The following is a 143,444-nucleotide window of genomic DNA, read 5'->3' as shown; positions in this document are numbered from 1 at the left end:
CTACAGTGGGGGAGAACAGAATGACAGCAAAGGAGATCAGTGGGGGATGGGGCCGGGACCGGGCAAGCGTGTCAACAGCACACGAAGTTTTCTTGTTTGGGGGTTTTCTTTTTAGGTCATAGAACAACTGTGTACCGTGGTGATGGCAGTAGTCACATGAATGTATATATGTTATAATTCATGGACTTTACCTTCAAAGAGTAAAAAATGTCAATTTTACTGTATAATTATTTTAAAATAAGTACATTTAGTCATTTAAAGAAAAATAAACTGAAAGAAAGCATAAAGGAAGCATTAACAAAGAAAAATATAAATCAGTGATTTGGGGAAAAAACAGTACAATTGAGAAATAAATACAAAAGTTCATGGTTGGGGGATGGGGTGGGGTGGAATGTGTAAACTGCTAAATAATATAAGCAAAATAGCTTTTTAAACACCACAAAGAAAAAACAATAAGGGAGAAATAACCAGAAACAAAAATTAAAAATTAATTATTTATTTTTGCAGAGGAAAAAGCAACAGAAAATAAAATCATAAAGATTAACTTGATCCATTTTATTCAGCTATATTTGAAAACATTTAACAAATGGATAGTTTCTTAGAAAAATATAACTTATCACAACGAGCTCCAAAAGAGTTAGGAAGTTTAAATAGAGTGAAGACATGGATAAGGTTGTTGTTCTGGGTTGAATTGTATGCCCCCGAATTCCTGCGTTGAAGTCCTAAGCCCCAGTCCCTCAGATTGTGACCTCATTTGGAAACAGGGTCATTGCAGATGTTAGTTAAGTTAGAATGAGGTCACACTGGAGCCAGGTGGGCTGTCATTCAACACAGCTGGTGTCCTTCTGAAAAGGGGAAGTCTGGACACAGACCCAGGCACACAGGGAGGATGCCACATGCTGATTGGAGTGATGCTGCCACATGCCAAGGAACCACCAGAAGCGGAGAGAGTCCTGGACAGATCCTTCCCCAGCATTCTCCGCAGAGCACAGCCCTGCTGACACCTTGATCTCAACTTCCGGCCTCCAGAACTGTAAGACAATAAATTTCTGTTGTTTAAGCCACTTAGTTTGTGATACTTTGTTATGACAACCCCAGCAGACTAATATAGTTGTCAATAAGCTAGTCTCCAGAATAGCCTTTGATAATGTTATAAGGGAATTTACATTGTCTTTAATAAATAACAGACATTTTCTGTGTTTTTTAAACTGCTACAAAACATTGAAAAATGAGAAAAACTTCTAAATGTTTTCTGTGACATAAAAGTAACATTGAAATTTGGCAGGGAGTATAGACACAGAAAAGGAAGATACACACCAATTTTGCTTATTAATTCCAATTTAAAAATCTTAAATAAAATATTAGGAAACAGAATATAACAATGCCTTAGAATAAGAATGTGTTCCTTATGACTATGCAGAATTTATTCCAGGAATAATAGGATGACTGAATGTCAGGAAATTAATATAATTCACAAAATCATTGGCTCTAAAGAGATAAGTCATATGATCAGTTCCATAGACCATAGAAAACTTAAATCTAGTCTGATTTTAATATCTTAAATAAGCCAATATAGACTAATACTTCATAGCATTATCAATATAAATCTATTCCAGTCCGCAAATTCACATCATTAGAAGGATTCCTGAGAGTGTCAGAAACAAAACGAGAATGTCTCCTGTAACCATTGTTATTTAACATTGCATTAGAGGTACCAGCCAACACGAGTATTATAGACAAGAGAAACAGCAGTAAAGAGGAGCTAGCCTATTTGCAGATAACATGATTGCATGCCTGAAAAATCCAACACAGTGAAAAAGTACAACAAATAATAAGAAAATTTACTACAGTAGCAATGAACAAAATTAATATTGAGACCCACAGCTTTTCACGTATAAAAGCAACAATTAAGTAGAAAATATGAATTAACAACCCAATAACAAAATGACAACTCAATGTTTTTAATGGGCAAAGGACTCGAATAGATATCACCAAAGAAGATATGCAGATGGTCAATAAACACGTGAAACAATGTTCAACACAATTCATCATTAGGAAAATGTAAAAGAAACCACACTCTTACACATTGCTGGGTGGAGTGTAATTCGGTCCACCACTGTGGAGAAAAATTTACCTATCAGAAATTAGAAATTCAGATGTCCTTTGACTCACAATTCAAATTTTGGGCATTTATCCTATAGAGATCCTTTCACATGTGCAGGTTATTCACTGCAGTGCTATGTGTGATGGTAAAAGTTAGAAAACCACGGACAGGTCTATTGACATGGGCCTTCTAGAGTGAGCCAGAGCTGAGAAGCAGGTTAGGGAATTGAGAGTGAAGGCTGAGAACACTTCAGAGGGCAGGAAAGAATAAAGAGATTAAAACTGTGAAATAAGATAAAAGATATGGAAGATAGATATAGAAGTGCCAATATCCAAAGGGTAGGGGTAAATGGAGTCTCAAAAGAAAAAGAGAAAGAGGGAGAAAAAGAAATATTTGAATAAAAGCAAAGATGAATGTCCCAGAAATAAAGACAAATAGGGCTCAAACAGAAAACATAAAGAAAAAGACACACCCAGATACATTACAGTGAATTTAAAACATTTAGGAGACAGGGAAAATTCTAAATGCTTGCAGAGAGCACTTACAAAGGAATAAGAATCAAATTGGCATCAAACTTCTCAAACACAACATTGGAAGCAATAGAACAACTGAGAAATATTTTAAAGTATTGAAAATAAAAATTTTGAAACTGAAATTTTTATCTCCAATTTTTCATTAAAACCTAAGTATATATTTAAAATGTGCTCAGGCATTTAGAGTATCAGGCTTGCCACACAAAGATCAACAAAGACTCACATTTAAAATATTTTCAAGGAAAGTACATAAAAAAGAGGAGCTACAGATTCAGAAGGATAATACGGGAGGTATGGGCAATAAGCATCCTCAGATGAATCAGCAAGTGTTACCCTTGCCTTAGGAGGGAAGAAAAGTACAAACGCCCTCACTCTAAGACCAAAGAAAAGAAAAAAACATATATGGCAACCAAGAACTAAAATTTTAAATAATATCAATATGACAGGGATTGAGAGAGCAAGAAAGAGAGGCCAAGGGTATAATAAGCATCAAAAATACTTTTATTGTTAAGGGAAAAATGTATATATTAATATTTGCTTAAGAAAATAAAAGAAGCAAATAAACATATATTTGGATATTAAATTAAGGCAACTGTCATAGAACATAAATTATAGTTATAACTTTTAAATCAATAAAAGAATATAATGGGAAAAAGTAAATGTAAATATGAAGTTGGAAGAAATAATCACTAATATAACAGAAATTACAAAATATAAATGGGTTAAATCCAACAATTAAAAGGCTGAGACTCTCAGAATTTGAAACAAAAACATATCCAACAGTATGTGGTCTCCAGAAGAAACTTAAAGAGACGGTAGAATTAAAAATAAAACTCTAGCCTGTAATCCCAGCACTTTGGGAGGTGAAGGCAGGTGGATCACTTGAGACCAGACTAGCAAACATGGTGAAACCCTGTCTCTATTAAAAATACAAAAATTAGCCGGACATGATGGTGGGTACCTGTAGTCCCAGCTACACAGGAGGCTGAGGCAAGAGAATCATTTGAACCTGGGAGACAGAGGTTGCAGTGAGCCGAGATTGTGCCACTGCACTCTAGCCTGGGTGACAGAGTGAGACTTTGTCTAAAAAAATTAAAGTAAAATTAAATTAAAAATTCTGGAAATAGATAGCCCTAATATATAAAAGGAAAACAAACTTTTCCAAATCAGAATATAATTCTTTTGAATTACTTTTTCACTCACAGTCAGTTACCCAAGCTTTTGAGCATACTCAAATGCCCTCTGTGATAATGATAGAATTTGTGATGAAGCACTGTTTAAGAGTGCTTCAATGTTGTCTGAGATTTTTTTTTCTTTCAAGACATGGATGCCATTTTTAAGTTGATGCCAGTGCTTTAGTGATCTTACCAGAACTTGCAATCAGTGCAAGGTTTTCAGACAACAAACAGAAATCGTGTTCCTTCTTCAAATAAGTGTTAAATGGTTTGCTGATGGAATCTTCAAGGAGTCATACATTATGGAACAACCACCAACCTAATTCACTTCTTAGTGAACTTATTCTTTAGCTGATCAGATACATCAAAACAAATATGCTTAGTTACTTAGTCTCCTAGACATCCATTCCAGATTCTTTGAGTTTTTTTTCTTTTTTTTTTTGAGACAGAGTCTCACTCTCTTGCCCAGAAAGCAATGGTGCGATCTTGGCTCACTGCAACCTCTGCTTCTTAGGTTCAAGTGATTCTCCTGCCTCAGCCTCCTGAGTAGCTGGGATTATAGGCACCCACCACCATGCCCAGCTATTGTTTGTATTTTTCGTAGACTCAGGGTTTCACCATGTTGGCCAGGCTGGTCTGTAACTCCTGACCTCAGGTGATCTACCTGCCTCGGCCTCCCAAAGTGCTGGGATTATAGGCTTGAGCCACCGCGCCCAGCCTCTTTTAATTATTCTGTCATCAGTTTATCTAATGCCTTTTTCTTCTTTTTAGTGCAAGCACAATAAGATATTTTGGGAAATAACTTACATTTTGTTATTGTTTGTGGTTTAAAATTAAATATGGTAACAACATTTGACCTTTGGTGATTATGCATAGCATCAGAGTGATGTAATATTTTTCTAACCTGTGTTCATAATAAGCACCTTTAGCAATTGTTCTGTAAAAACTCAGTTTTATTAGTATTTCATTTTTTATTTCATTCATAGCTTCATTTTTTTCCTCAGTGGAATCATATGTTCTTAGAAGTTAAATAGCTTCAGATCAAAGTCAGCAGCAAGTTTCTGACAAATCGATATTTGATACCTTGACTATAGTCCTGCATGACATATAAATAGGTCACACTAGCCTCTTATAGTTAATTTTCTGCTTACGATATAACTTTTCACTTCAATGCCAAATCATCATGTAAGCTTTTAAATAAATTATAAACAGCAATTAAATTCAGCACATCTAGTGCCAAAAATGCACAGAACTCAATTGAAGTAATGACAAAAAGAACAGTTATCATTATGTTCACATAAACACAGGCAATAACACCTAGGTCACATCTACTGCCTCCCAGACAGCAGGTAAAAGAAACAACTCAATTTTACTTTGAAATTTTATTTTATTATGATAAGAACACTTAACATGAAATATACCATCTTAACACATTTTAAAGTGTACAATACAATGTTGTTGTTGTAGTTATTGTTGGTTTTTAGAGACAGGGTCTTGCTCTGTGGGCCAGGCTGGAGTACAGTGGCTGGATTATGGCTCAATAGGGTATAGTTAAAGATAGGTTACAATGTTGTATAGCAGATCTCTAGAACTTATTCATTTTGTTTAACTAGAACTTTATCCTCATTAATTAGCAACTCAGCAACTCAGTTTTAGAGATGCCAGAATTTGTAAAAATCTTGACTTAGAAACAATGAAGTATGTTTCTAATAAAATTTAGGATAAAATTTCCAGAATAATGATATTTAAACTACTTAAAAGAAATACAAAATATACACATCAACATCATGAAATTGTGTCCCCACAATTATAGCAACAAAATATGTAAGGTAACAACTGAAAAAATTATAGATATAAATAGAAGAATCAATAATTATAGTAGGATATTTTAACATACTGCTTTAGAAACTTATGGATAAAACAGACCAAAAAATTAGCATGCGTATCAAGGTCTGATCACTATAATTAATAGATATATAAAGAACTCTAAACCCCCCAAAATAGGTAATACACATTAAATTAGGGCAATCAAGGAACATGTACAAAAATTGACCATGCATTAGAACATAGGGAAAGCTCTCTTAAATTCCAAAGGATGAATTTCACACAAAGCATGTTTCCTAAATATAATACAACTAAAACAACAAAAGAGTTTTTTTGTTTTGTTTTGTTTTTGAGATGGAGTCTCACTCTGTCACCAGGCTGGAGTGCAGTGGTGCAATCTCAGCTCACTGCAACCTCCGCCTCCCGGGTTCAAGCAATTCTCCTGCCTCAGCCTCCCGAGTAGCTGGGACTACAAGCATGTGCCACCATGCCCAGCTAATTTTTATATTTTTAGTAGAGATGGGCTTTCGCCATGTTGGCCAGGATGGGCTCAATCTCTTGACCTCATGATCCACCTGCCTTGGCCTCCCAAAGTGCTGCCACTGTGCCTGGCCCAAAAGAGATTTTTAATCCAATTTTTTTTTTTGGAAATAAATAGCATTTTACAAAATCACTCTTGGATTTAAAAGGAAGTTGCGGAATATTTAAAACTAAATGATAATAAAAACACAGACTGCCAATAAAGCAATTGTTAGAAGGAGAATTATAGCTTTAAGACCATTTTTCAGAAAATACAATTTTTAAAAACAAACTAGCATTCAACTCAAGAGTTGGAATAAGAGCAACAAAGTAAAACCAAAAAAAAAAAAAAAACCACACAAAAGGAGATAATAACCATCAGGGCACACATCAATCAAAACAATGGAGAAGATTAACGAAGGCAGAAATAAAGTCATTGAAAAAATTAACAAGACAGACACATCTCACAAGACTCACCAAGGAAAAAAGATGATCATAAAAGTAAACTATGAGAGGAAATACAGAACAAAAAGAGATAATAACTGCAAACACAGTGGAGATTTTTAAAAATTGTAAAGGAGAATTTTATTGTAAATGAAAAATTGAAGCCCTCAATTCAATGAATAAAATCTTATAAAAATATAGAAAACCAAAACTGCATAAGAAGAAAAAAATTGGAACAGGTAAACCAGGAAACATTAATACAGTTGTAATAGTCCAAGCTCTGCCTTCCGTCAACCCCTCAAACAAACAACCCCAGGCCAAAATGGTTTTGAAGGTAAATTTTACAAAATTTTCAAATTATATACAAATGTTCAAGTTAAGCAAGTTGTTCCAAAATATACCAAAAGAGATAACGTCTTCAAGTTCATTCTAAAAAGTGAACATTGTTTTGATTCCAAAACCAGTTAAGAACAACATCAGAAGTGATAATTACAGACATTTTATTTATAAACCTGAATGAAATATTAGTCGAATCCACCAATTCACAACTAATACAGTTTATTGCAAGAATGTAAGGATGGTTCTACATCATAAAATCTATTAATGTAACTTAACCCAATAAATTGAAGGAGAAATATGATGTGATTATGTTACCAAAACACCAGGGGTCCACTGAGGTCCTGCTGCTTGCTGCACAGCCAATCACTGAGGTAGCCAAGGAAATGAGAGTTCAGTCTCAAATCCTTCTGCCTGACCCACCAAAATTAAAGGTTTATATACCTGGGAAGAAATGTAATAATGTATAAGAAAACAGGAATTAGAGAGGTTAAGGAAGCAATCATGATGAATGAGGGGTCTGGCATCTCATTATCAGGATGTGGTGATTTTGTGAGTTTCAGTTCTTTGATACTTTCGTTGACAGGCCTGAGGGTCCTTTCCTGAGGAAGGAATTCAGATAAAACAAACATAAGTTTGAAGCTCTAAGACCGGAAGAGTACTGTGGTGTTGGTTAGAATTTGAGGGAACAGGATAGATTTAAAAAGCAAACAAATGAAAAACTCATATATTTTCTACTTCTGTTCTGAAAGAGCCAGAAGCATGGTGCTCCAGGAGCAATGAGCACAGCTAGAGACTGGATCTGGGGTTCTAAATTCCCTATCACCACTAGGCCAAATCAAAGACCAGGGCAGGAAAAGTACACAGTGATGGCTAATTTTATGTGTCAACTTGACTGGCCTAAAACATGCCCTGATGGCTGGTAACACATTATTTCTGAGTGTGTCTGTGAGAGTTCTTCTAGAAGAGATTGGCATTTGAAGTGGTGGACTGAGTAAAGATCTACCCTCACCAATGTGGATGGGCATCTTCCCATCTGTTGAGGACCTGATAGAACAAAAAGGTGGGAGAAGGGCAAATTCTCTTCCTCCTTCCCTCCCCTGGGACATCCCTCTTCTTCCACCCTTGAACATGGGAGTGCAAAGAGATTTTTCTTTTATATTTTATTTTTATAAGAGACTATAGTCTATGTAAAATATGTTCTACTTTATGTTTTATAAGATATTTATCATCCATGGTTTCAAATAAGAAATCCACTCTTATTCAAATGACACTTGTAGGTTAAGATGTCATTTCTTCTGGCTGTTTTCAATTTTTTTTGTCTTTAGTTTTATTAAGTTAATGATGATGTGTCTTGGTATGGATTTCTTTGGGTTTATCTTGTTTGTGATTATCATAGTTTCTTGAATCTGTAGATTTATATCTTTCATCAAAATGGGAATTATTTCTTCAAATATTCTTTCAACTCTTTCTTCTCTTCTTATTAGGCTCTGATAGTATGGAAGTCAGATTTTTTTTTTTACTCTAACAAGGTCCCTGAGGCTCTGTTCATTTTTTTCAGATGATTTTTTTTCTGTTATTCTTAATGATGTTATTCACATGATGAGCAAGTGCTATTGATCTGTTCTCATATTCACAGATTTTATGCTTTGTCACTTCCATTCTACCATTGAGCTCATCCAGCAAGTTTTTAATTTATTTTATTGTATTTTTACAATAAAATAAATGATGGTTCTACATCATAAAATCTATTAATGTAATTTAACCCAACAAATTTGTAACTTCTACTTTTTGCTGATATTTTCTATTTTTTCATTTGTAATTAATTTTTTTTTTTTGAGATGAAGTTTCCCTCTTGTCACCCAGGCTGGAGTGCAGTGGCATGATCTCTGCTCACTGCAACCTCTGCCTCCTGGGTTCAAGAGGTTCTCCCGCCTCACCCTCCTGAGTAGCTGAGATTACAGGCACCTGCCACCATGCCAGGCTAATTTTTGCATTTTCAGTAGAGATGGGGTTTCACCACATTGGCCAGGCTGGTCTCGAACTCCTGACCTCAGGTGATCCGCCTGCCTCGGCCTCCCAAAGTTCTGGGATTACAGGTGTGAGCCACCTGCCCGGCCCCTGTAATTAATTTTTGAAGCATTTTTATGATGGTTCCTGTAAAGTCCTAGCCAGAATATTTCAATACCTAATTCGTCTCCATGTTGATATTATTCGATTGTCTTTTCTCATTCAAGTTGTTGCTTTCCTGTTTCTTGGTATGTTATTGTATTCTGGACATTTTGTTTCTTCTGTTAGGAGACTGATTTCTATTTAAATTTTCTATTGTAGCAAGGCAATCACCCTGTTAAGGCTTAGTATGTGAGTAATGACCTACTTTTGTGGGCCATGGTTCCAATAACAGTTTAATTTTCAGAAACTTTGTGGTGTCATTTTCACCTGTTTGGTTTAGCTGGTGCTGCTAGGCTCTTCACTGGTCCCTGCTGTTGCTGCCCAGAGGGCTGAAGGTATTTCCCTAGGTTTGTTGGCCTGGTGTCACTCAGTGGGGTGGGAAGACCCAGGCCCACACAAAAACAGAGGCTTTCCAAGCTGGGCCCTTGTGACAGGATCTCTTCTGCTTATAGGGCACAGAGAGTCTTCCCAGAGGAGGTACTTATGACAGGATGCCCTCTGCCAGTGCCTTCTCCACCTGGCCTGCTGTTTCTTGATGGGAGAGGGGAGTTTCAGGCTGCAGAGGAGGTGAGGACTTCTCTTGCCCACTTATTGATGGTGGGATCCTGGTATATCTCCCTTGCAGGTGGCACTGAACTCTATGAAAGATCCTTAGATGAGTCTCTTATCCAATGGTGTGAATCCCTGTGACAAACATGGGAGACTCACAAGGCTCTTGAGGATGTTATACCAACAGAAACACTGCTAGCTTGGAAAGAAAAGTACAGAGAGAAAGCAAAATGAAAAAGGGCTGTTAGACCGCCCCCGCCACTCTCAAATTCTACAGGCAAAAAATGTGATGATAAAACTACTCAGCTGTAAACATGTGATACCCTTCAAGAAAAAGGAAGGATGACTCCAAAGGCAGAGCCACTAGCTCAGGGGGGTCTGAGTCTTGAGCCACAGAGAATTATTCTCAGGCCTTGAAACAAAATGGAATGTGCCTGGCTTGATTTTGAAATTGATTGGGACTGGCAACTCCTTTTTCTTCCTCTTCTCTTTTTGAATGGAAATATCTATCACTGTTATCCCATGCCTGTCTCACCTTTGTATTTTGGGAGTAGATAACTTGTTTCTTGAATTTCCCAGGTTCACAGATGAAGAAGAATTGTGCCCCAGGATGGATCACTCCCAGAGCCTCGGATGATGCATTTTGGCACTTTGGAGCTAATCTGAAAGTTAGATGAGATTTTGGACTTTGAGTTGTTACTTTAATGGGTTGATAAGGCTGGGAATCTTGGAGTGGAATGCATTTTGCATATGGGATAGATGTGTATCTTTGGGGGCCAGAGGGCAGTCTGTGGTAAGCAGACTAATGCCTCCATAAAAATGTCTACCCCTTATCCCAGAACCCATGAATATGTTATGGTAATGACAAAGATTGCAAATAGAATTAAGGTGTTAATTAGTTGACCTTGAGATGGGGAGGTCATCTTGGATTCTGTAGTGTAACCACAAACATACAATGTAATCACAAGAGTTCTTGTTAATGGAAGGTGAAGGCAGTAGAGAGAAAATAAGAGATGGAAGAATGAGCAGGACTCAACATGATGTGGCTGGCTTGGAGATGGAGGAAGGGGCCACTAGCCAAGGAGTGTGGGCAGCCTCTAAAGCTGGAAATGACAAGGGAATGGATCCCCCCCTAGAGCTCCAAAGGGAATACAGCCCTGAAGACCTTGAGTTTTTCCCAGTGAGACCAGTTTGAGACCTCTGACCTCCACAACTGGAAAATAATAAATGTGTAGTTACTTAAGCCACTAAGTTTGTGGTAATTTTGTTATAGCAACAACAGAAGATGAATACACCTGGTGCTGTAGGAGGGACTCCTGTAGTTCCAGGACAGGAATGAGGATTCCTTGGCTGCCTTCTGTCACTGTGTTGGGGATGGGAAACACTGGACCTGGGTCACTGTCCTCCATCTGGTAAGGGGAAATAAGATTCCCTGCAGCTGCACTTCATCCATCCCTGAGGCCCAAACCAGTTCACTTTCCTGTTAACACCTATGAGAGTTCTCCTTTGGTTGCCTCTTACATTATTCTAGGGTTTATAGCTGTGTGTAGAGGGAAGGTGCAAGGAAAACTAGTCTAAGCCATCTTTTTCCAGCTGGAAATTTCCAACTTACTTTTATACATTCAGAACTATTACGTTTATTATTACTGATGGATTCAGCTAAAGCTTTCTAGAAATACCATATATTTCCAGTGTTCTTCTATACCATTACTTCTTGCACCTCAGTTCCTTCTGTGTTCAATTTCCTTCTTCTTGAAATATAGTACATCTGTTAGTAGTTCTTTCAGCACATGTCTATTAATGGTACATTCTCACTACCTTTTTTTTTTTCTGTTTTGTTTTGTTTTGTTTTTAATACAGACAGGATTTCACCAAGTTGCCCAGGCTGGTCTCAAACTCCTGGGCTCAAGCAATCCTCCTGCTTTGGCCTCCCAAAATGCTGGGATTAAAGGCACGAGCCACCGTGCCTGGCCAATTCTCACTGTCTTGCTCTGAAATGTTTTTCTCTTTCCCTTCCTCTTAAATGATCATTTGCATAATGTAGGATGCTATGCTCACACTGGTTTCTCTCATTACTTTGCAAATATAATTTTCCATCTTCTGTTGCCTGTTACTGTTGTGGATAAGTCTGCTATAGACAAATTGCATTCTTTCATAATCCGTCTGCTGTTTCTCCATTGTCGATTTTATGATTTTCTGTTGGCAAGGAAGACAGCAGGACATCCATAGGAAGAGACTACTCATTATACCCAAATATTGACTTCTTCTGTTTTTCTTTTAATAACAGATACCTCTACATTTTAGCTGGGCATGGGGCTGCCTAGCCAAGGACTGCTTTTTTTCCCAGCCTACGTGGTGTGGCCACATGACTATGTTTTGGCCAAAAGAAGGTGATTTAAATCACATGTAGAACTCTGGGTCATGCCTTCCACAGAGCCTATCTGTCCTTTCCTCCACATTCCCCCTTCCTGCTGCCCAGGCCATGGTCCTCCAGCTGCAACTGTGTGGAGCTGAGATGCACTGACAGAATGGCACAGTGATGAGACAGGTAGGACTCTGGAAACTTTGACCTCTGGCCTTTCTACTAATCCAAGACTTTAACGAGAGGGAGAACCAAACTTCTTTATTGTTAAGTCACTGTTATTTTGATCTTTGCTAAAGCAGCCAAATCAATATCTTAGCTTATAGAGCAGCAACCCTGCCTACCACACACCAGTGAAGGAGGTAGGTGGCCATCGCTCCTTTCCCTAGAACACATACACATGCACACATACACACACATGTGCACACACATACACACACACAGATTTTATGTTTTAGAATGCAATCATGCAATTCATAATGTTTTTCAACTTGCTTTTTTACTCAACAATATATCTTAGTAGTTATTACATTTAGAAAATATTGATGCATTTCATTCCTTTTAATAACTGCCTATTTTACAAAATGTATGCATTACAATTTATGTAACCATTTTCCATTAATTAGTGTTCAGGTTTTCTCTAAAAAAATGTTATCTCATGTAATGATAGGATGACAATCCTTCTGTATTTATTTTTGAACTTGTATGATTATTTCTATAGATTAGACATCTAGAAATGATACTATCTAGCAAAGATATGCATTTTTAAAAAATTTAGTGTTAGTTTAGATAGATTACCCTCTCCAAAACAAGTGTGCTCATTGATGCTTCTCCCAAAGGCACAGCGTTCCCTTCATCCTTATCAAGACTCAATACTATCAATGTGAGTGAAAAACACTGTGACATTTCTGTTTTCTTAATAACTTATGACATTTGTCTCTCATAAATTCATAAATCATTTGTATTTGGTGTGCTTTTTCTGTTCAACTCCTTTGCCCATTTTTCTATTTTTCTATTTTATTGTGTTTGCCTTTTTCTCATTAATTTGTAGAAGCCTTGGAATATTAGAGTTATTAATTTTTTTTTTTTGAGATGGAGTCTTGCTCTGTTGCCCAGGCTGGAGTGTAGTGGCACAATCTCGGCTTTCCGCAACCTCCACCTCCGGGGTTCAAGTGATTCAGCTGCCTCGGCCTCCCAAAGTGCTGGGATTATAGGCATGAGCCACCACGCCCAGCCAAGAGTTATTAAATTTTGTAAATGCATATGTTGCAAGTATTTTCTCCAGTCTGTCTCTATCATTTCTCTTAGAAATGTATGGTCTCTTTCACCACACAAAACACTCACATTTTTAGAAACTGGAATAGTTTCCTTCCTGTTGATTTCCTCAGGATTGACAATCCTTTCTGTAAAGAGCTAGAGGGTAAATATTTCAGGCTTTGCTACCACATGGTCTCTGTCACAACAACTCATCCCTGCTGTTACAGCGTGAAGGCAGGTGTGGACAACAGTTTCATCAATGTGCACTGCCTTGATCAATAACATTGTATTCACAAACACAGGGTGTGGGAGGACTTGGCCTGAGGGCTGATCATCCACTCGTTGATTGACAACCCATGGTCCAAGTTGGGCACCATGCCCAGTGTTGTGGAAGGAAGGGGTGGTGTTGTCAGCACAAACATGGAATCCCAAAAAATGTTAAGGCGGCTCTTCAGGTTCAAGGGATATAATCCAACCTGTGCAGAGTCCACATGGCGGGAGATGCAGGAGGCCACCCCATGGTGCAGAGCCTTGGTCTTGGCTCTCAGGCCCCTGCAGGCACCCTTTAGGTGGTGGAGTCTGCACCTCCCCTGCAGCTACTCTGTCTTCACAACCTCTTGGCTCCTCTCCTATGCCCTAAGCTCCAGCCTCCTGCCTGGGCCCCTCAGGTGTACACTGTTCCTTCAGGGCCAGCTGCTTGATAGGGTTGGGGAGGGCACTGTGTCTTGGTGGGAGAGCAGGGGGTTCTGCCCCAGGGCAGCGTTGCCTAAGGCCCCCTGACATTCCATGTACCAATTTTCCCCCTGTTAATTTTTATTTATTTATTTATTGTACATGAATAAGTTCTTTAGTGGTGATTTCTAAAATTTTGGTGCACCCATCACCCGGGCAGTGTACACTGTACCCAGTGTGTAGAGTTTTATCCCCCACCCCCACCACCCTTTTCCTTGATCTCCAAAGTCCATTGTATCATTCTTATGCCTTTGCATCCTCATAGCTTAGCTCCCACTTATGAGTGAGAATATATGATGTTTGGTTTTCCATTCCTGAGTTACTTCACTTATGATAATGGTCTCCAACTCCATCCAGGTTGTTGCGAATGCCATTATTTTGTTCCTTTTTATGGCTGAGTCGTATTCCATGGTATATATACATATATACCACATTTTCTTTATCCACTCATTGATTGATGGACATTTGAGCTGGTTCCATGTTTTGTAATTGCAAATTATACTGCTATAAACATGCATGTGTCGTATGTTTATTGCGGCATTATTCACAATAGCAAAGACTTGGAACCAACCCAAATGCCCAACAATGATAGACTGGATTAAGAAAATGTGGCACATATACACCATGGAATACTATGCAGCCATAAAAAATGATGAGTTCATGTCCTTTGTAAGGACATGGATGAAATTGGAAATCATCATTCTCAGTAAACTATCACAAGAACAAAAAACCAAACATCGCATATTCTCTCTCATAGGTGGGAATTGAACAATGAGAACACATGGACACTGGAAGGGGAACATCACGCTCTGGGGACTGTTGTGGGGTGGGGGGAGGGGGGAGGGATAGCATTGGGAGATATACCTAATGCTAGATGACGAGTTAGTGGGTGCAGCGCACCAGCATGGCACATGTATACATATGTAACTAACCTGCACATTGTGCACATATACCCTAAAACTTAAAGTATAATAATAAATAAATAAATAAATAAATAAAGAGATAGTGGGAGATAAATTTTAAAAAAAAAGCACTGTAGCTATGTAAAATTTCTCTGGTCTTGTATTTCTATAAGAAAATCTTCTTGTTCTCAGTAAATATGTGTAAATATATACCAAAATACTAGCAGTGCAGTTTCATGATGTCTGCAACATACTTTCAAATATTTCAGAGAAAAACTGTGTGTGTTTGTGTGTATATGTGAAAAGACAGAGAAAGCAAATGTAGCAAAATGTTAATAATTAGTGAACGTAGGTAAAGGGTATATGGTTGTACTATTTTTTTCAAATTCTTATTGAAGTTAACATTTTTCAAAATAAAAGGCTGGGAGACAAAAGAACGTTAAGAGAAAACAAAGGATACAATAGATTTTTAAAAAATGATCATTTTCTTTTCAGTTTTCAGGAAGTGATAATATTTTCCCCAAATGTATTAGCTCATTCTCTTCCTGAGGAAACACTAATAGTAAAATGGATTTTCCCAGCTCAGCTGAGGAATCTAGGACCTATTCTTAATTCCTCTCCTTCCCTTACCATATCAAATCCATCTTCAAAGAATATCCAGAACCTGATTCCACTCCACTGCCACCATTCTGGCTCAATCCACCATCATTTGTCACTTGATGCTACAATAGCCTCCTTGCTGGTCTCTTTGCTTTCTCTCTCCACCAAGTAGCTTTTTAATTCATGATTTTATCATCCTAAATAAGATCATGAGACTTTTCCAAACTTTCCCATGCTTTCACATCACATTTAAATAAAATGAAAATCCTATAGATCAGTGGTCCCTAATATTTTTGGCCCCAGGGACTGGTTTCAAGGAAGACAATTTTTCTGTGGGAAGGGACAGTGTGGGGATAGTTTGGGGATTAAACTGTTCCACCTCAGATCATCAGGCATTAGATTATCATAAGGAGAGTGCAACCTAGATCCCTTGCATGAGCAGTTCACAATAGGGTTCCTGTCCTATGAGAATCTAATGCCACCACTGATCTGACAGGAGGCGGAGCTCAGGAGGTAATGCTCGCTAGCCCGCTGCTCACCTCCTGCTGTGCCACCCAGTTTTTAATATGCCACAGACCGGTACTGGTATCCGTCCAAGGCCCAGGGGTTAGGGACCCCCAGGTATAGGTAACCTGTAAGACCTGTACAACATGGCCTTTCCTCATCTCCCTAACATTATCTCCAACCACTCTTTCTCTCAAATGCATAAAACATTTTGCCATATCAAGATCTTTATATTCTCTGTTTATTACTCCTGCCTATTCCCAAGTCTTTTTATGTCCAAAATCTTCATTTTGCCTCACATCAGTATTCTGCCCAGATTTGCCTCCCCAAGGAGAATTGTCTTAACCAGTCTATCTAAAATAACCAAAATTCTTTCTACCAGTCATTCTCTATTTCCCTAATGTGATTTATTTTCCCCATAGATTAATGAGAGTATGGAATTATATCTGTTTACATGCTTATTGTCTGTTTGTCATAGGCTTCCGGCATTTACACATTAGAATGTAAACTCCATAAGGGAAAATATTATTTTACTCATTCATTGTCATATTGTCATATAACCATATATTTGCTGAATGTATGCTCATTAAATTCATTTATTCAATGCTTATTTATTGAATACCTACTATACGAGAGGCGCTGCTATGGTTACTTGATCCACATTAGTGAATAAAACAAAAACACATGCCCTCATAGAGCTTACATTCCTATCAAGGAAGAACATTCTAAAGTATGTGGAAGGAAAAGGGTCATGGGAAGGATGAGTGCATGCCTATAATATTAGATAAGTGTCAAAGTGACTTTCCAAAACACTTAGTAGACAACACATACCCATTACAGCTCAATTAATGATTAACCTCAGTATTGAAAATGTGGAAGTTGTTTAAAATTGGATGGGGGTTGCAACTGAAAAGGAGATTTGTGGACAGAGAGGGGGGTTAGGAGGCCCAGAGAAAACACTATTGGGATTGGAAAGCATGAGAGATTACGTTTTCTGGCAATGTCAAGAACGACAAGAATATAAAGGAATTAGCTGATGTTAGAATTCCAGCTGGGCCACTGGTGTGATGTGGGGCCTGACTGGTGAGGGATAGGGGTTGTGGCAGTTCTGAATAAGAAAGGATATAAGCTCTGTCTCCCCGAGATCTCCTGACTTCTTCCTGTCCTGGGGAGATGAATTCAGATTGAAGCTGCTCAAGACTAGTGTACAATAAACTGTTGGCTGTTAAAAGACAAAAAAAAAAAAAACAAAAAAAAACATGCGTGTGCAAGTATCTTTTTCATATAATGACTTATTTTCCTCTGGATGGATACCCAGGAATGGGATTGCTGGATCAAACGGTAGATCTACTTTCAGTTCTTTAAGGAATCTCCACACTGTTTTCCATAGTGGTTGTACTAGTTTACATTCCCACCAACAGTGTAAAAGTGTTCCCTTTTCACCACATTCACGCCAACATCTATTTTTTGATTATGGCCATTATTGCAGGAGTAAGGCGGTATTGCATTGTGGTTTTTATTCACACTTCCCTGATAATAGTGATATTGAGCATTTTTCATATGTTTTTTGGCCATTTGTATATCTTCTTTTGAGAATTGTCTATTCATGTCCTTTGCCCAATTCTGGGGTGTTTGTTTGTTTGTTTGTTTTTTCCTGCTGATTTGTTTGAGTTCCTTGCAGATTCTGGTTATCAGTCTTTTGTCAGAAGTATAGATTGTGAATATTTTCTCCCACTCTGTGTGTTGTCTGTTTATTTTGCTGGCTATTTCTTCTGCTGTGCAGAAGCTTTTTAGTTTAATTCAGTTTCATCTATTTATCTTTGGTTTTGTTCCATTTGCTTTTGGGTTCTTGGTCATGAAGTCTATATCTAAGCCAATGTCTACAAGGGTTTTTCCAATGTTATCTTCTAGAATTTTTATGGTTTCTGGTCTTAGATTTAAGTCTTTGATCCATCTTGAGTTGATTTTTGTGTAAGGTGAGAGATGAGGATCCAGTTTCATTCAGCTTCATATGGCTTGCCAATTATCCCAGCAGCATTTGTTGAATAGGGTGTCCTTTCCCCACTTTATGTTTTTGTTTGCTTTGTCAAAGATCAGTTGACTGTAATTATTTGGCTGTATTTCTGGGTTCTCTATTCTGTTCCATTGGTTTATGTGCCTATTTTTATACTAGTACCATATTGTTTTGGTAACTATAGTTTTGCAGTATAGTTTGAAGTTGGGTAATGTGATTCCTCCAGATTTTGTTGTTGTTGTTGTTTAGTCTTGCTTTGGCTCTCTATGGTCTTTTTTGGTTTCATTCGAATTTTAGGATTTTTTCCTAGTTCTGTGAAGAATGATGATGATATTCTGAGGGGAATTGCATTGAATCTATAGATTGCTTTTGACAGTATGGTCATTTTCACAATATTGATTCTACTCATTCATGAGTAGGGGATGTGTTTCCATTTGTGTGTCATCTATGATTTCTTTCAGCAGTGTTTTGTAGTTTTCCTCGTAGAGGTCTTTCATCTCCTTGGTTAGGTATAGCCCTAGGTATTTTATTTTTATTTTTTGCACCTATTGTAAAAGGGATTGAGTTCTTGATTTGATTTTCAGCTTGGTCGCTGTTGGCGTATAGCAGAGCTATTCATTTCTGTACATTAATTTTGTATCCTGGAATTTTGCTGAATTCATTTGCCAGTTCTAGGAGCGTTTTGGATGAGCCCTTATGGTTTTCTAGGTATATGATCATGTCATCAGCATACAGTGACAGTTTGACATCCTCTTTACTGATTTGGATGCCCTTTATTCTTCTCTCTTGTCTGAATATTCTGGGCAGAACTTCCAATACTATGTTGAATAGATTGGTAAGAGTGGGCATCCTTGTTTTGTTCCAGTTCTCAGAGGGAATCCTATCAACTTTTTCCCATTCAGTATTATGTTTGCTGTGGATTTGTCATAGATGGCTTTTATTACAGTGATAATATTTTATTTTATTACAGTGAGGTATGTCCTTTGTATGCGAATTTTGCTGAGGGTTTTAATCATTTGAGCATTTAATCAGATGCTGGATTTTGTCAAATGTTTTTTCTGTGTGTATTGAGATGATCATGTGGTTTTTGTTTTTAATTCTGTTTATGTGGTGTATCACATTTATTGACTTGCATATATTAAACCATCCCTACATCCCTAGTATGAAACCCACTTGATCATGGTGGATTATCTTTTTGATATGCTGTTGGATTCTGTTAGCTAGTATTTTGTTGAGGATTTTCGCATCTATGTTCATCAGGGATATTGATCTGTAGTTTTCTTTTTTTTGTTATTTCCTTTCCTGGTTTTGGTATTAGGGTGATACTGGATTCATGGAATGATTTAGGAAGGATTCCCTCTTTCTCTGTCTTTTGGAATAGTGTCAATAGGATTGGTACCAATTCTTCTTGGAATGTCTGATATATATTCAGTTGTGAATTCGTCTGGTCGTAGACCTTTTTTTTTTGTTGGTAACTTTTTAGATACCATTTCAATCTCACTCCTTGTTATTGGTCTGTTCAGAGTTTCTGTTTCTTCCTGGTTTAATCAAGGAGGGTTGTGTATTTCCAGGAATGTATTCATCTCATCTAGGTTTTCTAGTTTATGCGTGTAAAGGTGTTCATAGTACCCTTGAAGGATCTTTTATATTTCTGTGGTATCAGTGGTAATATCTCCTGTTTCGTTTCTGATTGAGCTTATTTAGATCTTCTCTCTTCTTTTGTTGGTTAATCTCACTAATGGTCTATCAATTTTATTTATCTTTTGAACCAGCTTTTTGTTCCATTTATCTTCTGTATTTTTTCTGTTGTTGTTGTTTCAATTTCATTTAGTACTGCTCTTATCTTGGTTATTTCTTTTCTTCTGCTGGGTTGGGGTTTGGTTTGTTCTTATTTCTCTAGTTCCTCGAGGTGTGACCTTAGATTGTCTATTTGTGCCTTTTCGGAATTTTTGATGTAGGCATTTAACACTCTGAACTTCTGACCTTTCCTCTTAGCACTGCGTTTGCTGTATCCCAGAAGTTTTGATAGGTTGTTTCACTATTATTGTTGAGTTCAATGAATTTGTTAATTTTCATCTTGATTTCATTGTTGACCCAAAGATCATTCAGGAGCAGGTTAATTTCTGTGTATTTGCATGGTTTTGAGGGTTCCTTTTAGAGTTGATTTCCAATTTTATTCCACTGTGGTCTGAGAGAGTATTTGATATAATCTCTATTTTCTTAAATTTGTTGAGACTTGTTTTGTGGCCTATCATATGGTCTGTCTTGGAGTACGTTCCCTGTGCTGATGCATTGAATCTATATTCTGCAGTTGTTGGGTAGAATCTTCTGTAAATATCTGTTAAGTCCATTTGTTCTAGGGTATAGTTTAAGTCTATTGTTTCTTTGTTGACCTTATGTCTTGATGACCTGACTAGTGCTGTCTGTGGAGTATTGAAGTCCCCCACTATTATTGTGTTGCTGTCTATCTCATTTCTTAGGTCTAGTAGTAATTGTTTTATAAATCTGGGAGCTCCTGTGTTAGGTGAATATATATTTAGTATTGTGATATTTTCCTGTTGGGCTAGTCTGTTCATCATTATATAATGTCTCTCTTTGTCTTTTTTAACTGCCGCTGCTTTAAAGTTTGTTTTGTCTGATGTAAGAATAGCTACTAGTGCTTGCTTTGTTAAGTGACAAAATATAAGAATAATTGATATTCCTGAGGAAGAAAAGAAATCTAAAAGTTTAAAAAACATATTTGAGGGAATAATCAAGGAAAACTTCCCTGGCCTTTCTAGAGACCTAGACATCCAAATACAAGAAGCTCAAAGAAAACCTTGGAAATTCATCACAAAAAGATCATTACCTTGGCACATATTCATCACATTATCTAGTCAAGATGAAGGAAAGAATCTTAAGAGTTATGAGGCAAAAGTATCAGGTAACGTATGAAGGAAAACCTGTCATATATCCTATATCTTATATGATATATCCTATATCATTTTTTATGATGTTTATCACATATCCTATATCATTTTTTAAAATTTCTTTAAGTAGGACTTCACCTTTCTCTGGTGCCTCCTTGATTAGCTTAACAATTGACCTTCTGAATTCTTTTTCTGGCAGTTCAGGGATTTCATTTTGGTTTGGATCCATTGCTGGTAAGTTAGCGTGATTTTTTGAGGGTGTTAAAGAACATTGTTTTGTTGTATTACCAGAATTGTTTTTCTAGTTCCTTCTCATTTGTGTGGGCTATGTCAGAGGGAAGATCTGGGACTCAAGGGCTGCTGTTTAGATTCCTTTGTCCCACAGGGTTCTCCCTTGATGTGGTGCTCTCCCCCACACCCTTGGAATAGGACTTCCTGAGAGCCAAATTGCAGTGATTGGTATTTCTCTTCTAGATCTAGCCACCCAGAAGAGCTACCAGCCTCTGGGCTGGTACTGAGGAGTGTCTGCAAAGAGTCCTGTGATGTGATCCGTCTTTAGGTCTCTCAGCTGTGGATACCAGCGCCTGGACTCTGTGAGGGTCCTTGGTTGTATTTTTATTAAGTGTGCTAGTTTTGGTTGGGTGTGGTGGCTCACACCTGTAATCCCAGGACTTCAGGAGGCCGAGGCGGGTGGATCACCTGAGGTCAGGCGTTCAAGACCAGCCTGGCCAACATGGTGAAACCCCGTCTCAACTAAAAATACAAAAAAATTAGCTGGGCACGTTGGTGGGCACCTGTAATCCCAGCTACTTTGGGAGGCTGAGGCAGGAGAATAGCTTGAACCTGAGAGGCAGAGGTTGCAGTGAGCTGAGATCATGCCATTGCACTCCAGTCTGGGCAACAAGAGGGAAACTCTGTCTCAACAACAATGACAACAACAAAAGGTGCTAGTTTTGTTTTGGTTGGCCTCCAGCCAGGAGGTGGTGCTTTTAAGAGCACATCAGCTGCAGTAGTATAGGGAGGATACAAGCTTGCCCTAAGGTCAGGTGGTAGGCAGGGCCATAGAGTTCCCAAGAGATTATGTCCTTTGTCTTCTGTTACCAGGGCAGGTAGAGAAAGACCATCAGGTCTGGTCAGGGTTAGGCATGTCTGAGCTCAGACTCTCCTTGTGCGGGGCCTGCCACTGCTGCTTTAGGGGGTGGAGGTGTGGTTCCCAGGCCAATGGAGTTATGTTACCAAGGGGATTATAGCTGCTTCTGCTGCATCACACAGGTTGCCAGGGAAGGGGGGGAAAGCTGGCAGCCACAGGCGTCACCCAGCTGCCATGCAGCCCACAGCCCAAAAGGCTGATCTCACTCCCACTGTGGTCCCCCAACAGCACTCAGTTTATTTCCAGGCAGCCAGTGAGCAGGGCTGAGAACTTGCCCCAGGCTACAAGCCTTCCAGGTGAGAAAGCAAACAGACTGGCAGTTTCCTCAGCTGTCCCATGGAGCCTGCAGTGGCAATCCACCTCCTTCAAGGGGTCTGTGGATTCTCTCAGGTTTCCTGGTATGTTCTTGAGGTAGTTCATGATGTGAATCTCCACGTGCTGCTCTGTCTGAGTAGGAGCTGCTAGTCCTGCCTCCTATCCACCATTTTGACCTCAAATTGACAAGCCAATTTTTCCTTTTCATAGCAAGTATATAGGATTCACAGGGACTACTGTCTGAATCCTAAACAAGGTACCCCAAGATCTTTGTGTCCTATTCTGAGATAGGCTGGCCATCTGCAAATCCCCTATTAGAAGCCCCTTGCTGTTTGATGCTGTGTTTGCTTCTGTAAAAGATCAAGGAGAAAACCACCCATTAGTGTCTCACGTAAGGTAAAAAGAAGGATACAATTAGATGTCGCCTCAGTAACATGATAAAGGAATGCAAATATTTGTTTCCCATGGGATGGTCACTCAGCTGTCCCTGTAAAGGAATTGTCACCTTGTGACATCCAGTATGTTAGGGGCAAACCTATTGCTATGCAACAAAACATTCCAAAATTTAGTGGTTTAAGACAACAATTTATTGTTTCTCACAATTCTGTGGGTTGAGAGTTTGGGCAGGGCATGGCTGGGCAGCTCTTCTGCTCCACCTCATGGCATGGACTACATATATGGAGCTGAGCTAGGCTAGAGGGTCCAATAAGTCTCCACCCACAAGTCTAGAACCTCAGTGCTCCCTTATGTTGTCTCTCTCTCCATATGGATAACTTGGGCTTCCTCACAGCATGGCTGTCTCAGTACAGTTTAACACCTTACCTTGTCTGGACTCTAGAAGAGGAGAAGCAGAAGCTAACAATTCTCTAAAGACTGGAATTGTAAGCCCCAAAACATCACTTCCAGCATTTTCTGTTGATGAAGGCAAGTCACATACCACTATTTGCTGCCTGGGGTCTGGATTTCTCAACCTCCAATTCCTTGTAATAAATCTGTATATATAGACAGATATAGAGATATGGAAATATTGATACCTTAGTGGTTCTGTTTCTCTGGAGAATGTGAATACATCTGCTTTTACACAGAAGGCTGGAAACTGTAGGTAATACTGGCCTCTAATTTTTAAATGCATTTTTATTTGTTAATTTTTTTGAATAGACAAAGTATGAACACAGCAAAAAGTTTGAAAGTGAAAGTTAAATCTCCTCCAACCCTTCTCCCACAGTCATCCCATTTTCTTTCCCTGGAAGGAACACTATGAGCAACCTCTTTTATATCCTTACACAATGCTTTTTAGTGTTTTACATTAGTGGTAGGTGTACCCACAGTTCTGCACCTTGCATTTCCTTTAATAATATTTCTTAGAGATCTCTGCATATTAGTTCATATAAAGACACTCATTTTTTTCATGGCTACTCATGGTTCTGTGAATGCATCACTATCTCACCCATCTCTTATTTATGGAGATGTAGATTGGTTTCATATTCGCTACTGGAAACCACGTTGCAGTGCACATTCTCACTGGCAGGCCATTTCATATGCAAGCAAGTCCGTAGGACAAAGGAGCAGAATTGCTTTGTTAAAGAGTGTGTGAACTGTTACCTTTGGAAGGTAAACTGCCTGCCATGCCATCTCCCCAGGGGGCATAAGGAGAGTAATGAGTGACCGCGCAGACCCCACAGCCTCCCAGACACGAGCCACTCTCCTCATTTTTGAACTTGGCCTATCTGAGACTGTAAAATAGTATCTTGTAGTTTTAAAGTATAGTTTTCTTATTACCAGTGTGGTAGAGCATCTTTTATATGCTGAAGATCCAGCTGGATTTCCTGTCTGTCCATATCCTTTGCCAAGTTTTCTTTTTTTTTTTTTTAATTGATCATTCTTGGGTGTTTCTCCCAGAAGGGGATTTGGCAGGGTCATAGGACAATAGTGGAGGGAAGGTCAGCAGATAAGTGAACAAAGGTCTCTGGTTTTCCTAGGCAGAGGACCCTGCGGCCTTCTGCAGTGTTTGTGTCCCTGGGTACTTGAGATTAGGGAGTGGTGATGACTCTTAACGAGCATGCTGCCTTCAAGCATCTGTTTAACAAAGCACATCTTGCACTGCCCTTAATCCATTTAACCCTGAGTTGACACAGCACATGTTTCAGAGAGCACAGGGTTGGGAGCAAGGTCATAGATCAACAGCATCCCAAGGCAGAAGAATCTTTCTTAGTACAGAACAAAATGGAGTCTCCTATGTCTACTTCTTTCTACACAGACACAGCAACAATCTGATTTCCCTATCTTTTCCCACATTTCCCCCTTTTCTATTCCACAAAACCACCATCATCATCATGGCCCGTTCTCAATGAGCTGTTGGGTACACCTCCCAGACAGGGTGGCGGCCGGGCAGAGGGGCTCCTCACTTCCCAGAAGGGGCAGCCGGGCAGAGGCGCCCCCCACCTCCCTCCCGGACAGGGCAGCTGGCCGGGCAGGGGCTGGCCCCCAACTCCCTCCCGGACGGGGAGGCTGGCCGGGAGGGGTCTGCCCCCCACCTCCCTCCCGGACGGGGCGGCTGCCAGGCGGAGACGCTCCTCACTTCTCAGATGGGGCAGCTGCCGGGCGGAGGGGCTCCTCACTTCTCAGATGGGGCGGCTGCTGGGCGGAGGGGCTCCTCGCTTCTCAGACGGGGCTGCTGGGCAGAGACACTCCTCACCTCCCAGACGGGGTCGCAGCCGGGCAGAGGCACTCCTCACATCCCAGATGGGGCAGAGGCGCTCCCTACATCTCAGACGATGGGCGGCCAGGCAGAGACGCTCCTCACTTCCTAGTTGGGATGGCGCCCGGGAAGAGGCGCTCCTCACTTCCCAGACTGGGCAGCCGGGCAGAGGGGCTCCTCACATCCCAGACGATGGGCGGCCAGGCAGAGATGCTCCTCACTTCCCAGACGGGGTGGCGGCAGGGCAGAGGCTGCAATCTCGGCACTTTGGGAGGCCAAGGCAGGTGGCTGGGAGGTGGAGGTTGTAGCTAGCCGAGATCATGCCACTGCACTCCAGCTTGGGCAACATTGAGCACTGAGTGAACGAGACTCCATCTGCAATCCCCGCACCTTGGGAGGCCGAGGCTGGCAGATCACTCGCAGTTAGGAGCTGGAGACCAGCCCGGCCAACACAGCGAAACCCCGTCTCCACCAAGTTTTCTTACATATAAAGAAAAAAATCCAGCCTGGGCCCGTGGCGAAACCCTGGTCTCTACAAAAAAATACAAAAATTACCCAGGTGTGGTGGTGCATGCCATAGTCCCAGCTACTCAGAAGGCTGAGGTGGGAGAATTGCTTAAGCCTGGGAGTTCAAGGCTGCAGTGAGCCAAGATCACACCGCTGCACCCTAGCCTGGTCACAGAGTGAGACCTTGTCTAAAAAAAAAAAGACATTTGACAGTCCGTGATACGTGTTACATATTTTTTTTCTAGTTGGTCATTTTTCTTCTGAATTGTAATAAATAGGCCATAAACAGAAAATGAAACCCTTTGACTAGTGTTTCTTGGTGACCTAAAATTTTCATGTGTTGCAATTAAGAAAAAAATAAATTGAGTCCTGCTCAGAGAAGATTGGCTTCAATGTAGCAGGTCCCACACTTTAGCAGATAACCCTACATGTTCTACCAGTAGAAGGCGAGCCACCTAGAAGCCTGTCTCTAGCTAAGGGGGTGCGTCCCTGCCACCTTACAAAAGAGCTTCTCCTTTTTCGTTGGCCTGGCCAGGTGTCCAGTTCAGGAGGACGTGTGTGTGCTGCAGAAGGAAGGACACATTTAAATCATTTAAAAGGTATCCCCACCATGGTCTCTTTATTGCAGTGCGGCAGACGGTCTGAAGTCTAAGTTCGCGAGCTGCCGACGGTGGCGCGGAAGTCTTTGGTCTCAGTCTGGAGAGGCGCGGGCATGCAGGCCGCTAAGGACCCCGTTCACAGCTAGAGCAGAGAAGCAGTCCCTTGGTAACCACATTTTACTAATTTCTCATCTGGTGGCAGGTGTCCAAATCAGTACAGTTTAGAACTAGCCGTGGCTCACAAGAAACAGCCCCATGGCCGCTGTGCTCCGGCCCAGCATGTTTATCAGGAATGAAAGGAGAGGCATTGCCAGCCCACCTAAGCCAGAGGCCCCAAAACCAGGAAAGCCCTGACTGCTCCCATCGTGACAGGTGTCTCCGAATTCTGCCCCGAAGACCCTGCGATGAAACGTGGGGGACTCGGCGCCTCCTTTCACTCCCTACAAATACAGACGTCGTCTCCCGACGGCAGTGGTTCTCCTGGCAGTGGGGCTTCTCCGCGAAGGAGGCGCTGCCGCGCTGCCATGGAGCCCCGAGGGCCCGGGTGTGGCTCCAGGTCCTGCCGTGGGGAACGCCCGCGGCCGCCTGAGTCAGGGTCACTGGCGACTCGGGCTGTGTTTGCGTTTTAGGTGGAGGTAGGCAAGCGGTTGCGGCTCGGCGCCCTCGTTTTTCCCTCCTTTTCCCATCATTAGTTGGACTGAGTAATGCTGTGGAGAAGCCTTTCAACGCTGCTACCTTGGAGAGGGAAATGAATGTCCCTCTTTCTTGGTAAGGAGCTCTCACCGGGGCTGCACCTGCGCAGGTATCCCCACACAGGCTGCCGCCCTCGGTCCGCGAAGGAAGGGCCCCTCTTCCCTCCGCGGGCTGGGGGTGGCTGGCCCCCAAGGGGACGTCCTAGGGCATAGGAAACTGGGGGCAAGACCTAAGGCCCAGCCGCGCTTTGCAAACCGCAGCTCCGGCGTAGGGCTGGGATTTCGGAGCTGTCCCGGGAGGGTGGAAGGAGCCTGTGCTGGGGTCTGTCCCGGACTGCGCCCCCTCCCTGCGGAGCCCACCGCCCTCCGTCCCACGGTTCTGCTCCGCAGGGAGGCTCGGCCCCATCTCTCTGGACGCAGCGGTCGGCCGTGCAGACCTGGGGTCGCCCCGGCCCCGCGGTAGAGGCGGGAGGCGGAGGCGGCTCGGAAGTCGCGCCCCCGCTGGGTCGCTAGAGGCTGAAGCGCAGGCCAAGCAGCGGAGCGAACGCGGGATCCAACCCGAAACCCCCGACGGCTGTGGGGACGGCCACGTTCTGCCGCGAAGACCCTTGCGATGAAAGGTGAAAATCTCAAGCTGAAATAGAGGCACGACCAGAGGAAAGGCTAATGCCCATTTGTGTGTGTGTGTGTGTGTGTGTGTGTGTGTGTGTGTGTGTTTTACTAGGAGGAAGGAAGATGAAGAAGGAAGACTGGCTAAGTTCTGGCCGCTTCTTCGTCCGCCTCTGATATGCGGGCCATGTATGCAGGGGTTGGCGAGGGGGCAGGCAGCAGGTGTGACAGAGAACTGGACAGGAGGAGTCCGCGCCGCATCAGGGTGGCCGCGGGGCTGCTTCTCTGCCTGGAGGGCGCCGTGCTGCCCCTTCCCGGCCTAAGTCCCTCTGTGATTCGCAACTCGGTTTGTAGCCTGGACGTTTCTCCCGCAACCACCCCACCTCCAGGTGACAACATGTGCCCCTCTCTCTGTCCCCTGCTGCTGGGGCTTTCCTCAGCTGTCACACTTAATACACTGCTTTGTCACTCCCCCACAAGCCTTGTGATGAAGCCAAATTTGAAATACACACGTGGAAGAATCTATCCAATGCAAGCGTATGTCTCAGCAGCAACAATGCAGTGAGCACCTCCACACTCACACCCAGTTTGAGAACGAACTATTTCCAGTCGCATGGATTAGCCCCTCTTCCTGCCCCACGCTCAGATCATACCCCTCTTGCTCTCCTGCCCCTCTCTCCAACCACCAAATTGAGTTTGCTGATAAACACCCCTGTCTTTGTTAGTATAGATAAGGAACTTTATAGTATTGCAGTTATGTGACGTTTATTCTTTTGTGATTCTCTCTCTCTCCATGAAGTTCTTGGGATTTGTCCATATTGATACCTGTAGCCACAATTCATTAGTTTTACTGCTGTGAAATTGTATTCCATCATATACAGAGATTATAGTTTATTTTGTTGCTGATGGGCACATGGGTTGTTTTCATTTTTTCCCATTGCTAATGGTCCTCCCGCGAACCCTGTGTGTCCTGCGGGGTGCATGGGCAAGAGTTTCCCTAGGGCACGTTTACATTTACAGGAATGAAAGTGCTGGTTGTAGGGTGTGCACAGTCACCTCTTCTAGGAAATGCCAAACTGCTTCTCACAGTGGTTTGTACTAGCACAGGCTCCGCCAGCCGTGGGTGAGAGCTTCCACAGCTCCGAATCACCAACCCCAAACTGACAAACTTTTTAACTTCTGTCAATCTGGAGGGTGTGAAATGTATCTGATTGTGGCTTTAATTTGCATTTCCCTCATCAGTTACAAGATTGAGCATCTTTTCAGGTTTTTATTGTCCATTTAGGTTTTCTTTTATGCCCCTGCTATAGTTTGATATTGTCTGTTTTTCTCCTCCAAATCTCATGTTGAAATTTGATTCCCAGTGTTGGAGGTGGGGCCTAATGGGAGGTGTTTGGGTCATGGGGGCGGATCCCTCATGAATACTTTAATGCCCTCCATGGGGAAGGAGTGTGAGTTCTCACTCTATTCGTTCCTGCTTGTTAGAGAGAGCCTGGCACCTCCTTGCCTTTCTCTCTTGCCGAGTGATCTCCACACATGGGCTCCCTTGCCCTTCTGCCATGAGTGGAAGCAGCGTGAGGCCCTTGCCTAATGCCAGCTCCATGCTTCTTGCACAGCCTACAGAACGTTGAGCCAAATACAACTCTTTTCCTTATAAACCACCCACACTCAAGTATCTCTTCACAGCAACACAAATGAACTAAGACAGCCCTCATAAAAGCCTTCTGAAGTCTTTTGCACTTTTCCTATTGGTTTTTTTTTCCCTCAGAGTTTTGCTCTTGTCACCCAGGCTGGAGTGCAATGGCGTGATCTCGGCTCACCACAACCTCTGCCTCCCAGGCTCAAGCGATTCTCCTTCCTCAGCCTCCCAAGTAGCTGGGACTACAGGCATGCACCATCACGCTGGCTAATTTTGTATTTTTAGTAGAGATGAGGTTTCTCCATGTTGGTCAGGCTAGTCTCAAGCTCCGGACCTCAGGTGATCCACCCGCCTCGGCCTCCCAAAGTGCTGGGATTATAGGCTTGAGCCACTGTGCCTGGCCCCCATTGGGTTGTTTTGTTTTTCATGTTGACTTTTGTGCTGCAGCCTTTATACCTGCCTTGTGAGAGCCAACTGCGACCATCTATCCCCAAGGCCCTGCTTGGTGACCTTACCTTAGTGGCTTGAAATTGGCCACATGGAAGTGTTTATATCCTGGAAACAAGCAAATGCTAAAAATAAGGACTTTTAGGGCCTGAGAGTCAGTTGTTAAACATCTTCCAGCACAACACTGTTTACAGGAGTTCTTTATGTACCCAGGTTCTAGTCACTTGTTGGTTACATGTGCTACAAATATTTTATCTCATATCATGACTTTTAAAAACATTCCCTTTGAGGTAACTTTTGATTAACAAAAATCATCAATTTCAATATGGCTAGATTTGAAAATGCGTCCTATATAGATAGTGCATTTTGTGTCTTTTTAAAGAATTTTTTCTACTCTAAGGATATTAAGAGATTCCCCCACCCCCATTTAATTTTGAAAGCTTTGAAATTTTGCTTTTTACCTCTGGGTCTTTGATATATCTGAAATTGATTTTTGTGAACTGTTGGATGGCAGTCCAGTTTCTTTCTTTTTAAAAAATTTAGATCTCTTATAAATCCTCAGAGACATAGAAGGGTGCATCATACTGATAGCCATGCTGAACTGAGTGAGGTATGGCAAATAATTCAACAACTGGGTTAGAATCAACTGTGGTAAGGAGATGGCCACGCATTTCATTATTTTATGTCTGTCATTTCACATTTCATTATTTTATGTCTGTCATTTGGATGAACTGTCCCAAAACACTTATCTACGTGATTCCCAATCATAGAGGATTCATGCAGAAATTGGCCCAATTTTTCATATATCACTCTCGCCATTCGTTTAAGTAGGGCCCTCCCAAAATGATGTTGGGCTTGATGCTGTGACATGCTTTGGCCAGCAGGATGGGATCAGAGGCTTGGAAAAGCACATGTGCATTTTCACTCATTTCTTGGACCTCTGGCACTGCCATAAGAACAAGCCCAGCTTAGCCTGCTGAAGGGATGTGCAGGACATGGGAAGGAGGGCTGAAGTCATCTGAGATGAGCCAGGCCCAGCCAATCCACTGGCTGATCACTGATGAGCCAGTTAAGATCAGCCACATCCAGCCCAGAGTAGCAGAAGTGCCCCATCGTCCTGTGGACTCATGAGAAATAATAAAAGGTTACTATTTTAGGCCCCTAAAATAGGCTCCCATCTTCAGTGGGAGAAAGGAAATTTCCAGCTGGGTAACTTCTAAGTTTTGAAGTGGTTTGTTACAGAGCAACATCTAACTAATACGCCAGTTATCTGAGAGTACTCCAGACCCTTGAGGCTCTCAGTGGCATTGTTTTATTTATTCAAGCTATAATATTTATTGAGTACCTTCTATGTGTGATTCCTTAAGGGTACTACTTGAAAACTTCAGTCGAATTTTCCCTTTAGTTTTAATGGGAAGGTCAAGGTTATGTTTCTGTTATCTCTACCAAGGTGGAGTATTTCACATACCTGCCCAGGTACTCATTGCAGCAGGCTAAGACTTTAGCAGCACTTTGGAAGAACCAAGATATAAGCATAATGGTTCATGAAACTCTCTCTTTTAAATTTTAAGGCCATTTAAAACTATGAATGTACTACTGAGCATAGCTTAGGCATTCTTCTTTTGGTTCCAAAATATTTTGTTTTTATCTTCTGTTATTTTACTCCCAATTTACTCTTTGACGCAAAAACTATTCATCAAAGAGTGTCAGGCAGTGTATTGGTCTGTTTTCACACTGCTGATAAAGACATACCTGGGACTGGGAAGAAAAAGAGGTTTAATTGGACTTGCACTTCCACATGGCTGGGGAGTCCTCAGAATCATGGTGGGAGGTGAAAGGTACTTCTTACGTGGTGGTGGCAAGAGAAAATGAGGAAGAAGCAAAAGTGGAAACCCCTGATAAACCCATCAGATCTCATGAGACTTATTCACTATCATGGGAAAGACCAGCCCCCATGATTCAATTACCTTCCCCTCGGTCCCCCCTACAACAAGTGGGAATTCTGGGAGACACAATCCAAGTTGAGATTTGGGTGGGGATACAGCCAAACCGTATCAGGCAGTCTGTCTATTTTCATGGTAGTTGAAGAAAAATGGTGCCAGGTTCTGCATTCCCCAGGGTCTCCTTGTTCTTTTGTCTTTGCAAGCAGGATCAGTTCCCTACTCCCTCCTTCCATTTCTGTACTGCCCACCCAGCTGGCTCAGTTCCTTTCCAGGTAGAAAATACTGGTGGGACTAAAACCCAATGTTTTACCATCATTCCGAAATTAAGAAAGACTCATTTTCTGTACGAGGACTTACCCAAATTCTTTTAAATAGTAACAGATGGAAGTTTCAGACCATTAAGAGACAGAAAGTTGAAGGATCTTCTTTGCTGCCTGTCCAATTACTACTAATAGTAAATACAATAATTAGCATTTATTCATCGTTACTGTGTGCCAGGCACCCTTATAAGCATTATAGATATTACCGACTCATGTTAATCTTCAAAGCAATCTTAGAACACAGCGACTATTCTCATACTGTTTTACAGATGAGGGAACTGAAGCCTAAAGAAGTCAATGAACTTGACCAAGATCACACAAATTGGGGGTGTAATAGAGATTCAACCATCCAGCTCCAGAGTCTGCATTTTTAAACCAAGATAGCAGTCAGCTGTGTTCAGGCATCACCTGCACTGTTTACAGCCCTCTGATGAGTGTGTGTTTGTTTCAAAAATCCAAGCAGCCCAGAATCCCTGAGCTGGCAGAACACACTTGGTTTTAGGAGTAACACAGTCCACCTCCAAAAACACTTTGCCTGGAGTCATCAGGTAACATTTTTGTCCTGCCTATGCTCTATTGTGCGCGCGCTCTCTCTCTCTTTGTAACATTTAAGAATACCTTGCAGATATCACAACCATTTCCAAACATTTCAGCCTGTGTCTCAAAACAAGGACATTCTCTTATATAACCATAATATAATTATCTAATTTAACATTGATTTTTGACATCGTTGAAGAGTGCAGGCCACTGTTCCGTACAATGTGTTTTACTTGAGTTTGATGTTCCTTTGTGATTAGATTTGGGCCATGCATTTCTGGCAGGAATGGTGCTGTATTCTTCTCAGGACATCAACATGATGCTGGTTTGTCTTGTTACTCATGTTACTAACCTTCATTCAATATCATGGTAGTATCTGCCAGATTTTCCCATTGTAATGGTATCTTTTTTTCCCCTTTAAAATTAAAAAGTAATTCATATAAATAAATCTATTTCTCATTTAACTTCCATCTAATGATTTGAACATCCATTGATGTTTTCTGCCTGAATCAATTATTCCAATGGTGGCTACAAAATGGTGGTTTTCTAATTCCACACCATTCCTTGTAAAAAAGAATGTTCATTCATTCATTTTATAACTTAAAATGATAGCATGTATCCTGTTCTTAGTCACCGGGTTACAATCCTGTCATTATTCATTTTTATGCTCAGATTATCTCAGATCTGGCCAGTGGGAGCCTCATCAAGCTGGATCCTGGGTCCTTTGTTTTGCCCTAATCAGTTTTCTAGGACTCCTATACTTTCTGGCACAACAAAATATTCTAGGCTCATAGACCATGTAAGAGTCAGGGTTCTCCAGAGAAACAGGGCCAACAGGTCATCTATACATATGTAATAATGAAGACACATCATAATTGAGCTTATTAAAACTAAAGACAATAATATTGAAAACAACCAGAAAAAAAAATGTCATTTTACCTACAAGTGCCATTTGAATGACAGTGGATTTCTTTTTTTTCTTTTTCTTTTTTTTTACTCTTTCTTTTTATTATTATTATTATTATACTTTAAGTTTTAGGGTACATGTGCACAATGTGCAGGTTAGTTACATATGTATACATGTGCCATGCTGGTGTGCTGCACCCACTAACTCATCATCTAGAATTAGGTATATCTCCCAATGCTATCCCTCCCTCCTCCCCCCACCCCACAACAGTCCCCAGAGTGTGATGTTCCCCTTCCTGTGTCCATGTGTTCTCATTGTTCAATTCCCACCTGTGAGTGAGAATATGCGGTGTTTGGTTTGACAGTGGATTTCTTATTTGAAACCATGGGTGATATAACCTCTTATAAAAGATATATTGTCATAATAAATCTTTTTTATATTTAAGGCCAGAAGGAACTGGTACAACATTTTTCAGGTGCTGAAAGAAAAGAACTGTCAACCACAATCTCTATCTGGCAAGACTATTTTACCAAAATGAAGGGGCACTAAAGACATTCTCAGATGAAGGAAAGCTAGAAGAATTTGTTAATTTCAGACCTATCCTTAAAAATTGACTAAAGGAAGACCTTCAGCAGGAAGGAAATAATAAAAGAAGGAGCCATGGAGCATAAGAAAGAACAACATAAAAACGAAGCATATGAGTACAAACCATAGACCATTGTTTCTCATGTGAGTTTTATTTTAAGAATCTGAAGATCAAAACAAAAATTATAGCATTATTTGATGCTCAAGATAACATTGTGAAAGGGGCCAGGCACGGTGGCTCATGCCTGTAATCCCAGCACTCTGGGAGGGCGAGGCAGGTGGATCACCTGAGGTCAGGAGTTCAAGACCAGCCTGGCCAACATAGTGAAATACCATCTCTACTAAAAATACAAAAAGTTAGCTGGGGGTAGTAGCGAATGCCTGTAATTCCAGCTACTCGGGAGGCTGAGGCAGGAGAATTGTTTGAACCTAGGATGCGGAAGTTCGCTTCATTGCACTGCAGCCTGGGCGACAGAGTGAGACTCTGTCTCAAAAAAAAAAAAAAAAAAAAGGAAGAAAGAAAGAAAGATAAGGGACCTAAATGGAAGAAAGGTTTCCACATGTCCTTCAAGGTGGCAAAACATTGATACCAGCAGACTGCGATAAGTCACATATGTCTATTGAAATAACCAAAATAAAAACTCTATGAAGAAATACACTCAAAAACACTATAAATAAGTCAAAATGAAATACTAAGAAGTATTCAAGTAACAATAAAAGAGAAAAAGGAATGATAACCAGAGGAAACAAACAGAAAACAAATAACAAAATGGTAGTCTTAAGCTCTAACATACCCATAATTAAATCCACCAGGAAGTCATAACAATTCTAAAGGCATATGCACCAAAAGCAGTGCCTCAAAATACATGAAACAAACATTGACAGAGCTGAAAGGAGAGACAAATTCATAATTATAGTTGGAGACTTCAACATCTCCCTCTCAGCAACTGTTAGAACTAGTAGACAGAAAATAATTAAGAATATGGAGGACCTGAACTAGGACTTACCCAAAGAAGGGCAATGTATAAAGAAAAGGAATTTAATTATTACAGTTATGGAGTCTGAGAAGTCCAAAGTCAAGGGGTCACATCTGATGAGAGCTTTCCTGCTGGTGGGGACTCTGTGCAGAGTCCCAAGGTGGCTCAAGGTGTCACATGGCAAGGGGGCTGAGCATGCTAGTGTGCTAGCTCAGATCTCTCTTCCTCTTCTTATAAAGCCACCTGTTTGCCTCTCATGATAATGTATTAATTCACTAACCCATTAATCCATGAATGAATTAGGAGCAGAGCCCTCATGATGCAATCACCTCTTAAAGGCCCCCACCTCTCAATACTGCCACATTGGGGATTAAGTTTCCACATGAGTTTTAGAGGGGACATTCAAACCATAGCAGCAGGGAATTCATACACACATACAAAATTGTTTAACCACATTAGTAGTCAGGAAAATGTAAATTCACACCTCTTTGAGCCGCCATTATACATCTGCCAAATGGCTAAAACTTTAAAAACTGACAATAGTAAGCATTGGCAAGACTGGAGGAGAAGTAGGTACTCACACACTGCTGGAGAAAGTGCATGTTGTACAAATAATTTGGAAAACAGTTGGCATCATGGAATAGAATTTAACATAAGCATATCCTATGCCCCAGAGATTTCATTCCTAGATACATAATCAACATGAATGTATGGACATGTACCTCAAGAGTTGTGTACAAGGATGGTCACAGCAGCATTATTCATAATATCCAAAGATTGGAAACAAGCCAGATATCCACAAACAGAGAGATGGAAAAATGGTGACATATTCATTTATGAAAGATTATGTATAATATCTGAGAATAAATAAATTATGGCTACATGTAACATCTCACAAACAAAATATTGAGTGCAAAAAGTGAGACACATAAGACTTCATACTATGCAACTGCTTGTAACTCAACACTGATAAAATAATACATATCAAAAATTGAGGGCTGCCACTAGAACACCCTACAGGAATTTATAATCTTTACCTATTAAGAAAGGCTATTCGGAGCCCAGATGAAGACATTAATAAAAGTTTAGAAATAAGCTTGCAGATAGAAATGCACAAGATTTGAGCAAAAATTAATGAAATGGAAAAATAAAGATAAAACAGAAAGGGTCAAGGGAGAGCAGAGCAAGATGGCTGAATAGAAATTTCACCTATCGCCCCCACTGCAGGAACACCAAATTTAACTACTATCTACATACACAAAAAAAAGCCTTCATAAGAGCCAACAATCAGGTGAGCAACCACAGTACCTGGTTTTAACTTCCTATCGCTGAAAGAGGCACCGAGGAAGGTAGAAAACACAGTCTTGAATCCCTGAAGCCACCCCTCCTCCACTCCCCAGTAGTGGTCCTGTGGCATGGAAAATCTGTGCACTGGAGGAAGGAGAGTGCAGTGATTATGGGACCCTGCATTGAACTCTGTGCTGCTCTGTCAGAGCAGAAAGAAAAACCAGGCTAAACTTGCTTGACACCCACCCACAGAGGAAGCATTTAGACCAGCCCTAGACAGAGGGGCATCATCATCCATCCCAATGGTTGGAACATAAGTTTTTGCAAGCCCCACCACTGTGGGCTCAAAGGCTCTGGGGTCCTAAATAGACTTGAAAGTCAATCTAGGCCACAAGGACTGCAATTCCCAGGCAAGTCCTAGTGCCGTGCTGGGCTCAGAGCCAGTGGATGTGGGAGGCATGTGACCTAGTGAGGCACCAGCTGGGCTGGCTGAGGGCATGCTTGTGCTATTTTTCCCTCAGCCCTAGGCAGCACAGCTCACAGCAACGAAAGCGACTTCTTTCCTCCACTTAAGGAGGGGAGAGGGAACTAAAGAGAACTTTGTCTTGTGTCTTGGATACCAGCTCAGCCACAGAATAGGGCACTGTTCAGGGTCATAAGGCCCTCATTTTGAGCCCTAGCTCTTGGATGACATTTCTAGACACACCTTGGGCCAGAAAGGAACCCACTGCCTTGAAGGGAAGGACCGAGTCCTGGCAGGATTCATCACCTGCTGACTAAAGAGCCCTTGGGTCCTGAAGAACCAGTAGTGATATCCAGGTAGTATGCCATGTGCCTTGGGTGAGACTCTGAGACATGCTGGCTTCAGGGGAGAACCAGCACATTCCCAGCTATGGTGGTTATGGTAAGAGACTGCTTCTGCTTGAGAAAAGCAGAGGGGAAAGTAAAGGGGACTTAGTCTTGCACCTTATGTACCAGCTCAGTTCAGTGGAGCAGAGCACCAAGCAGGCTCCTGGGATCCCTGATTCCAAAGGCCTTGGCTCTTGGATGACATTTCTGGACCTGCCTTGGGCCAGAGGGGAGCCCACTGCCCTGAAGGGTGACTACCAGGCCTGGCAGCATTGACCATAAGCTGACTGAAGGGCGCTTGGGCTTAAAGTGAACATTGGTGGTAGCCTGGCAGTATCCCATGTAGGCCTGTGGTGGCCATGACCATGGGAGAGGCTCCTCTTTCTGTGGAAAGCAGAGAGAAAAGTGAGGACTTTGTCTTGTGATTTGAGTGCTGGCTTACCTGCAGTAGAATAAAGCATCAAGCAGATTTCTAAGGTTCTTGACTCCAGTCACTGGCTCCCAGACAGTGTATCTAGACCTGTCCAGGGCTTGGGGGAACTTGCCATCCTGAAGGGAAGGACACAAGCCTGGCTGGCTTCACCCCTACTGATTGCAGAGCTCTAGGGCCTTAAGCAAACATAGGTAATAGCCAGGTAGTGGTTACAATGGGCCCTGGGTGAGACCCAGTGCTGTGCTGGTTTCAGGTTTGGCCCAGCACAATCCTAGTGGTGGCAGCCACAGGGGTGCTTGTGTCATCCCACCTCCAGCTCCAGGTGTCTCAGCATAGATTTGAATAGGCATTTCTCAAAAGAAGACATACAAATGGCAAAACAGCATATGAAAAGGAGTCAACATCATTGATCTCAGAGAAATTCAAATCAAAGCTACAACGAGATATCATCTCACCCCAGTTAAAATGGCTTTTATCCAAAAGACAGGCAATAACAAATGCTGGCAAGAATGTGAAGAAAACAGAACCCTTGTCTACTTTTGATGGGAATATAAATTAGTACAATCACTATAGAGAACAGTTTGGAGGTTCCTCAAAAAACTAAAAATAGAGTTACCATACAATCCAGGAATCCCACTGCTAGGTATATACCCAAAAGAAAGAAAATTAGTATATCAAAAGAGATAGCCGCATTCCTGTGTTTTCAGCACTGTTCACAATAGCCAAGATTTGGAAGCAACCTAAGTGTCCGTCAACAGATGAATGGATAAAGCAAATGTAGTACATGTACACAATGGAGTACTGTTCAGCCATAAAAAAGAATGAGATCCTGTCATTTGCAACAACATGGATGGAACTGGAGGTCATTATGTTAAGTGAAGTAAGCCAGGCACAGAAAGACAAACTTCACATGTTCTCACTTATTTGTGGAAGCTGAAAATTAAAACACTTGAACTTATTGAGGAAGAGAGTAGAAGGATGGTCACCAGAGTCTGGGAAGGGTAGTAGGGGAGTAAGAGAAATGATGAAGATAAATAGGTACAAACAAAGTAGTTAGAAAGAATGAATAAGACCTACTATTTAGTACAACAGGGTGACTGTAGTCAATAGTAATTCAATTGTATATTTAAAAATAACTAAGAGTATAATTGGATTGTTTATAACACAAAGGATAAATGCTTGAGGGGATGAATAACCCATTCACCCTGATGTGATTTTATTTTTATTTTTTAGATGGAGTCTCGCACTGTTGCCCAGGTTGGAGTGCAGTGGCACAATCTCGGCTCACTGCAACCTCTGCCTCCTGGGTTCAAGTGATTCTCCTGCCTCAGCCTCCCAAGTAGCTGGGATTACAGGTGCCCACCACCATGCCCAGCTAATTTTTTGTATTTTTAGTAGAGACGGTGTTTCACCATGTTGACCAAGCTGGTCTCAAACTCCTGACTTTGTGATCCACCTGCCTCGACCTCCCAAAGTGCTGGGATTACAAGCGTGAACCACCACACCCAGCCGATGTGATTATTGTGTACTGCATGCCTGTATCAAAATATCTCACATACCCCATAAATATATACACCTACTAAAATGTACCCACGAAAATTAAAAATTAAAAAAAGAAAGGGTCAACAAAATTAAAATGGTGATTCTTTGAAAATACTAATAAAAGTAAACCAACCTCTAGAATAATTGACCAAGAAAATGAAAAGAGGGATGGCACAGCATATAACACAATAAATCAAATGGAGACATAACTTTAAATATAACAGACATTTTACAAATTACTATACAACATTATTCTGCCAATAACTGACAAAACAGACAGTAACCTGAAGAGACCAAACTTGGAACGTGTCTGAAAAAGACATAGAAAACCCAAAAATGCCTATGAACCTTAAGACAATCTAGTGGGGATTCAAAATCTCCTCGCAGAACCAGCAACCACGGGATCGGGCCTGAGGGCCTCATGCTGTGCTCCACTGGGGTGTGGGGTGCAGGACACGGGTCTCGCAGAGCTGGGCACTGGCCCCATCCTAGAGAAGGGGAGGCTGCCTCCCTCACACGGGCCCCTGGCCCAACTGCAATGCCTGGGCCTCCCCAGCCAGGCCTGCTTGGCCGCCCCCTCCCTGGGCCAGGGCCTTTCCAAAGCCCCTTCTCCCTGCTGAGGTTGGGGTGAACTTGGCACCAAGGACCCCCTACCCCACCAGTCCTGGTGCCCCCAGCACATCCAGTGACCTGTCCTTGGCTTTGAGTTTCTCAAAAGCAGAGGCACCTGCAGGGAGGAAGAGGTGACCAGAAGGACCCTGAGGCCCTGCCACAAGGCCCAGCAGGTCCAGCCTCCTACATACAGGGCCAGGCAGCACATCTGGCACCAAGGAAAGAGGTGCCCAGAGCCACAGCCACACTGCCCACTGTGTACAGCTGCAGGCATGAGCTCAACATCCCAGCATCTGTCCCAGTAGACCTCCCATGGTGACATCAACCCTGAGTCCCAAATATCACCATCCTCTTTCAGTGGGAGAAAGGAAATTCCAGCTGGGTAACTTCAACCTGAGGACTTTGTGCCTCTTCCCTCTGAACTGCAGCTGTCCTGACTGTAGGAGGTGACTACCTCCACCTTCCCAAAGTCCTGGGCTGAGACAGGAAGCTTCCTAGAAAGCTAGAGAGGCATGGATGTGTCCCTGATGGGCAGCCCAAGTGCCCTCTGCCCTCTGCAGGGTCCAGGGTAAGAACTGGTGTAAAGTTGGTCCTCAGCAAGGGAGAGTGCTGCACGCTTCCTGGAGGAGGCAGCTGGGAACTGAATCTTTTTTAATTTTATTTTTTATTGACAAATAATAATTGTATACATTTATGGGATACAAGGTGATGCTTTGATATGTTTACAATGTAGAATGATTGAATCAGGCTAATCAACAATCCATTTCCTCACATGCTTCTGAAGGAAAAATCAAACATTGGTGGTCAGTGGGGATGGGTGAACTGGGCACAGGGACTGCTAGTGGGACATGAAGTCATGAGATGCTGGGTCCTTTGAGGGTGGAGACATCTAGCATGGAGCTGGGGACCGAGAGTGTCTCACCAACAAGCCTGGCCTTGATTGGACACATTAGGGTGCTCTGAAGACCTCTGCATGAAGGAGCAGAGGGAGAGACCAGGACAGCTCAGCCCCTGGACAAGCAGAGCAGGCAGAGGAGGCCATGGGCATTAGCCTTGGGCCTCCAGATGCCATGCTTTCAGGCCCAGTGCTCAGACACACCGCTGGTTTCAAGGGAGGAGGGGCAGGCCAGGTGTGGGGTGACCCTGCTCACCTCACTCCCAGCACCTGAGGGCCGTGCTCCTGCACCACCCTCCGCAGAGTCCCCAGGGCACCAGGCTCTGGGGCCTCCATCAGGATTCAGAAGCTGGATGAGCTTGTCAGTCTCAACCCTGCTGTGCTTGGGTATAACCACCACCACCAGCCACCCTGGTCCCCACCCAGCCCTAACCCATCCCTCTCCCTGCCCCCTGGGGACTCAGAGAAACAGGTGCCCCATGACCCCTCCACTCAACTTGCACGGACATCTCACCTTAAACAAAACCTGGCTTTCACTGATATCCACTTCCCCTGAGCAGCCCGCTCCCTTTCCCCAAGGCTTTTGTTCCCTTAAATCCCAGCTCTCCCCTGTAAGCAGACGGAACCCACAGTCTTGCAGGCTCATTAGGTCTGAGTGGTCTCTCCACACCACTGCCATGGCCCATAGTAATCCAGGACTCTGGCGTGGATTCACTTGGCTCTACCTCCAGTCTTGCCAAATTCTGGGGGGCCTGATGTCTATCTTGATGGTTCATCCACACAGCACAGCCCATCCTCAAATGCTGAATCCAGCATCCCTGACCCACTCCCCACACTCCCAACAGGACTCCATCCTTGACCCACGGCCCCAGGCCCCTTCCCCAGGCCACTGCTCTTAGCCTCCCTGAGCTCTCCTTCTCCAGCCCGGCTCTGCCTTCGGCCTCTTCCCTGAGCCTGTTCTGTGCCTCTTTTCCTAACATCTGCTGTTGAACGCAGAGCTCATTAATTTGCCTTCTATCTTGTTCTCTAACACAGCACTTAAGGTTATAAATTTCCCTCTAGTGCCATTTTACCTGCATCCCATGAGAGTCAATATATGCTGCTTCTATCATTGCTTGGTTTATATCTTTTGTATTTTCCATTACCGTTTTTCCTCGGGCCCGTGAGTTATTGTGTTTTCCAGATGTAACTGGGCTCAAGGCAGTCTTCCTGTGATTGACTTCTAACATTATTGCATTGTGATTAGAGAGCATGTCCTGCTTATCATCTCTGCTATTTGTTGAAGCCTCCTTTGTGGCCACCTTCATGGTCAGTATTATAAATGTTCCATCTGTGCTGGAAAAAATGTTAATGCCCGGCGCATGGGGTACAGGATTCTGTATCTGCCCAGCAGCCCAAACTTAAAATCTGTATTTCAGATCTATTTATTTTCATGATTTTTATTCTGTTTGATGCAAATTTTAGAGTGAGGTATGTTCAAAGTTCCCACCATGCCTGGGGACATGCTAGGTTTGCTGTTGTCTCACTGAGGCTGGTGGCTGCATCTTCCAGGTGCATGACCTCCTTCCAAGTTACCTGGTACTGCCCTCCACCCCACCCCATGCACCTCTCCCTGCCTTACTGGTCGCTTCCCACACCCACTTCCTTTCTGTTAACACTTCATAGCAGATAGCTTGCTTTAAAAACAAAACAAAACAAAACAAAAATGTAAAAAAACACAGCCTGAGAATCCATGTTTCGAATAGATGAGTTTAATCTTATTGAATCCATCCCTATACGTTTTATAAAATTAATTAGGAAAGAAGGGAGGGAGAGAAAGGAAAATAAACCAAGCTTGCAGTGTCCTGAGTGTTGGCTTCTAGGCCAGCTTGCTCTCTGACCCTTCCTCACTACCATTCCATGCATACTGCCTCAGAATCACCTTGTAATCCGTTACAAGGCCCCAGTTCCCCTAAGTTCAGATAGATAACAACTATCCTCTATAGATAGCAACTTGAACATTGTGAAGTGTTAAGTTGTCCACTTGAGATATCCTTCTAGGTCCTGCATACCAATCAAACAGCTGATTCCATCTGGTCTGAGGGACCCCACAAGCAGCTGACTCACCAGAACATACAGTGTCCACACCCCGATGATTGCATCCTCTTTAGCCCCACCAATCAGTGGCCCCAATTTTCCACCCCTTGACCTCCACGATCCTTTAAAAACTCCAGCCCAAAACTCCTCAGAGAGATGAAGTGAGGGTCCCTCCTGCCTCCTCACTCAGCTGCCCTGAGATCAGGAAACTCTTTCTCTGCTGCAAAGCCTGCTGTCTTGGTGCATTGGTCTGTAACTGCGCAGCAGGTGTAGGAACCTGGTGGTCCTGTAACATCATTACATTTTACTGTCTTAAGGATATTTTGAATGACTTTTACCATCTTATTTTCTTTCCACCACTTTTTTCTTGGTCCCCAGTGGACTGTGTTTCCTTATTTCCTTTCCCTCCCTACAGGTCTAGAGGTGATAAAATTTCCCTGTTTTCAGTGGCTTTCAGATGCACAAAGCTATGTGGTCCCCAGTTGGCAGGGTGCCTCCCTTCCCCCTCCTTTTCATCTGTCTGTGAGGGCCCCACTTCAGCCCCTGATACTGTTGTGTTGGTCTAACCCCTTCTCCCGTGTCCCTATCTCCTTCCTCACACACTTAACATCAGCAGCCTCCCCATATATGTGGTACCTCTCCAGGCCACATGCCACTTACTTACTTACAGCTGACCCTTGAACAACATGGGTTTGAACCACACACATCCAGTTACACACAGATTTTCTTCTGCCTCTGACACCCCTGAGAAAGCAAGACCAACCCCTTCCCTTCCTCCTCCTCCTCCTCAGCCTGCTTAAGATGAGGATGAAGACCTTTACAATGCTCCACTTCCACTTAATGAGTAAATAAATTTCTCTGGCTTATTATTTTCTCAATACCACTTTCTTTTCTCTAGCCTACTTCATTGAAGAATATAGCATGTGATACATCTGTGTAGTGTGGGTAAACAACAAAAAATAAAATAAAAAAGAATACAGAATATAATACATATAACCTACAAAACATGTGTTCATTGACTGTATGTGTTATTAGTAAGGTTTCAGTGAACAGTAGACTATTAATAGTTACGTTTTGAGGAGGTCAAAAGTTATATGCAAATTTTCAACTGTGAGGGGGTTCAGTGCCCCTAGCCCCCACATTGTTTAAGGGTCAGCTGTATTTCCATGTATTTGTAGATAAGAAAAATACAAAGCATCATTTATGTGGGTGTTAGTGGTGTACACTAATGGTATATTGGGCTGAAATTCCAATTCGATCCTTCTCGTTATTTAGCTATGCCCACTTCACACCTCCTGTCCATGCTCCCCACTGACCTGGTGACTTGGTCTCCTGCCTTCTGTCGGGCCTTGAGAACTCTGAGGTCAGACTCACTCTTGTATCTCTGTAACTGTTTTTCCCTCTGTGATTCTAATTTTTCTGGTGTGTGTGCTTGCCACTCTGTGAACACTTCCATCTAAAGTCTTGTGTCTGTATTTAGTTCTTGGAAATTCTCTGCCAACCCTTCTTCAAATATATTCTCCTACCCGGTATTCTTCCTTTCTTCCCAGGACTCCTTGGAGACGGGCAGGGGCCGTCTTGTTCCACCTTCCTCACCTCTCAACCTGCCTCCCACCTCCTTATACCCTCCTGATGCTTTCTGGGGAGTCCCTTGGTAAAATCTTCTAGCCCCTTTCAACAATTATATTTATTTAGAATTATATTACAGTTTCATACATTATATTAATGAATTCTATTCTATCTATAAATTATGTTTTTTACACCCAACATCCCCAACTGGTTTGTCATGACAGCCGCTTCTTTTGAGCTCATGTTCATTGCATGCTCCCTTACGACGAAGTCCTCTGAGGACTTTGGTCACTTGTTCTAAGTCCTGCTCTGTCTGTCTTCTATGGCACAGGTGTGTTCTTTAGGAGCTGGGCGCAACTGGGAGCTGCTCCTGCAGGCATGTTTGGGTTTTGTGTTGGGTCTGAACTGCCTGCTCTGATACCTGCTGTAGCCAGGGGCAGAGCGGCCACTGCCAGCTCAGAGGTTGCGTGCCCCTTGGGCTGGCTCAGCCCAGGGAGCAGGAGGGGGCCAGCACCACGTGGAGGCTTCCAGCTGTCCTCCACCTGTGCCATGGCCTCCCCAGCAACCTGAACCTGACCCTGTCTGTGCTCCAGGCATCCCTGTGGGTCTATATTTGCTCTGAGTCTCTCTCTTCCAGCATTTCCTGGGCTGGTTTAGGGGGAGGCTGCCAGCAGCCCTTGATGGCTCACCATTTCCTCCACCAACAGAATACGCAAAATGCAAAGGCCTCTCTTCTCTCTACCTCACCACCCTGCCTGGAGCGCCCCTCACCACCCCTCATTCTTCTGCTGACCCCCAGCGGGGTCTCCAACCTGAGTCAACCCAACCACCTGCTCCTGGGCGCCTTCACTGCCCTGGGCTTCTGCGGGCAGTGGGCGGCCCTGACCAAGGGGCCCTCACCCTTGCCTCGTCCAGCCCCCACCTCTCACTGCGCCAGCCCCCACCTGTACTCCCTACCACACACGCGTGTACCCAGACTCGCACACTCACCCTCGCACACCCACACGCACATGCATGCCTGGACACTCCCACTCGCACACCCAGGGAGGCGGTGGGGCCAGGGTCTCACTCCTCCGTACACTCCGGGACCCTCTCCTCCAGCTCCTTTAATCCATTTCCTTCCCTGCCCGTCTCTAGCACTCATGACTCTGCTTCTATCTCTTCTCTCTTCAGAAAAGGTCGGGGGATAAAAGCCTCCTCAGTCCCGCACTCCTCTCCACTCGGCTCTGGCCTCCCTGTCCCCCGCTGTGGCTGCTCCTCCCGCGGGGCCCAGCACCTGCATTCCCCGCCCTTGCAGGAGCCCGTGGTGGGCCCTGAGGGGAGCGGTTGTGAGGAATTCAGCTTTGTCACGCCTACTAATCTCAGTGCCGTTTCTCACGTGACACCCCACACAGCCCACCGCGTGCCCTGAGGAAGCCTTGGAGAACCACCGGCCATGCCCACCGTCTTGCTGGCTCACGCTTGTCTCCTCATGGAACGCTGACTGGCAAATCTGAAGGACCCTGGCCCCCCTTGTCCCTTCCTGGCCCTGATGGTGCCCTGCCCTGTGCCCCCCTCCCTTCTTGGCGTCTGAGCCCTGACCCACTTCTTGGGCCCTCCTCCAGCAGTCCTGGACCTGGCCCTTTTAGCCCTGAGCACTGAGGGGCACTCTTTGCTTTCGATGACCCCTCACTGGGGGCCCTCCAATCGGGGAGTCTCCAGCCTGGGCCCCCTGCACTTCAGCCCTGCCCTGTTCTGGACACCTCCTGTCCGCCAGCCCGGCACAGAGATGGTCAGCTTCCCATGAGGAGCAGTTGCCCACCTACAGCCACCTACCCAGATGCAGAGCCGGGACCTGGGCCAAGCCTTGCCTCACCCCAACACCATCCAGCGCCGAGTCCCTGATCCTGCCCCCTCCACACCTTTCAGGGTGTGTACTCCCCGGAAGCCCGGCTCCGACTCTGTGCCTGCATCAAAGAAGCCCCTGATGGACCCCATCTCCCCTGCCCATCGTCCTTCCAGGCATAGCCCAGGCCTGGAGCCCCCAACCTTTCCTTGGTCCACACCCCATAGGTCCAAGTCTAAGCTCCAGGTGGCTTGTCGCCATCTGAGCATCTCCCCTTAGTCCCACACCCTGCCTCCCACCAGGGGAGTAGCCGTCCCATTTGGGCTGGGATGGGCACTTTCCCAGGTAGGTTCCGGGCAGAGGGACGAGCTGGTCACCTGCAGCCTGCTCTATGCCCAGGCTGGTCTGTGGCCCCTTCAGCCTCTTCCCCTCCAGGCTGCCCATCCTACCCCAGGGCTCACTCGGGGAGCCTGCTGGGCCCTCCCAGGTGGGCCGGGGGCTCGTGTGCTCCCCTGGCTTTATCCCTTCTCTGCACAACTGTGGGCTCTGGCCCCTGCAGAGAAGGGACCATGGGCTTTATCTCTGCATCCTCATCTCATAAGTGCCTGCAGCCCCAGTGGTCTCCACTCAGAGCCCATCTGATTATCATGAAAGGGGGGCTGGCTATGGCTACACTCAACCCCCAGTCTCTCTGGGGGAGTGAGAAGGACAGAAGAGAAGCCCAATACCTTCAGGACCTGCCCTGAGTCCCCAGGCATTGTGTGGGGCTGCGTAACCAATGCAGAAAGCAGATGGGTCACCTGCCTCTCCAAAGAGCAGTAAGCACTCATTCACCCAAGCCCCAGGAGGGTGCGCCATGATGCAGCGGCCTCCCCTCTCTCCGGGACGGGAAAAGGGTGTGCATCGAAGGGCCCTGTCCTCTCCCTCCCACCCCTGGCTGGGCTGAGGATGGGGCTGCATCGGGGGCTCCTGTTCCACTGCAGTGAGTGAGCAGGGCCCCAGCAGGCCCGCAGTCAGCCCTCCAGCCATCGGCCACCGACTTTATCCATAGGAGGATGCCTCTGGCCATCCCAAGGACACTGCTCCTCTGTCCCTGCCATTGGACCACCCACCAACACCCCAGAAGCCCAAGGAGCATGTCCAGGCACTGTCACTCCTGAGCAGTGACAGAGACACAGCCCCAGGGAAGGAAGGCAGAACCTGCCCCAGGAATCTGCTCAGGATCCCGGGGTCAAGCATGGGCTGGGGGCAGGGCAGCCCCACTTGACATCCACTCAGGTGGCCACAGGGGATGCTCAGACTCCCACTGGGCAAGGCTATGAATTGCTCACCAAGCTCTCAGTGCGGTTGATACTCCTGACATAGCTCCAGGCAGGCCTCAGGTGACACTGCTGGGGGACCAGAAGATGGTGAGGGAAGCTAATATCATGTGAAGAGACAGGAAGGCACTCCGGGGTGGGTGGGCAGGAGGGCCATGCTCCGGGCCCTAGGCCCTGAGAAAAGCTTGGGCCCTCCTCACCCTGCCCTGCATGATCTCTGCCTCTGTGTCTCCCGTAAGAAGGCAATAAGACTGAAGATGAGTCTATCAGCCCAGCCATGGCTGCTCTGTGCACTGAGGCTTCCTGGCAGAGGCTGGCACCTCTCCAACCCCCTTCTGTTATGTGGTCTTGCTGAGCTCTCCTCACTGGGTCCCTTCCACAGGGAGAGGGTGGCAGCCACATGGCTCTGGACCCACCCAGGTGCCCATGCTGGGGGGCACCCTATGCAGGGGAGCACCCTATGCAGTTGAGAGCCGTATGCAGCCAAGCATCCTATGCAGCTGAGCACCCCATGCAGGCGAGCACTGTATGCAGGGGAGCACCCTATGCAGAGGAGCACCCTATGCAGCTGAGTGCCCTAGACAGGGGAGCACCATCCAGCCCCCAGGCATGGCCCTGCAGTTGGCCTCTGAGCATCTCTATTCATCCCCCAAGAACGCAAGCACCGCCCCTGGACTGAGCTGGGCAGGGCAGGGGATCCATCAGTGATCCTTGGACACAGGGCTGGTGCAGGGGGGTGCTCAGCCACAGTTTCTAGGATGAGCAAAAGGAGGAGATTAGTGCTTGGAAAGTCTTCTATTTAATTCCAACAGAGACCTCTTATCTGTCTGTCTTGTTTGTTTTTCACAACTGGCTGGGCTGTGTCCACCACCTTCATGTGTGTGTTGGGGTCTTCCAGAGGAACAGAACCTGTAGGAGACACCCAGGTCCATGGCACAGATTTGTCATGGGAACTGTCTCACAGAACTGTGGAGGCCAAGAAGTCCCAGGACCCGCTGTCTGCATGCTGGAGCCTGGGGAGCCATTGTTTGGCTTCAGTCTGAGTCCGAGGGCCTGAGAACCAGGGGAGCCCATGGTGTGAACCCCAGTCCAGGGACAGGAGAGGACCCATGCCCCAGCTCAAAGGGCAGGTGTCCTCCTTCCTTGGCCTTTCTGTTCTCTCCAGGCCGTGAGCAGAGTGGATGCTCCCCAACCGCATGGGAAGGGTCTGCATTACTCAGGCAGCTGATTCCGACACTAATCTCATCCAGAAATGTCCTCACAGACACCCGGAATCATATCTGACCTGGGCACCCCAGGGCCCCATCAGGTTGACACATAAATTAACCAGCATAACATCTTAGTTATGCCCACCTCATGCCCCATGCCTGCTGTCATGCTGGGACCTATGGGCTGTCCTGCTGAGTCAGGCACCTGAGCAGCAGGCACACGAATGACCAAAAGGACCCTCACACATCAATCTAAATGCCAGATGCAGCACCACATGTTTCAGGCTCACACAGCCCTGAAGGTTGAGGACAGCTGGCCACACAGGTCACTAGTGGGGAGCTGGGACCTGAACCCAGGCCCAGCTGGCATCCCAGCTAAAGCTCCCCACCACTGTGCAGTGACCCAAGGGATGCGCCAGCCCCAGGCGCCTTATGGCTTCCCACTGTCTCATGACAGGAGCGAGGACGCCACCGTGCCAGGCGCTGCATGGCACTGCGGTGACAGAGACCACCCCCACCCCCCATACCCCACCCCCCAAGGACTCTAACCAGCTTTCCAGCATCCTGTAGCTGGCGGGTTATATTTATTTCTGCCCTTATTTATCTGAATGAATTGGTAGCAGCTCGCAACATAACACAAATACAAGAAAACTGAAACCATCATGGCTAGACAACAGTTGTGTGTGTTTATGTAACCATATCACACAGATAACAATTTGTAGGCACATGAGCGTGTATTACACACACACGCACATACACATACACACACGAGGTCTGCCCAAATTTCCAAAAAGAATGGTGCTGGTGCAGCATCTGAACAGCTGGACAGGGGCCATCTGCATGCGATGGGAAGGCCAGGAAAGAAAACAGCAGCATGAGCCTTCAATGATTTCTTAAGGACGTGTCTCTAAATGATTTAATCCCTTCCTGAGACACTGCCCATGAATTGATGACCTCTGCTTTTCCTTTCTCTCGTCTGATGAGCAGTGACTCTTTGTGACAGGCCAGTAAATTTCTCTCATTGCTTCTGCTAAGAAATTTTTTTTGAGATGATGAGGGGAAAGTGCTTTCTTGCAAGCACTCTGCACCCCACCCCCTTCCTCTCCACAGTGGAAGGAAGGACGAGCCAGTGGCAGAGCTCCGGGGATGAGCCAAGTCCTGTTAAATTAAAACAAATGCCGGCGACTTCCCAATGGTGACTCATACACAAGGAGGCCGGAGACAGGGGACACACAGCTGGCTGCCTTCCGAACTGTGCCCAAGCCCGCCATGAAGTGGCCATGAGCGGAGCACCCCCCAGCCTCCTGCCACACCCAGAGAACCCCAAATTTCAACACTCATCTCTGAAGGGGAGAGGGGATGCTAGAAGGACCCATAAGGAACCTCAGTCCACCTCCCAGAGTCAGTGTTACAACCATCCAACAAATGCATGCCTACCGTGCATTTCTGCAGGCCAGGCACACAGCAAGCTTGTGCCTGCCAGACACCTCTACCGGGAAGTCCTCCAGGATGCACCACCAGGAAGTGCTGTGCAGAGCCCTAGAGACTGACTACAGCAGCCAGCCAGGGAAGGCTGGAGGAAGAGGGGACGGGTGCAGGATCAGGAACATCATGACAGACGAGGAAGGCACCCCGAAGGAGGGTGCAGTGGGCAGGGGGCTGAGCCCACACTGATCTGGGTACCCTGTGGGGTGGTCTGGAGACCCCAGAAGCACAGGGAGGGGACTGGGTGAGCACAGCCTCCAGTCGGGTTAGCAGCCCAGCCTCCTGTCTCTGCCTGGGTGCTGGGAAGCTGTGTCACGAAGACCCTTCCCATTGCCATCAGGGTTCAACCCACACATCCCGCCGCCTGCTCTGCCTGCCTGCGGAGAGAAGCGGGAGCCGAGGTCTCAGGTGTGGGCAGGATCTGGGACAGCCTGGATGCCTTCGGTGAGGATTCAGGGGTGGCCATCCCCTGGGGCTGAGCTGGGAACTCCCTACTGTGGCCCCTCCAGCCTGGGAGACTGGTGCAGTGCCCCCAGCCCTTCTCCAGGTGTCCGGCCACCCCCAGCTACCAAGCCTGCTGCGGAGGGGCCCTGAGTGGGAATGAAGCAAAATGCCAGTGTCCAGGCACAGACCCCCCAGTGCCCAAGACCTGTCCCGGGGAACACGTGCAGCCAGAGCAGCTCCTGAGCCTCTGGACTCGGGTGGGGGTGTGGCACTCTCCCAGGGAGGCCAGCCGGGGACTCAAGGGACATTCCCCTCCTTAGTGGAACCAGGGCCGTGACTGACTAGAAAACAGTCTGAACTTATGAGTGGATGAAAAAGAAACAAAAGTAAGATGGAAACAGGCCAGAAAGATGCTTGTATCAAATATGACAGACCAATTGCTAACATTATTATATATTAAAAATTCCCTTGCATTTTAACGAATTCAAATTCTGGATAGATAGATGCGTGATGGGTATGAATAGATCTTTCATGGGTGAAATACTAAAAGCAACGAAACCAAGACCAAAACCCAAAGTAGGGCGAACTGCTCAACCACCACAGCAGTCAAGGAAACTCAGACAGAAGGAGACGGTGCAGTTTTATACCAAACTAGTGTTACCATGGCAAAGCCAACAGCAATGAGTCTGGGTGCAGGAGCCAGGCCGGAGCAGTGTCCTGGGAGCCCATGGCCCACAGTTCACTGTATTCACAATCTGACTGGAGTGGTCATTCTACACTCAGGGGTTCGCCCATGGAAATGATTGGGAAAGAGAAGAGCTGTGTGCACTGCTAGGCTCACCATGGCACTGTCTTCATCAGTAAAAATCAGAACAGTCTATGGGAGCCCCAGCAAGAGATATAGAGGAAACCTCGAGACAGGACAAACTGTCAAGCCTCTTTCTGGCACAAGGTTAGGGGCAGAGCCCTTGAACAGAGAGACGCGTCTGATGTTGCCTGAGTGATGGGTCAAGATGGCCATAGAGCGTGACAGCAGTGGCGAGTAAGGAAGTCTTCCCCCATACACAGAAGGCTTCGCCACATCCTGTTTATTCCAGTGTCCAAGACATGGGCAGTGGCCGTGATAACACCGCAGGTGTGTGCTCCCCAGAATGTGCTCCTGGTTGCCCCCTGAGGTGCAGGGTCCTCCTCCTCCTTCCCAGCCCACACCTCGTAGCCCACATCCTTGGTAGTGGGCCCTGTCACAGCCCATCATCATCCACTCACTCTATGCCCCATCTCCTTCAGGAAAGGGTGTCCAGCCGTCAGCACCAGCGGACAAAATGTACAGAAACCAAGCGGGCTCATGCGATAAAGAAAGGAGAGACCAAGGGCTGCACCTGAGGACCAGTCCAAGGATAGTAGGCCTGGGTGGAGCATAAAACTTGGCACTGAGCTTCCTGGAAGCCAAGGTAAAAGGGGGAAAAGATCCACAACAACCCTCCTCAACCAGGACAAAAAGCCACGCTTATTTCTTGGGAAAGACCTTATCATGTGTTTGCTTAGATAAAGGTCCTGAGGACATCCCAGAGTCTCCAGCTGTTTCCCACCTAACTTGAGAACGTTCTTCTGTGACCTGATCTCACCTCAACCTCATCCAAATGCCCTTAAGTTCTGGTTCTGTGACACATTTCCATGGAGAAGTTCGTGATGTCATCAAGGCAGGCCACTCTGAACTATTCCGAATGTGGATATCGTCTGGAGTGGGTGGCTGTCATGGCCACAGCCCCTGGCTCCAATACCACCTTGGGTTTCGTCCCGTGATGAGCCTTAGCATGAAGGAGTGGGGCACCTGCTGCTCACTTGTGGGTCCTAGTCGCCTCTGGGACACAGGAGACCTTGCTGCCATGTGCCTGAATACATCCAAGGACTCACCAGCAGGAGGGAGGGGCGGTTGTCAGCCCAAGCAGCTGCCACCGTGAGCAGTGGACACAGGACCAGCTTCCGGGGATGGTCCTGTCCTCCTAGCACAGCCCCATGCATGGACAGGGCATCCACGCTATCCGTGTCACCCAGGGCAGGTCACTGAGCCTCCCGCAGCCCCATTTCCCCGAGTCGCCCAGGCGTGGTGGAGCATACGCAGCACAATTGTTTTAGGAATTGGATGACTCACGAAGCTCCTGGCAAGTAGTAGGTCCGGCACGTGGTTGTGGCACTTTTTTCTAACTGCCTGGGTTCCATCTCAACTCCCAGAGAGTGAACATCCCGCCTCTCATCTCAGGACTGGTGCTCTCCGAAGCATTAAGTAGGAAATTGAGAGTAGCAGCAAGTGAGACTTAGGGGGCGGGTGGGCAGAAATCAGTGATGGCATAGCCGTGCCACCATGACCACCCTGGCCATTGTCTCCTGTGTCTCCTGCTCCTCCAGGTCTCCAAAGTCTCATGCCTTGTTCTCCAGCAGCTGCTCTCTGTGATGGGAGGGTGGGCACAGGGTGGGTTTGTGGGTGATTCTGCTGAAGCCAGGGAGATGACGTCTGTTCAAGGACCCTCAGCCTAGAGCCCAGGCTCCAGGAAGCTCTGCGGGGGACAGCTGGCGTCACTGGGCATCTCCTTTCTGTCTGCTCTGCTCACAGAAACCTGCAGGACACTGCCCATAAGGTGAAGTGAGCAAAGAGGCCAGGCCAGTCCTTCCCAGCCCCACGAAGCCAGTTCAGCAGGACCCCATGTGGATGGGCTTCTGCAACCGTGAGCAAAGGGTTGTGCCCAGCCTGTGCCCAGCCCCTAGGACACACACGGGAAGGGCTTCTTCCTAATACCTGCCGCCTGCTGCCTCTGCACAGCCATGATGTGCACCCTGCTGCAGGGAGCAGGCACCCTCATCCCTGTGGCCCATCTCCCCCTTCTTGTCCTCACTCTGAGGCCATAGAAAACTGGCCTGCAGCATCCTCACCCTCAACCTTGCCCTGCTGGGAAAACTTAGACCCTCAACTAAACTGGGGCCCCTGGACGCACTCGCTCAGCCGCAGTTCTCAATCTTCCCTCTGCCTGGAAGGCCCAGTCCTGTGTTTCACACTTGCTAAGCAGAGTTCCCTCTGAACTCAGCCCCCTGGATCCAGCCCAGCCCTCCTGGATCCACTTGCCAGAGTGCCCCTGACCCCGCCAGCCCCTCCCACTGACTCCAGTGCAGGTCGGTGAAGGTGACTGTGGCAGCTCTGGTAATCCTGGGAGAACCCCCGGGATTGAGTACAGCTCTCAGGCTCTGATTACAGCTGATTACCATAATGGAGAGAATATCTGGATTCTCCCCTAATTTCCTCTCCTCTTAAAATTTTCAATTAAGAGCCTAATCTTGATGGAAAATGGCTGCTTTCTGGAGTATTCTCTGCAGTGCTGATTCCTCATTGCTAAGCGCTTTTTCTAGACAGATAGAGGCTCTCGATGATTCCAAATAAAATCAGAGCAAAGGAGCTTACCCCAAGAAGGGAGGAGAGCAGAGCAGCAATAGGCTGTGCCCCGGACCCCTCCCTGCTGCTGGAGACACCGGGTGGGTGAAGGGTCTCTTGGGCCCTTCCAGCCTGCAGAGCTGCTGAGAGCCAGGCCTGGCTGCCAACAAAGCAGCTGAAGTCTTGAGAAAACTTCCTGATTGCATTAGCGAGGTCGCACCACCAGGACATAATCAAATCTCCCTGGAGGACATGGCTTCCGGAAGGGCTGCTACAAGCCAGTGGCAGAACAAGGGCAACCAGGGTCAGACACAGCGGAAGGAGGGAAGTCCCAGAGCCGGGCGTGGGTGGGCATCAGAGGGGTGTGGGCTGCACCATCTGGGTGCAGGGGCCAGCAGGCAGTGCGGATCCACCCAGCCCAGGGCCAGCCTTTCCCAGTGGTCACGTGCAGAAACCTGGCACACGTCATGGGGCAGCGGTCCCATATCATAGGCCCTCCTGGTGTTAGCAGTCAGGAGGGTGCCTAGAAAAGCCCCACGGCCACAGGGACTGCAGGATCTGAGCCTGACCTCCACACCAGGAGCCTGCCCAGCACCGTAGGCAGGGCCCAGGTGCCCTGCTCAGGAATGAGCTCTGGTTCCAGCTCGGCCATCCTAGTTTCACCCTGTCTGTAACTTAGCTGACCAGGAAGATGGCTGTGACAACCACAGAAAATCCCAACACAGAGCTGGCATGAAGGAGCTGTGCCCATGGGAGCTTCGGAGTCCTCAGGCCAGGCCGGCCCTGGCTCTGCCACCTCCTGGCTGGAAGACCTTCAGGCACCTACTGAGCCTCTCAGGGGCTCAGCATCTCGTCTGTGGGACAGGGATAATAATAGGGTTGTTTTGAGAGTAAAAGCACAAAACACAGAGCCTGGCTGAAGAAAGCACAGGTAGCTGAGGTCAGCCAAGGCTGAGTTAAGTGTTCTTCTTAGAAGAGCAGACAGGTCATTCCCTGAAGGCATCAGTGTGGGCAGGAGGGAACCTGTACTTTGCAGTCCCAACACCTCAGGACACAATTCCTGCTAACCTGACCCACAAAAGACCAAAGGACACACCCAAGATCCTGGACCAACATCCCACAACGATGCCTCCTGGTTTCTTCTCTAAGAATACTTCTTAAAAAGTTCCCCAGGAAGCTAACTCTATGTTCCTAATGTATGGACCATGGAAAGAAAACAAGTGTCTCAGTAGGTGTGTTCAACAAATGTGCAAATGCAGGGATGAACGAAGATGCCCAAAGTCAAGAAGCACCTCAGTCGCCTCCAACGTGCTCGGGGGCCACATCCACCTCCAACCTCTGCCCTGTTCACGTTTTCCTCCACCCAGATTCCCCTCTTGCCCTGGCACTCCAGGAATTGTTTGATGTCCTGGAAGCTTCCTTTCTCTGTTCCACAGCCCCTGAGCCTGGCGCCTCCCTGCATGCCTGTCCACCTCACCCACCAAGTTCCAGGAGCAGGCATCTGTCCTGCTCACCCCGACTCAGCAGGGAGGGCTGAACTCTGGAGGCTGAGTGGACCTAGACCTGCCCCGTGGCCTCCTGTGCCTCCGTGTCCTCCTCACCCTCGACTCACCAAGGAGCCCTGAGGACATGAGAACTGGAACATGCCCAAGACCCATGTCGGGGCCTGGCACACATGAAGCGCCCAGTGAATGCTCGATGACTGAGGACAGCATCGCTTCTTCTAAGAGGGGAAAAAAAAGAAAGTCAACCAGAGACAATTTGTAAAAGATGGCTTTTGACTGAGCCCTTGAAGGATGGGCAAGGATGGGCAAGGGGAGGGGGGACTCAAAGTGAAGGATGAGAAGGCTCTAGGTGCATGAGTGCCTGTACATGTGAGCATGCATGTGCATGTGTGTGCATGTGCATGTGTGTGCATGTGTGTGCATGTGTGTGTGTGCATGAGCCTTGCAGCCTTGCATGTGTGTGCATATGCATATGTGTGTGCATATGTGCATATGCATATGTGTGTGCGTATGTGCATATGCATATGTGTGTGCGTATGTGCATATGCATATGTGTGTGCGTATGTGCATATGCATATGTGTGTGCGTATGTGCATATGCATATATGAGCATGCATGTGTGTGTGCCCTAGTCCAGACAGGGCTCTGAATGCACTGTGGGGGACAGATGATTTCAGACTCCACCATGCGTCTGAAATCAGTGGGACAGATGACCTTGAACAAGGCCTTATGGCTCACTTAGTGTGAGCCAGACTCCTTAGAGACAGTGACGGCAGGACACACACGTGGGGGTCCACCTTCCCAGAGCTGGAGCCCACATAGCTCCAGGACCTCAAGGGAAGCCCAGGGGCTGAAGGGCCCAGGAGGTCCATCCATGTGATGGACCCAAGGAGACTTTGGTGGCTTCTCTGTTAAGATTTGAAGGGGGCCAGGTGTGGTGGCTCATGCCTGTAATCCCAGCACTTTGGGAGGCTGTGGCAGGGGGATCATGAGGTCAGGAGTTCAAGACCAGCCTGGCCAACATAGTGAAACCCCGTCTCTACTAAAATACAAAAAAAAAAAAAAAAAATTAGCCGGGTGTGGTGGTGGGTGCCTGTAGTCCCAGCTACTTGTGAGGCTGAGGCAGGAGAATCGCTTGAACCCGGGAGGCGGAGATTGCAGTGAGCTGAGATCACGCCACTGCACTCCAGGCTGGGAGACAGAGCAGGACTCCATCTCAAAAAAAAAAAAAAAAAAAAAGATTTGAAGGGATCCCAGGGGGCAGGGCTGGGTGGGCACAGGATGGAGACAGCGACACCTTTGGTCTTGGGTAGCCCCTGCCAGCCCCAGCATATCCTCAGCAGATAGGGTGACAACAGTGCCACTACCTCTAGTGGGAGGCTCAAGAGAAATTCACGTGACGCACCTGCCTGGGCTTGGTGAGTGAAAAGCTCCCCACTGACTCGAGCGCTGGTGGTGAGGATGGAAAGGGAGGTAGAGATGGAGGCGACAGCGTGGGCAGAGCAAGAGCACAGCCATGGAAGGGAGGTCCTCCCAGCTAGCCTTCAGGAGGCCCATGGCCAGCCTCAGGGCAGGAGGAAAGAATGTGGACCAAAAGCGGAACGTCCAGCCAGGGGAGGCCCCAGCAATGGCTGTATCAGGGCTGAGTGTGATCACAGGAAAAGCCACCCAAGGATTGAAATCGAGTGGAGTCAAGACTACGTGGAAGCCTACCTCTCCATGATGGCAACTTTGGAAGAACGTGTGACCTTGCGGAAGTGCACAGAAGGCACTGCTGGCCTGAATGGGTCCTTGGGCCCTGGTCTCGGGGCCGGCTTTTCTCCCTTCCCCAGACCTGCTGTGGCTCCATCCCCTCTCTCCTGCATCCTGGGATTGCCCCCAATTAACTACCTGCTTACAAGCCTTTTCTTTATTTTCTTTTTGCCTTTTCTTCTTTACATGTAAAGCATGAGTCCATCTGGAGCTTATTTTAAAGCATAGAATGAGGACTGACATTGACCTGTTTTTTTAAATGAAATAACTAGTTGTCCCAACCCTGCTTGTTGGATAATACTGCGGTTTCAGGAGTACCCCCACTGTCATACACCCGTGGGTCCATACCCCTGGGCTCTCCATCTGGGCACTCCCCTACCTGTGGCACCTCCTTCCTGAGGGCCGGCCTCACCCAGGGCCCAGCTGCCCTCTCCGTGGCCTGTGTCTTCCTTTCCTGATGCCTCAGATTCCCCCCATTCTCTGGCACTCTCTCCATCCTCCTGACCTCACTCTGCACCTCCCATGAGGTGCAGGACTGCCCTGCTCCAGCCCCCAGCTTCCTCAATCCCGAAGCCTTGTGCCACTGAAGCAGGAGCCCCAGAGTGCACCTGGATGGCAGCTTCTCTCCTGGCCAACAAACACCTGGTGCTGGCTGCCCTCCCAGCATCTCCCCTCAACAACTCAGCTCCACCCCAGGGCCTTAACACACACATGCACAGCACACACACGTACAAACATATGCACACACAGACATGCACACAAATGTACATACGGACTTACACAGCCACATACAGATGTGCACACACTCGTGCATACACAGATGTGTTCATGCAAACACACACGCGTATGCTCACGGGCGCGTACACATGTGTATGTTATGCTAAGAAATCCATTTTGTGTAGAAGACACTCAGGCTCAAATATGTGTCCAAAGTCACACAGCTATGGAGCGGCAGAACTCAGGTCTCTAGTGCACACAGCCCCGACTTAACCGCAGTTCCACTTAACAGTTTTCAACTTTATAGTGATGCAAAAGCCATCCACAGTCAGCAGAAACCCTCGTTTGAGTCCCACACGGCAACTCGGTTTTTCACTTTCAGTACAGTAGTCAATGATTACATGAGGTATCCGACACTTGACTACAAAACAGGCTTCGTGTTGATGCTTCTGCCCACCGCAGGCTCAGGGCAGTGTTCTCAGCAGGCCAAGGTAGGCCCCCACGCTGTGCTATTCGGTAGTCAGGTGGACTCAGTCATTTTCCACTCTCAGCGGCCTTATCGGGCCGCAGCCAGGGGTAAGTTGAGCAGTGTCTGTACTTTTAGCTCCACCCTGGGTATTTTAAGCGGCAGATTTACAAAACAAAAACAAAAACAAAAACAAAAACAGGGTTCCAAACAGTAGGGACATAAAAGGAGAGAATGCACGTTGCGGTCAGCCCATGCCTGGGAGCATAAGCACTTCAGGGGCATCAGCAGGCGTGACTGGCGATTGTTCCTGCTTTTCCTGGCAGCAGCGGCCTGGGCCTGAGACTGACCGCCCTGGCCACAGCCCTAGGCGAGGCTGCTGGGAGCCGGGAGCCGCCGCGCTCCGCGGTAGCGAGTCTGCGGTGCCACCTCGTGGCTACTGCGTGGAACTCCTCGTGGTGCGGGCCGGGAAGGCCGGGTCCCCACAAAGCCGGAGCCCGAGCACAGCGGTGCGCGCTCGCCTCAGGGGATCCCGCAGCACCCGGATACGGGGGCTGGTCCCCCAAAACCCTCAGGGGTGAGAGGAAGGAGGTCCCCAGCCTGCTGAGAGCTGTCCTCTGAGCACGCACTCGCGCACACTCACACGTGCGTGTGTGCATCCTCGGGTACCCTGACGCGTTCACACGCACGCACACGCGTGTGCACAAGCACCGTCTTTCACAAGCGTATGACGCGTTCACACAAGAGTGTGACGCGTTCACACGCACGCACACTCCCTCTCCCTCGAGCCTGGAAGGCGCACTGGGCTCATGGTGGAAACCTCTACCGCGGCAGAGGCACCGCGCCAGGGCCAGGATGCGCGCTTTTATTTCAGACGCGAAAACCGAGGCCCGAAAGAGACAGCCGGTGTCCAAACCTGTCCAACGACTCTGCTGATCGCGCCTCCTGTGTGCGGCCGGGGCGGGTGTGAGGGCAGCGGGCCCACCCTACGCCTGACCCGCCCCGGGGCCTCGAGCCACTTCCTCAGGAGCTCCTGGCAGCTGCAGCGACGGCGCGCCCAGTGCCTGAGGGTCCTGTGGAGCCAGGCTTCCCGGCACACAGGCGCGGTGGAGCCTCGGGGCGGGCATACACCCCGCGAGCTCGCGGCGGCCGGGCACTGCGGGTCCTCGGGTGGGGACTCTGGAGTTCAGTCTTGAAGGACAAGGTCACTGAGGATCAGGGAACCAGGAGGGCAGGGAGGGTGGGGAGGGGTGCCTAGGCCTAGTGGGAGAAGCATGTGAAAGTTCCCTAAGAGGGCTGCGGGTGAACAAGCGCTTGGCCTGGCCTCTCCCGGTAGACTGCTGTGGCGCCCCGGAGCCTCCCTTCTCCAAGGCCCCATGGACGCCCCCTGAAGGGTGACGCCCTCGCCCACGCTGAGCTCTGAGTGCTGCACGAGAACTCCCAGAGCCGTGTGCACACGCGCTCGCCGTGTTACATGCAGGACTGAGGCACCAGGAGGCCCAGGAACTGGCTCAAGCTCGTAGAACTTCATGGCAGGATCTGAAACAGGCAGATCAGCTCCAAAATCCAAGCTCTTTTCAAATTTTTTAATTGTGGTGAAAATATACCTAACATAAAATGCACAGTTGTACCATCTTTTAGTGTGGGTTAACTGGCATTAAGTGCACTCACATTTTCGCATATCCCCTACCACCGTCCATCTCCAGAACCTTTTCATCTTCCCAAAAGGAAACCATACCCATTGAACACCACTGAGCATTGAACCCATTGAACACCAGCTCCCTCCTTTTGTTACCATTGCTCTTTCTGTCTCTGAATTTGCCCATTCTGGGCCCCTCATGTAAGTGAAATCGCAATGTATCTGTCCTTTTGTGGTTGGCTTATTCCATCTAGCACAATGTCCTCAAGGCTCATGCGTGTTGGCATGCCTCTCAGAATTTCCCTCCTGGCCGGGTGATATTATAGGCTCATGCCTATTATCCCAGCTGTTAGGGAGGCAGAGGTGGGAAGATAGCTTGAACCCAGGAGTTCGAGACCTGCCTGGGCAATATAGCGAGACCCCATTCTCCACAAAAAGAAAGAAAAAAAAAGAATCTCCTTCCTGCTAAAGGTTCAGTAACAGTCTACTGTATGCATAACCACATTTCGCTTGTCCATCCACTCACCCATAGACCCTCAGAATGCTTCTACCTTTTGACTCTTGTGAATCATGCTGCTTTGAACATGGGTGTGCAAATATCTGTGAGAGTCCCTGCTCTCAAAAAAATCCACATTCTTGGCACAATGAAGAATCACCTCTCACAGACACCAGGGAAAAGCAGGTCTGTCTGAGAGCAGAGGGTGAGGAGTGGAAAGCCGGGCTGTGGACCACAGTGGGCGGAGGAAAGCCCACCCGCGTGTTCCCATGTGTGGGAGGAGAGAGGAGAGATGCCCTCTAGTGAAGGAACTCTTGTAGCAGCCAGCTCCATTCCTGCTTGGCCTGCAGAGGGCCAACTCAGGAGCCCAGACCAGGAAGAAGTCAAACGACTGACAAGATCCATCAGGAAGCAGAAGTGCGCCCGTGTCTCATCTGCAACAACAAACAGTTAGGACCAGCCACCCACCCCCCAACCCAGGGGGAAGTGCATCCACCACACAACTACCACCACTGAGCTCATGACACTCTCAGAGACAGGCACGGGAGCTCCTGGCAAGGCACAACCAGGGCAAGTGACAGTTTGCCAGTCCTGGGCAAGCAGACACCTGTCCTCTATCCAGTCCCCCATCCCACCAGCCTGCACAAGCAGAGAAACATCCTGCATAAATTAAAAGATTATCCAGATCATCAAAAGATCTGAGCAAACAAAACAAGTGAGACAAAAAACAAAACAAAACAAACAAAAACCAAAACAATAACAACAGAAGAACACTCATTTTTACAGAGAGATTTGAGCCCATCCCAACAGAGTACAATGCTCTTTCCAAGCTCATGGACAGCGTTTGGGAAAATTAGCTGTGCTAAAGGAGCAGGAAGCTTCAGCCCCTTTCCCAGAATTGCTGTTATACAAATCACATTCTCTCACCAGGGAGCAACAAAATTAGAAACATGCAGTAACAAAGACCATGTTAAAAGTGCATTTTGGGGCCAGGCATGGTGGCTCATGCCTGTAATCCCAGCACTTTGAGAGGCTGAAGCAGGTGGATCACCCAAGGTCAGGAGATCAAGACCAGCCTGGGCAACATGACGAAACCCTGTCTCTACTAAAAATACAAAAAATTAGCCAGGCATAGTGGCAAGAGCCTGTAAACCCAGCTACTAGGGAGGCTGAGGCAACAAAATCACCTAAACTTAGGAGGCAGAGGTTGCAGCGAGCTGAGATTGTGCTATTGCACTCCATCCTGAGCGACAGAGTGAGACTCTGTCTCAAAAAAAAGAAAAAGTGTGTTTTGGAAACAAAGTTAGTTTTCACAATGAAAATTATAAAATGCCTGGAACTCAATAGCAATAGGGTATTACATATTAAAATTATGAAACTCAACAAAATTGACATTTAGGGAGAGATTTATATCCTTAGATTAATTTGTCAGAAACAGGATAAAAGGAGAAAGCGCATGATAATTTGAATAAAAGAGAAAATAAAAACTAAAATGAAAAACTTTTCAGAAACAAACTACAATAAGTGTGTGACTTATCAAAATCTTTGGATATGTCCAAAGCAGTTCCCAGGGGAAATGTTATAGCTGCAAGTGTTTGTTAATATGCTTCAACAAAAGACATATAAAATTATATAAACTAAGTAAACATACAAGAAGCTTTTTTAAGGGAAACAAGAAATAAATATATTTAATTTTAAAACAGCCATAATAAAAGTAGACTTGATAAATAAAACCCAAAACCACTTCTTTGAAAAGACGGTTAAAAAAACCTCTGGGAAGTCAAGCAAAAGAGAAAGGAAAGGCACAAATTTTAAAACGTTAGATTTAGAAAAATGGCATAATAACCAATGTGGAGAAGCTGCTTCAAATCAAGGAGACGGGAGGCCAGCTTCATTCCAGTAGGTTCTGTTTCACCTGGATGAAATGGAAGATTTTCTTGGAATGTATAAATTGGCTTAGCAGGAGGCAGAAAACCTGAACAAACAGAACAAAGAGAAATGGTAAGCAGAAGTGCTCGAGGGGCTCCATCAGCCTCCAGGGATGGGCTGCTGTGTTAGGGAGGGCCAGAGCACAGGGGAAGTGGAGCGTAATTCTTTCTACAAGATTAGCAAGCTGAACTTGAATCTCACATACGCACACACATCACAGTGACATGGAAAGAACCCACAGGACACTTATGAGAGGTAAAAATAGAAAGTTTCTGCACAAAACAATCGTGTGTGTTTAAAAGATACCACATGGCAGAAAATAGTGATCTATGTATGCCAGCGTCTAGGAAGAAACCTGAAAGGCGCAGGCCAGACTGGTGGCTGGGATGGCTAGGGAGGAGATGAGGGGGTGGGAGCAGCTAAGGACGACACACACTCTTTTAACTCTGTTCCCGTGTTGCCGGGACATTTACAAACTGAAGATATATATTTTTAATTAATTAATTTTTTTAAAAATTTACTTTAAGTTCTGGGATACATGTGCAGAACATGTAGGTTTATTACATAGGTATACATGTGCTGCACCTATCAACTTGTCATCTAGGTTTTAAGCCCTGCATGCATTAGGTATTTGTCCTGATGCTCTCCTTTCCCTTGCACCCAGCCCCCGGATAGACTCTGATGTGTGATGTTCCCCTCCCTGTGTCTATGTGTTCTCATTGTTCAACTCCCACTTATGAGTGAGAACATGCGGTACAAACTGAAGATATTTATACATTACTTTAAAGTAATTAAGTTAAACTAAACTAAATGTAAGCCAACTACATGTAAATAAATAAAACCAATAATTAATAACAAGATAAAAGTAATTAATACTTTAATCATTACTAATTTATTTCTCAGCTAAAAATTAAAAATTTAGAAAATGTGGAAATATGTTTCATAATAGGAGGATATTATAAATGAAAGGGCATTTCTGTAGTCAAAGGGGTAGGAAAGACTCACCCAAACAAGACACAACCTCAAAACCAAAAGGAAAACTACCAGGTTTGATTATACGAGTATTGAAAACCTCTGAATACAGAAAGGCCTCATGGACACGTCAAAAGGTAAGCATCATACCAGGGAAAAGTCTTTTATAACATTTATAAGCAGCCACGGGATTTAAATGGAGAATATATAAAGAGCTTTTACAAAATCAATATGTGAAAGGCAACCAACCCAACAGAAAAATGGGCAGAGGATTGGCACAAATTGCAGGAGACAGGAGAATGGCCAATAAACACTTGAAGAGATGCTAAAACCCTCCTGCTGTCTAATAAAAATGCAAATGTAAACAATAATGAAAAGCGCCTTGTGCTCACCAGACTGGCAAGATGAAAAGCCCTGAGCCCCTTCACCACCAGTGGAGTCAGGAGATGGGCACTTCCTGCCCTGTGGGAGGACATGGGATCTGGTACAACCGTTTAGGAACACGAAGTGACTTGCAAATGTGGAGGGGAAATGTACCTACTCCCTGACTGATGATTCCAATCCTGCTTCAAATAATCTACTCCAGAAAAGTGGTCACCAGCGTGTGCTGGGATGTGCCCCACTGAAACAGTGAAGGGTTTAACACTTATCACCATTATAAAGATTAGCAAATGGAGGCTGGGAAAGATTAAATGCCTGGTCCAAGTCACAGGACTGGCAAATACATTCATCCCTAGGATTCTGTAGGGGATTGGTTCCAGGACCCCTGAAGATATGAAAATCCACCGAAGCTCAAGTCCTTGTGCATGACATAGTATCTGTATGTAACCTGCGCACATCCTCCTGTAGAGCTGAAACCATCTCTAAGTTACCTGTAATACCTCGTATACTGTAAATGCTATGGAAACAGGTGTTATACTGTTAGGGACTAACAGGAAGGAAAAAAGTCTGTACATGTTCAGTACAGACAGAACCATCCACTTCTTTTTCTGAATATTTTCAACTGATGGTTGGTTGAATCCATGAATTGGAACCCATAGGTAGGGAGGGCCCACTATAGTAGAAACACATTTTGAGTTTAAGCAGTGGAACTCCCTTTCTTTCAACCTCTACACTGCACAAAAGCCATCGCCACTGGGCATGGGGGAAAAGTGAAAACAACCAAAATAGACTCCTTAAATAAATGATGGTCTAAGCACTCCATGTAATTTTTGCAGCTATTAAAACTGATAACCCAGTGACATGCAGTGGTCTCTGAAGCATATTTTTATCAGAGGACATTAAAGGAAAAAGAATTAAGTTTATCTGAAAGAATAAACACAAAAGAACAGGCAGAGAAAAACCCAAAATGAAGAGAAATTTGCCCTGCAAATGTTAAAATGCCAGATACACCAAATCATGCAAACACAACATCAAAACACAGCTTGGTGGAGATGGAGGGACAGATGGGGAGGGAGAGAGTGTGGAAAGGCTGGAAAACAGTCCCAAACGGACACACGTCTCCATGTGATACTTTTTTTTTTTTTAGGCAGGTTTTTGCTCTGTTGCCCAGGCTGGAGTGCAGTGGCGTGATCTCCGCTCACTGCAACATACCACCTCCCAGGTTCAAGCGATTCTCCTGCCTCAGCCTCCCGAGTAGCTGGGACTACAGGCATGTGCCACCATGCCAGGCTAATTTTTGTATTTTTAGTAGACACGGGGTTTCCCCATGTTGGTCAGGCTGGTCTCTAACTCCTAGCCTCAAGTGATCCGCCCGCCTCCGCCTTCCAAAGTGCTGGGATTACAGGCGCCTGCCACCACGCCCAGCTAAGTTTTGTATTTTTAGTAGAGACGGGGTTTTACCAGGTTGGCCAGGCTGGTCTCGAACTCCTGACCTCAAGTGATCCACCTGCCTGAGCCTCTCAAGGTGCTGGGATTACAGCGTGAGCCACGGCTCCCGGCCAGAACACATTTCCTTTTAATGGAAACAGTAATTCTCTGTGGCCACCCAGCCAGCCCACATTCCTCCACCAGGCCACCACCGCCTCTGAGGAAGCTGGACTGTGCGGCACACGCGTAGGTCATTGCTTACTTAGATGGCAGTGAACCATTCACGCTCGGGAAGCACCACTCCTCCCCAGACCTGGCAGCATTCTCCCTGGCTCCTTTTTCTTGCTGAAATATTTCTCCAAGAGTGTTTTTGGGGTTGACTCTCAAGGGGGCTGATAGGACTGAGGATGGCTTCCTGCGTGCCCATATTTCATGGCGGTGAGCAGGACGCAGCCCTGGGTTCCAGGGTCCTTTCCTCTCGCGTCTGAAGCTGTCACCCCCTTTCTTTTTGCATCCGTTGTCTGTGCTGCAATTCTAATGTCAGCACCACTCGCGTTCCTGTGAGGGTTACCTGCTTTTTCTCTTTGGAAGTTTTTAGCAATTTTGACTCAAAATGTAGATGCTTTTCTTTGAAATTACACAGAACATTTTAACTTTAAAATGTAATTAACGCTCTGCAGGCCTTTTCAGTTTGAGGATGTGCGTCTTTTCTTAATTGGGGGAAGTTCCTAGTCATTTTTCAGATACCTCCTCTTATCTATTCATTTTTCCTCTTCTAAGCACTGAATATTTCTCCTCCCTCACCTCTGCCTCCTCAATCCCTTCAGATCCTTCTAAAAGAGCTCAGAGCCTGACTTGTCTCACTCGTTCATTTTCTGCTCTCCAAACTTCCCACCAAGTTCATCACTTAAGCGCCCGCATGTTCCAGTCCAGTAACCTGGCCTGCGTTTTCTGCATAACTGCTGATTCCAGCCGCGCTCCCTGCGTCCTGAGGGTATGTGACGGATTTGCCGGTCTTACCCGCTCATCTGCTCCCTCCTCCAAGGAAAAACCTTGCGGTTTTTCCCTCCCAGAGTTCACTCCCCTGGCTGTCTCGTTTCCTCAGGCCGCTCTCTGTTCCCTGGGGACGGTCAGCTGCCTTCGTCCTAGGCCCCAGTTGACACCTTCCTGGTGGGTTTCAGGGAGGCAGGCAGGGGCTCCTCGGGGCAGAGCCTCTGGCAGGATGACTGGGGCCCTCTTTGCTCATCCCCGGGGGCTGCTCTGGTCTGCAGGGAATGCCCCGTCCTTCTAGCTGGTGCTGTCTGTCCAGGGCTGCCCTGTGCTGTAATTGGCTGTCCTTGGGCTGGGGAGGAGGGCTGCCCAGGGGCTACCAGCCAGCTTGACCAGGTGTCATGGCCATCACTCCAGGAGGCTCCTGAGGTGCTCTGGCCTTGCCTGGATTCCTGGGGCTGGTATGGGTGGGATCTTCTACAGGAAAGCAGGGCCGGCAGATGACAGCCCCAGGTGGGCCCCGGAGCAGAGAGCTGCAGACTGGCCCGGGCTGTGCTGTGTGGCCTCCTCCACTCAGACTGTGGTTCCCCTCCTGCCCCAGACTCCACCACATTTGCCCAGCCTCTGCGAGGCTCTCAGGGGTTTCCTCTTAGGTTCTGGGCTCCATCAACTGTCATCCCTTTGATGGCATCTCCAAGGTTTGGATTCATGGGAAGGAGCCAGCAGCCTGTATTAATTAATCACCTCATAAAGGAACCAAAAGCCAAATTTTCAAACAAAAATCATAGCATTAGATGCTGTCAGGGGCAGAGGAAATGGAGACGTGGAAACGCTGCTGGTGGGCGTGTGAACTGTCACACCCTTCCGAGGACCTCGTGGCAACTCTTTCCAAATGCCTGGAGAGTGGACCCTGGTGTTCTATGACGAGGTGGCATCTGCCCTCTAAATACAACTAGACACCCTGGAAATAATTTAACAGACGTAAGAGGACTCTAGGAGATGGAGAGGAAGAAAGGCTGTCCAGGAACCTTGGGACTTTGGGGGTGACGCTGTACCAGGCCCTGAGTTTTCTTTTTCTCTCTCATCTCCTGGATGGGCCCAGAGAACCCTGCAACCTGTAACTGCCAAAACCTGCAGGGGGAAAAAAGAAAAGAAAAAGAGCCTGTTCTCTCTGGTGAAAGGACTGAAAAGGGCATCTCACTGGAGACCCAGCGAGGAGATTCCCCCTGATCCATGTCACAGCAGCTCCGTTCAGGCCTGGCCCTCAGCATCACACCCAGGCCACAACAGGCTCTGCTGACCGTGGCTCAGAGACCACACCCAGCACCCAGCGTTTCCTTAACCTACCCCCACCGCACAGGGCAACCCCGGCAACATGCGCAGGGATTGAACCAGAGGCCCAGCAGATCCAGAAGAACAAACCCGACCAGAATAGCACGGGGAGGGCTTTGAAAACCAAATTGTCATTGACTCTACATTTCCCCTAAAGCAGGCTGGGGCCTATATGGTAAACCAAATAAGGGTACCATGGACTGAACTGGAATGTTCAAATAGGATAAAAAGTTTCCTTACATAATAACCGAAATCTCCAGAATATATTTGAAATTATTTGTCACATCAGGAAACATAAAAAGCAACTTGAAGCCAGGTGAGGGGGCTCCCACCTGTAATCCCAGCACTTTGGAAGGTCAATCAGGAGGATGGCTTGAGTCCAGGAGTTTGAGATCAGCCTGGGCAACACAGCATGATCCTGTCTCTACAAACAATTTAAAAGTTAGCCAGCTGTGGTGGCACACACCTGTGGTGCCAGCTACTTAGGAGGCTGAAGCAGGAGGACCGCTTGAGCCCGGCAGTTTGAGGCTGCAGTGAGCTGAGATCATGCTACTGCACACCAGTCTGAGCATCAGAGTAAGACTCTGTCTCAAAAACATAACAGAACAAAACAAAAAACAACTTAAATAGCAAAATAAGATTAATCAAGATAAATCAGATATTAGAACTTTAAAGCAGCCATCATAAAAATGCTTCAGAAAACAATGGTGAATTTTCTTGAAACAAGAACAAAATGAAAATCATACAACTGAAAAATACAATAACTAAATGAAAAAATGTGCAGTTGGGTTCAATAGCAGAGTGGAGGCGACAGAGAACAGAGTCTGTTGATTCAAAGACAATTAATAGAGCTGGCCCATAGGAACAACGGAGAGATAGGAGACTGAGAAATGAATGCCTCCTTGGGGATGGGTGGGACAGTGACAAAAGGCCCAGCGTTCCTGTCACCAGAGTCCCAGGAGGAGAGGAAGGAATGTGTGGTGAAAAAGTATTCAAAGGCACAGTGGTTGAAGACGTCCCAAATTTGGTGAAAGAAATAAACCTGCAGATTCAAGAATCTGAGCAAACCCCAAATAGGATAAACACATCATAATGGAACTTCAGGAAAGGAAAGACAAAGAAAAAAATTTTTTAAACCACCAGAGAAAAATGATGCATTAAGATACACTGGTTCTGAGGATGGTGGGCTTCTCTAAAACCACGAGGTAGAGGGGGGCAACACACCATCGCCAGGTGCTGAGAAAAACTGTCTGCCCAGAACCCTATTCAGTGAACGTATCCTTCAGGGATGAGGGGGAAATAAAGACATTCTAAGAGGAAGGACAACTAGGATAATTTGTTACCAGAAAACCCACCCTTAATAAATGGCTGAAGGAAGCTCTCCTAACAAAAAGGAAATAAGGAAATCAGAAATAGCAACAACAGAAGGGGTAATCATGTGGTAAATATAATAGACTATGATGAGTTTCTTAAATTGTATTTTATGGTTGAAGCAAAAAATAATAACATCATCTGCTGCGGTGCTCTACATCTGAAGAGGAAATATTTATGATAATTACATGTTTAAGTGGGGGAGGAAAAGGGGAAATAAAAGTAAGCTTTTGATATTTCTCATGAAATGGTGAAACATTGATGCCAGCAGGCTGTGATAAGTTACATGTGTATATTATAATCAATCCTAGAGCAGCCACTTAGAAAACGATACAAAGCAATGCACCCAAAAGAATAAATAATTCAAAATGAAATGCTAAAAACTGTTCAACTAATCCATGACAAGTGAAACAAAACAGGATAAAGGAAACATAAGAAACATGCAGAAAGCAAATAAAAATGGCACATTTGAGTCCTAAATATAATTTCTGTGTGGTAAAGAATTTGGCCTAGCCCAAAGAGAGGTCTAGCCTTTGTCCTGGCTCCTGGTAAGTAGTCCTGAAGCCCATGTGACAGAAGGGTCTTTGCTATTCATAGTGGGCCCCTCAGACCATACCTGAAGTTTATGCTACCAGCTGGCTCATGGTGGGCCCCCCTAGGAATGTGCTGTCAGCCCCAGATTCCGGGAAAGGGAGAGGTGAAGACAGAGTTCCAACCAGTCTCCAACAGATCTGTCAATTATGGCTGCACAATGCACTTCCAGGAAACACTCTGGACACCAAGGCTTGGGTGAGGTTCCTAGGTTGGCAGTGCTTCATGGTATTGTCACACGTGGATGCTGGGAGAGTAATGCACCTGAGGACAACAGAGGCTTCACAGACCCTCCTAGCCCTGCCCTCTGTGCTGGTTCTGATTTGTATCATTTCCCTGCAGTAAACAGTAACCACATGTAGAGCAGTTTTCAATGAGTCCTTCCAGCAAATGATTGAAACTTAAGGTGCTTTGGAAACCTCCAAAACTTGCTGTTGGTGTCAGGAATGAGGGAAATTTTAGGAACCATGCCCTCAGACTTTGCAGTTTGGTTAAATCTGGGAAAAACACAGAAATAGCAGAGTAAATGCAAAAATATGACCCATTATAGGATGTCCATAAGATATTCAGTTCTAATACCATGGCATAGGTATTTAACAGATTGGAAGTGAAAGAACAGAAAAAAAAATATTTCATGCAAACAAACAGGAACTTTCAAAAAAGCAGGAGATGCTATAATAATATCAGATAGAGTTCATGGCAAAAAGAATTTCTAGGACAAAAGAGGAATATTACATAATAACAAAAGAGCAAGAGTATATCTTGATCCTAAATATATGTGCACCAAACAACACAGCTTCAAAACACATGAAGCAAAACCTGATAGAGCTTAAAAAAGAAATAGAAAAATCCATAATTATAGTTGGGATATGTCAACATCTCACTTTCAGAATTTGTAAAATTACTAGACAAAAAAATCAGCAAGAATATAGGATAACTGAACAATATTATTAGCCAATAGGGTATAATTAACATTTATGGAAAACTCTATCCATCAACAGCAAAATACGCATTATTTTCAAGCTCTTATAGAACAGACTCTAGATCTTAAAACAAACCTTAATAAATTTTTAAAAACCGAAATCATACAAAGAGTGTCCTCTGACCACAATGGAATCAAACTAGAAATAAATTGCAGAAAGACAGGAGAAAAATCTGCAAACACTTGGAAATTAAGCAGTAAACATTTATATACAATGTGGACAAGAAGAAGTCTCAAAGGGAATTTTTAAAACGCAAGTAACACAATGAAAATATGGCATATCAAAATTTGTGGATGCGGCTGGGTGCAATGGCTTACTCCTATAATCCCAGTACTTTGGGAGGCTGTGGCGGGTGGATCACTTCTTCAGCCCAGGAGTTCAAGACTAGCCTGGGCAACATGGTGAAATCCCTATCTCTGCAAAAAATTAGCCAGGTGTGGTGGCATGCACCTGTAGTCCCAGTTACTTGGGAGGCTGAGATGGGGGGATTGCTTGAGCCCAGAAGGTTGAGGCTGCAGTAAGTGGAGATTGTGCTACTGCAGTCCAGCTTCGGTGACAGAATGAGACCCTGTCTTAAAAAAAAAATTGAGGGATTCAGCTATAGCAGAGCTGAGAGAGAAATTTATAGCACTAAATCCTTATATTATTTCCTTAGTAATATGGAAAGTTCTCAAACCAGTAGTCAAAAAACTAAAAGAGGAATAGTAAAATAAAGTTAAGGCAAATAGGACGGAAAGTGAAGAGCAGAAATTGATGAAATTAAAAACAGGAAAGCAATGCAGAACATTAAGGAAATAAAAAACAGGTTCTTAAAAAAATTAATAAAACTGATAATCCTCTAGCATGATCAACAAAGATGAAAGGAGATAACACACAAATCACCAATATCAGGAATGAAACAAGAAATATCACAAAAGAGGCTGCATCTATGAAAAATGCTATAAAAATTTTATGCTCATACATTTGACAGCCTAGGAAAAAATGGATCAATTCCTTGAAAATCACAAATTACCACAACTCAGAAAAGATGAAATATATAAAAGCCTGAATAGTCCTATAACCATTATATAAATTGGATTTGTAACTAAAAAGCTCCTGAACACAATGTATCCAGACCCAAATGGTTTCACTGGAGTATTTACCAAATATTTAAAGAAGAATCAACACCAGTTTTACACAATCTCTTCCAGAAAATAGAAGAGAAAGGACTATGATATCATTATTTTGATATCAAAACAAAACAAAGACAGCACAAAGGAAGGAAGGGAGGGAGGAAGGAGGAAGGGACAGAGGAAAGAACACTGCAGGCTGATTTGGCTCATAAGCTTAGATGGAAAAATCCTCAAGACAATGTTAGCAAATCAAATTTAGTAATGCATAAAAAGAGTAGTAGACCACAATCAAGAGGAATTTCACTCAAGTTATGCAAGACTGTTTTAATATTTGAAAAGCCAATCAACATATTCTGCCTTGTAAACTGAAGAAGAAAAATCATATGATCTTATCAATTGACATAGGAAAAGGTTTTGACAAAATTCAAAACCCATTTATGATATAAACTCTTAGCAAACTTGGAATAGAGGGTAATTTCCTCCAACTTCATAAACAGCATTTGCAAAAATCTACAGTTAACATCACACTTAATGGTGAAAGAATGAATGCTTTCCCCTTAAGAGCAGGAACAAGGCAGGAATGTTCCCTTTCACCATTTTAATTCAAGATAGTACTAGAAGTTCTAGCCAGTGTAATAAGACCAGAAAAAGAAATAAAAAGTACACAGATTGAAAAGAAAGAAAGAAAATTATCACTACTTGCACGTGGCATAATCATCTACATAAACAGTCCCACGGAATAAACAAAACATCCTTGATATAAAGAGTGAGAATATCAAGGCTGCAATACACAAGAATAACACACGTACACAAATTGCATCTCTCTATGGTAACAATAAACAAGTGGAAACCAAAATAAAAACTGCAATACCATTTACAACTGCTCGAAATACATGAAGTATTAATATGTAGGTATAAATCTAATAAAACATATACAGGAGAATATAGTGCAAATTACAAAATTCTGCTGAAAGAAATCAAATATCTACATAAATGGAGAGTCATGCCATATTTAGGGATGGGAAGTCTCAACATAGATGTCAGCTTCCCCCAAATTGCAGGTTTAATACAATTCTAAATCTTGGCATTGTTTTTTGTATACATATGCAAACTTATTGTAAACTTTATATTAAAAGGGAGTGGCCCTAGGTTAGCTGAAACAATTTTGAAAAAGAATAATTAAATGGAAGAAATCACTGTACCAAGTATTAAAGCTTACTCTATAACTACAGTGATCAACTCAGTATGGTGCTGGTGGAGGGATAGACACATTAATTACTGGTGCAGAACAGAGACCCCCCACCCAGAAATATGCTTAATTAATTTTTGAGAAAAATGCAACAGCAGTTTAGTAGAGGAGTGATAGCCCTTTCAACAAGTGCTGCAGGAACAATCAGACATCCATAGGCAAAGAGATGAGGCTTGGCCCGACCTTCACATTTTATACAAAACATAACACAAGGATCATGGGCTTAATGTCAAACTGTAATATTTTCAGGAAAAAAATAGAAGAAAATCTTCAGGACCAGGAACTAGGCAGAGCTCTTAGACTTGACATCAAAATACAATTCATAAAAGAAAAAAAATGGATAAATTGGACCTCATCAAAATTAAATTTTTTTTGCTCTGCAAAAGACCCTGTTGGGATGATGGAAAGATAAGTTACAGAATGAGAGAAAATATTTGCAAATCACATATCTGACAAAGAACTTGTGTCAAGAATAAAGAACTCTCAGAACTCAACATAAAATAAATAAGTAATCAAATTAAAAATGTGCAAATGACATGAACAGATATTTGACCAAAGAAAATATTCTTTGTAAATGAAAGGATGGTCAGCAACATTAGCCATCAGGAAAGTTCAAATTAAAACCACAATGAGACATCACTACATATTAGAATGGCTTTTTAAAAAGTGATTAGCACTAGGCTGGGTGCAGTAGCTCAGGCTTGTAATCCCAGAATTTTGGGAGGCCGAGGCGAGTGGATCATTTGAGATCAGGAGTTTGAGACCAGCATGGCCAACAGGGTGAAACCCCATCTCTACTAAAAATACAAAAGTTAGCCGGCCGTGGTGGTATGAGCCTGTAACCAACTACTTGGGAGGCTGAGGCAGGAGAATTGCTTGAAACCAGGAGGTGGAGGTTGCAGTGAACTGAGATCACACCACTGCACTTCAGCCTGGGCGATGGAGACTCCAACAACAACAACAACAACAACAACAACAACAACAACAACAACAACAACAGAATAACAGCAAATCCTGGCAAGGAAGCAGAGAAACCAGAGCACCCACACTTGCTGGTGAAAATGTAAAATGGTACAGCCACTCTGGAAAAAGTTTGGCAGTTCCTTATAAAACTGAAAATGTACTTACCATAGGACCAAGAAAATGCAAACATGGGCATTTCTAGTACAGAAATAAAAACTTGTTTTTAGACAGAATTTTATATTCAAATGTTCATAGCAGCTTTATTTGTAATAACCCCAAACTGAAAACTACCCAGATGTCCTTTAATGGTGAATGATTGGATACATTGTGGTACATCCATATTATGGAATATTACCCAGCATTACAAAGAACAAACTACTGATACATGTAACAACTTGAATGAACCTCAAATAAATTATCAATCTTAAAAAGTAAGTCAGTTTTAAAAAGGTACATACTATATGATTCCACGTATATAGCATTTGTGAAATAACATAATTACTGAGATGAAGAGAAGATTAATAGTTGCCAGGGGTTAGGGATGGAGTGAAGGACGTGTGGATGTGTGCCTCTAAAGTGGTACCATAAGGAAGCCTGTGGTGCAGAGGTATGCATCCTGATTGTGATGATAGGTACAAGTACATACTTGATAACATTACAGACAGCTATATGCACGCATACCCAAGTGAGCACATCACTACCTCGTTGAATATTAGTAAGCTCTGTGGATCGTACCAATGTCAGTTTCCTGTTTTGATATTGTAGTTATGTCAGATGCTAGCCCTGGGGCAGTTGGGTAAAGGGCACAAGGAACCTTCCTGTACACTCCTGCACAACTGCCTGTGAATCTATAATTATTTCAAAACAATGAGCATTAAAAAAAATTCATATGTTTGTAGGAATTCATTTTTAGTTTCAAAAAAATTAAGGGAATTTCAGTTTTGGGGAAAATGGAGTAAGCACGTTTCACTGTGTCCCTCCCACTAAATCAGAGAGAATACATAAAGAAGCTATTTGAAGAGTTTTAAAACCAAATAACCCCAGGAGAATTGGGAAACAAAACAAAACAAAACACCATAATTCAAAGTAACACTGATCTGGCATTGAGTTTTACCATTTCCCTTCTTTGGTGTCTCTTAGTCTGTCTTCAAGGACGCCTGAACTTGGAAGTGGACTTGGGTGCAAACAGAGAGGGCTCAGGAGAAGCCTTCCTGATCTGGCTGAGGAGCAGGAAACAGTCTCCTAACATGCAGAGAGAGTGCAAGAAACTCTTTTCTCTTTACTCCATTTTCTTATGCCCCAGTCCCCTGCAGCCCACTGGCACCTCACTTCCTGATAACTAGAGAGATGGTCTAAGCAGGTGGGTGCACTCCATTGCTTTTTTACTCTTTCTGTCCTTTTATTGCTTGACGCTGGATGTGGGCATGGTCATGACAAGCAAGGTGCAGAGTGAAGTAAATAATACCCTTGCTCAGCTGGAGCGCTGAAAAGGAGAGCTCCTAGGAGCTGGAAAGTACCAGGGAAATCATAGCATGTGAGGAGTTCAGGACAGTGACTTCAAAAAGGTGTTTATGAGCTTCTGGCTCATCTCTGTGATAGTTAATTTTTTCCTTTTAGTTTTAGTTGACATGTAATAATTCTATATGTTTATGGGATACAGAGTGATATTTCCATATGAGCATACAATGTGTAAATGATCAAATGAGGATAATTAACATATCCATCACCTCAGACATTTTCATTTGTTTTGTGAACATTCAAAATCCTCTCTCCTAGCTTTTTGAAAATATGCAATAAATTATTGTTAACCACATTCACCCTACAGTGTTGCTGAACAGAACTCATTCCTCCTATCTAACTGTAATTTGGTATGGTACCCAGCCTCCCCCAGCCTTCTCTCCTCTCTACCCTTTCTAGCCTCTAATACCCACAATTCTACTCTCTACTTTCATGAGTTCAAAATGTTTCTAGCTCCCACATATGAATGAGAACATCTTTCCGTGTCTGACTTATTTTGCTTAACATAAGGTCCTCCAGGCTCATCCACATTGCCTAAATGACAGCATGTCATTTTTATGGTTAAATAATATTCCATTGTGTATATTTTATATATATGTATACACACACACACACACACACACACACACACTCACACACTTTCTTTATTCATTCGTTATAGACATTTAGGTTAATTCCACAACAGCTGTGATTGTTAATTTTATGTGTCAACTTGACTGGGCTACAGGGTGCCCAGATATTTGGCTAAACATTTTCTGGGTTTGTCTGTGGGGTGTTTCTCCTTGAGATGAGTATTTGGATTGGTGAACTGAGTAAAGTAGATTGTTCTGTCCAATGTGGGCAGGATAATTCAACCAAGTGAAGACCTGAATACAACAAAAAGCCTGAGCAAGAGGGGACTCCTCTTGTCTGACTGCTTGAGAGGGGACATTGGTCTTTTCCTGTCTTTGGACTTAAACTGAAACATAGGCTATTCTTGGATCTTGAGCCTGCTGACTTTTGGACTGGAACTCAACCATCAGTTCTCCTGGTTCTCAAGCCTTCCAACACAGACTAGAACTACATCATTGGTTCTCCCAAGTCTCCAGGCTGCCAACTGGACTTCTCAGCCTCCATAATTGTGTGAGCCCATTATATATCATATTGGTTCTGTTTTTCTCAAAAACTCTGACTAATACAGATTTTGGTACAGATAATGGTTCTAGAGGAACAGAATTTTGAGAATGAGTGTTCTGGGTTTGTTCTGGGGTTTCTGGAATTGGTTCTCTAAACAGATTTCATTTAAAGTTGTTAATAACTCTATTTCCAATAATAGAGCACTGATAGTTCATGGCATAATCTGGCAATAGAGATACACAAATATCACCATTGGAGACTCCTATCAACCACTTTATAAGAAGCTAGGATCTGGGTGACTGTGTATAGGGCATTTCAAACATTTTCAGCAAACTAATGAATACTAGATGGTTGCTTCTATTGTCACTAGACAAAGGGGAAATAAAAGAATGAGCTCAGGGATTCCAATTCCCAACTCAAGTATCACATAAATGACCTGAAAACTCCTTTGTGTGCCCTCAAGTAAACCCTTAGCCCAGGTAGCCCCTCAGCTGAGATTGCTGAAAATCAAACTCAGAATCTCATCCTGTGGCTAGCTGAATTATAATGCAAGTTGAACTATTTGGAGTTTTGATGAAGCATATTCCTCATTTGGGTGTGTTGCTCCAGCTCATGTAACAAGTGACCTGAAAGGCTGCTGGTGTTGAGAACAAGAGAAGGCCGTGCAGCAGGTCCAGGTGTCCGTGCATGCTACTCTGCCACAGGGACCATGTGACCCAGCAGATCCAATATTGCTCGAAGCATCAGTGGCAGATAAGTTTGGAGCCTTTGGCAGGCGCCTATAGGTGAGTCGCAGCACAGGCCCTTAAGATTTTGGTGCACAGCCCTGCCATCCTCAGCAGATAACTATTTTCCTTTTTATTTATTTATTTATTTATTTTATTGATCATTCTTGGGTGTTTCTCACAGAGGGGGATATGGCAGGGTCATAGGACAATAGTGGAGGGAAGGTCAGCAGATAAACAAGTGAACAAAGGTCTCTGGTTTTCCTAGGCAGAGGACCCTGCGGCCTTCCGCAGTGTTTGTGTCCCTGGGTATTTGAGATTAGGGAGTGGTGATGACTCTTAATGAGCATGCTGCCTTCAAGCATCTGTTTAACAAAGCACATCTTGCACCGCCCTTAATCCATTTAACCCTGAGTGGACACAGCACATGTTTCAGAGAGCACAGGGTTGGGGGTAAGGTCACAGATCAACAGGATAAGAATTTTTCTTAGTACAGAACAAAATGAAAAGACTCCCATGTCTACCTCTTTCTACACAGACACGGCAACCATCCGATTTCTCAATGTTTTCCCCACCTTTCCCCCCTTTCTATTCCACAAAACCGCCATTGTCATCATGGCCCGTTCTCAAAGAGCTGTTGGGTACACCTCCCAGACGGGGTGGTGGCCGGGCAGAGGGGCTCCTCACTTCCCAGTAGGGGTGGCCGGGCAGAGGCGCCCCTCACCTCCCGGGCGGGGCGGCTGGCCGGGCGGGGGGCTGACCCCCCCACCTCCCTCCCGGTCGGGGCGGCTGGCTGGGCAGAGGGGCTCCTCACTTCCCAGTAGGGGTGGCCGGGCAGAGGCGCCCCTCACCTCCCGGACGGGGTGGCTGGCTGGGCGGGGGGCTGATCCCCCCACCTCCCTCCCGGACGGGGTGGCTGCCGGGCGGGGGGCTGACCCCCCCACCTCCCTCCCGGACAGGGCGGCCGGCCTGGCAGGGGCTGACCCCCACCTCCCTCCCGGACGGGGTGGCTGCCGGGCGGAGACGCTCCTCACTTCCCAGATGGGGTGGCTGCCGGGCGGAGGGGCTCCTCACTTCTCAGATGGGGCGGTTGCCAGGCGGAGGGTCTCCTCACTTCTCAGACTGGGCGGCTGGGCAGAGATGCTCCTCACCTCCCAGACGGGGTCGCGGTGGGGTAGAGGCGCTCCTCACATCCCAGATGGGGCGGCGGGGCAGAGGCGCTCCCCACATCTCAGACGATGGGCGGCCGGGCAGAGACGCTCCTCACTTTCCAGACTGGGCAGCCGGGCAGAGGGGCTCCTCACGTCCCAGATGATGGGCGGCCAGGCAGAGACGCTCCTCACTTCCCAGACGGGGTGGCGGCTGGGCAGAGGCTGCAATCTCGGCACTTTGGGAGGCCAAGGCAGGCGGCTGGGTGGTGGAGGTTGTAGCGAGCCGAGATCACGCCACTGCACTCCAGCCCGGGCACCATTGAGCACTGAGTGAGCCAGACTCCGTCTGCAATCCCGGCACCTCGGGAGGCTGAGGCTGGCGGATCACTCGCGGTTAGGAGCTGGAGACCAGCCCGGCCAACACAGCGAAACCCTGTCTCCACCAAAAAAATAGGAAAACCAGTCAGGCTTGGCGGCGCTCGCCTGCAATCGCAGGCACTCGGCAGGCTGAGGCAGGAGAATCAGGCAGGGAGGTTGCAGTGAACCGAGATGGCAGCAGTACAGTCCAGCTTCTGCTCAGCATCAGAGGGAGAGTGTGGAAAGAGGGAGAGGGAGAGGGAGACCGTGGGGAGACGGAGACGGAGAGGGAAGGGAGAGGGAGAGGGAGAGGGAGAGGGAGAACTATTTTCCTTTTGAGAAACATCTGTTCATCTGCCACTAGGCTGAACGCTTAACTGGGGATCACCAAGTTCCCATGTGACCTGAGCTGACCAACATGAACTGAGTTTTATCTGACCCATGAAGCATGAGGTGGGCATGCATGGCAGCGCTCCATCATCAGAGGAAAGGGGTCTGTGTGTGAACAGGCCCCAGCAGGCCCTGAAGGCATAAGTCGGCTGCATAAGTGGCCCAAATGCCCATGGTCCCCACCCCTAGTACACTGCCTTCTCTCTCCCAGCCTGCACCAATGGCCTCATGGGGAGTTCTCTAGGATCAGATGACAGAGGGAGAGAAGGCTCAGGCCTTCTCTTGGCCCTTACAGATGGTTCTGTGTGATACCCAGGTACCACCTGAAAGCAGACAGCTGCAGCATGACAGCCCCCTTCTAGGATATCCCTAAAGGACAAAGGTGAAGAGTAACCCTCCCCATGGGCAGAGCTTGGGGCAGTGTACCTGATTGTGCAGTTTGCTTGGAAGGAGAAATGGCCAGACGTGAGATTATATATACCAATTCATGGGTTGTGGCCAATAATTTGGCTGGCTGGTTAGGGACTTGCAGGGAACATGATAGGTAGATGTGTGACAGACAAGCCTGGGGAAGAGGTATGTGGATAGACCTCACTGAAGGGGCAGAAAATGTGATGATATGTGTGCCTATGTGAATGCTCACTGAAGGGTGACCTCAGCAGAGCAGGACGTTAATAACAGGTAAATAAGATGACCCATTCTGTAGATGTCAGTCTCTTTCCCCAGCCACCCCTGTCATCACCCCAGGGTCTCAGAAACAAAGTGGCCATGGTGGCAGGGATGAGGTTATGCATGGGCTCAGGATTGTGGACTCACACTCACCAAGGCCGAACTCTCTACAGCCACCAATATGTCCAGTCTACCAGCAGCAGAGACCAACACTGAGTCCCCAGTATGACACCATCTCCCAGAGTGATCAGCCAGCCACTTAGTGACAGGTTGATTACCTACGACCTTTTCCACCATGGAACGGGCAGTATTTGTTCTAAGTGGAATACACACTTTGCATATGGATTTGCCCTCCCTGAGTACAGTGCTTCTGCTGAAACTACCACCTGTGGGTTTACGGAACGCCTTCTCCACTGTCATGGTATCCACACAGCATTTCTTCTGGTTAAGGAACTCACATCACAGCAAAAGAAATGCCGCGATGGCCCAATGTTCATGGAATTCACTGGCCTTCCAGGCTCCCACTGTCCTGAGGCAGCTGGCTTGACAGATGGTGGAATAATGGCCTTTGGAGGACTCAGTGACAGTGCAGCTCGGTGGCAGTGCCTTTCAAGGCTGGGGCAAGGCTCTCAGAAGGCTGGATATGCTCGGAATCAGTGTCCAATACATGGTGCTATTCCTCCCATAGCCAAGACTCCTAGCATAGCACTACTCACCATCACCCCTAGTGACCCACTAGCAAAAGTTTTGCTCCTTGTCCCCACCACCTTATGCTCTGCTGGCCTAGAGATCTTAGTTCCAGAGGGAGGAATGCTGCCCCCAAGAGACACAGGGATGATCCATTGCGCTGGAAGTTTAGGCTGCCACCTGATGGCGCCAAGCTCTTCATGCCTCTGGATCAACAGGTAAAGAAGGAGTTAACTACGCTGGTGGGGGTGGCTGGTCCAGACCACCAAGGAGAAACTGCCCTGCTGCTTCACAATGGACTGGGGAAGAGCATGTCTGGGGTATAGGAGGGCCCTCGTGGCATGCGCTGTGATTAAGATCAATAGAAAAGCACAACAGCCCAATCTAGGCAGGATTAATAATTGTCCAGAACCTTTGGGAATGAAGGTTCCCCACCAGGTTAAAAACCACAACCAGCAGAGGCTTCCTGAAGGCAAAGGGAATACAGACTGGGGAGTGGAAGAAGGTAGTTATAGGACCACGTGACCAGCTACAGAAACCAGAATTGCAATTGTCATGAATGTTTCCTCCGTATTTGCTGAGAGAGAGAGAGAGTGTTTAAAGTTTTGGAAGAAAACATAGGAAGAAGTCTTCATTACTTGAGGTTAGGGAAATTGTTCTTAGACATGATGCCAAATGCATGTAAAAGCAAAAATCCATCAATTAGACTTGATCAAAATAAAAAATATAACTTTGCAAAAGAGACTATTAAAAGATGCTGAAAAGACAGCTATAGGCTGGGAGAGAATATCTACAAACCACATATCCAACAAAGAAAGTAGTCCGACATATATGAAGAACTCTCAAAATCAACAGTTAGAAAACCATCCAAACAAAAGTGGGTAAAAGACTTGGACCCTCACCGAAGAGGACGCTGTATGTGGAAGACAGCAAGCCTATGAGAGACCATCAACACTAGTCATTAGGGAAATGCAAATCAAAACCATAGTGAGGTGCCACTGGAAAGCACTCTGACAGTTGTGTTAAACCACATGGCCCAGCAGTCCCATAACGATTTTCCCTGGAGTAAGGAAAAATTGTGTTCACATGAAAACCTCTGCACAAATGTTTACAGCAACTCTATCCATAATCGCCTAAATCTGGACACAACCGCACGTCCTCCCATGGATGAAGAGGTAACTACCTGTGTCTCCCTGTGCAGGCAAACACCATTCCACAATTGAAAGGAACATGCCACTGACACACAGAGCATTGGGGTGGATCTGAAAAACATGATGCTTAGCGAAAGCAGCCAGTTACAAAGATCCCATGCTGTGTGTCTCCACTCACACAACCTTCCCGAGACAACGGTGTGACAGGGATGGAAGGCGCATCAGCAGTCAGCAGGGTTGGGTGGGGAGGGCTGGACTCCAGCAAGAGGGGTGCAGCTTCTTGGCATCCTGACTGTGGAACCTTGTACGTGTGAAAATTCTCAGACCTAAACACCTCTTTTAAATGGGACCAGATGGGGAAATAAAACTATCATTTTTTGGTCATCTGTTTCGTATCAGTCACCACAGATACAATTGTGACCCTTGAACAACACAAGTCTGAACTACATGGATCCACCTACATACAGATTTTTTCTTAAAAAATTTTTTTTTAAATTAAATCTTCTTAAACAGACACGGGGTTGGCCAGGTGTGATGGCTCATGCCTGTAATCCCAGCACTTTGGGAGGCCGAGATGGGCAGATCACAAGGTCAGGAGATTGAGAACAACTTGGCCAACATGGTGAAACCTCGTCTCTACTAAAAATACAAAAAAAAAAAAAAAAAAAAAAGCTGGGAGTGGTGGCACGTGCCTGTGGTCCCAGCTACTCAGAAGTCTGAGGCAGGAGAATCACTTGAACCCGGGAGGTGGAGGTTGCAGTGAGCCGAGATCATGCCACTGCACTCCAGTCTGAGCAACAAGAGTGAAACTCTGTCTCAAAAAAAAAAAAAAAAAAAAAGAGACACGGGGTCTCGCTATGTTGCTCAGGCTGGTCTCGAACTCCAGGACTCAAGTAACCCTCCCAACCTTGGCCTCCCAAATTGCTGGGATCACAGACATGAACCACCACACCTGGCCCAGTTTTTTTTTTCAGTAAATATATTGGAAAAATGTATTGGAAAATTTCACATCAGCCATGCCAGCAGACGTGAAACCTTGCTCTTTTGGCCAAATACCTTTTTACCTGGTCTTGGAAATGCAGCTTTTGGACAGATGTAGTAGCTCATGCTTGTAATCCCAGCACTTTGGGAGGCTGAGGCAGGAGGATCACTTGAGCCTAGGAGATGGAGGTTGCAGTAAGCATTGCAACCATTTGAAGAAACTTGCAGATGAACCTTGTAGCCTAGAAATATTGAAAAAGTTAAGAAAAAGGTGTGTCATGAATGCATAAAATACTAGCATATTTTTATCATTTACCACCATAAAACATACATAAATCAACTATAAACAGTTAAAATTTATCAAAAGTTATGCACACAAACACAGTACATGGTGCCATTCAGTCAAGAGAAATGTAAACAAATGTAAAGATGCAGTATTAAGTCATAATTGCATAAATTAATGGGAGCCCACTGTACTACTGTAGTAATTCTGTCGCCCCTCCTGCTACTATTGCAGTGAGCTCAGGTGTCGAGTGTCCACTTAAAATGCCATGTGACACTAGCCATCTCCGTGTGAGCACTTGTCTCTCCTGTAGATTGTGTATCACAGTGAAAAGTAATCTCTCGTGGTTCTCATGTATTTTTCATGTTTAGTGCAATACCATAAATCTGAAGAAGACATCGAGACGCGTACGAAGCGCCACTAGTGATTCTGGAAGTGCTGCCAAAAAGCAGAGAAAAGTCTTGACAGTACAAGAAAAAGGTGGATTGATTGATATGTACTGTAGACTGAGGTCTGCAGCTGCGGTTGCCCACCATTTCAAGATAAATTAATCCAGTGTAAGAACCATTGTAAAAAAAGAAAAGGAAATTCACAGTGTCATCACTGCAGCCATGCTAGCAGACATGAAACTTTGCTCTTTTTGCCAAATACCTTTTTGTCTAGTCTTGAAAATGTAGCTTTTGGCTGAATGTAGTGGCTCATGCCTTTAATCCCAGCACTTTGGGAGACCGAGGCAGGAGAATCACTTGAGCCCAGGAGGTGGAGGCTGAAGTAAGCCTAAGATCACACAACTGCACTCCAGCCTGGAAGCGAGGCTCTGTAGGGGGGTGGGGGGGAAAGAAGAAGAAGAAAGAAGGAAGGAAGGAAGGACAGAGAAATAGAGAAAATGCAGCTTTTATGTGGGTGCAGGATATCTATAAGAAAAGCATATCTATAGATTCTAATATGATTCAAGAAAAACTGATATCATTATACAACAACTTAAAACGAAAGACTGGTGGAGGATGGTGACTTAAAATTATGAGATCTACAAATTTGGAGAGGCTAAAGTACAGTGGCACAATCATGACTAACTGCAGCCTCAACCTCCCAGGCTCAAGCAATCCCCCACCTCAGCCTCCCAAGTAGCTGGAACTACAGGTGTGTGCCACCATGCCTGGCTAATTTTCAAACTTGTTTTTGTAGAGACAGGGGTCCCACTATCTTGCCCAGCTGGTCTCGAACTCTTGAGCTCAAGCAATCCTCCCACCTCGACCTTCTAAAGTGCTGAGATTACAGGCATGAGCCACTGTGCCAGGCCAAGAGCCTTATTTTCTTTCTTTCTTTCTTTCTTTCTTTCTTTCTTTCTTTCTTTCTTTCTTTCTTTCTTTCTTTCTTTCTTTCTCTTTCTTTCTTTCTTCTTTCTTTCTTTCTTTCTCTCTTTTTTTTTTTTTTGTCTGACAGAGTCTAGCTCTATCATCCAGGCTGGAGTGCAGTGGTGCAATCTCAGTTCACTGCAACCTCTGCCTCGCAGGTTCAAGCAATTCTCCTGCCTCAGCCACCCGTTTAGCTGGGAAGACAGGCACATGCCACTACACCTGGCTAATTTTTGTATTTTTTTCTAGGTAGAGATGGGGTTTCACCATGTTGGCCAGGCTGGGCTCGAACTCCTGGTCTCAAGTGATCCACCCAACTCAGCCTCCCAAAGTGCTGGGATTACAGGCATGAGCCACTGGGCCAGCCCAAAAGCGTTATTTCTTAGAAAGGTTGCAGCCTGCAGCCTGGCTGTCTTGACAGGCTGGGAAGTCTAGCCTCCAGCAAAGACCAAAAGTAGGCACTTCCAGGGACAGAAAGGTGAGACAGGAAGTTATGCTGAAAGGGTTGGCTAAATGTACATATTCAACAGGTTATAGAAGGCTCTATGAATATTCATGAAGGGGGTGAGACACACCTATTTCACACATTACAGACGTCCCATGTTCATTTCAGAGTGGAGGCAACATTTAAATGCATTAAAATTGGGCCCTAAATGTCAAAAGGTGAAGCAGAAGGTTCGAAGGCTCTCAGTGCCCAGCCTTCCTACTGGAGAAAACTGTGTCCAGATTTACAATAGGGCCAATCAAGGAAATCATGAAAGAGAGTGTGCCTGTGGCAAAAAAGGTGGGGAATGTAGGCTTTCAGGATATGGATCTTGGAGAAATTCAAGAGTGAATAGACATCACACCAGAGGAATTAACAGAAGACCACTTGATGGAGATGAGTGCTTTCGAATCAGTGCCAGATGATGAAGAAGTGGATGTAGACGCAGTACCAGAAAATAAGTTGACATTCGACAATCTGGCAGAGGGGTTCCGATTATTCAAGACTGCTTGTGACTTCTTTTACCATATGGACCTTTCTATGGTACGGGCACCAAAACTAAAGCAAATGGTGGAAGGAGGATTGGTATCACAAAGAAACATATTTAGAGAAATGAAAAAGCAAAAATGTCAGACAGAAATAACGATGAATTTCTCAGCATGTGTGCGTCTCCTGCCTTCCTTCCCATCTCCCCCACCTTTTCTGCCTCTGCCATTCCTGAGATGGCAGGACCAACCTCTTCTCTTCTTCAGCCTACTCAATGTGAAGATGATATGGATGAAAACCTTTATGATGATCCACTTCCATTTAGTGATAGTGAATACATTCTCTTCCTTATGATTTTATTAGTACTTTTTCTTTTCTGTAGCTTACTTCATTGTAAGAATACAGTATACAATACAAATCACATACAAAATATGTGTTGAGTGTTTATGTTATTGGTAAGGCTTCTGGCCAACAGTAGGCTATTAACAAAAGTTGTGGTGAGTTGAAAGTTATATATGGATTTTTTTTTTTTTTTTGAGACGGAGTCTTACTCTGTCCCTCAGGCTGGAGTGCAGTGGTGAGATCTCAGCTCACTGCAACCTCCATCTCCTGGGTACAAGCAATTCTTCTGCCTCAGCCTCCTGAGTAGCTGGGATTACAGGTGCGCACCACCACGCCTGACTAATTTTTGTATTTTTAGTAGAGACGGGGTTTCACCATGTTGATCAGGCTGGTCTCAAACTCCCGAACTCATGATCTGCCCGCCTCAGCCTCCCAAAGTGCTGGGATTACAGGCGTGAGCCACCACACCCGGCCTATATGTGGATTTTTGACTGTGTGGGAAGGTCAGCACCCCATCCCCTTCATGGGAACTGTAGTCTCATTAAATCCTCACATGCTGCAAGATTGGTTTATTATCCCCATCTAAGAAACTTAAAACCCAAGAGATTTTGTACATTGCCCAGAGTCACATCACTGGTGAGTGGCAGAAACTGGAGCCCCCACCCAGACCATCCCTGACCTGAGCACAGTTTGCCAAGTGTGCCTGCAGCAGTCAGAGACACTGGGAGATGGTGACTGCCCTCCATATTGAGGACACTTATATATCTGGCTTCTGTGAAACAGCCTTGCTTAGCTCCACCGCTCAGTTTTGGTCAAATGAACCACAGCAGGATCATGTGGACTTCCTGAGCACTGGTTTGCATGTATGAGTTGGACTTGGTGATCTCTTTGAGGTATGTGGAGATACTAAGCTAGTGGAAAAAGTGCTGAACAGACTGGGACCAGTGGCTCACGCCTGTAATCCCAGCCCTTTGGGAGGCCAAGGCAGGAGGATCTCTTGAGGCCAGCCTGGGCAACAAAATGAGACCTTGTCTCTACAAAAAAAAATGAAAATTTTTTAAAATGCTGAACAAAAACCCACCTGTGTTCAACCTTGGCTCCTCCCTGGATAATGCACCCACTCCCAAGTGTAGGTGTTGGTAACTCTTGGGAGTACATCTTAAGCCCAGGTAGCACATCAACCGGAGTTCCAGACAGTTCCCCAGCTGCCGCCTCAGATGTCTCTGCCTGGCTGTCCCACAGGTGCCCATCACTCCACCTGGCATCCCAGCCAGACACCTGGGGGCCCTGGGGTACTCCCTGAAAACCCCTTGTTCCTCACAACCCCCAGACCTACTACCCCTCCAATGTTACCTCTCAGAGCTCTAGCACCCACCACTTCTCCCTCTCTGTGCCTCCTTCCCCTAAACTTCCTGCAAACTATCTCCACCCAGTAGCAAAGGGGCTTTTTGAAAAATGGAAATCTAACCACGCTGTCCCAGCTAAATGTTCTCCCAGGGCTTCCTGGTGTCTCGGGATGAAGATAGCCTCTTAAGGCGGCCTCATCCCCTGCCTCTCTATTTTCCTCTCCAGCTCCTAGGACTCTCTGCTGCTGTCCTGGCTCCAGCTACGCTGGCTTGCAGGCGTCATGCTGCCCTGTGTCACAGGCCTTTCCACATAACATTCCTGTGCTTGACACACTCTTCTGCTTCCCCAACTCCCAGCCTTTGCCAAGTTAACCAACTTCTAGTCATGGCTCAACCGTCACTTGCTTCCCTAAGGAAGCCTTCTCCAACTTCCTACACCATGTCTAGAGCTGTGCCGTCCTCTACGGGACCACTGCCACATGGGGCCATTGAGCCCTTGAAATGTGTAACTGGTGCCGAGAACTGGAAATTTTTAATTTTAATTAATTTGAATTTCAAACAAGTGACTAGGTTCAGTTACATTTGAAACAAGGGGATATACATCTATTTTTTCAACTGTGAATACTGTGAAATCTAAATATAGATTATTTCCCACAAAATTTAGATCTGAATTGAGAGGTGCTATAAGAGTACAACACACTGGGCTGGGCACGGTGGCTCATGCCTGTGGTCCCAGCACTTTGGGAGGTCGAGGTGGGCGGATCACCTGAGGTCAGGGGTTTGAGACCAGCCTGGCCAACATCACGAAACCCTGTCTCTACTAAAAACACAAAAAAATTAGCCCGGCGTGGTCGCGGGCGCCTGTAATCCCAGCTACTCCAGAGGCTGAGGCAGGAAAATTGCTTGAACCTGGGAGGCTGAGGTTTCAGTGAGCTGAGATCGTGCCATTGCACTCCAGCCCGGACAACAAGAGCGAAACTCTGTCTCAAAAAACAAAACAAAACAAAACAAAACGCCACACCAAATTTCAAAGACTTAGCACAAAACAGGAATGTCAAGTAGTTCAATAATCATTTTTATGCTGATTCCATGTTGTGATGGTATTTTAGGTACACTGGCTTTATTTATTAATGGACAGGGTCTCGCTCTGTCGCCCAGGCTGGAGACCTACTGAACTCAGGTCATCCTCCTGCCTCAGCCTCCCGAGTTGCTGGGACCACAGGTGCGCGCCACCACTCTCGGCTTTTTTTTTTTTTTTTTTGTAGAGATAGGGTCTTGTCATGTTGCCCAGGGTGCTCTGGAACTCCTGGGCTCAATCGGATCTTCCTGCCTCGGACTCCCAGGTAGCTGGGATTACAGGTGTGAGCCACTGTGCCCAGCCAATATACTGGCTTTAAATGATAAAAATGTTCTGAACATTCACCTTCCGGTGTTGGCGCGCGGGGCGTGGCGCGGAGTGACCAGCCCTGCCCGGGCTCCTTTCAGCAGCAGGTGAAGTAGCTGCAGCGCGTTCTTTAACTTTCCCAGAACGACCGACAGTTTGTAAAGCGCGCGATCTCGTACATGCCCCGGCCCGCCCAGCAGCCGGGGGTGCAGGGCCACGTCCAGCCCGGGACGCTGCAGGGGCTTCGCTCCGGGGTCCCACCTCCTGTGCGTCCCCGGGCGCGGCGCGACAGTCCCGGGTCCTGCACGCCGTGGGGAGCCGCGCTGGGGGCGCCTCGGAAGGACGCGGTTCTCCAGCCCTTTCCGTGCCTAAACAGGACCGAGGCTGAGTTTCTTCGTGTGGGTGGAAACTAAAGCCGGGTCGGGGACGGGGCGCGGGCCATGGGTGCGGTTCCAGCGGCGGGCGCGGGTCCGAGGGAGGTGGGGGGGCCTCAGGCACAGCAGGGGGTAGAGGGCGCAGAGCTGGGAGAGCGGATCCCAGGGGCCCTCACAGCACTAGGTGATGGAGGTTTGCAGCAGCGCCACGAAGCGTTCCACAGGGCACACATGCAGCAAAACAGCACGCTGTGAGCAGTAAAGATATGCAAGTTTGTCAATTACACCTTCATAAAGCTGGGGGAAACAGAAGAAAAGGAACCATAACAACAAAAAATAAAGCCGAGAAACATTTAGGAGACTTATTAGTTTGTTTTAAAATAACAGAAGCAAGCCCATTACATGGTAACATAAGTCGCATATTTTCTTGAGAAATGTTTTCCAAAGCAAAAAAAAAAAAAAAAAATTGTGGGAAAGTGGCGGTGCTTCAGTTGTGCGAGCTGTCACGTCCTAACACAGCCGCATCCTCAGCCCGCTGCCCCCCCGCAAGACGCTCCCACTTCCAGTGAAAAGAGGTCAATAACATCTCCTTATTGTCATGAAACATTCTTGACCTCACCCAGCCGCCGACAGGGGTCGTGAAAATCCCAGGGGTCCCTGGACAGCACAACTGAGTGCCACTGGTTTATTGGAGAAAAGTTTGGAGGAGTACTGGGGAGTTCGGAGAGGGTCCAGGGAAGGCCGCACCGACCAGTGGTCTCAGGGCCAGCCTCAGAAGGAGCAGCGAGGAGGTGGAGGCCGGGAGGGGGCGGAGGAGCTGCCGCATTCCAGGCAGAGGGAACTGCATGTGTTGAGGACCCCAGGCAAGTGCACCGACGAATGAAAGGCCACTGTGGCCAGAGCTGGAGGCAGCAGAAGAGAGGCCCTAGAGGAGGGCAGGGGCCAGAGCAGCAGCAAGGACAAGGGCTGCGGCCTAGAAGCAAAGGGAAGCCATGGAAGGAGCCTCGGAAAGTGACATCAAATTTGCATGTTTAAAAGCCACCCTCAAGAAGTGCCGTCAATCATTAGAGACAGGTATCAGCCAAATAATCGCATAAATACTTTTAAAAAACTAAACAATAATTTGGTTATTTCTTGGCTATGACACTAAAAGCACAGGCAACAAAAGAAAAAATAAATTGGACTTCAAAATTAAAAAACCTTTGCCCATCAAAGGACACTATCAGAGTGAAAAGACATCCCAAAGAATGAGAGAAAATATTTGTGAATGGTTTATCTGATAACGGTTGAATATCCAGAATATAAAAAGAACTCCTACAATTCAACAACAAAAAAATCTGATTCAAAGGACTTGAATAGACATTTCTCCAAAGAAGGTCTATAGATAGCCAATAAGCACACAGAAAGATGCTCAACATCACTAGTCATTCCCAACATACAGATCACAACGAGATGCAACTTCACACTAGGATGCCTGTTTTTTAAGAAACCAATCAACCAACCAACAAAAAAACAGAGTAATGAGGGTGGTCTAGGCTGTGGAGAAATTGAAACCCTTGTACATATTGCTAGAAGAAATGTAAGGAATCCACAGCAACTGTGGATACAGTGTGGCAGTTCCTCACACAATTAAACACAGAATGACATTTGACCCAGCAATTCCACTTTTACACACAGAACTGAAAGCAGAGACTCACACAGATATTTACACACCAATGTTCAAGCAACATTATTCCCAACAGCCCACACATCCATCAGCAGATGAATGGATAAGCAACGTGTGGTAAAGACATTCACTGGGAATATTATTCAGCCTTAAAAGGGAAGGAAATTCTGACACATGCTGCAACTGGACACACCTTGAAGACAGTATGCTAAGTGAAATAAACAAGACACAAAAAGACAAATATTGTATGATTCCATTTGCAAAAGTATCTAGAGTAGTCAGAGACAGAAAACAAAATGGTGGTTGCAGGGGCTGGGGGAAGGAGGGAATGAGAAGATGTAGTTTAGTGGGTACAAAGTTTCAGTTTAGGATGATGGAAAGGCTCTGAAGATGGCTGCAACAGCACTGTGAAGGTAATGCCACTGACTCATACAATTAAAAATTGATAAAATAAGTTTTATTATGCATATTTTATCACAAAACAAAAATTGGAAAAAACCGAAACACAGAAAAAAACAAGCCCACCCCTCCCCTCAAAAAAATTTACAGGACAGGCCACCTGGTCTAAATGTATGACACATCCTTTTCTCTCTACATGCCAGTTGGCAACCTTATTTTAGAGTGTCCAAACTTTGCTTAAGAAAAGACTTAAAAGATTCCTCCAAATACCCATCCAACCAAAGTTTATCTGATTTTCGATAAGGTACCATCCCCAAATATGAAATGCTAAGTCTCATAATAAAACACCTTTGGCATTTAAATGTCCAACATCTCAACCTTTTGTCTTGTTAAAGGATTATAAAAATGTACAATACTTTAAAACCATGAAATAAACTAGGTAAAACTAAGGAGACACAAGTAAAATACAATGTCCTTGCTGAAGACTCTGAATAATGGCTTTAAGAAATACCTGAGTCTGGCAAAATACTAGATACTAGAAGTCGGTACCAAGGGCAATTAAATCGATGCTCTTTTTCCCATCAGCGAGGTAAGCTCTGGAGCCTCCAGAGAGCTGAATCAGACCCGGTGGCTTTCCTCTTTGCTCAAACATTTATTTCTGAAATGGCGGGCATGTCACCAAATGATAATACTTAAAGCAAGTTCACAGGTTTTGTTAAAAAAAGAAAACAATCTAGTACATCCACAAATAGGAAACCAAACACACCTGAACACATCTATGATTAAATAAGAATATTTAATGGCATGGAATGATATGTACACTGTAGGTTCAATATGTTTTCAAAACATACCTAGCACCTATGGCTGCCTGTGCCTAGTAAATAGAAAAGGTATAACAGAATAATTTTTACAATTTACAAAGTTTAATACAATTGAGAAAGGTTTCTATAAACATTGTTAAAATATTTCAGAGGGCAAATGCTTACTTTGCATAGCAATGCTTCAGTTACCTGGAATGCCCTCCCTTCTTTCTTCCAAGCAATTTTATGCAGCACGAAGCTCAGTGGCTCTACTCCAAGTGCCAACAAGGTGAACAACCCAGTTCCTGCTCTCATGGAACTCACATTCTGGTGGAATTTGTTTTTGCAACATACTTGCTGACAATATCAAATTAATAAGCCATTAGTATTGAAAAGTAATTTACACACTCTCCAGTCTGGTCCTTATTTTGATATATGTCTTCCTATGAGATGGATGCAAACTCACAGCAAAAACTATGTGTATACATACAGCCACATGCCGCATGATGTTCAGTCAAGGATGGACCACGTATATGGCAGTGGTTCCACAATACTGTATTTTTGCTACGCCTTTTCTATGTTTCGATACACAAATGTTTACCACTGTGTTACAACTGCCTACAGTAGTCAGTACAGTCACATGCTGCCCAGGTTTGTAGCCTAGGAGCAACAGGCCATACCATAGAGCCCAGGTGCACAGTAGGCTGTACCATCTAGGTTTGTGTGTCACTCTATGATGTTTACACAATGACAAAATTGCCTAATGATACATTTCTCAGAATATATCCCCATCCTTAACTGATGTGTGACTGTATTTTACTAACCTGGCCAGGTGGAACCTTCACCAATAAAAATTCTACATGAAAAATGCTATTTATTGTTTCTTTCAGACATTAGAGATTCCTTAACTTTAGTTTAAATAATCTTAATATGCAAACTTTTTATTTCCCTTGTTCTCCAAATATGATAAACCAAGATTTTTAATATTAACAGGTATGAGTTCTGCCTACATACATTGTCTTTGGAAAAGGCAATTATCTGCAACTGTAATTAAACATTCTTTTATTTCCCCCATTGCTAAAGGATTCCACTCTTCTGGCTAAAATATAAAACTATACAATTATAAATACTTATTTGCAATGCTTCTCTTTGAACAAATTTGCTTGTTGTATAAGACACTTGCTGATCACCTTGTAAGCTACTTAAAACATGGTATGACTTGAGTGCCTTGTATATTTTAGTTGAATTATAGTTTTGCATTTTAAAATATATCAATTATGCTATATAACAAATTAGTTTTAAATTATAATTGTTATGGGCTTACTATGTGTCAGTCCCCAGGCCTATCAGCATAATGGATGATGAAATTCATAATAGCTCTTGAGGAACAGAGGAAAATGTACACCCAGAGTTGCCCAGAGAGGTCTGGGAGTGTTCCAATTGTCACTTCCCAGGTGGACCTAGCCCTGACAGGATCCTCACATCCTCTTCCCTTCTTATGGAGATACAAAGCTGAGCACCTGCCTACAGACTTTAGGCTTTTAGAGAGCCTCTCAGACTAGGCCAACTGCTCATAATCCTGCCAACCCTCTTTGGCCCCTATGATGTTGTAAAGGCAATGTGGCACTCATATCAGCAGCACACATACTATAACTGGCACAACACAGAGGTCAGCATGGGCCCCATGCACAGATGACACACAAATTCATGAAGTGTTCTACATACATATATGTATAATTTTTTTTTTTTGAAACAGGGTCTTGCCCTGTCGCCCAGGCTGGAGTGCAGTGGTGCTATCATGGCTCACTGCAGCCTCAACCTCCCAAGCTCAAGTGATCCTCCTACCTCAGCCTCCCAAGCAGCTGGAACTACAGGTGTGCACCCACCACACCTGGCGAATTTTTTATTTTTTGTAGCGATGAGGTTTTGCCATGTTGCCCAAGTTGGTCTCAAATTCCTGGGCTCAAGTGATCCTCCTGCCTTAGCATCCCAAAGTGCTGGGATTACAGGCGTGAGTCACTGTGCCCAGCTGCGTTCCATATTTCTACACACCCATGCATACATGGAGGAGTATACGTTGGGGAAAGTAAAGCTGGGGAAATGTGAATAAAATCAGCGGGCTGTATTGATGTCAACATCCTGATTGTTATATGTGTGAAACATTACCACTGAGAGAAATTGGGCAAAATATACAACTATATGTGAATCTATGATTACATCGTATAGGAATAGATTCCCCATAACTATATCAACATACAATCATAAAATACATACATCGCCTATGTAATAGTATGATTACTTCAACATAATGTTTAATTTAAAAAAAGGCAATGTAGCTAGGCAGGTATAACGCATGAGCATAATACGGGAAGCCTATCTCACTGATACATACGATTTCCTTGGTCTCTGCACCTGAGACAATAATCTCCTAAGTCTAAAGCTTTAAAAAAGTACTTACTGTTACCTTGTCACTATACTAATGTGCAGAACATATGAAATAAGATAGAAAATGTCCACAAGGGCCAGTGATCAAAGGAGCCCATAGATCCTGGGTGCACAGTAGGCTGTACCATCTAGGTTTGTGTGTCACTCAAACAAAAAACAAAACAAAAACACTACACACTATTCTCTAAAATCTTCCATGGGAGCTCAGAGTTCAAGTGAATATTTCTTTCTCTTCTGGAAGACTCCTCATGAAGGTGGTAGTATAAATAATTATCCACAAAGAATTGTCAGGCATTCATCCCTAATGAAAACTACTAAGCCAAAAGTAACAAAAAAATATTTTAATGATATTTCTGTAGGACAAAATAATTAAACTGAGGCAGGCAGAGGAAAGTAAGAGAATCCACATAACCACAGCTTACATCACTTTAAATCTCGACAGCCCCAAGTCATGAGAATGAACCCAGTCCCAGCAGCCCAGGCTTCTCTGTTCCTCCTCCTGCAGGCACAGTTTGAGTAGAGACATCTCTTGAGCTCTTTCCCACTGACTTGTCATTCACAGGCATTCAAACTGTGATGTTTGAAACTGTCTACCTCCGCAGATCCAGGGACAGTCCCTCCAGTCCAAAGGCTCACTGCAATTGGCCCTCAGCCCCCTTCAAACTGGACTTCTGGTTTCTTCTTTCCTTCTGCCCCTGAATTCTGAAGAGCTTCTTCCTGAGGTCCTTCTGCCGCTTCAGCTTCTCCTCCTCCTCCTTCTGCTTGGCTCTGAAGTGCTCTTTATTGTGCAGGTGCCGCTGCTCCTTGGCCTTCTTCATCTTCTGACTATGCACCGTACTCAGAGCATCCAGCAGTGCAAGGATCTGACAAGGACAAAAGCCGGTGAGTATCAGAATGCTCTCAGACACCACACACTCGCATCCTAAGCACTAAGACTAGAGGCAACCCACGATCCAAATGAATATTAACTGCATGAAAATGCATCCTGTGCTAGGAAGTCATTGTTGGCATGGAGACACAGGTGTGATCCCATTTTACCTTTACCACCTCTGTTCATCATTCTGTGGACACTGTGTGCAGCTAACCGAGACAGAAGGGTTCCCCAGCCATGTACCTGTTATCCCCCATGAAAAGCACAGGGCAGAGCAGGACCAGGCAAAGAAAGGGAAATGGACTCTGGCTCTTCCTCTGACTTTAGTTCCAGTGCCCTGAATAACTGAGACTACAGTAGAAACAGGAAGTGTGCTATTGAGAGTGTTCTTTTCCTATCTAAACGCAGCGTGCAGTACAGCATGGGCAACAGTACCTTTCTTTCATGAGGCTCGCGTATGACGGCCGGTCTCCGCCTGTCCTTTGGCACCTTGCCTGCCTTTGCTTGGGTCTTGGGCTTGTTCTTAAATGGCAGGGCCTTCTGCAAGGCTTTTGGAATGTGCAGTGAATTAAAATGTTTCTTTTGCCTCAGGATTGGCTGAAAAGAAAAACAAAGACTGTGACATATTCAAATTATGATCAATGTGCATTTAAAACTTCTGCATAAAATCTTCTCAATGGGTTGACTTTTCCACAAGATTAGTAACACCAGAGTCTGCCGGCCCTGAGAAATCAGGACTCAATCATCTGCCAAATATGAACTGCCTCAGTGGACACCCACAATTCTCAGTAAACAGAGGAACAGACAGCTTACACTTACAACTCTCCCCCCAAAACCCACTGTGCCCATTTCTATGGTATGGAACTATGGGGTCTCAACAGAACAGATGAATAGATCCCAGTTTCTTTTCATGGAAATTTCAGGCCTTGTCTTTGGGCCACTGAGGTGCTTATTTCCCAGACTAACAAAAATAATCTAGCTTTTTGTCTTGACTATCAACCACTCTGGATGTTTTTTTTGTTTTGTTTTGTTTTTTTGAGATGGAGTCTTGCCTTGACGCCCAGGCTAGAGAGCAGTGCCGTGATCTCGGCTCATGCAACCTCCACCTCCTGGGTTCAAGCAATTCTCCTGTCTCAGCCTCCCAAGTATCTGGGACTACAGGCACACACCACCACGCCCGGCTAATTTTTGTATTTTCAGTAGAGATGGGGTTTCACCATGTTGGTCATGCTGGTCTTGAAATCTTGAACTCCTGACCTCAGGTGATCCACCTGCCTTGGCCTCCCAAAGTGCTAGGATTACAGGCATGAGCCACCACAACTGGCCCACTCTGGATTTAAGGACAGTTCTTCCTTCAATCAGCAGCCAAAGAGTCCTGATTCCTGATTCTAATTAAGAAGTTTAACTTGGTATTCTATTTCTGATGGAAGGATGGCTAAAAGAAGGGAGACTCAAACAACAGATGAAGGCAAAATACTCTGCACTGAATTTTCAAGGTAATCTTAAATTCTATATTTAATTGAGATGACCCAAATTCTTTTTTTTTTGAGATGGAGTCTCGCTCTGTCGCCCAGGCTAGAGTGCAGTGGCATGATCTCGGCTCACTGCAACCTCTGCCCCTGGGTTCACGCCATTCTCTTGCCTCAGCCTCCCGAGTAGCTGGGACTACAGGCGCCCGCCACCACGCCTGGCTAATTTTTTGTATTTTTAGTGGAGACGGAGGATGACCCAAATTCTTAACTGCCTCATAAATACTGTTAATAAATTGAAAGTTTTGCCCTAGGCTTTTGTTAAAGTCAACTATATAGAACAAGTTTCTCCTATCTTGAAATGTATTATTAAAGACATCATCCCCAATAATATTCCATATTCTTTGTTTAGGAACCCCGATTGTTTTTGAATTCAAGAATTCAGAGAAATCTACTTGTTACAAAAGAGTAGAATGGATAATGGGCACCACATCCTGAAGTGTATTTTAATAAAAATTCATGTAAGACGGTTCAAAATTTCATTAACTACTTTATATAAAAAGAAATGCCTGGGAGACTTCTGTTTCTAGCAGAGTGGCAGACTGATGCCTTGAACAACCCTCTTATTACAAAACTGAACACTCCACATGAAAACAAATCTTTTCAAATGCATTGTTAAGCTGTGAAGAGAATAACAACAGTTCTAAGAAACCAAAATCTAAATGAAAACACAAGTCCAGGCAGGCATTGAAAACCTAAAATAAAAAAAAAAAAACTGAAGAGGCCAATTGTCAGCAAGCACGTGGAACAGCAGGAACTCTTTAAGCTGCTGCTGGTGGTGGAGGCCAAGCCGCTGTGCTCCCAGAACACGACACAGAAGCCTCCACACTGAAGCAGAGCACAGGTGCCCTGGAGTCTCCACCCTACCCAGGGATCCTCCAGCAGAAGTGTGTGTGCCCCTCCGTACCTGCAAGTCCCATATCCAGACCTTAGTGTTAAGGGCCGTGGGATAACGGCCAAAAATAGGAAATCATTTTACCCATCAATGGATAAATGGTGACACAGTCATATACTGGAACTCAACAATGACAATAAATCAATGTCTGCCATAGACAAGAACATGGATGTGTTCTGTAATACTCAACCAAAGAAGCCAGGCTAAATAGAATGTGCTGTATTTTATAAAAGTCAAAACCAGGCAGAACAAATCTACGTCAGGAACTGGCAAAGTAGCTATTTTGTGGGTTGGGGAGGCAGTGCCTGGGAGAGGCCACAGGGCGAGGCTACTGCTTGGTCCAGGGCGTGGCAGCTGGTGTGCTACAGTTCATCTAGCTGCACACTTATGATTTGGGCACTCTTCTGTATGTACATTAACATTTCAATAAAAAGCTTATTAAAACATTAAAACTTTCAGAAAAATCCACATTGCTTTAATAGAAATTAGCACATTAATGTTTTAAAAATACATGTATATGGTGGGGAAAAAAATAGTTCAAAAGAGTACCCAGTGAAAAGTTTAAGAGGGAGTGATGCCAGCAAGGGGCCGATCAATAGCCCCTTGCGCTCATCCCCTGACAAAGACAGCCAAAGCAGCAAACAACTATATTTTGATGAAAGTCACTAAAGGAGAGCCCCAGAGTGCATCAAGGAGTAGCAGAAATCTAGTAGAGCACAGAAAACTAGGATGGTCACATAAAGGAGAGAAGGAAATATCTGCCCCCCACCACCCATCCCCCAGAGGGATCAGCCTGAAGCAGAGGGGATGTCTCCCTGTGGGGATAAGGAAGCAAGAGGGGCCCAGCAGCCCCAGCACTCCCCTCAGAGAAGGAACTGACGTTGTGCCCCACCCCCATGGACCAGCTGCTGCTGCAACGTGCCCTCCTGGACCTGGAATCACTTCGGGAGCATGTCCCACCCAGGGTGAGCAGCCACCACACCCTTCTTCCATCCTCAGGCTTTGTTGCTCTATATCACCCCCACCTAGTGGCCGGTGGGCCACTGTTACACTGAGCTGCTGTTACACTGTCTCAGGCCATTTAGTGTGGCTGTAACAGAATACCTGAGACTCGGTAACTTATTTTATAAAAAAGGTTTATTTGGCTCACCCTGCTTGTGTCTGAAAAGTCTGAGATCAGGCAGCACATCTGGCGAGGGTCTTGTGCTGCTTCACCTCATGGGGAAAGTGGAAGGGGAAACAGGTGTATGCAAGGGGCTCACATGGCAAGAGAGGAAACACGAGAGTCTAGGAAGCTGAACTCACTCTGGTAACAATCCACTCCTGGTAACTAATCCAGTCCCATGAAAAGGCATTAATCTATTCATAAAGGATCTGCCCTGTGACCCAAATACCTCCCACTAGGCCCCACCTCCCACACCACCACATTTGGAATCAAATTTCAACATGAGTGCTGGTGGGAACAAACGATGTCCACATCACAGCATGCACCCCACCCTGCGGGGCCACGCTGCCGTGCCCCTCCCCTCCCAGCTGCCATTGCGCCCTGCCCCTTGGAGCCTGAGTTGACTTGGTGCCCTGCTTTCCAGGGAATCAGTGCCTTGGCCAGTCTGAGCAGTCACACTCCCCACTGCACAAGAGCTGAAGCACTGTCCTGCTTCACAGGGAATCAGTGTCTTGGCTGAGCTGAGCAGCCACACCTGCCAGGGATGAGCCAACATGGCACCCCCACGTCCCAGGAAAATGGCATTGGTTGAACTGGGGTACCTTGCCCTTCAGGACAAACAACTGTAGAACCCTGCTTCCTTGGAACTGGACTAGCCCTGGAGAATCTGAGTTGCCCAGGCACCTGCCTCCCCAGGGAGAGAAGTAGTTGCTGCACTGGTCCCTGCCCCCGAGGGCCCAAGCCACAGTAGTGCTCCATCATTCTGGGGTCCTTGCTGATGCTGCGCCTGGCCTCGTAGAGACTGAGATGCTGCTGTGTCCCACCACTGTAGGGTCCAGAGTCACTATTATGTCACTCCCATGTCCAGAGTCACTCCCATCCCCTGGGAGTTTACTTCTTAAACTCTTCGCAAAAATAGAGCAAGAGGAAATAATTCCAAACACATTTTACCAGGCCAGTATCACCTTAATACCTAAGCCAAACCAAAACACACACACACACACACACACACACACACACACACACACACAACAAACAAAAACTACAGGTCAACTTCTCCAATAAATTAAGCACTGATGCAAACATCCTAAAAAAATTTTAGCAAATAGAATTCAACAACACATCAAAAACTTTATACATCGTGTTTAAGTGGGATTTATCCCTGGCATGCAAGGCTGGTTTAACATATGTAAATCAATCAATGTGATATATCACATTAACAAAATGAAAGATAAAACGACATGTTCACCTCAATTGATGCAGAAAAAGCATTTAACAAAGTTTAGCAACCTTTCTTGATAAAACCTCTTAACAGTTTATGTATAGAAGGAAAGTTCCTCAACGTAATAAAGCCCATTTATGAAAAACCCACAGTCTACATAATAGTTAGTGGGGAACAACTAAAAGCTTTTCCACTAAGATTGAATACAAGATAGGGATGGCCAGCTTCATCACTTTTATTCAATAGAGTACTTGCAAGAGCAATCAGATGAGAAAAAAAAGGCAACTAAATTAAAGAAGTAAAATTATCTCTATTTGCAGATGACAAGATCCTTTACATAAAAAACTCCAAAGATTCCACAAAAAAGTGTGAGAACTACTAAATCAATTCAGTTAAGCTGCAAGGTATAAACTCAATATATAAAAATCAGTTGCATTTCTGTATGCAAATAACCTAGGTGACAAATCAAGAAAATAATCTAATTTACAATAGCAGCAAAGAAAAACAAAAACTTAGGAATAAACTTAACCAAGAAGGTGAGAGATGTGTACACTTGAAAACCATAAAACATTGATGAAAGAAATTTAGACATGAACAAATGGAAAGACATCCTATGTTTATGGATCAGAAGAATTAATATTGTTAAAATGTTCACGCTACCCAAAGCAAATATACAGATTTAACACAATCCTCATCAAAGTTCTGTTGGCATTCTTCACAGAACAGAATAAAACAATCCTGGCCAGGCGCAGTGGCTCATGCCTGTAATTCCAGCACTTTGAGAGACCACAGCGGGCAGATCACAAGGTCAGGAGTTGGAGACCAGCCCAGCAAACATAGTGAAACCCTGTCTCTACTAAAACCACAAAAATTGGCTGGGCATAGTGGCACGTGCCTGTAGTCCCAGCTACTTGGGAGGCTGAGGCAGGAGAATTGCTTGAATCCAGGAGGCAGAGGTTTCAGTGAGCCGAGATTATGCCACTGCACTACAGCTTGGGCGACAGAGTGAGACTTTGCCTCAAAAAAAAAGAAAATAAAAGAAAAAACAATCCTGAAACTCATATGGAACCACAAAAAACCCCAAACAGCCAAGAGATTACTGTGAAAGAAAAAGTTGGAGGCATCGCACCTCTTGATTTAAAATTGTATTACAAAGCTATAGTAATCAAAACAGTATGGTGCTGGCATAAAAACAAAAAAATAGACCAATGGAACAGAACAGAGACCTTTGAAATAAATCCAAACATATACTGTCAACTAATTTTTGATAAGGGCAAACAAGACAACACAATGGTAAAAAAGACAGTCTCTTCAATAATAGTGCTGGGAAAACTGGATTTTCACATGCAAAAGAATAAAATTGGACCCTGATCATACACCATACACAAAAATCAACTCAAAATAGATACAAGACCCAAGACCCAAATAAGACCTGAAACCATAAAACTCCTAGAAGAAAACATAGGGAGAAAGCCTCTTGACGTTGGCCTTAGCAATAATTTTTTGGATATCGCACCACAAGCCAGGCTACAAATGTAAACATAAACAAGGAGGACTGCATCAAACTAAAAAGCTCCTGCACAGCAAAGGAACAACCAACAAAATGAAAAGGGAACCTATAGACTGGGAGAAATATTTGCAAACCACATATCTGATAAAGTGTTAATATCCAAAAATCAGTAAAGAACTCTTACAACTTAATAGCAGAAAAACAACCCAGTTGAAAAATGGGCCAAATAGGAAATGACCAATAGGAAATGGGGAGATGTATATTAAAACAATACAAAGTAGCAGACATGTAGGATGAACAAGTTAGAGATCTAGTGTATATCATGAGGGCTATAGTTAATAAAAATGTATTGTCTTTGGGATTTTTGTTAAGTAAGTAGATTTTAGCTGTTCCTGTTACACACAAAAAAATCTAACTGTGTGAAATGGTAGCTATGTTAATTTGCTTCACGATAGTAACCAGTTTACTATCTATATGTATCCTTTAAGATCATGTGGTCAACCTCAAATATATAAAATAAAATTTATTTTAAAAAAGAAAAGTTTGTCTTCAATCCAGAAAGAACCACTATTATCATTTTTTGGTGTTCCATTCCAAAATATTCCACAAATATACAACTGTTCAATCAAATTTAACGTTAGACTTTATACTTGAACATTCAAAGCATGTAAGAAATTATAGAAAAGTGTCTGTGTGACTCCCTGTCTGTAGAGCACAGGCTTCATCTCCACTAACACACACGCGACCAGTACCTTATACAGAGAGTCCTTGTTCGCCTTTAGTCTGACGCCATGGGCGAGCCTGAGTTGGCCCGTGGTCCGCATTCCTGACCAGGTGTCTTTCTCACCCACTGGTTTCAACAAAGATGTTACTGGGTTATAGAACGCTGGGATGGAAACAGGATACCAAGTTCGCATGAAGACAATATCTGAAAAGAGAGGTAATTTACTTTAACATTTTCAAAAGAAGATTCATATCCATATTGCGAAGAAACAAAGAATAAAACCTTCACTCCAAACTTCTCTACCTGGCTGCAAAGTATTTGAAGGAAAAGCTCGCTAAGGAAACTATTCTCATAGATCACAGAACTGTTACTGGGTGTGGCCAGGGGACTGCAGACACAAAGCGAATGGGCACACCCATAAGACTGGGAGATCTAAGGCTGGAGCTGCTCAACTCTCTAGAGACCTGACTCCAGCCTCTCGTCACACTGGCTAGAAGTCAAGCATGAATGGTAACACCCTGCCCTGAACACTACTCAAGACACTCACCGCTCATCAGCAGCTTATCCTCAAAGCTGGCCCTGAAAGCTCCTTCTGGAGCTCGGAGTGCTTTCTTGATCTGCCCCCTTATCCCACTGACTGTTCGAATCACAGCACCTTCAAATTTGGCCACTTCCAAGGCAGAATTAAACATTCCCTACAGGTATAGCAAGATAAAAACACACACACACAAAATCATATACTTTATGCTTTACTTCTTACTTCAAACATACATCCTTGATTAAAGAACAAAAACAACTCACTGAAGGGTGATAAAATAAACAAAATGTATTCGCCCCTGAAAGTGGAATTACTATCTCAAAAAGAATACAAGTCTTTCATTTTCCCCAAAATAATCATGTCAGTTCATGGGCATGCTCATCACCGCTGTCTGTGTGGAAGAGAAGATCGAAGAGGGATTTACTGGACTGAACTGGCCTAGGCAGCCTTTCCTGGCATCTCTCAGACTGGACTGCAGCCCAGATGCTTTTACTCAGGTGCATGCACTTAGAACATGAAAACAGTAAGATAAACGCTGGTGGTATTATTACCTTATATTGCAAGAACATTTTATGACTTTCTAACTCTGTGTTTTCAATAGAAACATCCCCACTAATGAAATTCTCAATAAATGCTGCTCAAACCAACCTCCCCAAATACTGAAAAACAGTATATCCGTTTCTCTGTAACCTTGCCAAGTTGTCTGCAAATGCTTTGTCGATTTTTCTACTGAATGGTTAGACAAACTTGTGATTTTTTTCCCTTTCTTAACACAAATAAAAAAAGTAGGAAACAAAACCCAGTGGATAAAATGACATATTTTCAATATGAGTTCAATATGAGTTCAATATGTGGCAGTCTCACATGGAAGTTATGAATAACAGCCTCAATTCCTAAATAGCTGTTTTACCACTGCTTTTTAGAGCATATTTAAGTAACACAGAATATAAAGGAGCAAACAAAATATGAAGTTTATAAAAGATTTCAAACACTTTTATAAAAATATGAGGCCCATATTTTAAAGGTATTTCATTCCTTTTCTCAAACAATATGGACATTTATAAATATGAGAATATATAGATATACAGACCTTAATAAATGAAGTGTTCTTGAAAATTTTATATGGAAAACCAGTTAGCTTTAATTTCTTCACAATTTTTATGGATTTATCCAGATCAAGGACAACTCCTGTAGCAGCTATCCGAAAATCAGGCTAACAGGAACCCCAAAATTTGAAAATAGGAATAATATCAGCAAGAGAAAAACTTCAATTCTATGTGACACAATAAATTACCAAAGTGAATTTTACTTACAATTAGCTAAGAAAAACAAGAGAGACCATGTGAACTTGCAACCCAGTGGTTTGACAAAAGCAATCCAAAACTTTAAAGTTGGTAAGCCAAACTAACAAGGGTGACTTGAGGCCGAGCACAGTGGCTCATACCTGTAATCCCAGCACTTTGGGAGGCCAAGGCGGGTGGATCACCTGAGGTCAGAAGTTCAAGACCAGTCTGGCCAACATGGCAAAATCCCATCTCTACTAAAAATACAAAAATTAGCTCAGCATGATGGTGCACACCTGTAATCCCAGCTACTCAGGAAGCTAAGGCAGGAGAACCGCTTAAACCCAGGAGGCAGAGGTTGCAGTGAGCCAAGATCGTGCCACTGCACTCCAGCCTGGATGACAGAGTGAGACTCTGTCTCAAAAAAAAAAAAAAAAAAAAAAAAAAAAGGCGCCTTGAGTACTTTCCTGAGAGTGATTTCAGAGGAATGTAATTTCACTATAATGATTTATTTGGAATGAAATGGAAAAGAAAAATACAGTTGCAATGTTTAGGAAATTAAAATTTGGAACTCCAGGGCAGATTCCATCTGCTCATTATTCTGCTTTCTTCTCTGTTAAATGGGACCAATAAACCCTGCCCTGCCTGACTGGTCAAATGAAAATGGACTCCCTGCACGGCTGCAGGGAGTCTCTGATGGCTCCTCACAACCTCATATAGTGCTTAGCACATGGTGAGCACTGCTTAAGTACTTGCTTAGATAAATAAATGCAAAAGATGCACAAAAATAGGAAATGTACCATTATAATTCTTCCACCTCCCCTCCTCTAATCCCACACCCTACTGAAAACGATGTAGGAAGATTAAAAGCAAAGGGAAATTTACTTTGTATTAATAAAAATGAGTAATTTTCAACTTAAAGTCTCATGTACATAATAACCCACACCCAGGATATATTTCTCAAACCAATCTGTAAAAGAAATCATCCAAGATAGTTACCATTATGCCACTGACAGACTGTATTGCCAAGAAACCAGTTCCCTGTGGAGTGATAGGGCCTTAAAGGAAAAGGAAAAAAAGAAATATAGCGAACCACAAATTTTAGATTCTAGTTTAACATACTGGATATGGACATTTAGATTTGGATATAGATTTACATATATACTCCAAACCACCTCCCCGCTCCCAGAAAAGAGAAAAATCTTAGGAGTGGAATTTTATGAAAGAAAAGCACAAAGCTATAATAACGCAGCCTGTAAGGTTTAATCTTGGCAACAGGCAAGTTATTGTAATCATATTTTACCCCAAAAGGCTGCTCCGCAATGCATGTGCTGTGGGGTATACTTTAGAAGCCTTTGTCTTCCATTGTGGTCTTCGATATAATACAGTGGGATGGTCTGAAACCTCCTCCACCCTACAGAAAATATGATTGGATCTCGGGACTTGAGGATTTTCTTATACCAGCGATGTTTCTTCAGACGCATCTGAGGGGACGAGAGGGTAAGATGATTGATGGAGGGGAAATCCACAGAGCCTCAGGCACCAAATATGTAGCAAAGGGACCCACCTGCACGTAGCCAACATTTCCCTCACTGTTGCCCAAGCCACCCAGGATAATGGGGTAATGGGGGTCAAAGTTCTGCACAAATTCACAGGGAACATTTTCAATCTCAATGCGGACGTACATCCCAGGTCGAAAACCCTCATACTGAACTCTGGCTTCATCATCTTGATCTTCAAATTCTGCGCGATTCAGCTGTACATGATGGGGAATAAAAAAACCTGTATGCTGTTATCTGTAATAAACATAAGATTAACATGAACAAATGAGCAATTTCTAAGTAAAGGAACTGTGGACAGAATTATGTAGGCTTTACCCTATTAAAAATACTACACATTTGGCCAGGTACAGTGGCTCACGCCTGTAATCCCAGCACTTTGGGAGGCCGAGGTGGGCAGATCACATGAGGTCAGGAGTTTGAAACCAGCCTCGCCAACATGGTGAAACCCCGTCTCTACTAAAAATACCAAAATCAGCTGGGCGTGGTGGTGCGTGCCTGTAGTCCCAGCTACTCAGGAGGCAGAGGTGAGAGAATTGCTTGAACCCGGGAGACGGAGGTTGCAGTGAGTCGAGATCGTGCCACTGCACTCCAGCCTGGGCAATAGAGCGAGATTCCATCTCAAAAAACAAAAAACCAAAAAAAAAGACCTACATATTTTACCTCTACAGTCTGCTCAGAATATGTCCCAACCGTTTTCTTCTCTCCTGCTCCAAGGGACAGCAAATGTAGATAACTGTGGAGCCCTGCATGCCCGAACACTGGAAACGTCCCCAGTCCACATCTTCTTTCTTTCCTTTCTGAACAATTCTTTCACACTTTTCCCTTGTCTTCAAACACCCACCACCACCCTCACCTTCACTCAGCTGATGGCTGTTTCCTGATTCACTCCAAAACCAAAAGAACCTCCACGGTCAGCCCTCTACCAGGGTTTCCTCCCATATCCAGCCTTATCAGAGCTCTGACCTGGCCCATAGGGGAGCTATGAGTGGCTATTTACATTAAAATTAATTACAATTACATAATATTTAAAATGCAGTTCCTCAATCACACTAGTCACACTGGAAGTGGTCCATATCAACCTGCGGCCAGTGTTACAATATTGGGAAGCACTGACGTGCATCTCGATGATCACAGAAAGTTCTACAGGCAGCTCAGGCACAGAATATTTGTCCATGCCTCTACTCAGGGCCACACATCACTTGCTCACTAGACACCATCCACTCTTCCTGGACTTTATTCCAACAGCTCTTCCCTCTGTTCTCTCTCTTATCTCAAAACCTTTTGATTCCACTTCTTCCACCAACAACGGCTTCATTTCTCTGCTTCTCTCTGCAGCAAAACCCCACAAAAGTTTTCTGCAGTTGCAGCCTCCAGTTCCTCTGCTCCCATTCTCCTACATCCATGAAAATTGGTGCTTGCCAAGATTGCTGAAGGCCTCCACGCTGAAGGACTCCTCCAGTGGTGAACTCTGCCTTCACCGTAGTTAACATGGCAGCAGGATCTGAACAATGCTTCGCCTCCATGTACAACTGGCCTCCTGTGTGCCTGCATGCTCACACTGCTTCTCCCTCCTAGGCACTGCTCAGGACTCACGGCCACAATCGCCCCATCTCGCCCATGCCAGTCTTGCTCCTCCCACTCACTCTGCACTCACTCCCGGCCACCTCACAGCGTTAAGTGGCATCTACATGCTGAGGGCATCTACATCTAAGTCCCTGGCCAGACCTCTCTCCAGACCTGACATTTCACTTGTCTGCATGATACCCAGCCGAACCAAACATCATCTTCCCAAAACTGCATCTGCAGAGGGTTTCCTATCTAACTTACAACAACCCGTCCTTCCAGGAACTTCCAGTCGACATCCTCATTTCCTCTCACACACCCCACATTCAGTCCACCAGGAAATCCTACTGACCCAGCTTCCAAATAAAGTCTATCCGGGTTTGACTCTTTCTCTCATCTCCACTGCCAGCCTTCTGGTTTGTGCCACCCGACTGATCTCTTGGCAGAGTGATCTGATTACCTCTCCTCTGCTCAAAACCCTCCAAGGACTCCCATTTCAGAGTGAAACATTCAGTCTTTTCCAATGGCCCACAAGGCTCTAGGTAATTTTAAATTGTAAATGGTGTGAAGCAAAAACTTCAGAGTTAGCCTAGTCATGCCTTTCAAAGGTCAACACAGACTAGCAACCACTAAGCTAATGCCTAATCAGGAAATAGTCCTTTGACTAGATGAAGACCTAGGATGAAACTCCGTTTCACAAATCATATACCTAATCTGTTCCAGCTTACACAGGCACTCCTGGCCTCACTAACAAGACGCAACTCAGATGCTCACCATCAACTGTACACACGTTTCTGTGTCTGTCTCCTTCAGAGTGAGATCACCGCCTCCAGCAACCTGCTCAGCATCCCCAGGCAGGAGGGCCACACCATCTCCCTTTATTTCTGCATCTGACCTTATACTCCACATGTCCTTCTGAACTCTGACCAGGATGAGTTTTCAGAGCACTTCCCCTGGGAGCTCTGGTGTGTCTATAAGCCACAGGGGCCACTGATCACCTGCCATTCAAATCAGGGAGCAGCGATTGGAATAGGCCGCCAATGCTTGCACTGAAATGAACACACTGTCTCAGATCACTACATTGTAAGACCATGTCTCAAAAGTAGAGACCATGTCTCAGTCATTTCTGTTTCCTAATTCTTGTTACAAAATAGGTATGGATCTTTTTCTGGTGACCCTCTGACTGCAGAAACAATGAGCTCACTGCATGAATAAACACACTCACATGCATCTCTACCCAGGAGTCCGAATGAAAGGCACAGAAGCAGGATACACAGAAGCAGGATAGGACGTAGGGACCCAAACAAAGTCAGGGATTCCTGCGCTATATGATAGTCTTGACAAGGGGCTGAGAGGAACTGAGGTTTCTCACCTGTGCTTGTTTCTGCATTTCTCCTTTAAGATCATCAAAATATGTGCTTTCTCCTTCATCATATTCTGCATCAAACATCTCCTTCAATTTTCTCTTCTTATCCAAATGCTTTTTCTTGGCACTTTCTTCTTCGTCGGGGTCAATTTCTTCCTTAACTTCTTTCTCTATATCTTCATTCTTAAATTTCCAGAAGAAAAAATTTTGTGTATGTTTATGAAGGTCTTTTCTTTAAACATTAGCTTTTTTAAAGTTCTATTTAAACAAGAATCTTAGCAAAAATCTGTTATCATTATCAATAAAACAAAAGAAAACACAACACAACCTTTGTCTCTGAATAACATGGTACTGCTACAGGAAATGGTTACATCTGCATTACAATTAGCTGCTAATCCTTAAGCTGGCTGGGAACACAAACTAGAATAAAAATAACAGACGTGTCCCTCACCCAGATGCTCCCAGACCCTGTTCTAAAGAAATACTAGGGAGAACAGGGACTTCATTCTTTTAAATGACACTTAAATTTAAAAAAAGGAGAATGATGCCAATGGTTGAATGTAAGTCCAAGAAGCTAAGACTTCCGTGAGTGAAAAATCACAGTGGACTTGGCAAATGACTATGGCAAGAAACGGTAGTAACTGTCATCCAAAACTTAACAAGTAAACAAGAAAGCTTCTCTTTGGTCCCCACATCCCCACCCTTTAGGAAGGAATCTATCTATCCAGTCTGCAATCTTCACACATCACAAGTAAGATTTGCATTTCTCAATGTGGGCCTCTCTCAGAACACAATGACCAAGAACAGCCAGCTACGACAAAGTCATACCTGAGTATTGGGGCCTGATTTTCCCTTGTGCACGTCCCCTGTTTCCAAGTCTTCAAAGTCACCGTAGAGCTCCTCTGGGAAAAGAACACCCAAAGGCTGCTCTGTGAGCCAGGTATGCATGTGCTGCTGGCCCCACCTACCACAGGCCCACAGTGTGCTCTGCGTTCCAAGCCTCATTCTCACTGTTCCTGTCACTACACACACAGGCAAAACTTTGCACTAGGGAATGCTTTGTAAAACAGTTAGTATTTCATCATCTGTTTAGGTAAACTAAATGGACCCAATCCACATTTCCGCACTTCACATCAAAATCCCAATCTCAATTTTTCCAGTATACACAATGGACACTCTTTTGTTTTTGTTTTTTATTTTTGGAGACAGAGTCTCACTCTGTCACCCAAGCTGGAGTGCAGTGGCATGATCTCAGCTCACTGCAACCTCCGCCTCCCGGGTTCAAGCAATTCTACTGCCTCAGTCTCCCGAGTAGCTGGGATTATAGGCACCCGCCACCAAGCCTGGCTAATTTTTGTATTTTTAGTAAAGATGGGATTTCACCAATTGGCCAGGCTGGTCTCGAACTCCTGACCTCGTGATCTGCCCTCCTCAGCCTCCCAAAGTGCTGGGATTACAGCCATGAGCCACTGCACCTGGCCAATGGACACTCTTTATGAAAGACACAGAGGTCTATGTGTGTCCCCCAAACGAATAGTTCAAGGAATGAATAGAAAAGCTCCACGCTGATACCAGCACATGTGAAAAGGAGTCTCAATGTAAGTTCAACACAACACAATCGTGTAACACACCTAGGGGAAATTTTAGGTTATATAAAACATAGCATTTAGATTAAGAGTAGAGCCCCAAACCACACCAAACCCATGGGAAGAGCTTATTCACTCATTCATTCCTTCATTTGTTTTTGGAGCTCTGGGCTCAATTATAGTTCCCACTCTTAAAAGAAACAGACAAGTAAGGCTGGGTGCAGTGGCTCACGCCTGTAAACCCAGCACTTTGGGGGCCCGGGAGGCAGACGTTGCAGTGAGCCATAATTGCATCACTGAACTCCAGCCTGGGTGACAGAGTGAGACCCTGTCTCAAAAAAAGGAAAATAAAAGAAATAGGCAAGTTAAAACTCATTTGGGAGAGCAATGTTTAGAAGGCTATTAAAACATTTTCACATAAGGGCCAAAGAACCAGGTAGAAGTTATAATAGATAGGAAGCTCCTATTTGTAATAAAAGCAAAAAAGGATAAAATAGGAATAAACCTAACAAGAAATGCACCAGAACTTTATTTTTTTAAAAAAGAAGAAAAGCTTTAATATGCTACCAAAGGACAAAAGGAATAGCATCACCACCAACACTCATCGGTGCTCTCCACACCAGGCACTGTGTTAAGTACTTTCCTTGCCTTAACCACATTCTTCAACCCAAGGAAGTAGGTGTTGTAAATATTATCTACTGAATAATGATATGTCCTCATTTGAAAAGAAAGACTCAACATCAAAAATACGCCAATTCTCCCTTTAGCACAGTTACAACCTGAAACCACCATTAAGGATTTCTGGTCTAGAGAAGATAACACATTATACCCTCCTAAGAAATAATAGACAGGAGATGATCAAAGGAGAATTCTGAAAGGTGGAAAGAAAAAGGCTGCTGAGGGACTCTAGGACTAGGGAATGCATAGTGGCCAGGTGTCTCCCTGGACCTCATCCAATAGGAAGTTGACCAGGCCCAGAGTTTCCCAACTCCCAACGTAGCAATAGAAGGCAACCCAGGCAGACTCAGTCCCCCCAGATCAAAGGAAATCTTCCCCATAACAAGAAAACCAGCTCCACACACCAAGACAACCACCACTCCCCACCCACCTAGCTGCAGCAGGTGGCCCAGCCTGGGGCAGCTCCCCTGTTCCCTCAGGTGGGCAACAGCAGGGACTGGTGGGAGAATCCCAGTGATACATATAAGCCAAACAGACCAAAATAACACCATGAAGGCTCTGAAATTAAATTGCCATTGGAATCACAGCCCACAAAGTAGACCAGGACCTACAGACTAAACCCAAATAGGAGGACTGCCTGCAAAAATAAAAAAATTACATAGGCAGATGTTGGAACCATCTGACTCATCACTTATAACAGTCAGCATAAATATGCTTCAACAAGCAACTACAAATCCTATGGCAACAAACAAAGAACTGAAAACGTCAGCAAAGAAACTGAAGAAGAATCAAATGGAAATTACAGAAATATAAAATACAGTAACAGAAATTAAAAAAAAATCTATCTAGATGGGCTCTATTGAGTAAAAGTGGAGACGACAGAGGAGAGAATCAGAGAAGCTGAAACCTGTATCAACAGAATTCACCCAGTCTAAACAATAGAGAGAAAATAACCTGAAAACAAATGAACAGAGCTGCACGGACCTGTGGGACAATAACAAAAGACCCCGCATTTATGTTATCTGAGTCCCACAGGAGACCAGAGCTGCAAAAGCATGCAAATAACTAATTCCTGACGCTTCCCACATTTAGTGAAAGATATAAACTTACAGATTCAAGAAGCTGAGCAAACCTCAAAGTATAACAAAAGAAAGCAACACTGATTAAACTTTCAAAACTAAAAACAAAGACCAAAAATGGCAGAATGCCTGTAGGGACATGCCAACTCAAATGCCATGGAGGCCAGAAGGAAGTGGCACAACATTTTCAAGTGCTTAAAAAAAACCAACCAAAGAAACAAACAAAAAAACCAAACCAACAAACAAAAAAACTGTTGGTTGCAAATTCTATATCCCATGAAACTACCCTTCAGAAATGAAGAGAGAAATAAAGACATTATCAGAGGAAGAGAATATAGGAATTTGTCTCTGGTAAATTTAGAAATGCTAAAAAGTGGCTACAGAAATATGTTCTGTCATTTCCACAATACAAAAAATTAAAACAAAAAAATCAAAATAAAAAAATGGCTACAGAAAGTTCTTATGCAGAAGGGATGAATATGGGACTATGGGAGGAGGGACAAAGGAAAGACCAGAAATGTGGATACATACACGAGACAATCCGCAGTTCTTAAAATCACACTTGACAACTGAAACAAAAACTATACCACCACCTAATACTCAAGCCAGTGATTCATACAAGCGGAAAAGGTAAAGAGACATAAATGCAAGGCAGGTTTCCACACTTTGAAGTGGTAAATACTGGTACCAGTAGACTACTATATTACAATATGCATATTGTAACATCCAGAGCAAACACTTCAAGACTATACAAAGAGATACACGCAACAACATTATACAGAAATAGATCAAGATGGAGGGAAAGAAAAAGGAAACAAAAAAGCAAATAATAAAAACATCAGACATAAGCAATTATGTAACAATAAGCACCTTAAATGTAAATGGTCTAAATAAACCAAAAGACGGATGGATGGAGAGCCTATAATAAACACATGGCCCAACTAAATACTGTTCATAAGAAACTTCAAACTCACTTAAGGACCTAAGTAGGCTGAAAGTAAAAGAATGGAGAAAGATATCCTATGTAATCATTAATTTTTTAAGGAAGCAGGAGTGAATATATTAATATCTCATGAAGTAGACTTCAAGCAAAATAATTTACCAGAGCTGGAGAGGGTCTTCGCTGAATTTTAAGATCTAAAATTTCCTATGCTGCCTGGACATCTTTGAGCCTCACAGGGCCCCAAAGGCCTAGCCGTGGGTTTTCCTGTTTCTACCAGACACCCCCTACCCCGCCACCCAGCAGCAAAGGCTCCCCACCTGGCTAGTTCTTTTATCAGCCAGAACGGTTGCACCTCAGCCTAAGAAGTTTCACTTCACCTGTCTGCCAGCCCATGAATTTATTCAAACAAGCCAATTGCATTCCCCCTCAGGAACCATTGGTCATTGTGTGCTCTTGTTACTACCAAGCCTGCCTCCTTCCTCAGCCCCCAGCCCTCACTCCACTACAGAGTATGGTGCCCATCTGACCCTGCGTGGCATGCAGTGTCCTCCTCTGAGCTGTGGGTATATGTGACTAAAACACTGCTGTCAGTCTCATCCATCCACGCCAGGTGTCGTGTTCAGCCATCTCCTACACTTTAGGGCAGGGACCCCTCCTTCACCAATGGGGTGAAAAGGAAGTGACCGTAACATCTGCTTAATGACAAAAGGATTAACCCACCAAGAAGACATCTACTTCAACACCCTCCTCTCAGCAACTGTTAAAACTAGGCGGAGGCCGGGCACAGTGGCTCATGCCTGTAATCCCAGCACTCTGGGAGGCAAAGACAAAGGATAGCTTGAGGCCAGGAGTTCCAGCCTGGGCAACATAGCAAGGCTTTGTCTCTCCAAAAAATTTTGAATTTAGCCAAGTGTGGCGGCACACACCTATAGTACCAGCTATTCAGGAGGTTAAGCCAGGATAACTGCTTGAGCCTAGGAGGTCAAGGCTGCAGTGAGTCATGTTCATGCCACCGCACTCTAGCGTAAGTGACAGAGTGAAACTAGGCAGAAAAGGAGCAAGGATTTACAAAAGATCTGAACAGTGAGCCAGCAAAATCTGACATCCGTATAACACCCTACTCTCCAACAGCAAAATACACACATTTTTAAAGTCAATAGAAATCTACCAAGATGAAGTACATTTGGGGCAATAAAAGAAATCACAGCAAATCTAAAATAATTCAACTCATAAGAATATGTTCTCAGAACATAATATAATCAAGCTAGAAATCTATAACAGAAAAACAGGAAACTCTCTAAATACTTGATAATTAAAACAACATATTTATAAATAATGCATGGGCCAAAAAGAAGTCCCAAAGGAAATATGAATGAAAATACAACACGTGAGGCCGGGCGCGGTGGCTCACGCCTGTAATCCCAGCACTTTGGGAGGCCGAGGCGGGCGGATCACGAGGTCAGGAGATCGAGACCATCCCGGCTAAAACGGTGAAACCCCGTCTCTACTAAAAATACAAAAAATTAGCCGGGCGTAGTGGCGGGCGCCTGTAGTCCCAGCTACTTGGGAGGCTGAGGCAGGAGAATGGCGTGAACCCAGGAGGCGGAGCTTGCAGTGAGCCGAGATCCCGCCACTGCACTCCAGCCTGGGCGACAGAGCGAGACTCCGTCTCAAAAAAAAAAAAAAAAGAAAAAGAAAATACAACACGTGAACATTTGTGGGGTACAGCTCAGCAGTACTGAGAAGGAAATTTAAACACTAAATGCTCACATTAGAAATGAGAAAAGATAAACCAATAACCTAAGAAATTTCAAAAAGAACAAAATAAACCCCAAACAAGCAGAAGAATAGAAATAATAAGGGGCAGAAATTGGCCGGATGTGGTGGCTCATGCCTGTATTCCCAGCACTTTGGGAGGCCAAGGCAGGTGGATCAACTGAGGTTGGGAGCTTGAGAACAGCCTGACCAACAGGGAGAAACCCTGTCTCTACTAAAAATACAAAAAATTAGCTGTGCGTGGGGGTGCATGCCTGTAATCCCAGCTACTTGGGAAGCTGAGGCAGGAGAATCACTTGAACCCGGAGGTGGAGGTTGCGGGGAGCCAAGAACGTGCCACTGCACTCCAGCCTGGGCAAGAAGAGTGAAACTCAGTCTCAAAAAAAAAATAATAATAATAAATAAAGGGCAGAAATCAATAACATTGAAAGCAGAAAAACAGAGAAAATCAATGAAACAAAAAGCTGGTCATTTGAATAGAATCAACAAAATTAATAAATTTTACGACAAAGATAAAAACAGAGAAGACACAAACCAACAACATCACGAATAAAACAGGGGTTATCAAAAAGGCTCCTGCAGCCGTTAAAGAGTATTAAGCAAATACTCTAAACATCACCCTCAGACTACCCAAGCTGGTCTCTTCAAGAAGGCACTCAGTGCAACTTCCACTTCCCTAACAAGACTTGAAACACCTTGAAAATCATAAACTACCAAAATTCAGGCAAGATGAAATAGATAATCTGAATCGTCCTATAACCATTAAAGAAATAAAATTTGTAATTAAGAGCTTCTGGAATAAGAAATCTCCAGGCCCAGATGATTTCACTGGAGAATTACACCAAATATTTAAAGAATTCATCCCAATTCTATACAAACTCTTCCAGAAAACAGAATAGGGGACACTTTGCAACTCATTTTATGAGGCTAGTATTATCCCAATGCCAAAACCAGATGAAGACAGTACCACCACAAAAAGAAAAAACAAAACAAAACAAAAAAACTCACAGACCAGTATCTCTCATGAATGCAAAAAGTCCTCAACAAAGTACTATAAATGGAATCCAACAACACATAAAAAGATTTGTATAAAAATTTTCACATGGTGATCTTTTCGTAGTTCATAAGTGTGATGACTGGGTATTCATGCATGTATGTGGGATATGCCACCCTTGACCCTTGTTACAACATTAGCACATTAACCATCTGACATGAAAGGAAAAAACAAAACAAAAAAACACACACATTTCCATATGTTGTATTTTCATTTTCATTCATGATCAAGTGAGAGTTATTCCAGGTATGCAAGTCTGCTTCAACATTCAAAAAATGAATCAGGCCAGGTGCGGTGGCTCCTGCCTGTAAACCTAACGCTTGGGAGGCTGAAGTGGGAGGATCCCTTGAAGCCAAGAGTTCCCTTGAAGCCAAGACCAGCCTGGGCAACACAGTAAGACCTGGCTCTACAAAAAAAAAAAAAAAAAAAAAATTAGCCAGACATGATAGCACACACTTGTAGTCCCAGCTACGTGGGAGGTGGAGGCAGGAGGATCACTGGAGCATAGGAGGTCGATGCTGTGGTGAGCCATGATCGCACCACTGCACTCCAGCCTGGGTGACAGAGGAAGACCATGTCTCAAAAAATAAAAGGATCAGTGTAATCTATATCAAAAGAGTAAAGAATGAAACCCATATCCAGATGATCATATCAACTGACACCAAAAGGCATTAGACAAAATTCAACATCCAATCATGTTAGTAAATAAATAACAGTGACAAGATTGGGAACAACATAGGAAGTCCACTCTCAGCACTCTTACTCCACATTGTACTAAAAGTCTAGTCACTGAATTAAGGCAGAAAATTTTAAAACAGAAAGAAGGCCAGGCATGGTCGCTCACGCCTATAATCCCAGCACTCTGGGAGGCTGAGGCAGGCAGATCACTGGCATTCAGGAGTTTGAGACCAGCCTGAGCAACATAGTGAGACCCCATCACTACCCCTAAAAAATTTAATTAAAAAAAAAAGAAGGAAAAGCCATACAGGTTGAAAAGAAAGAAATAACACTGTCTCTATGTTTTCTACACAACTGTCTGTGTAGACAATCCCAGGCAATCTACAAAGACAAAACAAAACAAAACCCTCCTACAACTAATAAGTGAGTTTAGCAGGACAAAAGAGAAACAAATGAAAATCAATCAAAATCAAATACTTAGGTCTAAACTTATCAAAACATATTCCCAACTGGTATGCTGAAAATCATAATACTGATGAAAGAAATAAAAACTAAAATAAATAAATATACTGTGTTCATCTATTTTAATACTCAAAATAGAAAAAGATTATCCCCCCAAACTGATCTATAGGTTTAATGCAATCCCTACCAAAATCCCAGGTAAGTTGTTGTAGACATAAACAAGTTTATTCTAAAATTTATAGGGAAAGTCACAAGCCTTGGGATAGCTTAACCAATCTTGAAAAACAAGAATAAAGTAAGAGGAGTCACTCTACTCAACATTAACACTCACTATAAAGCTACAGGAACGTAGACAGCAAGGGTGGTACTGGCCAAGGGATTGACATGTGAAGTCAATAGAACACAAGAGAACCCAGAAACAGATTCACAGAAAGATGCTCAACTAATGTTTTACAAAAGTCAAAAGCAATTCAATAAAATAAGTGGTGCTAGAAAAATTATACAATTGCAGGCGAAAATATAAACCTTGAGCTAAGCCTCATATCTCATAAAATGAAAAAATCAAAATAGATCATGGGTGTAAAGAGAAAACAAAAAATACTATAAAAAACTGGTAAATCGGATTTCATCAAAAATAAAAACTTTTGGCCCGACACGGTGGCTCACGCCTGTAATCCCAGCACTTTGGGAGGCCAAGTAAGGCGGATCACGAGGTCAGGAGATGGAGACCATCCTGGCAAACACTGTGAAACCCCGTCTCTACTAAAAATACAAAAAAATTAGCCGGATGTGGTGGTGGGCGCCTGTAGTCCCAGCTACTCGGGAGGCTGAGGCAGGAGAATGGCATGAACCCGGGGGACAGAGCTTGCAGTGAGTGGAGATCGCGCCACTGCACTCCAGCCTGGGCAACAGAGAGAGACTCTGTCTCAAAAAACAAATAATAATAATAATAAATAAATAAATAAATAAATAAAAAATAAAAACTTCTGCTCTGTGAAAGGCCCCGTTAAGAAAATGAAAACTACAGATTAGGAGAAAGTATCTGCAAATCACACATCCGACGATGGAGTTAAACATATAATGAACTCACAGTACCCAACCCAACCCAATTTTTAAAAGTGCAAAAAAAAGACATCCCCAGACATTTTTTATCTGTATAGAAGATATAAAAATGCAAATAAACACATGAAAAAATGCTCACCATTATTAGCCACTGGGGAAGTATATCTTAAAACCACAATGAAATATCACATACCTATTAGAATAGCTAGAATAAACAACAGTGAGAACACCACACATTGTCAAGGATGTAAAGAAACTGGATCACTCACATAATTGCTAGTAGAAACATCAAATGGCCCAACTACTCTGGCAGTCTCCTATGAAACTGTGCAATTACCATATGACCCAGCAATTGCATTATTGGGCATTTATTTCCCAGAAAAATGGGAAGTGCATATTTACACAAAAACTTCTATACAAGTGTTCATAGTAGCTCAATTCTAATAGTCAAAAATTGAAAACAGGCCAGGAGTTCAAGATCAGCCTGAGCAACACAGCAAGATCCTGTCTCTACAAAACAAACAAACAAACAAATAAAAAAATATTAGCCAGGCACGGTGGTGCATGCCTGTAGTCCCAGCTCCTTGGGGGTGCTGATGTGGGAAGATCACTTGAGCCTAGGAGGTCGAGGCTGCAGTGAGCCAATATCACACCACTGCACCCCAGACTGGGCATCAGAGCAAGACCCTGTCTGAAAACAAAACAAAACAAAACAAACTGTAAACAACCCAGCTTGATCTTGGATGAATGGTTAAACAAACCGGTACATCCATACAATGGAGCACTACTCAGCAATAAAAAGGAATGACCTATGGTATATGCACCAACTTGAATGGATCTCCAGGAAATTATGCTGAGTGAAAAAAGCCCCTCACAAAAGTTTATAGACTGTATGATTCTGTTTATTTAACATTCTTGAAGATGACAAAATTGTAGAAACAGAAAACACATTATGGTTCACAAGGGAAGGAACTGGGGGCTGGGGAACAGCAGGGACGTGGGTGTGTTTATAAAACAGCAATACAAGCAATCCTTGTGATGGAACTGCTCCGTATCTTAACTGTTGGTAGACACACAAACCTACACATGTGATAAAAGAGCACAGAAGTATAGACACACACACACGTAAAACACACACACACACACATAAGTGAAACTGGAGAAATCTACATAGGATCAACAGATTGTATCAATGTTGGCATCCAGGCTGTGACCTTGTATTACAGTACACATAGTATACATAGTACATATATACACAGATACTGCTATAGTACAAGATACAGGAGATCTCTCTGTATTCGTTCTTTTTTTTTCTCTGTATTTGTTCTTACACGTGCATGTCAATCTACAATTACCTCAAACTTAAAAGTTTAATTAGGAAAAAACACACCACAAACTTTTCTTTTGGAAATAGAAAAGGTGATTTTTTTTTTTTTTTTTTTTTTCCTGAGACGGAGTCTCGTGCTGTCGCCCAGGCTGGAGTACAGTGGCGCGATCTCAGCTTACTGCAACCTCTGCCTTCCGGGTTCAAGCAATTCTCCTGCCTCAGCCTCCTGAGTAGCTAGGATTACGGGCGTGTGCCACCACGCTTGGCTAATTTTTGTATTTTTAGTAGAGACGGGGTTTCACCATGTTGGCCAGGCTGGTCTCAAACTCCTGACCTCGTGATCCGCCCGCCTCAGCCTCCCAAAGTGCTAGGATTATAGGCGTCAGCCACTGTGCCCAGCCAGAAAGGTGATTCTTAAGTTCACTTGGAAAATAAGCAAAATCAGGACAAAGCAAGGTTGTTTACTTTGACTTCTAATCCACACTGTCCTGGAAGTTTAAACCAGGGCAGTAAGGCAAGAAAAATTAAGTCATCCAGATAGGAAAGAAAGAAAGTAAAACCACTGGGATCTATCTCAGCCTTTCTGTAGATAGTTTCCTGCTTGGCTCCCAGAACCATCCTGCACAGAAACTGGGGGAACCATATGAGATTGGACCAAGGTGAAAGGTCAAAGCAGAATTGGAAGCCCAGGCTTTATTGTGCAGAACAGGAGAAAAAGCAGCATAAAAGAAAAAGAATCCTTGGGATAGTAAGAAGTATTTACTTAGAAAACCATGAATACTGTTTAGTCAAAGTTTACCCCTCCCCTCCAAACACACACTTGAGGTCAGGAGTTTGAGACTAGCCTGGCCAACCTGGTGAAACCCCATTTCTACTAAAAATAAAAAAACTAGCCAGGCGTGATAATGGCTGCCTGTAATCTCAGCTACTCACGAGGCTGGGGCATGAGAATTGCTTGAACCTGGAAGGCAGAGGCTGCAGTGAGCTGAGATCAAGCCACTGCACTCCAGCCTGGGTGACAGAGCGAGACTCTGTCTCAAAAACAGAACTAACAAGTAATTTAGCAAGATTGCAGGATATAAGATCAATTAAAAAAAAAATCAACTGCATTTCTTATATATTAGCCATACATAAATACAAGTTGATATGAAAATAAACTGTTGAGAGTTGTATAAGACCTGTATCCTGAAAACCTTGCTGAGAGAAATTAAAGAACAAGATAAATGGAGAGTTACTATGTTCATAGATCAGAAAACTCAATGTGGTTAAGATGGCAATTTTCCCAAATTGTTTACAAGTTCCATGAAATCCCAATCAAAATTGCAGTGGGCTTTTTTATAGCAATTGACATGCTCATCTTAAAATTTATATGAAAATGCAAAGAACCTAGATTAACCAAAACAACTTTGAAAAGGAGACTAAAGTTTGAAAAACTACCTAAAGTTAAAAACTACTTAATTCCAAGACTAATTATAAAGCTGTAAGTAACAGAGACAGTGTTGGTATTGGTACAAAAATAAACAAATATATCAATGGAACAGAACAGAGAGCCCAGAAATATTCACCCATATATGGCCAACCAATACAGGGCAATTCAACGGGGAAAAAAATAGATTTTCAGCAGATGGTGCAGGGAAAAGTAGATATCAATATGTCAAAAGGAACCTAAATCCATACCCAACACTCTATAAAAAATTAACTCAAAAAGAATTATAGACCTAAACGTAAAACCTGAAACTGTAAGACTTACAGAATATATGAGACAATTTGTGACATTGGGTGAGGCAAAGATTTCTTACATGCACTATGAAAAGCACAGTCCATAAGAGAAAATTTTGGGCAGGGCACAGTGGCTCATGCCTGTAATCCCAGCACTTTGGGAGGCTGAGGCGGATGGATCACCTGAGGTCAGGAGTTCAAGACCAGCCTGACCAACATGGCGAAACCCCATCTCTACTAAAAACACAAAAATTAGGCAGGCGTGGTGGCGGGCGCCTGTAATCCCAGTTACTCAGGAGGCTGAGGCAGGAGAATGGCTTGAACCCAGGGGGCAGGGGTTGCAGTGAGCCGAGATCACATCGCACTCTGGGAGACAGAGCAAGACTCCATCCCAAAAAAAAAAAAATTTTTTTTTGATAAATTGACCTACACCAGAACTAAATACTTTGCTCTGTGAAAAACACTATTAAAAATAGAAAAGACAAGGCACACGCTAGGCAAAAATAATTGGATAACACATGTGATACAGAATTTGTATCAAAAATACACAAAATTTCTTAGAATTCAACAAAATTAAAATAATGTACAAAAGATTTGGACAGATATTTCATCAAAGAAGACACAGACGGCAAATAAGCACATGAAAAAATGTTCGATACCATTAGTCACTAAAACTACAAGATACCACTCTATGCCTAAAAGAAGGCCTACAATTTAAAAAGACTGATACTATCAGGTACTGGGAAAGATGTAGAGTGAAGCAACCGGAAGTTGCATAAAGTTATGGTGGCAATGGAAAATGGTATAAACACTTTGGAAAACAGTTGGGTAATTTCTTAAAAAATTAAATGTGTACCTATCATATGACCCATTTAGTCCATTCTGAACTACTTATTTACCCAAAAGAAATAAAAGCGGTGGTTCACATAAAGACTTCTAAAAAACATTCATAGCAGCTTTACTCATAATAGCCAAAACCTGGAAATAATTGTTTATCAACAGGTTAACAGATAAATAAATTGCTATACATCATACAATGGACTACCCACTAGCCAACAAAAAGAAATGAAGATGCAACAGCATGGATGAATCTTGAAATAATCATGCTGAGTAAAAGAAGTTAGACAGAAAAGAGTACATATTGTAGGATCCCATTTCAATTAAATTCTAAAGGGCACAACCTACTGAATAGTGACACAAGGCAGCTGAATGTACCTGGTGATGGAAGAGGACAAGATGGAGAGTTACAAAGTGGTGTAAGAAAACTGTGGGGGTGACAAATGTGTTCATTATTTTGATTGTGGTGATGGTATATTCACATATCAAAGCTTATCAAATTGTATACTTTAAATACTGTAGTTTACCATCAATTATACCTCACTGAAGTGATTAAAAAAGAAACCCACCACACTTTCTTTTGAAAACAGAAAAGCCGATTCTTAAGTTCCTATGGAAAAAACAATAAGCAAGTGAGAAGGTGAGAATAGTCAGGAGAATCCTAAAAGAAGCCCCCCAGCAGAACAAAAAGGGAAACTGTTGAGACACGGTTTTAATAACTGGTATCTTAGTAACGTGATAAAGCTGCATAGAGTACTAAATTATAGTAATAATAAATGAACCAACAGAGATCAGTGATATTAACTAGAAGGCCCAGAAAAAAAAATTATATATATATAAAGAATACATTCACATACTACAGACTAGGCACAGTGGCTCATGCCTGTAATCCCAGCACTTTGGAAGGCTAAGGCGGGAAGATTGCTTAAGCCCAGGAATTCAAGGCCAGCTAGGCAACATGGCAAGACCCCCATCTGTACAAAATATTTAAAAATTAGCCAGGCATGGTGGTATACATTTGTGGTTCAAGCTACTCAGGAGGCTGAGGCAGGAGTATCTCTTAAGCCTAGGAGTTTGAGACCAGCCTGGGAAACATAAAAAGACTGTCTGTACAAAAAAATTTTAAAATTAGCTGGGTGTAGTGATGCAAGCCTGTGGTCCTAGCTACTCGGGAGGCTTCAGTCTGCGAGGTTGAGGCTGCAGTGGGCCATGACCACACCATAGCACTCCAGTCTGGGTAACAGAGCGACATCCTGTCTCAAGACAAAACAAAAAGAATGACCTTCCAAAAAACCATGTGGCAGTTGCAATCCATAAAAATGACTCAATTCTAACACTTATGAATCTGTCTTATGAAAATAAAAAAGTGTGAGCCAAGAATTATTTCAAAGTTGTTCAGTGTGGAGTTCTTTATAAAATGAACAAAGTATAAAACTACTTAGATATTGAAAAAATTGTGACTTCAATAATGGTATGATAATAATAAATAATATTTTATTTATTTTAAATAAAATATTTTTTAATTTTAAATAATAAAAATGAAATATTTGAAAAAATTTAATGACAAAATTTATAAAAAGTACATCACTTAAGCAATCCTCCTGCCAAAAATTATATAAAGTACAACTAAAAAGGTTTAAACACACAATTTTTAAATGACTAGAAGGAAACAGTTGAAGAAGCTAACAAAGGTTTTTTTATGGGTTGGTAGAATTCTGGTATGTTATGTACTTTTCATTCGAAATTTTCCACAATGCATACTACCTTTATTATGAAAAAAATATAAATGTTATTTGTATATATTTTTCACATCACACAAAATCTATTTTTAACAAACACATGATTAAAATTTATGGAAAGTTTCTCACTTTTAAAGTCCATACGCAGTAAATCAGCCAACTGAGAAAATAAGATCATCATAAAAGGAAAACCCAGAATATTACCTGGTTCATTACTCCTGTCTGAATTCCCAAAGCATTTGACAAGTGACTATTATTTTCAATTTGACTATTGTCTAAGATACTGAAGAAAATAAAGTTTAGAGAAGCCAGTCTTCCTGAAGAACCCAGCTCTTTACTTACCATCTTCTGCTAAGACCTTGGCTGCATCTTTATCATCTTCCCACTTTCCAGTCACGAAGCAATCTCTGATACTGTTCATAACCTTACGCAGAAAAGTCAGCACTTAGGTGAGGTGTTCCAATCACTCAGCAAAACAACTCTAAGAAATGGCAGTAGGTGACAACTTGCCTTTAAATATTTCCCACTTTCATGGATATTCTCATTCCAAATGAGCCCAGAAAATAACTTTACCTTTGATGGAGACAGTATAACCACAGAGATAAAACACATTAAGCAGCAGACAGGGAAAGTATTAAATACTACTACTCTACTGACCTCATAAGTAAACAAACAGATAATTACTAATTCAACTGATTTTCAATTTTATTAAGGTTTCTAAGGCAATGCAATGAGACAGTAGTTTACAAAGTTGGTCTTGCTATTTGTTAATCTAAACCTGTTTGAAAACTGAATTCCTATAACATGGGAGAAGATATCTGCAAATTATGTACCTGATAAGGGACTTATATCCAGAATATATAAACAACGCATACAACTAAGTAATCCAATTTTTGAAATGGGCAAACAATATGAAGAATATGTACAAATAGCCAATAAGCACATGAAAAGATGTTCAACATCATTATCTATCAGGGAATGCAAGTCAATGCTACAATGAGATACAACTTCACCCCCTCTAGGATGGCTATAATCACAAAGACAGATAATAGCAAGTGCTGGTGAAGAACTGGTGAAACTGGAACCCACCTACAGTGCCAGTGGGTAAGTAAAATGGCACAGTCACTTTTGAAAAGAGAAATGAGACAGTATATAAGGGAAAAAAATCTTTAACTGTTTTCAGTAGTCATATTATTCTGACACTATTTTGTGTGTAATATGGGATAAAGCAAATGAGTAATTATGTGATTCTCTAATTTCATCATCTGCTGATTCAACCAAGGAATAATTCTCCAGTGGAAGAATGAGTAAGATGTAGTCCTGTATGTGAACTGGAAATATCTATATGAGCTCTCCTGGTTCAGGTCACTGAGAAGGCCTAGAAGTAATGACCAACTCATGGCAGTAGCATTCCTATGCCTAGGCTGTCACGTTGAAATACCATTTCCTACTAAAAGAAATCAGGATTTCTTATGGGTGATTCCAAGCGCTCTCTCATATCATAGAGCAAGAATTGATAAAGAATGACTATGATTGTAACATAAGGACTCAGGAGCTGGTGTGCACAGACTCTTACAGGCCACAGGTGGGATAAAGAGGAGCTTCAATAAGGGATAACAGGTGCAGGAGCACAAGGCACATCAACTACATTTATATCCATGACATCACAGTGAAACTTACAAACAAGTATCCTTTGGAGAATCACTCCACAAACTGATTAAAAAATCAAGCATGGGCTGGGTGCAGTGGCTCACACCTGTAATCCCAGCACTTTGGGAGGCCGAGGCACGTGGCTCAGGAGGTCAGGAGTTCGAGACCAGCCTGACCAACGTGGTGAAACCCCATCTCTACTAAAAATGCAAAAAAATTAGCTGGGCCTAGTGGTGGGCGCCTGTAATACCAGCTACTCGGGAGGCTGAGGCAGGAGAATGGCATGAACCCGGGAGGCAGAGCTTGCAGTGAGCTGAGATTGTGCCACTGCACTCCAGCCTGGGCGACAGAGCGAAACTCCATCTCAAAAAAAAAAAAAAAAAAATCAAGCATTTACCCTATATATATGGCAGTGGATAACCGAATAGAAGAGGAAAAGTTTCTCTTTAAAGAAGTGTTACAGCTAATACATAAAGAGAAATGATTGAATGGAACATCACCACTCTACATTCTTAAGAAATTGGTATGGTTCTAGGCATTGAGCACCAACAACTGATAACATCTAACAGCATTAAAAGGACACAACCAGTCTTTATGCGCCTCCTAATGAGAAAACACCATCACCTGGGAAGCAGTTTCGCCGAAAAATAAAAATCAAATTTAAATCCCATCCAACTGCTAGATGTTTTGTCTACAGGGTAACTAGAAATATGTGACTATTTAAATTAATCTTAATTAAGATTAAATAACATTTAAAATTTAGTTCTCCAGTCTCATTAGCCACATTTAAAGAGCTCAGTAGCCACAAGTAGCCACAACCCACAGCTCAGATATACATTCCTTTCATTACAGAAGTTCTATTGGTATTGCTCCATACCCATTCACAGGAAATACAGGAGGGCCTGGGAAACTCCAGAGGGATGCAAAGCAATCCACAAAATCCAGAATACAAGAAACTCTACAGACCAAAGACTTGGTTTATTAAATAAAATGTAACCAAAGAAAGAAATGGGAAGGAAAGACTGTTGACTAAAAATGTTAAAAGATAGACTGAAAAACAGTAATGAAGACCAAGTAAAAGTAAACTATGATGCTTATGGAAGCATGGAGGAGGAAACCAGGAAGAAAAGGAAAGCATCACCTTAAGAGGCTGGACTACACCTCCTTCTACAGGGAGGAAGGGGACTGTGGCTGGTGTCACAATTGAGCAGCAAAGCTTGATTTCCCAGCCTGAGTGCTGAGTACAGGGATATTCACCTTCTGGCAACCCATTAGGCTGAACAATTGTTTTTACGTGGTTTTATATATCTGTATTAAATTTCACCATAAAAAAATGGTTAAATAAAATCTCATAAAGTACATTAAGTGTTATCTGGCGAATTACAATAGACAGTATGATAGCAATTGGGCCTCTGTGAGAAGTGACATCTAAGCCAAACTGAATTGACAAAAAGAAAGCAGCCTTTGGAAAATCAGAACATTCCAGAAGAGAATAGAGAGAAAGGGGCTGGCGCGATGGCTCACTCCTGTAATCCCAGCACTCTGGGAAGTTCCAAGGCAGGAAGATCATTCGAACCCAGAGTTCGAAACTAGCTCAACATGGTGAAACATTATCTCTACAAAAAATGCAAAAATTAGCCAGGCCTGGTGGCTCGTGCCTATAGTCCCAGCTACTCTGGAGGCTGAGGTGGGAGGATCCCTTGAGCCCAGGAGGTCGTGGCTGCATTGAGCCATACACTTGTGCCACTACACTCCAGCCTGGGCTGCAGAGAAAGACCATATCTTAAAGAGAGAGAGAGAGAAAGAGAAGAGGTCTAAGAGGAGGGTAAGCTGTGGTGAGTTTGAGTACTGAATGAATTCCAGTGTGACTACAAAATGGTAAGCTGCAGGAAGAACATATACAGGTATCACAGATTTCTCTATGCTTACAAATAGCAGAAACTATAAATGTTAACTCAGGGATGCTACATATATCCTAGTGATAAGACACAAAATACATCTGATGTATAAAAACTTATGTGTGATGTTTCAAAATAAAGATGCACACTACTGTCCACACTGAAAGCTGAACCTGTCCTCTGTGGGCCATGTACATGGTCTAACTAAACTCAGAACATGTTACTGCTTAGGATGCATGAAGCGCCCACTACAATATCTGGGAGAATGACCTGTAATCCTGTAAAAATAAGAAGCCAACAACAGGTAAGCAATATTGACATCAGATAATCTTATTCTAGAACAATTCGCTAATTCTCTAATAAATCAAATGTACTACCCAGACTTACCTCCTCTAAATCCCAGTCATGGGGGGCCTCCACAAGAAATCTGGAGCAGTCCAAAGAGTCAGCCTTGTGCTTACACTCTCTGTCAGGCTGGTTGACACGAAACAACCCTCCAAGCTCTTCTAGAGTATCATCATCTTCTTCTTCATTATCTTCTGTCACTAAAGAGCACACCATGGCAGAAAAGTGAGAACAAAAATTACAGCCCTAGAGGACTCATCATTTTCAACCAGTTAGGCCATGAGTCTTTGAACTCAGGAACTGAGGGACTCTGTCTGTGGTGGGTATGGCAATGGCCACATAAGAGTTAGGCATTGAGAGGGCAGGGCAGCCACAGATGAAGAGAGCCAGGAAGCTATTGCTCTACATGTGTGGGGCTCCTGTGCTCCTGCACGGGAGCAGCTAAGAGGCCGAGGAGTGAGAATATTAGCGGTGAAGGGAGGGAAGGGAATTTAAAGGCAGAGCTTTAGATTATTAAAGAAGAGCTCTAAAGAGTGTTGAGCCTCTCATCACTAAGAGTACCTAGACAAAACCTGAATGAAAATCAGTATACAACAACCTTCCCAATTCAGTGGGCTGAGCCCAAATGTCTCACCATGTGGCCTTGATCTCACCATGCAGTAACCAGGGAGCACAATGTAAAGTTCACCACTATATATTTATTTTTGCATTAATTCTACCAGAAAGAACATATTGGTAAGTTTAGTAAAGCATAAAATCAGAGGACAAGGGCAAAAGGGAGAACAAAATGTGTTATACAGGGTTCTCATTCTCAGAAAGGAAAAAAATAAATATTTTTATGGGCAGGAATATTTTTCTGGCACTAATCTACAAAAAAATTCTCATGAAGGACTTTTAAATAGGGGACATAACATGATGCAATGGACGGTATTTGCATCAAGTTTTACAGCAAACCCATAAGTCTACTTTATAAGACCAATGTGTGGTCCTCATAAGCTGATGATTAGAGACATCTGTCAAATATGAAATGTGATGGACAGCAATTATGGATGTCAACAATACCAGCCGAATCCTCCAACCAATTCCCTCATCTAAATAATCAGAGAAACTAAAACATTTCTAGTTCTGAACCAGAATTCTTTACCTGTCCCATAAATAAGCTTTCGGAGGTTTGGAGCTGCTTGCTGCTGCCTCAGAAAGGCCTCAGCTGCCTTTCTGGAAAGGTCTTCCTTCCACTTGAGGGCACCTGAAACGACCAATGCCAACCTCCAGTTAGGCTTATTCATGTGTCTCCCCTCCCTTGAGATCCATCCACAATGCAGCTTTTCAACAGTTAACAAAATCACAGAATCAACAGACCCCTAAATGTAGACATTCCTTTGGTTACCATTTCGAGAGCCAAGTTCATAGCAGCAACCAACTACATTTAAGCTTACCTGACGTTTCTTTGGAATCATTATTTTCTTCCTTGTAATCTTCTTCCTCTTTGAGTAAATTTTCTATATCACTGGTCTCATCAATGAAGTTCTGTGGCCCCAGTTTCTGACCACTGCTCACTTGAGAAGGCTTTGAAAGCTTTTTTCTAATAGCCTCTTCATTTTCTGAGTCTTCTTCCTCTGCACTGAGTGAGGAGCTTTCTTCAGATTCATCTTCAGATGCAAACACCTCTTCAGCTGTGCAATGCCCAGAATCGAAAGTGGGGAGAGCTGCTTTCTTCATCAGCAAAGACTTCTCCAGATTCACACGGTCACTCTGGCAATTAGCTGGTGACAGCCCTGCTTTACTACCTTCTCCAGCAGCCTTTGATCCTGAAATGCCCTTCTCTCCTGCAGTGCAGTCCTCTTCTTCACTGCTTTCATCAGCTTCCTCCGCTTCCCCTTCTTCCGCTGAGCTCCTCTCAAGGTCATCGTCACTGTCAGCAAATGCTGGCAAATCCATTTCACTGTCTTCTTCCAACTCAAGTTTCCGTCGTTTGATGCCCTTAACAGCCATATACTGATCAGTCATCTCAGCATTTTCCTCCTCTTCTGCTTCCTCATCACTAGAGCCGTTTTCCAACCCGTCATCTTCAGACATTTCATCATCTTCTTCATCATCACTATCTCCAGATTCATCTTCATCTCCGAAAATGGCTTTCCGACGCATTCGACCAGTGTTCAAGTCCATTTGTTTTTCCTCCTTTGGCATCATTAGCCTGTATTACCAAGGAAATACAAAATAATTCAATTTGTACATTAATCAGCTAATCTAGAAATGGCAATATAGTCAATGAAAATACAAAGAAATAGAAAATGTCAAGGAATTGTTTAAGATGACATAGCATAGGGAAAATATGATTTGATAAACATTGGAAGAGTTAAGAAGCAAACTCGGGCATGGTTCCCTAACACCACACTTCAAAAGAACTTATAGAGAGAATAAAGGAATAACCCTTAAAAAACAAAAATCTAATTTTAGAAAAAAATTGCTCAAAAGAGAAGTTACTGTTTTGTAGATCTTTTGGAAAGCTGATTAATTTCTAAGCTAAAAACACATGATCCTTAAGAGAAATGGGTAAGTCCAGGCCCAAAGCAGAAAGAAGGCAAAATGAGCCTGGATCCTCTTGTTCTGTCAGAAAGTGAGAAATGCTCAAAGACTAACAGAGACAGTTGAAAGGACACAGGAGACAGGCTGAAGGCTCCTGCAGCCAAATCTGGGCCAGCATAGGCATCAGGAAGAATAATGATAGTGATGGAAAATAACCCATGGAACAAAACACAAGTGCATTAGTCAGCAGTGATACCGAAATAAAGGGGAGAAGAGAAAGCTCTTTGTTAAAAATGCCAGCTAACAAACGTAGGAGGAATGACAGAGGAAGAACATCCATTTTAAGTCACCAGTGCTATAACTGATACAGAAGAATCATCAGGAAGCTAAAATCACAGGATAAAAGAAAACTGTATGAAGCTATTTAATGTAGCAAGATATATAAAATTAAGAAAACATAAATTTGAAAAAACTGAAAATCATACCATAAGAGACGGGTAAGTTAGAATACAGCAATAATAGGCCAGGGGTAGTGGCTCACATCTGTAATCCCAGAACTTTGGGAGGCCAAGGCAGGAGGATTGCTTGAGCCCAGGAGTTTGAGACCAGCCTGGGCAACATGGTGAGACCTAATCTCTAGAAAAAAAAAAAAAAATTAGCTAGGAGTGGTGGCGCACTCCTGTAGTCCCAGCTACTTGGGGGGCTGAAGCAGGAGGACCACTTGAGCCTGGGAGTTCAAGGCTGAAGTGAGCCAAGATCATACCACTGCACTCCAGCCTGGGAGACAAAGCAAGATCTTGTCACAAAAAAAAAAGAATACACCAATAATAACAAAATGATGACTACATAAAGACTGTATAGAAGAAGGAAATGACAAAGGACTATAAATCATGCTGCTATAAAGACACATGCAAACGTATGTTTATTGCCGCACTATTCACAATAGCAAAGACTTGGAACCAACCCAAATGTCCAACAATGATAGACTGGATTAAGAAAATGTGGCACATATACACCATGGAATACTATGCAGCCATAAAAAAGGATGAGTTCATGTCCTTTGTAGGGACATGGATGAAATTGGAAATCATCATTCTCAGTAAACTATCACAAGAACAAAAAACCAAACACCGCATATTCTCACTCATAGGTGGGAATTGAACAATGAGAACACATGGACACAGGAAGGGGAACATCACACTCTGGGGACTGTTGTGGGGTGGGCAGAGCGGGGAGGGATAGCATTGGGAGATATACCTAATGCTAGATGACAAGTTAGTGGGTGCAGCGCACCAGCATGGCACATGTATACATATGTAACTAACCTGCACATTGTGCACATGTACCCTAAAACTTAAAGTATAATAAAAAAAAAAAGAAGGAAATGATAATATAGAAATAAAATTATGTATTTTAACTGTAACTATATTAGAGGAGAGTATTCTTGTAGACAAAGATGACTAGAAGGATATGCAAAAGTGAAAATAGCTAGTAATCCCATTATAAAGGAGTGATCTTTCGGCGAACACTTCGTACCTGTCAGGCATTCTGCTAGGTAGTTTATGCACATTGTACCAAATTACATACTAGATAATCTCAAAATTTTCAGATAAATTTTACTGGGAGTCATAAATCAATACAACAAAACCAATGTTTTGCAAACATCCACTGCATATAAAGGTATACAAATCCCCAACCCAGACTGGAAAATAATTCACATGAGCCATACATCCACGGAAACCTACCCAGAGGAGATAATACAACACAATCTAAATAAAACTTTCAGAGACAAGGCATGTGGCTTCTGGACAGCCACAAACTCCCTGACTTTGCTCTAGTGTTTTGGCCACCAAAAGAAAGCCAAGTGGCTTCAGGTCTCTTAAAAAACAAAAGGCAACCTATGGAAGATGGCATGGTATTTGAGGAATATTTGGGGTCTGTTGAAAAATGCATCCTGCAATTTATTTCAAGAAAAGACTCCCTTGTAATGTCAGGTAAGTGAAGAGCCCTCAGAGACACATGCACACACAAAGAAAAACAAAACAACATAGAATGAATCCCACCGAAATGTGTTATGATGGCTGAATTATGGGTGATATGATCTTTTGTAATACATCTTTTTATTAAAAATAGAAAAAAAGCAGACTTACCCTTGATTATCTATATCCTCTGACCCAAGTGGCTTGGAATCAGAAAACAGCGTCACTCGACTTGAAGCCATCTTGGCATCAATGGTGGAGTGGGTAGAGATGAGACTCTGGACCAGCTCATGGGTGGGCCCCACTTCATCCTGTCAAGACCACCAAGAAAGGGCACGTGAGGAAAGCACAAAGATCCTGGAGAGACACGAGCTTCACTCAGTTTCTCAAAATTATCTTAGACACATTTCCTAAGAACCTTTCTTAATGCCTCAAAAAGCAGAGAAGAAAATCCTTACAACAAAGCTTGAAATGGATCCCCATCTCCATTAAACTTTTCCAAAGTTCAGGGAGTATATAACCTGATAACCTAAACAACCTAGCTAGAAAAACCTCAGCTCCAAAGCTACAACAATGCTAGCTTTTCTAATATTTTAAAATAAGCCGATTTTAACCCAATAAAATTCCACTTCAGAACAAAGAAATAAATATTTGAAATCCACTTTAAAATACAGCATGAGGAGACCATTGTGAATGAGAAAAAGACCAATGAAAGCTGGAAAGCACACTGATTTTGTAGAAACGGGGATGGGCCGTGCAGGCGCCACACAGCAGCAATGCCTGTGCTGGGGCCATGGATCAAGGAGGAATGAAGGAGAGGACTCTTCTGCTTGGTACAATGAAAAAAAAAGTATTATTTTTATCCTATATATTTACAATATGCATTTGGGCCTTTATTATAAGTACAAGAGAAAAATCTTCAATAAATAAAAGCTGAGTACATTACTTTTTGTGATTAAAAAATAGATTCAGAAAGAATACTGAAAGTTCAGAGAAATGACTCCCGTCTCACCGATACCTGAAAAACGTGGCTGCCACCAAGGTCAACATAGACAGCGTCTTTGTCATACAGCACACCCCCAACTCCAGAAAGAGGCGCATAAACCAGCTTCTCCTTCTCATTTAAACAGCGCTTCTTTTGTTGTTCAGGAAGAGCGCAAGGGTCTGGGAGGAAACTGATGTCACTCACGGCAAAATCTCCTACCCCTGGAAGACAGAACCCAAAAGCCAGCTTCAGCTGACAAGAAGTCAGAAGCATCTACCATTGACTAGGGGGTTAAATATGATCCACAGTCCAAGGGCTTAACCCATAACACTAAAGAAGGGCATTGTGCCACACTGGAACAGTGGCCCCCTAGCTACAAGACAAGAGGTCAGAGAAGAGGGGATTCAGTAACACCTTTGCAGGCCTACACATAGGTGGCTTACTTTTAAAACCTCCAGCAAGGCCATCTTCCCTTGTTTGGTCATTTTTCAGTTTTCCTGAGAAATGAAGCCATCCCAAGAATCCTATGTGTAATTCTAGTATGTTCTACAACAAGAGAATACCTGGCATGTGAATTTGGCTTTTATTTTTCAAGTGTGCTCCTCTTAAATAACCATAAAGTGACACCTTCCGGTCACATTTGATGTTTGTTCGGATATCCTCTGGGTTTGTCAAATCTTCCATCCTAGAAAAATAAATTCAATCACAGCAGAAATGAATGCCAAAAGTTCCTATACCTCCTTTCATGTGTCAATGATTCATCACACTCTTGTCCATTAAGCACGTCATTTAGAAAACTAGAAAATGCAGAAATAAGGAGGCACCATTCACCATCCACCAGAGGAAAAGGGGCAGACACACAACTGTGTCTCTAGGCTGAAAGTGATATTCATTCCATAAGACACCAGACAGGGAGATGACGTCCACCTGGGGTCGGGGAAGAGTGAAGAACATATTCAGAAAATCCCTTTCTGGAAGAGGGCGAGCCTGTGCTCTGGGATTTTTACTGTGGCTTGGATTCTGGCAGGTGGAAAAAGGGAATTCCAGGCTGAGAAAACCACACGAGGAAGAGCACAAAGGAAGGAAACAGAAGGCACACACGAAGGACTCAAGCACCCGGGCATGAAGGCAGCATCACTGAAAACTGAGGCTGAACGTAGGATGGGGCCACATCCTGTAGCCTTAAATACTTCCAAGTTCTCCCATTTTCCTTAACATCTCATAATTAATTTACTCCCAAAGGCACGGCATCTTTGAGCAATGATATAAGTAGACATTTTCCATCAACTACACTTCTATCCCCCCTATTCAAATCGGCACAAAATAAATCCTATCACTGTTCTTTTTCTAGCCTTTTTAGCTTTGAAATATATGGCCCAGGAAGAAAAAGCTTAAAATCATATTTTACCTGTCTGCCAGGATATAAGGGTGAGAAGTTTGCCATGTGAGAGGCCTAAACTTCATAACTGTAATAAAACGGCCCAGATTGTGGATTTCTTGGTTTTGATATTCTCCATGCACCATTCCAGAAAGGTAGAACAGCTTGGCACCCTAAACATTAGAGGAAAATTAAAAATTAAATTTCAATTAAATTATCATCAATACTGCAACAAAATAAAAGCTCTAAACAAGAAGCAATCCTAAGAAGGGAGACTTCCAGCAAAGCCACTGTCCTGAGGCTTCCAGAGCCTTGCTGGCTTCTTTCAGGATTTATTAGAACCCCACAGAGGCAGACTGCTCTGCAGCCGAGCCGGGGCATCCATCTAAGTATGGTGAGGAGAGGGAGGTGAGGCGTCTGAGCACAGAAACGGTTCTGTGGCCAATGGTCCAGAGCAGTATAGAAAGGAAGGGGCAGTGCCTGGTCCTGTAACTGGGAGAAACTTCCGAGGTACTCTATTAAGTCCTGACCCCAAAACAGCCAGACACTGCCTGGTGCAGCAGGTACAGAGAGAGACAAATGAGATACACCAAGAGGCCCCAAACAAGCACTCTTTTGAGGGAAACCTTCCAGAAAACTGAACACACACACAAAGGAATTCAGCAGGCCAAAGACTGAACACATACACAAAGGGAATTCAGCAGGCCAGAGACTGTGAACACACACACAAAGGAATTCAGCAGGCCAGAGACTGTGAACACACACACAAAAGAATTCAGCAGGCCAGAGGCTGAACACATACACAAAGGAATTCAGCAGTCCATAGACTGTGAACACACACACAAAGGAATTCAGGAGGCCAGGGACTGTGAATACACACACAAAGGAAATTCAGGAGGCGAATCCTAGAGAGACGTTTAGTAATGTCTCTTTAGTATTTTTTTTTTTTGAGACAAGCGTCTCACTGTGTCACCCAGGCTGGAGTGCAGTGGCGTGATCTCAGCTCACTGCACCCTCTGCCTCCTAGGTTCAAGCAATTCTCACTTCTCAGCCTCCTGAGTAGCTGGGATTACAGGCGCACGCCACCACACCGGACTAATTTTTGCATTTTTAGTACAGATGGGGTTTGGTCATGTTGCCCTGAGCTCAAAACTCTAGGCTCAAGTGATCCGACCGCCTCTGCCTTGCAAAGTGCTGGGATTACAGGTGTTAGCCACTGCACCCGGCCTCTTCAGTCTATTTTAAAAGGATTATACTGTTAGTATCCAACAATTATTTCTCTTCGTACCGGGTAAACTTCCGTCCAGAACCTGTGTTTTAATCGCTTCTTTGTCTTCTTCAGTTGCTTATTATGCTTGAAGGAGTCGAGGTGGGTGAGAACTCCCATAATTTTAGGAAAGCCATGTACTTGACAGATGTTTAGAAACTCAAACGTTTCCATTTCAAACCCAAAGCTGGCATCTATAAGCATCAGTACCTAAAAGCAGAACACATAATTTCTCAAAGAAACTACCAAAACAGACCACCTACACTAAGGGTTGGCAACTGGCCACGGGCAAAATCCAGCCCATCACCTGTGTTTGTAACTAAAGTTTTATTGGAACATAGCCACATTAATTCATTTACATATTGTCTATGGCTGCCTGTGCACTACAACTGCAGAGCTAAGTAGCTGCAGAAGATATGATCCACAAAGCCAAAAATATCTACTACCTGGCCCTGGACGGAAAAGTTGCACTCCAGACTAAATCAAATGACTACACAGGCATCACCCAGACAGAGAAACCACCACCCTCTGACTTGCTCTAAAAGCCAACCCATAAGACAATGTCCACTAGGATATAAACTTCCATTATAAGAATTTTAATGTATGAGAAGTAACTCAGAAAAGGCTGGGTCTAACCTGGCCCTTACCTAAGAAATCCTAATTTAAAGAAATCAAGTTTTCTGTAAGGTATTTTTAAGCCAAATAACAGGTCTCTGGCATCCAAAGAATGGGAAGAGAGTCATAATCAATGAAATACATTAAATATGTACAGAAAACCAACCTCTTCTTTCAATCGCCTCATAGAAAAAAAAACCACAATCTGTTTTTTGTTGAGAAGTATGCAGTGGAAACCTCTATCTTATATGTTAATTTGGATAACTCAATTGCTCAGAAATTTTTTTTAAATAGCTACCAGTTTAGAATTAGGTAAAAAAAAAAACAGTAAGATTACGATGAATGGTAGTCTATAAGAAAATATAAGCAGATGAGACCAATTTTTAAAATTTAAGATGCTTCAAAGATGCAAAATAATTTCAGAATTGATTCCTGGAAATTTCTAGTTTAAGTATTAAAAACATTTCTGTTCTTATCTTTGCATAGATAACTAAAAATAACAAAAAAAATGGAAACAGAAATGCCCATCTTTGATTAAACTAGGAAACATTCAAAATCCGAAACCACAGAATATATGAAGGTGGGCTTGTGAGAAAGCACAGCTGCTACTGTGGACTGAGGCAGCAAGCACAGCTTTTCAGCAACACTGGACCAGCTCAAAGGACAGGCGGAATATCCTCACACTACATTTGATGCCACAGAGTGCCAGGGGGCAAGCAGCTGATTGTAGGGTCAGGAAGAACAGGGAGCAAACAGTCCCTCAGCTGCCAGTCTTTGTCATCTAAGCCAGTGTTATTCCCCTAATCTACACACGCCTGTACACACCCAAATCCACGTACTGTGTGTGCCTTTGCTGTACACAGGAGGCTTTGGCAACCCACAGCAGAGCAGTCAACATAAGCTAGGCTAAATAAATTATGGTGCCTCCATAGAATGGAATATTATATTAAAAAGGAGACAGAGCTGCAGTACTTACTGATTATATACCTCCAAAATACATTATATGAAAAAAGCAAAGCATAGAACAGTGTGTAAAATAAGCTACCATTTGTTTTTAAAGGGTGGCATGTGTGTTTATATGTATCTAAAAGGATACTGCTCTGCAGGGATCTGAGAGACCAGCGGTTATACTAAGGAAAAAGAAAATGCACATTGTGTGCACCCTGCATTACAGTTAGAGTACTTTACCAAATGTGTGTGTTCCTTTTGAAAAATCTTTAAAAGATTTACATAATGGGCATCTCTCTCAATGATGGTTAAGAGGCTGGGAAGGGGAGCAGGGAGGGAGGGACAAAGAGGGAAAGGTTAACAGGTACAAAAATACAGTTAGAATAAATTCTGGTGTTCAACAGCACAATAGGGTGACTATAATTTATTATATAATTCAGAATAACTATAAGAATGAAATTGAAATGTTCCTAACACAAAAAAATGATAAATGTTTGAGGTGATGGATATCCTAATTACCCTGATTTGATCATCACACATTGTATGCTTCTGTCAAAATACCACATGTACCCCATAAATATGTATAACTATTATGTATCCATAATAATTAAAAATAAAAAAAAGTAAAGGTATCTCTTAATATGTATGTCTTTAAAATTAGAAGCTTGCTACATTTTAAATAAAAGAGAAACAAATGACTTCTATGAACTATTTCAATCATTTCAAGTATACAAGATTTAGTAAGCTTACACTACGTTAATAATAACACTTATTTTTACTAATATTAACATTACATGTTCAAAATTTGAATGTTATTTAGTTTTCTGACATTACAATGGCACAACTTTAAAATCTGTATTACTTTTTACTTTATATTTTAGGAGTCTTCCTGGGCCAAAGTATAAAATCTGTAGCTCTTTGTCACCAAACAGGTGTCTAGAAAAAACTAAATAAAAATGAAAAAATCAAGGTGTCTGTCACCCCACACTTCCTAATCAATATGGCTTATTTTTTTGCTAATTTGTATTTTATTTTTGCTAATTTAAAAGATAGTTAATAGACTATCAGAATAGTGAACACTATCATTTCCATAAATGCAAGAGCATTTACATTTTCCATACACTGAGGACTGTCTAGACTTTTTATTGATAAACTGACCACTTCTTCAGGGCAATTCATGTACTTACTTCAGCATTATCATTAAGGATGAAGGTTCTGGAACCATCAGGAACAAGGGTCCCAACTTCACACAAGTTACTTAACTGCTGGCAGGCTCTATTTCATCTTATGTAAACTACAGATAATACCTACTCACCTCAAGGGTGTATCAAGGGTTTATGTAAGCTAAATTTGTAGAAAGCAGTTAGCACAGTGCCAGGAAGAGTCCAAGAAGAAATGGTACTTACTATGATATATTTGTACGTATATATGTATACATATTAATGAGCTCTTATTAGTTGTGTTCATTAAAGGTTTTCTCCATCCTGTGATTTGCTTTTAGATTTTGGAACACATTTCATTGTGCACATTCCATTTTTATTATTAACATAACAACATTTATTACCATAATTATCATCAATTCAATCATATCTACCGTATCACTGATGATGACCATGATTCTTTTAATAATTATAAGACTCTCTTCCCTTCATCACGGGGTAAATAACCTATCACAATGCTGTAAGTCTCCATCAGCACCCCAGGCTGCCCCTGCTCACTTACCAGATCTGCTACTTTAGCCAGATCAATCATCATGTTAATGTCACACCCACATTCAATAATGGTGAGTCTGCGCTTTTTACCTATAAGTGAAAAGATGAAAATTTTACTTTAAAAAGACCCTGAAAAAACTCTAACCATCAACTCTTAATTTTCATTTTTTAACTGCATCCAGTAAAACATCATATACATTTACAGGAGCATACAAGAAGTTCATTTTTACAGGCAAAAACTGATAAAATAAAATAAATTCCATTCTGTTTTTCTTGCTGTGTTCTAAATTTAAATAACATCAAAAGTCTACCCAGATGAATAAAAGTGCTCAAAAAGGGAAAATTCTGACTGCACAGACTCCATGATAACCATGATCCTGCTGTTCAGCTGCAGGCCCAATGTCTTTGCCTCTATCAAAACTTCCCGTATTCCCACTAGAGCTACAAACATCCTCAAACATAATGCAACAGAATATTCATAACAATAATTACTTCTAAATTAAGGTAAAAATAAAACAGTCAAGAAAATATGGGCTGGGCACAGTAGCTCTCGCCTGTAGTCCCAGCAACTTGGGAGGCCAAGGCAGGCGGATCCCTTGAGCCCAGGAGTTTTGAGACCAGCCTGGGCCATATGGGGAAACCCCATCTCTACAGAAAAAAAAAAAAAAGGAAAAAAAAGAAAAATTAGCCAGGCGTGGTGGCATACACTACTCAGGAGGCTAAGGTAGGAGGAATGCTTGAACCTGGGAGGTAGAGGCTGCAGTGAGCCGTAATCACACCACTGCACTCCAGCCTGTACCACAGAGTAAGACTCTGTCTCAAAAAAGGGAAAAGAAAATATGGATGCTCCAAAGATAAAGAAAAGCCTCAATCCAACTATATTATTGCAATAACAAGAGATTTCAGAGTGTACATTGCCATTCTACCACTGGAAGTTTGTTTCATTTTCCCTCAAACTCGGAAAGGTCACCATCTCCCAAAGCAGACAATTCTCACAGGAAAAAGAGAAAACTCGCACTTCCACCAGAATGTGGCTTCATAAGGCAAGCATATGCACCTGGCACATAGGAGGTGCGTGCTATCTGTTAAATGATGTGTTCACGGTGACTAGGCCTGCTAGGCCCTTCCAAGGAACATGTTTGGCAAAGCCAAAGAGCAGTCAGGATAAGACATAGTGAACATTATCATTTCTCATACAAAAAATGGAGGAGGAAACCAGGAAGAAAAGGAAAGCATCACCTTAAGAGGCTGGACCACACATCCTTCTACACGGAGGAAGAGGACTGTGGCTGGTGTCGCAATCGAGCAGCAAAGCTTGATTTTCCAGCCCGAGTGCTGGGTTCGAGTATCTTCCTGCCTTGGAACCTCCCAGAGTGCTGGGAGGAAATGTGAACATTATCACATCCTTATCTCTGGGAACTTACCCTTTTCTGAAGCTATAGCCAACTTAGTAATACTAAGTATAAGAGAAGTCCCATGATATGACAATATTTAACATGTTCCACTCAAGAAAACAACAAACGCATGCATGTCCCTCAGATGACAACAGCCACGCCAACTCTGTGTCTGTGGTGGCATCTCCTACCTGACACAATCGTCACAGGGCCTCTGATCTCAGTCAACTTCTGCCGGGTAAAGTTCCGAATGAGGCATTGTATCAAAGTGCTCTTTCCAACTTTTGGAGGTCCCATCACCACTACCACTATTGGTGGGGGCTCTAGTGGAGTTCGATCAACCACTGGAATATGATGCTTTTTTGTCTTCAAATCCTGAGTCCTATTCATTAAAAAATAAACAAATAAATAAATAGTAAACTCATTTTCAAAATAGAGTAAAAGGTATCAACCTTATAAGTAGACTTTTTTGGTACACTTATAGCTATGAGTACTTTAGCACATTTTATAGAGAGTACAACAGACAATATATAAATATAATTAACTTGTCAATTATTAACTTGCTAACTTCTGGCCCCATCCAAATAATTGCTGTTCAATAAAGATGTAACAAGATGACTTCAATACTATAGAGAGCGAAAATTAAACACTCCTTAAATCTGACTGTTTTAAGAGTGATTTTAATAGTTTTTTAAAAAACCAAAAGGTAAATAGCGAGGCAGTACATCATAGCAGATAAGAGCAGAGGCGCTGGAGTTACATTTAGCTCTCCTACTTACTGGTTATATGATTGGAGGTAACTTGTTTTCTTGATCTCAGTTTTCTTACCCATAAAATGAGGGCAAGAATGATTCCTACTCTGGTAAGGCTGCTGGAAGGATTTAGTTGAATAATGTTTAAAGTACACTGCTAGGCATATCACAAGGGCTCACTAAATAAAGCTATGTTAGTATTAAATATTGTAATTTTTGTATTTTATATTACAACTATGTAAAACATACCTGGGGGGAAAAAGCACACTTATCACCATAGAAACAGTTTAAAATTTAGGAACAAACAAAGTCTATAAATTCTTGTATCCTGGGCAATAAACACTAACCAGTATGCAGATGCTGGAGGCAAGGCAGCTTCTATGGGAAAAGCTTCTCACGTTTTAGTGAAAGCCACACACCATGAATCTCCATGTCCTTTGGAGCTGGACTAGACTCGTGAATCCAAATGTCACCTGTGAGAGGCTCCTACTATTTAAAAAAAGAATCAATGGAAGAATGACCAGACCGTAGCCTAACATACCTGTGAAAGGATCGAGCCATCCGCACAGCAGACTGAACTGCAAAAGCTTTGGGATTTCTCTTCCGGGCATCTTCTTCGTCTCCTAGCTGGAGATCCTGCAGAAGCCGCTTCTTTTTCTTTGCAGCTTTGGGTCCACTGTTTTTCTTTCTGTGTTTCTTCTGGTCCTTAGCCTCCATAGTGGCTATTTACCAATAACAAGTAACTCTAACCTACAAGGAAGAAGGTTGGGGTAAGGAGATGGGAGAAGCATTTTACAATCCAGGCAATACCCAGGGAAAAACAGTAAATTTCATTTATTTCTTTATGAAGAGATGATGTATTTGTTCACTGAACAAGGGTAGAAACTGCTTAACCATCCCCAATTTCATTTCTCTCTGTTATGCTATAAATTAGATGAGTTACCTCTCTTAAGATTACATTTTATGGTTAAGTTACTTTTTATTCATCTTAAGTGTCAACATCAGCAGTATCTATTTCTGCAAGGATAGAAATATACTATATCTGTACTTTTCAGCCATTTAGCCATTAGCCACATGTGGTTACTTACAATATACTTAGGGAAACTGAAAAAATGAGTTTTTAATTAATTTCATTCTAACTCCAAATAGTCACATGTGGCTACCATACTGGACAGCTCAGACCCAGGTATCAACTGGACTGATGAAGTGGTTTCCTAACTTAAACTAAAACTTAAATTTTAATAAAAAAATGTGAAACGTTTTTATGAACCTCCAATATGATCGCAGTATTACTTTTAGTACCTGTTGACTCTGTAAAACTCCTAAATTACAACTTATCTACATACATTTGAAAAATAGAAATAGCTGTACGTGTGAGATAGGACTGGTTCTAGATGACACCTGGAGACCCCATGAACTTACAGAGACCCTTCCAGTGATTTCTGAGTTACCTGGGAATCTGTGGCTAATAAATTGGCAATCACTGAATTAGTGAGTTATTTTAGGAAATCGGGCTGCATAAAATCTGACAGCTTGATTAAAAAAAAAAAGCGGAGCAGGATGCCATTTCATTCAATTAAGGTACTGTATTCATTCCGTTGAATAAATATTTGTGTCTGTCTACGATGTGCTAGGCACTGTGCCAGTAAGTGGATACAGCTATTATCTGACTTGCAGAGGAAATCCAAACTATTATCTTCCGCGCCACGCAATAAGGGCGACATTGGAAGGCTGCACAGGGTGCTACTGGAGCACGGAGGTGAGTCAGAGGCTTCCCACAGACACACACCAGCGGAAACAAAGTCTTTATGTATTACCATAATGTCAAGAACACTGGCCAGGAGTTAGGAGAGCTGGGCGCTAGGAACGCTTTGAAACCGAATAGCTGTGTGATTTCAGAGATTATGTTTCTTCTCTGCTATATTTTAGTTCAGCACTTGTACTAATGTTTCTCTCCCTGTCTTTCTTCTTGGTGGGAAAAGCACAATTTGGGGTCAACAGATCCAGCTCAGGTCTAAGTCTCCTACCGGGACCACGTCGCCAGGAAACGACGTCGCCCAGCCACCTTCCCTCCCCGTCTGGGCTCTCTGCAGGGATTCATCACGTCACTCACCCAACTACCCCAGGACACCTCCGCCAGATGAGAAATATGCCGCTCCTCGGGAGCAAAGATGACCCGGAGGACCGGGGGAGGACCTTCCCACACGCACGACTCGCGATCTTCCCAGTGCCCCAGAACCAGGGACCCCACCGCCGCCTACCCCAACCCGCAGCACCGAACCTGCTCGCAGCCGCGACTCCTCAGGTCAGCATGGACACCGCCGGAAACGGAAATTCACAGTCGCGCTGACTCGCCGGAGGGAAACAAGAAGGCAGAAAAAAGAGACCGGCATGGGGACGGCTTTCAGGGGAGAGCCTGAAGAAAGAGGGCTGAACAGCTGAGTGCGGACGCAGGCGCCGTCCGCGCAGTGCGTTCCACCGGGTCCAGGTCCTTCCAGATTCCTCTCCACCCCGCCCTCGGAATCCGCGGCCTCAACTTCCGCGGTGGGACTCCGGAGCAGCGTGCGCCGCGCTCGCCTGAGTTCTCGCCGAAGGCCAGGGCGGCTCTGCGGCCTGGCGCCGGTTAGTTAGTGTGGTGCAAAAGCCGGAAGGAGACACATTTGGTCCTGGCCTCCCGGCAGTCACCGTGCCAAGGACGAATGGACTATCGCTTGATTTGGAGTACACTTCCTCCTCTTTAAAGATTACAGATGAGGGGGATCTCGCGTTCTGGGGTGCCCTAAAGCCCTCTTTTGGCAGGGCGCAGTGGCTCACGCCTGTAATCCCTACACTTTGGGAAGCCGAGGAGGGAGGATTGCTTGAGCCCAGGAATTCAAGACAAGCCTGGGCAACATAGGGAGCCTACCTCTCTCTCTTAAAAAAAAAAAAAAAAAAAATTAGCCGGCATCGTGCCGGGCGCCTGTGGTGCTTGTGGTCCCAGCTACTCTGGAGGCTGAGGTGGGAGGATCGCTTGATCC

The 143,444-nt window shown here is 43.9% G+C and overlaps 1 protein-coding gene, 1 long non-coding RNA gene, 1 other non-coding gene and 1 pseudogene across 10 annotated transcripts, besides 13 other annotated features; 2 read left to right on the top strand and 2 right to left on the bottom strand.

The window, feature by feature from the left end:
* Window positions 21,792-22,021: a silencer, noted in NCBI's record as "fragment chr10:43398966-43399195 (GRCh37/hg19 assembly coordinates)". NCBI's record gives its function as "represses an EF-1alpha promoter that drives an FKBP-Casp9 reporter gene in an ReSE screen in HepG2 liver carcinoma cells {active_cell/tissue: HepG2}" and the evidence as "EXISTENCE:reporter gene assay evidence [ECO:0000049][PMID:32094911]".
* Window positions 39,511-40,011: an enhancer, noted in NCBI's record as "H3K4me1 hESC enhancer chr10:43380976-43381476 (GRCh37/hg19 assembly coordinates)". NCBI's record gives its function as "activates a minimal SCP1, AML or CMV promoter by ChIP-STARR-seq in primed H9 embryonic stem cells {active_cell/tissue: H9 hESC(primed)}" and the evidence as "EXISTENCE:reporter gene assay evidence [ECO:0000049][PMID:30033119]".
* Window positions 46,568-47,068: an enhancer, noted in NCBI's record as "H3K4me1 hESC enhancer chr10:43373919-43374419 (GRCh37/hg19 assembly coordinates)". NCBI's record gives its function as "activates a minimal SCP1, AML or CMV promoter by ChIP-STARR-seq in naive H9 embryonic stem cells {active_cell/tissue: H9 hESC(naive)}" and the evidence as "EXISTENCE:reporter gene assay evidence [ECO:0000049][PMID:30033119]".
* Window positions 50,277-51,005: an enhancer, noted in NCBI's record as "H3K4me1 hESC enhancer chr10:43369982-43370710 (GRCh37/hg19 assembly coordinates)". NCBI's record gives its function as "activates a minimal SCP1, AML or CMV promoter by ChIP-STARR-seq in naive H9 embryonic stem cells {active_cell/tissue: H9 hESC(naive)}" and the evidence as "EXISTENCE:reporter gene assay evidence [ECO:0000049][PMID:30033119]".
* Window positions 51,479-54,018, bottom strand: LINC02623 (long intergenic non-protein coding RNA 2623). The gene is made up of 2 exons (NR_134479.1): window positions 53,857-54,018; window positions 51,479-53,030 (listed from the first exon to the last, which is right to left on the bottom strand). It is a non-coding gene; the product is annotated as a long intergenic non-protein coding RNA 2623 (long non-coding RNA).
* Window positions 53,673-54,172: an enhancer, noted in NCBI's record as "H3K27ac hESC enhancer chr10:43366815-43367314 (GRCh37/hg19 assembly coordinates)". NCBI's record gives its function as "activates a minimal SCP1, AML or CMV promoter by ChIP-STARR-seq in naive and primed H9 embryonic stem cells {active_cell/tissue: H9 hESC(naive and primed)}" and the evidence as "EXISTENCE:reporter gene assay evidence [ECO:0000049][PMID:30033119]".
* Window positions 54,173-54,674: an enhancer, noted in NCBI's record as "H3K27ac hESC enhancer chr10:43366313-43366814 (GRCh37/hg19 assembly coordinates)". NCBI's record gives its function as "activates a minimal SCP1, AML or CMV promoter by ChIP-STARR-seq in naive H9 embryonic stem cells {active_cell/tissue: H9 hESC(naive)}" and the evidence as "EXISTENCE:reporter gene assay evidence [ECO:0000049][PMID:30033119]".
* Window positions 58,439-59,072: an enhancer, noted in NCBI's record as "H3K27ac-H3K4me1 hESC enhancer chr10:43361915-43362548 (GRCh37/hg19 assembly coordinates)". NCBI's record gives its function as "activates a minimal SCP1, AML or CMV promoter by ChIP-STARR-seq in primed H9 embryonic stem cells {active_cell/tissue: H9 hESC(primed)}" and the evidence as "EXISTENCE:reporter gene assay evidence [ECO:0000049][PMID:30033119]".
* Window positions 58,591-58,660: a silencer, noted in NCBI's record as "silent region_2312". NCBI's record gives its function as "represses an Ori minimal core promoter by ATAC-STARR-seq in GM12878 lymphoblastoid cells {active_cell/tissue: GM12878}" and the evidence as "EXISTENCE:reporter gene assay evidence [ECO:0000049][PMID:35858748]".
* Window positions 59,073-59,706: an enhancer, noted in NCBI's record as "H3K27ac-H3K4me1 hESC enhancer chr10:43361281-43361914 (GRCh37/hg19 assembly coordinates)". NCBI's record gives its function as "activates a minimal SCP1, AML or CMV promoter by ChIP-STARR-seq in primed H9 embryonic stem cells {active_cell/tissue: H9 hESC(primed)}" and the evidence as "EXISTENCE:reporter gene assay evidence [ECO:0000049][PMID:30033119]".
* Window positions 87,980-88,930: an enhancer, noted in NCBI's record as "H3K27ac-H3K4me1 hESC enhancer chr10:43332057-43333007 (GRCh37/hg19 assembly coordinates)". NCBI's record gives its function as "activates a minimal SCP1, AML or CMV promoter by ChIP-STARR-seq in naive H9 embryonic stem cells {active_cell/tissue: H9 hESC(naive)}" and the evidence as "EXISTENCE:reporter gene assay evidence [ECO:0000049][PMID:30033119]".
* BMS1 (BMS1 ribosome biogenesis factor) lies at window positions 90,602-142,744 on the bottom strand. Of its 8 annotated transcripts, none has more exons than XM_005271846.4 (23): window positions 142,541-142,744; window positions 140,969-141,177; window positions 139,867-140,057; window positions 138,292-138,371; window positions 135,028-135,216; window positions 133,770-133,912; window positions 132,925-133,046; window positions 132,395-132,582; window positions 131,548-131,687; window positions 128,308-129,065; window positions 128,016-128,117; window positions 126,914-127,071; window positions 123,321-123,402; window positions 108,867-108,940; window positions 108,045-108,221; window positions 105,115-105,303; window positions 104,851-105,031; window positions 104,547-104,605; window positions 103,355-103,477; window positions 102,274-102,421; window positions 101,755-101,930; window positions 95,117-95,278; window positions 90,602-94,673 (listed from the first exon to the last, which is right to left on the bottom strand). In XM_005271846.4, the coding sequence occupies exons 2-23, from the start codon at window positions 141,142-141,144 to the stop codon at window positions 94,443-94,445; spliced, it is 3,849 nt and encodes a 1,282-aa protein (XP_005271903.1). In that variant the 5' UTR covers window positions 141,145-141,177; window positions 142,541-142,744; the 3' UTR covers window positions 90,602-94,442. The 8 variants fall into 8 exon arrangements, 7 of the variants coding, with proteins under 7 accessions (XP_005271903.1, XP_011538704.1, NP_055568.3 ...); XM_011540402.3 differs by having other exon boundaries at window positions 142,689-142,744; NM_014753.4 differs by having other exon boundaries at window positions 142,709-142,744.
* On the top strand, window positions 92,989-93,092 carry RNU6-885P (RNA, U6 small nuclear 885, pseudogene; annotated as a pseudogene).
* Window positions 97,501-98,382: an enhancer, noted in NCBI's record as "H3K4me1 hESC enhancer chr10:43322605-43323486 (GRCh37/hg19 assembly coordinates)". NCBI's record gives its function as "activates a minimal SCP1, AML or CMV promoter by ChIP-STARR-seq in primed H9 embryonic stem cells {active_cell/tissue: H9 hESC(primed)}" and the evidence as "EXISTENCE:reporter gene assay evidence [ECO:0000049][PMID:30033119]".
* Window positions 108,077-109,000: an enhancer, noted in NCBI's record as "OCT4-NANOG-H3K27ac-H3K4me1 hESC enhancer chr10:43311987-43312910 (GRCh37/hg19 assembly coordinates)". NCBI's record gives its function as "activates a minimal SCP1, AML or CMV promoter by ChIP-STARR-seq in naive and primed H9 embryonic stem cells {active_cell/tissue: H9 hESC(naive and primed)}" and the evidence as "EXISTENCE:reporter gene assay evidence [ECO:0000049][PMID:30033119]".
* LOC124902575 (small nucleolar RNA U13) lies at window positions 115,209-115,312 on the top strand. The gene has a single exon (XR_007062408.1). It is a non-coding gene; the product is annotated as a small nucleolar RNA U13 (small nucleolar RNA).
* Window positions 142,564-142,913: an enhancer, noted in NCBI's record as "active region_3281". NCBI's record gives its function as "activates an Ori minimal core promoter by ATAC-STARR-seq in GM12878 lymphoblastoid cells {active_cell/tissue: GM12878}" and the evidence as "EXISTENCE:reporter gene assay evidence [ECO:0000049][PMID:35858748]".

The sequence above is a fragment of the Homo sapiens genome, chromosome 10 (genome assembly GCF_000001405.40).
Source record: "Homo sapiens chromosome 10, GRCh38.p14 Primary Assembly".
NCBI classification, from domain to species: Eukaryota; Metazoa; Chordata; class Mammalia; order Primates; family Hominidae; genus Homo; species Homo sapiens.
The sequence above is the reverse complement of the archived record's forward strand: the minus strand, read 5'-3'. Positions and strand labels throughout refer to the sequence as shown.

Bases quoted from the DNA above. Each gene is read 5' to 3' on its own strand.
- BMS1 (XM_005271846.4), bottom strand. From the start codon at position 141,144: ATGGAGGCTAAGGACCAGAAGAAACACAGAAAGAAAAACAGTGGACCC. The intron at 127,072-128,015 runs GTAAAGAATTCT...TGTGCTCTTTAG, and splicing joins AAAGCTTATTTATGGGACAG to TGACAGAAGATAATGAAGAA. The intron at 101,931-102,273 runs GTGAGTGTCTTG...CTCTCTTTTCAG, and splicing joins GGATAAGCTGCTGATGAGCG to ATATTGTCTTCATGCGAACT.